Source organism: Amphiprion ocellaris, chromosome 9 (genome assembly GCF_022539595.1).
Source record: "Amphiprion ocellaris isolate individual 3 ecotype Okinawa chromosome 9, ASM2253959v1, whole genome shotgun sequence".
NCBI classification, from domain to species: domain Eukaryota; kingdom Metazoa; phylum Chordata; class Actinopteri; family Pomacentridae; genus Amphiprion; species Amphiprion ocellaris.
In genome coordinates, this window is record NC_072774.1 from 31,826,610 (window position 1) to 31,943,609 (window position 117,000).

Below are 117,000 nucleotides of genomic sequence, written 5' to 3' on the forward strand. Positions count from 1 at the left end.
CTGGTTAGCATCTCAACCTTGATTTATTCAGTGTATTTTTCAATAAATATACTTAGAAGCCACAAAATCCCAAATTACAAAATTCTAAACCTGTTTGGTTTGTAACCCCCTAAAAGTGAAGCAACATTAACCAACAAGCACTTGTCAAAGGATATTGTATTTTTCACAACTGTAAGCAGTCCTGGCAAAGCTTACATCTTATCTTTTCATATCCTTTCACTCCTTCAGGCTATTCACAAAGATTAGCATGGAAAAATCTGACTTTTGTATTAAGTGTCAGCAGCATAGTGGAGCATTTAGCTGCAAAAGAGCAAGATGTTTCCCTCAAGAGTTGGCAAAGACAACAAATAGAGCTTTAAAAAAGTGTGAATACTGGCCGTACATTAATCAAACGAGCTTCTCCAAACTAATAATCACATTGGTCTGTAACTGCCAGAGGCACAAATTAGCCTCAGAGGTAATTACATGTCAGTGGTCACAACCTGTTTCTTCTGTTCTTAAGCGGGCAGGTTTGGGGTTGTTGCAGGTTTAAAACATATGTTGATTAGTATTTAATATAAAATACAACAATAAGAAACACATCACATGTGAAACAATACAAGCAAATCCCCACTAAATAGACAAGGAAGTCCAAACGTAAAAGAAAAAAAAGGAAAGGAAAAAGCAACCAGGCAAAATCTATACATGGCAAGACTAGTGAACATACATAAAGAGTAAAAAAATGAGTATGCTTCTAAATGGCTTTGTTGGATGAAAAAACTCAGCAGATTGCATTTTAAAGAGGTTATGACGAGTACTTTCTTTTCCCCACAGTGTAATGGAGGGTTGCCAAAAAACCAACGTGAAAAAATTGAGGTGAACATTGTTGGCAGACCTCATGTGACAGTAGCAATTATTTCAAAGAAAGAAGAAAAAAATAATTCAATAAAGGGGACAAACTGGCAACAGTGGTGGAAGTAGTTTAATAAAATATTTTTCATTAGGAAAATACAATTAGGTGACTGGAGAAAACTACTTATCAAATCAGTATTAGAGGTATGGGTGATATAGTGTATATCTAACAGAAATGGTGATTTTTCGTCATTATTTTCAGATCCCTCAGTAGGAGAAGGCGGCTGGTGGATATTTGACAAATTCTACTGTCAGATGATGTTTTGCTTCTTAACGCCATTTTACACATAATTTTACTTTTGTTCATGTTTATTTTTTGTTCACTTATTGTGCATCTAGCCGTGAATACTAACAATGGGTCAGATGATTGTGTGTAGTGTGAAAGTCCTGAATTGCAATGACAAAATGACAAAGTTTCCCCAAATAGTGCCCTTGGCTTTATGAGGCATTTTCTAGATTACTTTGACTCCCTGTTTTTGTTTTATGGACCGTAACTTTCCTGTTTTAGTTAATCTTCAGATCCAAATGCAGCGGAGAAAATCTTTTTTCCATACAAAAGCATTGATGAACCGACGCTGGCACCGTATCGCAGACACATAAAGTTAGCAATTAACTTGTGAGGACAGTTGAGCATTTAGCAGCTAAGGGTATAATTTGGGAGTTGTCATGGTAAACAAAACAGGAGCAAAGCTTTCACAGTGCAGTGCTAGGCTATTTGCAGCTAATGTAGCCTCAAGCTACAGCCCCAGTGTTAGCAGAGATTAGCACTGAATTACAGAGGTCTGTAGCCTGCAGAAGGCCTGGAACCTATCACAGCTGACACAGGGTGAAAGGCAGGGTGGGCTACATCCTAGACAGGTCACAAGTCCATCACAGGGCCAACACAATCAACCATTCATGCTCACGCTCACACACCTGCAACCAAACTAGAATCACCAGTTAACCCAGAAAGACCACAGGCTGATTCAAACCCAGAACCCTCTGGCTTTGAGGCTACACAATGCTGAACGCTCTTCAGTACTGTGCTGCCCTGCAACAGAGGTCTGATAAATTCAGTTCTTTCTATCTGCAAACCAGTAGATATTGTCACTTAGAAACTTGCGTCAGACTGTGATGTGTAAAATTAGTGGAGCTCCCCTGTAAACCTGTATGGAAAGCCCTTTGAGCATTTATTCCATATCCTTGATTTCAGACATTAGTTTTCTTCACTAGTTCGGTCTTTGTCAGCACTAGTTGGACATGCTTCAGTTATGCACTTTGCCGTACTAGTTGCACAAAAACTCTGACTAGTCACTCATTTTCAGCAACATGTTAACGAGTCAAACATGGATTCTCCTCACTAGTTGACTAGTGACCTATGATTTCCTTCACTAGTTAACTAGTAAGAACCAAAACACCCACTGGTTAACCAGTGAAGGCCAAAATACTGACTAGTTAACTAGTGAAAGCCTCTTGAAGTCTAAATTTTTAACTAGTGAAGCTCAAAAGTTGTACTAGTAAACTAGTGTCAACTAGTAAACAATTTTATCAAACATGTTCAGTCAAAGTTTGTACAAGTTCATTTCTGAGTCTGACTAGTGAGACAAAATGCCTTCCACTAGTTACATACGTGGACAAAATTGTTGGTATCCCTTGGTTAATGAAAGAAAAACCCATAATGGTCACAGAAGTAATTTGAATCTAACAAAAGTAATAATAAATAAAAATTCTATGAAAATTAAGCAATGAAAAGCAGACATTGCTTCTGAACCATGGTTCAACAGAATTATTTAAAAAATAAACTCATGAAACAGGCCTGGACAAAAATGATGGTACCCCTTGAAAAGACTGAAAATAATGTGACCATAGGGACATGTTCAATCAAGGTGTGTCCTCTAATTAGCATCACAGGTGTCTACAAACTTGTAATCAGTCAGTTGGCCTATTTATAGGCTTACAGTAGTCACTGTGCTGTTTGGTGACATGGTGTGAACCACACTAAACATGGACCAGAGGAAGCCAAGGAGAGAGTTGTCTCAGGAGATTAGAAAGAAAATTATAGACCAGCATGTTAAAGGTAAAGGCTATAAGACCATCTCCAAGCAGCTTGATGTTCCTGTGACTACAGTTGCACATATTATTCAGAAATTTAAGATCCATGGGACTGTAGCCAACCTCCCTGGACGTGGTGGCAGGAGGAATATTGATGACAAATGGAAGAGACGGATAATACGAATGGTAACAAAAGAGCCCAGAACAACCTCTAAAGACATTAAAGGTGAACTCCAAGGTCAAGGTACATCAGTGTCAGATCACACCATCCGTCGTTGTTTGAGCCAAAGTGGACTTCATGGGAGACGACCAAGGAGGACACCATTGTTGAAAACAAATCATAAAAAAGCCAGACTGGAATTTGCCAAACTGCATGTTGACAAGCCACAAAGCTTCTGGGAGAATGTCCTATGGACAGACGAGACAAAACTGGAACTTTTTGGCACATCAGCTCTATGTTCACAGACGCAAAAATGAAGCATATGAAGAAAAGAACACTGTCCCTACTGTGAAACATGGAGGAGGTTCTGTTATGTTCTGGGGCTGCTTTGCTGCATCTGGCACAGGGTGTCTTGAATCTGTGCAGGGTACAATGAAATCTCATGACTATCAAGGTATTCTAGGGAGAAATGTGCTGCCCAGTGTCAGAAAGCTTGGTCTCAGTCGCAGATCATGGGTCTTGCAACAGGATAATGAGCCAAAACACACAACTAAAAACAGCCAAGAATGGCTAAGAGGAAAACATTGGACTATTGTGAAGTGGCCTTCTATGAGCCCTGATCTAAATCCTATTGAACATCTGTGGAAGGAGCTGAAACATGCTGTATGGAGAAGGAACCTTCAAACCTGAGACAACTGGAGCAGTCTGCTCATGAGGAGTGGGCCAAAATACCTGCTGAGAGGTGCAGAAGTCTCATTGACAGTTACAGAAATGGTTTGATTGCAGTGATTGCCTCAAATGGTTGTGCAACAAAATATTAAGTTAAGGGTACCATCATTTTTGTCCAGGCCTGTTTCATGAGTTTATTTTTAAAAATAATTCTGCTAAACCACGGTTCAAAAGCAATGTCTGATTTTCATTGGTTAATTTTCATAGAATTTTTATTTATTACTTTTATCAGATTCTAATTATTTCTGTGACCATTGTGGGTTTTTCTTTCATTAACTGAGGGGTACCAACAATTTTGTCCACATGTGTAACTAGTGAAATGAACATCAGTGTCACTAGTTAACTAGTGACTCACTCTGGAACCAACTAGTTTACTAGTAAGAAAACACGTGTTTCACTAGTTAACTAGTGGGGTCACAATGAGCCCAACTAGTGCAACTAGGGGATCTCTTTACATTTACTAGTTAACTAGTAAACATTTTATGCCCCACTAGTTAACTAGTAAAGCAAAAAAGATCCCAACTAGTGTAACTAGTGGACATTTCATGCCTTGCTAGTTAACTAGTGACCATTTTTTAACCTGACAAGTTAATGACTAAGGACAGAAAAACCTTAACTGGTGTAACCAGTGGACATTTGGCTCTTACTAGTTAACATGTAAACTGTAACATGTGATATTAATGTCTCTAGTGCAACTCAAAGATGAACATGTTCACTAGTGGACTGTATGCAAATTAAGCAGGCGGGACAAGAATTTTGATTGGTCAATATTCCAACTGCTCGACGTGTAGCTTTAACCCATAAGAACCCGGACGCAATATTGAACAATATTAGTACAGATAGACAGATACTAATGTAAGCCCCATTTTGCAGCCTTATTATAATTTAGGAATTGACCATCTTTGTTGCTGAAATGCAGATATTTGATATATAATTGTAAAGTGAAAAGGTTAAATTGTTAATAATTATCCCGCGAGGCTTCTGTAGGCTTGTGAACGTAGCCATGACGAATAATGTTGCCCGAAGTGTTGTATTCTGTCACAGTAAACGAGCGGGCAGCAGAGCAATATGGTAGTTTTGCCGTTATTGTTGTTGTTATCATTGTCTTCGTCCTTGTGATGATGTTGGTCAATAAAACATATAAAACCGATCTCTCTTGTCGGACGCATTATTCCTGTGAAGAAAATTATAGTGATTATACAACAGACGATGTAGACCACAGAAAAAAAATCATACTTATCTTAGACACACACACACACACACACATTATATATAATATATATTATATATTGAACAATATTAGCTTAGATAGATAGATAGATAGCGTATGACCAGTGGGTGGCAGTAGACATCGTGTACACAACACAAAGTTAATGGCTGGGACTGCTGGTGACATGAGCAGGACTTCACCTGAACTTGCCACAGAAAGTCATTTTAATGAAGTCATTAATCGTGTCTGGAATGCCGTTGATGTTGCTTGATGGGAACTTGCAGCGCAGATGGATGAAAACAATTTATTGAGAGCCACAAGAAACACATTTCGGAGACGAAGAAGAGCGTGCCCGATGACAGGTAACTTTTAGCGGGCCTTGTTGAATGAGCGTTTATGTCAGACAGTTTACTCAGCTAATATCATAATTGTCGTCTTCACTGTCGCATATTCACATTAACATATCCAGTCATTGTGACGGTATCCAGATATTAATTTTGAGATCCGAATACTCGAAGTACCAAGCGAGAGATGGAGCAGTATTTGGCGGACTCTAGGAAAGTCCAGTCTGGCCCACTTGGGCCCCTTTTCGACTAAGCTAGTTCCAGTGCTAGTTCAGAGCCAGTGCCTGCTTTAGCACCAGTTCTTTGTGTTTCTACCAACTAAGCACCGGCTCCAAGCTCCAAAATTGGAGGAAACAAAACTGTGACCGCTATCCTAAACTGGCATTAGCAGCCAAATACTGCTTGTGCGTTCTAGCTACTTCCACCCCATTGGAGCACATTTTCTCTGCAATGTGAACAAATCCAGGAGTTCTTTCTTGCCCGAAAATGTAGATAAACTCATCTGCCTGGCACATAACATGAAGAGAGTGTAGGTAGGCTACACAAATGTCTATTGTTGTAGATATATGCTACTGTTTCGCACGACCTCTCTTATTTATATATCTAGATTAATATTGTTAATATAATAAAATTCATTAGGTCAATTGTTCATATTCTAAATTTGTATTTAATTTGTATTTGAGTTTGTTTAAATTCCCTTTACTGTGTTAATAAATGAATAATTTAAATAAATGAACAATGTTCTGTCACTGCATTCTTAGTAATGCCCTATTAATTACTAATATAGACTGAGACTGTCAATCAGTATTATTATGATAACATTTAAATATGAGTGTTTTAGGATAGGCCATTGATTTAGGCCTTGATGATAGAGGTACAGACCTCTCTTGGCATTTTCAAGGTCAAGGCTGGCCAGGTCTTTCTTAGTTATGACCAAACAGCTTTAGACCACCAAAATATTTCAGAGATGGCAACCTTATTGCTTGGTCAATTGCACATGGGGGTCCGTGCATCAAGGCCTTGGATCCTTGCCTCTTCCAGTTAATGTGTGGCCAGGAGCTACCACTGGAGCAGTCCGACCGGCATGTGCTGCCTGACCCAGATGTGCAAAGCAAAGTCAAGAGGGTACTTAATGATTATCTCCAAACTGCATTTTATTTCTATGAAAAAAAAAACAAAAAAAAAGGTCAATCTGGGACTGTAGTTGCATTGTTCTCATTCATGTTTCTCTCGAAGATTCAACAGTGCAAGACAACTGAGGACCTGACAACACTCCAGCAAGACTTGGGGGACTGGATTTCTGAGTGTGGTATCCCAGGAATATTTAGTGCCACAGCTGAAGACATACCAAAAATCTATGCATATGTGGTAAAGCACTACATCTTTCTCAGGTAAAAATATACACAAAGGAAATAAGATTTACACTTTTAACTAGTACAGAATGGTGTCACTATAAAACATGACTTTATGGTACGCTACTACTTACAAAGTGTATGTAAATATGGGACAGTTCAAACTGAACCTGCCTTTAGTAAGTTACATTTTGAAATGTTAAAAATTAACAGTTTTGAATCACTAAGAAATATGTATGTATTTATTCTGTTTTGGGGGACAGAAGTTGATGGTTTTACAGTATCAAAAATAATACTAACGATACAAATTATCAGGACAAAAATGATGTTAATGTTACAAACTACAAAGACAGACAGAAGCACCCAGCTAAGATTCAGTTGGGCATTTGTTTCTTGTTGGTCAAACTAGAGACAGATGTAATTAAATCTTGCAAAGGTGTGACTATAGGCTTTCTCTTCTGTTTCTATCCTTGTCATGACTGCTGAAAATGGCAAGCCATTGCAAACACATAATTATGACATTAGAGTGATTACATGGTCATATGAATTTTGGTCCACTTATTTCGTTCTTTACCAAAATAAACTAAATGAATATCAGTGATTCAAAATTTTTACACACTAAAATACTGCCTGCTGTCTCTGTTGGATTATAGAACAGCCAGGATGATACACCAGTTCACAGAGGGAATGAACGTATTCGGGAAGCTGTGGAACCTGGTCAAGAAAAACTGGATTGCTTTCTTGCCTTTGTTCACTAACATGCAGGAACCTCTGTCAAAGGAAGCCTTCAAAGCCATCCTCACTTACAATTACAGTAGCAGAGGAACCAACCATCGCAAGGCAGAGGAGGACACCATCTACAGTTGGGAAATGGTTCTGAACATGATTGAAGGTATCTTAATTAAGCCACTGGAGCCTGAATTATGAAATCTTATGCCCTACACAGACAACCCCCTATCCCCAATCTCCAATTTTAATTTTACATTTAAATTTACAGTATTTTGAAAGACTGCAAAGTGTTATTGTGGGATGTTTTACCATTTAAGGACAATGCAAATACCAGTTTAGCCAAGGCCATTAGAACAAGGGGCACTTACAAATTTCAATGTCATCAAATGTAACTTTTGTCTTGTTTTTTGTCTTAAAGTACCCTACATTTGTTACATGCATTCCAGTGTGAAAAATATACACTAAAGATCTTACATTTGACTTTAGAAACAAACACAAATGTTACTTTGATTTACTGTTTGTTTTCCGGCAGACAAAATGACTGATATGAGATTCGAAGACCTTCTGGTTTTCATTACTGGAGCAGATGAAGTTCCTGCCCTGGGCTTTCGGAGCAAACTCTGCATCGACTTCTATGAACAGGCTGAGGGCATGCGTTGTTTGCCCTATGCATCAACCTGCATGAAGTGCTTGTACCTGCCAAGAGGTGTTACACAGGAGGAGGAACTGCATCAGATGCTTTACCAGGCAATAGGAGAGTCATTGGGATTTGGAAAGGTGTAGTCATTGTCAGGCGGTTTTACAGTAGCAGTACCATGACAACACTAGCCCATTGTAATGTCTGAAAATGTTGATGTTTGCACACTTAGTACATTATGTTCTGTCAAGAATGTTTCTAATCTCTCTAGCACACACCAGATACTTTCCCTTCAAGTCTGTTGTTCCATACATTGAACATCCTGCTGTTTGTCAGGGCTCAGGTTATTGACTGGTTGTGACACAATCACTGCCTGTTCAAGGTCTTCACTGTTTGCTTGTAACTGGTTGAGCTGTATGCCATGTCTTGCCAAGCCAGCTTCCAGATTTTCTTGACTGTAAGGGTCATCTCCAAAGACATTGTTGAGAGCTGCTGACTCCTGCTCACTGTCGGCTAACATGCCTTTCATCCAAATTTGTGTTGGAGTACGGTTGTTTGCCGTTTTGATTCTATGGTTGTTCCAACCACATCTGAATGAATCCAATCTTTTTTGAATTTCTGGATTGTAAACTATTTGTAGTGCCATTTTGTGAATGCTGTCTTCGGTGTTCAATATTTGTTCATCTTCAAATGAATAAAAAAGCATGTAAAAGTAGTGCACAACTTGCTGGAAAACATCTCTCCACAGGCATTCGATATGTTGGTTGTGCACAGACTGGCCAGTAATGTGCCTTGCATGTCCAAGAGCAACCAGAGTGTTTTTCCCCACCGTGGTCCGATCTGACTCTGGAGGGTAACCCATACAGAGTGGCTTGGACAAAATATTTTGTTTTTATTTAGTTTGTGATGCATTTGAGGTATGTTATTAGCCTGGAGTTCCCATCAATAGCAGCATGTGTCACAAACCCACCTGCAAAACATTAAAATATAATAAGAATAATGACCTCATTACAAGAAAATCATTACATATTAATATATTAAATTTGCATCAAAAGTTTAATCACATAAATATTCTGGATAAAATGATTAAAAGGGTGATAGGATGGAGGAGGATGATAAATCGCAGAGCCAGCATGGCCTTGGGAGGGCAATGTTATGGAAAAGACTTGACTACTGTTTTTTGTTTCTTACCTGATGTCAGGGCCTACAGGCAGAGATTATGTTGCTGTGCACTGTGAAGCACATGAAGGCAAGTCTGGAGTTTGTGCAACTTAGCTATACATATAAAACTGACTTTGACACAAAATGAAATTGAATCTGCACTGTCCATACAATATGAATTTCTAATGCTCCCACCAGTACAGAAAAATACAAGAGCTGACCCCATATTACCAAATGAGACGCATATGGCCGTCGATGTGCCACAAACTATTAGGAAATGGCACATAGTATGCTCTTCTAGCCACAGTCTGACTCCATCTCAGGGCTGCAGCAGCTGGGTCAATGCGGTTGAGGATTTCTCGAACTCTTCTTCTTTGCACTACAATCCCATCAGCATGCAGGTATGCCTTCATCATCTGAAACAGGTTCATAATTCAACACATGAAGAAAGTCCACTTTCACACTGTATAAAATGATATACACAAAGGGACTATGTTGCAGTATGCTTACTTCTGAGCCTGATCTTGGAAATTGGTTGTGCAGCCTAACAACCCTGCCATGGCTCTCACTGTAAAGCCTTGAGTGAGGAGCAGTTCAAACTGATCCCTTGTAATGTCAAGAGCTGGTCTCCCTCGGTCTACCTAAAGTATGGAAATAGAAGAATTAAGGAATCTCAACACATGAATGACTGAATTGAATTTATATATACTAATATTTTTGAGCATAATATGATAGGAGTTTAAGAAAACTTTACTGGTATACAGTTGAAACAAACAATTTTTGACATGACCATTTACTGAACATATTTCACAGCAGGTCGTCAGTGAAACCCATGTATAGTTAGAAAAACAAGACAAAAAATAGCAAATAAAAATTATGTCCAACTTACCTGGATGCAAACAATGTGCCACATGGACACGAGCATGTGCATCACCGGGAGCAGGGAGCGCTGTGATGACAGACCTGAGATCTGTCAGAGTCTGAATCAAATTTTGAATAGCTTCAGTGCCTAGTAGTACTAGTAGTACTAGTGCCACTAGTAGCACTTGTACTACTAGTGTCACTAGTAGTACTAGTACTACTAGTAGCACTAGTACTACTAGTGCTACTAGTAGTACTAGTACTACTAGTAACCCACACTAGTGCTACTAGTAGTACTAGTACTACTAATAACACTAGTGCTACTAGTACCACTAGTGCTACTAGTAGTAGTACTAGTGGCAGTTGTACTGCTCCTTGCATTACATGAATTATGTTCAGTAAATGGTCATGTCAAAACCACTAGTGGTACTAGTAGCACTAGTTCTACTAGTGATACTAGTAGAACTAGTGCTACTTTTAAAATAAAATTTCTTTACAAGTTCACTCATTAAAGTCTTCTTTGACTCCACTAGTAAACTATTGGGCATTTTTGAGCTTACTTGTTAACTAGTGGAGTGAAAATACAGTCGAACTAGTGAACTAGTGAAGAAATTTCATTTAAACATCAGTAGTAGCACTAGTTCCACTAGTAGTACTAGTAGACCTAAATTAATTAAATTATGATAAGACACAATAGTTTATTTTTCAGCACCAGACACTGGATGGAGAACATTTTATTTTTTATAGGTGTCACTATTAATTAATTACTTTATTTATTTTCAGTAGGCTCTGTCTTTAATAAAATACTAAAATATTACCATACACTTCTACAGAGCCCTGGAAGGACATGGAGAGAGAAAACACACGATATACCTTTTATGATCTCATAAAAACTTTATCTTTCTCTTTTTAAAAATTCTTTATGGAAATGTGATTTACAAACTGTCGAATATTTTAAAAATATTTATAATACGATATATATAAAAGCAATAAAGAAGTTTTGCGAGTCATAGGTCAATGAACTTCCGGGTTATTTTGTCACTATGGCAACAAAAAATAATGGACCTCACTTGTCCATTACTCACTTTTATTATTAAATTGGCTTATAATTTTATTTTTAAATTGGCCATAATTAATACCCTTGTGCTAAACAGCATGGTGGCCCTCTTTTTCAATTAAAAAAAAAATCCCAAAGACCGAACAGTCTACCAACTTACAGTAATATGAACATTCTGCAGGAAAGAGTTTTTTTCACTGAAGCACAGGTGTTTTTAAACATGTTAAGTGCATATCTACTCCCTTCTTTGTCGAATCTTTTTCCTCATGCAAAATGAAATGCGATTAATGTAGATTAAAAAAGAAAAAAATAAACCCTAATCGTGATTAATCGAAATTAATCCACAGCAACCTTGTGATTAATCTTATTTGAACTTTTAATCGTTTGATAGCACTACTTCAAATATCAAGATATTGCATTTTGTGGTGTCTGCTACAAACTCATCACTGTCGGCGGGAGAGCATGCAGCAGATTAAGGCTGCATCGCTCACTTTATGTCCGTCTTTTTCCTTTCGGAGCTCCGTAGACTGCATGACTGTATGATTGCGACTAATCTGCATTAATATTGTGCATTATTCATATGTTTTTATGGACTTTTATTTTGAATTACATTCTGTTTTTTAGGGCTGGACCCGATATCTGAATATTCGGTTGTTGTGGTGGTATTCAAATATTAATTTTCAGATCCAAATACTCAAATTTCAGGACTGTTATACAGGACCATGTGTGTTTTATCTTAATATACCTTATAAACAGGGAAGGATGGGTTTACAGTTTTATTATTAACATTAATAAAATAAATTAGTCTGCATTCTACATACATACCTGCTGTTTGTCCTCCAACATCCAGAGGTTTGTAGTCTGGCAGATACACAAACATCACTACACTTTAATGTGATCACCAGGACTTCTGTATGCACTGAACATCAACAGTAATTAATGATAGAATATTTCATGTCAACTACTGTACTCAGAACCTGAATACAGGTGAGCTCCTACAGGTGAGCTCTTCTTCTGCCTGTCAGCTAACAAAACAGAAACCTTTTCAAACAAAAGCGGTGTCTGATCAAACAGGTTTGATATTAGAGGAAAATTTCATTCTGGCTTCAACAATTCAATAATTTTTTTGAACACAGTTAAATAATATTTAATTGCAAAATGCTTAGATACATTTCAGCTTTTCTATCCTTCAGTTTCCATGAACAGCATCATGCTCTTCCAGATGCTGAAGATGGAGCTGCTGATGTTCTGTCTGTGGAGTCTCCCAGCAGTCAGTGAGGATCTGGGTTTCTTCAGATGTCCCTTCAATAAAATATTGCTTAAATGTTATTTTTATTGCACAGTAACAGTCATAAGAATAGAACAAAGTCGTACTATAGGTAATGAAGACAAAACAATAATTCAGAAGTACACAGTCAGCGATCAAGTAAAACATGAACAATATAAAATTCCGAACATTAACTTCTTTCAAACAATTTCTCTAAACAATTAAAAAAAAAAAAAAAAAAAAAAAAAGCCACTGTGAGGCCAAAGTGTGACCGTTAGATAAACGTAAAACTACTTATATCCCTGTTTAACCGTTATAGAACCATCAGAGCCAGTGGTAGATTTCAAAAAGCCTTGCCGACATCAGGCTGCTCTCGGCGGCTACAGTGAGCGCTGAACGTCTGGTCATAGCCGTCTAACCTGGATGCTCACATCTCCAAAACAGTAGGAGTAAGTTTTTAATAAGACTTTATCTGGATAAACTGACCGCATATTTGACATTTATAAAATTACTTCCTCGCCTGAAAAAATCTGAAAACTACATTTTGTGTCACAATAACAGTAGTATTCCCAAAAATACTTGTGTTACCTCTGAAAGCTTTCTCCTCGGCGTTTGCGTGAAATGCATTGTGGGTCTTTTGGCTGCCCCAACTCCACACTAATCTGGTCCGTTGCATCCTCGATAATGTGGGCGGAGCGAGAACACATCCGCGTATTTCATCCGTTCTCGGCTACATGCGTACTTTGCTAATGCTAAGCACTTGAGTAGAGTTTTTGTGCAACTAGTACGGCAAAGTACATAACTAGTGTGGCTGAATGTCCAACTAGTGCTGACAAAGACTGAACTAGTGAAGAAAACTAATGTCGGATATCAAGGATATGAAATAAATGCTCAAAAGACTTTCCATAAACCTGTACTAGGCCTACATCCAATTACCCAAAAAGAGACTGATGCAACTAGTGTTTGTGAACCAAATGACATTTTACAGGAAAGAAGTATTTGTAAGAGATTAAAACGTTTTGTCATACAGACAAATCCTGAAGTACAGTATGTCCACATATCTCACTACAAGATCAAAACAAAACTACATTATGAAACAAAATCTTCTTATCAAACAGTCTTCGACCCTGGAGAGTCTCAAGTATGGTATGCCTTTTCGGCTGGATGCTTTTGGTATTTAACACAGCAGAAGTATCAGCAAAGACACAGGCCCAAAGCAATCATAAGTCCAGAGCCAGACAGCCATATATATTTACTCCCAAGTTGCCACACATGGCAAATAAAATCAAGATTAATTAAATAATTAATTTGAAAAAATTATTGCCTTTTTTGGAGGGGATAAAATTTAGAAAATTGTAAGAATACTTATGAAAGTTTCTCTGATGCTCTCTTGAGAGGTTTAATACTTTTTGCACTATATTTTATATGATTTTGACTTACTATAGTATGTTCACCATAAAGAAATGTATTAACTGCACCCTTTTCTTAACTCTTACAAATAGCCATTTGTTGTTGTCATGGCAACAACTATTCTTCACTGGGGTCCATAACGCACATTATTATAAACGCTTTGTTAGTGTTTGTGTGTGTGTGGATGGGTGGAGTGTGTGTTATGTGTGTGTGTGTGTGTGTGTGTGTGCGTGTGTGTGTGTGTGTGTGTGTGTGTGTGTGTGTGTGTGTGTGTGTGTGTGTGTGTGTGTGTTGGGAGCCAGACTGAGGTCAAACTGCTACATGTGGAGCATTAGCATCATGTCTCACTGTTTGTTTGGACTGGGAATTCTCACAGTCCAGTAAGCATCTCCCCAGATACCAGGCTGCTGTCTGCAGTTTAAGGCATGAATCATCTGTTTCAGTGCTGTGTGCCGGTGTGTGTTAGCCAGCGCATGTGCCTCAGTGTCTGAACGTGTGTGTCTGTGTTGGTGTGGGTGGGTGAGTATTTTTCTTGCACACTCTCTGTTGGTGGATTGTCGACCCTTGTCTGAATCACAGCTCAATACTTGCAGTGTTGGGGGTTGCGACATAGAAAACCACACAGCTATTAAATATGGACACTGACTCACTGGTACAGCAAATTAAAGTCTGAAACACACACACAGACAGAGAGCTGAGGGTGCTCAGGCTGCTGTCTAGAGCTTTTATTTCACTCCACCAGACGAAACATTTTTCAAGTGACTACATTTCCAGGTTTTACCCTAAAATAAAACAAAAACAACTGTCAGCGGTCCTGTTCTGTTCATCTCTCTCTGGCAAGGTTAATCGCGCATGCACGCTTTACTCAACGCCTTGCTGCACATTTGAATGGTAACATGCATTCACACCTGCCTATAGTGCAGCCAGGAGACTGCATTTTAATGTTTTTGACATGTTTTTAAGAAGCAGTGCTGCTCATAGCTTCTTGGTAAAGGTAAAGCACATATAGACAATCAAGCATTACCTCTGGGATGTATGTATAGATTCAGTTGGGACATACACTACCAGTCAAAAATTTGAACACACCTTCTCATTTTTTATTTTTTTTACTTCCTATATTGTAGATACATACTGAACATATCAAATCTGTGAAGCAAGGTATATGGAATTATGTTGCACACAAAAAAGTGTGAAATAACTATAAATATGTTTTATATTTTAGTTCCCCCAAGATGCTACCTTTGCTTTGGATACTGCTTTGCACACAGTTTGCCTTCTCTCAGAGAGCTTCATAAGGTAGTCACCTGAAATGGTTTTCACTCCACAGGTGTGCCTTGCCTTCTTTATAGGGTTGGGACCATCAGTTGTGTTGTGCAGAAGTCAGGTTGGTCCACAGTTGACATCCCTATTTGACAACTGTTAGAATCCATATTATGGCAAGAACCAATGAGCTAAGCAAAGAGAAAATGACAGTTCATCCGAGTCACCAGCCTCAGAAATGGCAAGTTAACAGCAGCTCAGATTAGAGTCCAGATAAATGCCACACAGAGTTCTAGTAGCAGACACATCTATACATCAACAGTTCAGAGGAGACTGAACCAATCAGGACTTTTTGGTCAAACAGCTGCTAAGAAACCACTACTAAGGAAAAGCAACAAGCAGCAGAGATTTGCTTTGGCCAAGAAATATAAGGAAAGAACACTAGACGGGAGGAAATCTGTGCTTTGGTCTGATGAGTCCAAATTTGAGATCTTTGGTTCCACCTCCTGTGTCTTTGTGAGACCAGAAAAGGTGAATGGATGGTCTCTACATGCATGGTTCCCACCATGAAGCATGGAGGAGGAGGTGTGATGGTGTGGGGGTGCTTTGCTGGTGACACTGTTGGGGATTTATTCCAAACTGAAGGAACAGTGAACCAGCATGGCTACCAGCATCCTGCAGCGACATGACATCCCATCTGGTTTGCGTTTAGTTGGATCATCATTTATTTTCAACAGGACCCCAAACACACCTCCAGGCTGTGGAAGGACTATCTGACCAAGAAGGAGATGATGGAGTGCTGTGTCAGATGACATGGCCTCTACAGTCACCTGACCTAAACCCAATCCAGATGGTCTGGGATGAGATGGGCCGCAGAATGAAGGTAAAAGGGCCAACAAGAGCTCAGCATCTCTGGGAACTCCTCCTGCCTGTTATCCCGACAGCACTGCCCACTGTTCTCAAATCACACTTCTGCTTTGACATATTTACTGTTGCCATGACAACTACATACTACATTTGAAGTGATCATTTTAACCCGAACCACAAGCTTTCCATAAACCTTTGGAAAGCACAAATTATGTTGTGCGCCACACTATCTAAATACATTCATGCTATAAGCTGTGAAAATGGCACTACTGCAGAAACTGGTCAGGTTCTGATGGATCACAGAATCGGTGAAACACCTGTTGTCACTTAATTCCAATAACTCCAGAGTGTGTGACCAGACACTTTACCAATCAATATTTCTCATACGGCACACATCACCCCTAGGGCTGGACCCGAATATCAGAATATCCGAATATTTGGTCCTGACGGTGGTATCCGGATATTAATTTTGAGATCTGAATATTCGCTCTTTAAAAAGCCAGCAAGTAGGAGTGTCTGCACATATACAGTGATGGTCACTAACAAAGTGTACAGAGTGCAATGATATGCAGAATACTGTGCACCTGCATTCTGAAGCAGCTCATCACCATAATCAAGGAAAGGTAAAAGAAAAAAAAAGAAAAAAAGGTTGCAGCTCGCAGAACACGAGTAACAATTGGGCCTTTTACATAAAATTTTTAACAAAAACTCCAAACTCCTAATTGTTTTTCTTAATACTGGGCACCTATAAGGCAGTGTGGTTTGGCTATCTGTCTCTTTGTGTAACCCTGTGATGGACTAATGATCTATCCTGGGTGGTCCCTCACCTTTCACCCATTGGAAGCTGGGGGAGGCTCCAGTCCCCTGTGACAGGATAAAGCAGGTAGAGCTAATGGATAATGGATGGATTTTTTTTTTTTTCAAAACATAATGCAGGACAATGACTACTTGTAGTTTTTTCAGCATGGTTATTTTTTTTATGACTGAATCCATTCAACCACCTCAACTAGCTAATATATGTAGTTACAGTGGTCCCTCACAATATCGTGGATTTTTGGATTGGGTTTGGTTCCGTGGATATTTCGTTATATCGCGGAATTTTTCAGTACAGATATTTTTTCTGTAGTTCTTACTGTGGCAAGTTGCATTAAAAGGTAACACCAGACAACTTGTGCCTACTCTTGAGGAACGTTATAATTGCCTAGGACTTTTATTTTGACACAGACTACAGTATAAATGTGGCAGGAAGTCATCAAACACACTTCACATGGTCCTGACAACATAATACTTAATCAAACTAACTAGGCTGACTAAACCACAAAAACACAATAACACATAAATACTAATAACACTGGAACACTAACATAAACCACAATAATGACATTTAAAGCCCCAACACCCTGAACTCCCATGGTGCATTGCAGCACAACAGTTCAGTCATAGCGACCAGCGTACAGCGCTGGGCTCTGATTGGCTCAGTGACTGGAGTCAGTCTCCTCCGTCTCCCCTGAGTATAGTGCATATGGTATAGTGGCATTCAGTATCTGGCCTGTCCGTCTCACACAGACGTCTGATCGCTGCATAGTGTTGCTCTGCGGTGATGTGGGGAGGATTTATAAAGCGTTAACATTTATATCAACAAGAAAAACACTCAGAGAGCACAATACTCTGCCAAGACTGTTCATTCTCTGACCTGGCGCTGAACACAGACGGGTGTTATGCATGTGTGCATGAATCGTCTGACCTAAATATGTAGCAGGACATATGTGATGGGACTCAAACACCCCCACAATTTAATCAATCAATCAATTGTTCCTTGTATCAATTCCGGTAAGTTGGCAACAGCAGATTTGTAGTAGGATCACATGATCGTCAGCAGGGAGCTGAGGCAGCGTTCACTTGTTGTCATGGTTACAGTAACGCTGTGCTGGGCACTATATCTCGCAATGGGAAATCTTTAATCCGTGGATCCAGACTATAAGCCGCATCACTGCCAAAATCAAATCACTTGGTCCTTGTGCCATTTCTGACCTTCCCTGAAAATTTCATCCAAATCCGTTGGTCTGTTTTGAGTAATATTGCACAGGACAGACAGATTCACAGAGAAACGTACTGATCGTCACATAACTCAGCCGCGTTCCTTGGCGGAGTTATAATAAAATAAATAGTCTAGTATCGGATTTGTGTATGATTGTGTTCAATTGCATTTGCTTTATTTTGTTTATTATTTTTGTATTTATTTATGTTGTGCCGGTAAGAGCTGAGCTGAGCTGTGGATAAAACCTGCAGAAAACTGTCCTGTTCTGCTGGGGATGTTTAGCATGGAAGACAGCAAAAGACATGAGCATAAAAACACTAAATAATTGTAACCGGCCTGACCTACAGCCCTGGACATGGGTGGGTCGACCAATATTTAAGGGTTACAATATGGTCCCTATACCGCGGATTTTCGTCTATTGCGGGAGGGTCTGGAACGTAACCCCCGCGATATACGAGGGACCACTATATTCATTAATTAATTTAAAAACACTAACTAGACTACTAGATTATTGTTTAATTAGAGTGTATGGAACCATAATTTCAATAGGACAAGGCTGTGTACAGTACATTAAAGTGTCAGCAGATACTGGTAGGAAAATCTATTGGAAATCTAAGGAGAGAGGATGCTGCACACTGTTCATATTGGAAAACTCATTGAGGCAAATGTAGGATTTGGAGAAATATCAACAAAACTGCAGTGATTGGAGTAGACAGAGCAGCATTTTCTTGGTGTTTATTTTTCCTTCCCTGTGCATTTCCGTGGGAGTGTCAATCCAACAGTGTGCTACAATTTTAGCATGAAGATTGTTTGGCTTGTCTGCTTCATTTTCCGTGCACCCTCCCCAAGCTGTGGGCAATTCTCTCTTATTCAGACAGCGATGCCAGGAAGGCAGAGTGAAGATTAATGTCAGATTCTTTCCAGCATGTTGTAGCCATATAGGGCAGCCTTTCTTTTTCAGCTGATTAACTCTCTGTTCAGCCATCTGAACATGATGAACAGGTATGTGTTGTATCTGCAGCCTTTAATGAGTGACACACATTGTCAAATCATTGTTACACATCCCAGATCCACTGGTGACCTTGGTGATTAAATCTCTGGCAACCAGCTGCAGGCTCCTGGAAAATAACCTAATGGCCTTCTGTGCTCTTGCTGGCATTGCCTATGCCTTGATTCTCTACTATAGTACTCTGCCTGCTAGTACATGTGGCTTCCAGCGCACTTAAATATAATATATTATCTTATAGCAGTGTATCACAGTCATGTGTAAGTCAACACACTGCAACATTTATAGTCTCTGTGGATGTGTTGGACATTCTGTTTAAGGCCAAATGACTAGCACATAGACCTGAGGGTAAACTGTTGGTCATTATTTATTACTCATATGGAACCTGGTTTGCATCATAGAAAACAGGTGCAATTAGTGTTAGACTCAGAATCTAATGTACACTACCCGTCTAAAGTTTTAGAACGCCCCAATTTTCCAATTTTTCATTAAAGTTCAAGTAGTTCAAGTCCAATGAACAGCTTGAAATGGTGTAAAGGTAAGTGGTGAACTTCCAGAGGTTAAAAAAGTTAAGTTACCCAAAGCTGAAAAATAATGTACAGAATTATCAAAAAGGCCTTTTTCAAAGATCAAGAAATGGGTTAACAACTTAAAGCTGTTTTGTAGAAATGAAGGTTGATCAAGCCTTGAAAGTTGGTGGGACCAAATCCTACAGGTGTCCCAACTTCTCTTGATTACTTACAACCTTCTCTGTCTGCATAGAGGTAATGTTTTAACACACCGTGGAACCAAACCCTCCAGAGCATTATTTGAACAGTATTGTACTGCAGAAAGTAGTGTGTTGCTATAAAAATGGTGAGGAAAACACAATTAACAATAAAAGAGACAGACCATCATAACTGTCAGTCAACATCCTGATACCACCCTGAACTGCATTATCTTCTCACTACCATGAAGATATGGACACAGGACAGACCACACAAACAACCATGGAGAGACACAAGAACAGAGGCAATCTGATGGATCCAGATCAAGGCAAACTAACTGTTAGTGATAATATGGTCTCAGTGCAAGTAAATCCTGTGTTTCAACTTCTTCAGCACTGTAGTTGTTTTTTTTTTTTTTTTTTTTTACGGCAACCCCCCCCCCCCCAAATTCCATCAGAAACATTTCCACAACAGTGACACCACAATACACAACATTAGGCTCAATAGATCGGAGACTTTTGAAATGCAGTAAATCTCATGTTCCCTATCACCAGGCCAAAGTCAGATCTGAAGAACTCTAGTTGACATTTTTACTTTCATCTAATCAAAACTGTAAATTCCAACGTGAATAACTGTGATGGGCCTGGCTGTACTTCCTCTTCTTTCTCTGTTTTCCTTATTTTTGTGTCTCTTGTGGTTCTTGGCCTGTCTTGCAGACTTTCTGTGTGTGACTTTGACTTGTAGGTATGTTGCTCCAATCTCTCTTTCTCCTGGTTGCGCACCAATCAGTACACAGCTCATTATTTGCAGTATATTACCACCAGACTGTTCTGCCTGCTACAGTGTTGGTTATGGTTCAGCCTCTGTGATCTGTTTTCTCAGTTAGCTCCTTGTGTTTCTGATTTTAACTAATTTAAATGTCTTCTGTTGTGATCCACTTCCTGCCTGCTCTGCTCAGCTCAGCTCAGCTCAGCTCAGCTCAGCTCAGCTCCACTGCTCGCCTCAGACTCCTATCTCCAGCCTGACTTTCTCACTGCCCGCCAACCACACCACGCTCACCTTGCCACACCAGCCACCTGTCCTCTGCCTGCCAGCAATCAGCTCATGTTGCCATTCCCCCAAACTCCCAGTCTGCAATCCTCCTTGGCCAGCTCTTCCGTCTGCTACCCCAGTTTGCTGCCTGCCAGCTGATCCCCCACCAATCCATTTCATCTTCTTTGTAGCAACTTTCAGCATTTACAATAAACCATTCTTAACCAGTGCCAACTTGTGTGTAGTTTGAGTTCTGCTTTTGAATCCAGACAATCCCATTGAATATAAAAATAACAGCCTTAATACAATGGTTCAGCCTCTTCATTTCATGTTGCGTGCTTGGTAACCTATTGAAAATGGCAGCAGGTGGTGTTTTAATACCAAATAAAATCTTGTCCTACACACCAACCAACAATTCTTTTGTTATCATTTACTCATCCAGGAGGACAGAAAGCTGAAGCTGAGAATCACCATAGCTATCAAATGCAAGGTTAACATACAACAATGGTAATGGTGCTATAAGTCATGTAATTAACTAAAAGTGTTGGATATTGTATTCTCCAGTGCAATGAGGCAATGCTTGTTATGCTTGCACTGATTAATTTAGGGCTGAGACTTTAAAATGTTACTTTTGATTAATTAATTACAGAAAAAATATTACGTGAAAAAAATATTCACCTCAATAATCCATTTAATCACACCTTTCTCAGCTCCCTAATTTCTGGCACACCAATAACACTGATGAACACTCCAGCCCAGTAGGTGGCGGTAATGAATTTAAGGTCTGTTTTCCAGCCGTGAAGAAGATGCACAGGACGCCTGAGTGATGTCAGCACAAGAAAGTTTGGTGATGGAAGACAAGACGCATTGAACTTGTTGGGCAGAATATTTTCTTTTAAAAATCTTACCGATGTCAGCTTGGATAAAAGCCTGGTTGTGTGCAAATTGTACAACAAAGAGTTTTCTGATCACTTCAACCCACGATATCACCTCAATGCAAAACATGTTGCTGTTAGCACTAGAGCTAAAGCTTCATGTTCGCAGGGCCGTTTTCTCTCCCATGGAAACGAGTCACATCTGAATATCATGCGCTTGGTGGGCGAGTCACTTGCGGGCCACTAGTGGTCACATGACAGCCCTTCAGACCTTCAGTCTAGTAGAAGCATTGGACCAACATGGCAGCTTGGTTGCAAACTTTCTCTTTTTTTTACGAAAGCAGTTCAGCGAAAAGTGTTTCTGAAAGCACTTGAGGCAAGAGATAAGCAGTTTAATCAGTCTTCATTTAAATTCAACAATAGCTAAGTGTCTTAGGAAGGAGTGAGGTCACCATGTGAGCCTTGGAATTGATTCTTCCAGTGTCTGGAACTCAAGAATTTGACCACCAATTTTCCCAAATTCATCCACTCATTTGGTGTTTTGATGATGGTGGAAAGAACTGTCTAACACGTCAGTCCTAAAATTTTCCTTAGAAGTTTAACTGAGTTGAGATCTGGTGATGCAAAGGTCAAAGCATACAGTAGACAGGTGCATAAATAGGATTCTATGGGGCTCAGGTCAGGTGAGTTGGTTGGCCAATCATGCATACATGATATCATAGTCAGCAAACCCTTTGTTAGTAGTTTTAGTATTGGGCAGGTGCTAAATCGTGCTGGAAAAGAAAATCTGCATCTTCATAAAGCTTGTCAGCAGATGAGAGCAGGAAGTGCTGTAAAATCTCCTGGTAGATGTCTGTGCTGACTTTAGAGTCGATCATACGTCACACTAGACTTCAAACACTTTGGATTATGTCCCTCTGGACTCTTCCTCCAGACTCTACGACCTTGATTTGCAAATGAAATGCAAAATTTAGTTTCATCTGGAAAGAGGACCTTGGACCACTGAGCAGGGGTCCAGTTCTTAATCTCCTCAGCCCAGGTAAGACCTCATGATGTTGTCTCTGGTTCAAGAGTGGCTTGATTTTTGGAGTGCAACAGTTGTAGCCCCTTTCCTGAAAATGTCAGTGCTTTGTAGTTTGTGATGCACTGACATCTACCTCGGTCCAGTCCGTATGACGCTCACTGAAGTTCTTGAATCAACTTTTCTGTTAACATCCTCTCATTGCTGCTGTCATCCCTGTTGCTGTTTCCTACCACACATTTTCCTTCCAGTCAACTTTCCGTTATTAAGCGTTGATACAGCACTCTGCTAACAGATAGCCTTTTCAGTAATGACCCTTTGTGGTCGGCCTAATGTGGAGGGCTTCAATGACTGTCTTCCGGATAGCATTCAAGACAGTACTCTTCCCTATGATTGTGGTTGTGTGTACTGAACAAGAATGAGATACGTTGTATTAATTTGCAGTGACCCTTTCCTCTAACAGTACAAGTGGACTCTAACCATGTCAACAAAATACTGCCCACAGTTTAACACAGGTACTAGGTTCATTCAATGTAGAATATCAAGGATTCAGTTTTTCTCCTTCAATTTGTCACCCATCCGCATATTTATATTTATATTTAAGAGTGTGGGAACAATTTTACCACCTGTTGCACTCCAACAACTGAGGAGCAAGCACTGAATGAACAGTGGATCCTCCACTGATGCGTAACATTCAGTGTTTTTCCTGACTAAATCTCAGAAATAATTTCATTACTATGCATTCTAATACATCCAAACAAGAGTCAATCCTTGCTTTCATTGTTAAACTTGAATAAAGTTACTGGAGCAGCCGGTTCACCTGCTCAGGAGTCTGCAGGGAGTCATAGAGCAGCAGACTGTTGGCTTTGCAGTCAGAAGTTACAGTGGATGTCATCAGCAAAGGCCCTTCTACTTCCATCAGGAGATTCCGACAAAAATCTTATCCTAACATCAAAGAACACTTTGACCCATGGCAACAGTAAGCTTTGGACTTCAGAACTTCTTTTTTCAATTTGTTTTATTCTTTGATTTGCATATGCACAGTTTATGACCATTAGTACATTTTTTTGGGCGGTAGTTTCCAATTGGCCTTTTGGGAAACAACAACTGCACTAGTCCAAATTGTCCCAGGATTCTTATTCTGGTCATTCACAAGTTATTTTAGCACTTCAAACTGCTAAATATTGAAACAACAGCCTTATTAGTGAAATCAGTTGAATACCACTCAGGTAAGAGTTGTTTTTGATCTGGAAGAGCAGCAAATGATGGGAAGATGAACAAGGTTTCCCATTACGGAGAGCAGAGTAAGCAGTAAGTTTTGACAGGATAAGTTTGATTTGTTCACACTGGGAAGCGTTGTCTCTTTGTGCGTTATAAAGCTGCACCTGCTCCAGCTTCAGATTTTGAAGCTGTTAATCAGTCCTGCGAATCAAACCAGCGTGGCTTGAAAATGATTGAAGCTGACTCTGGACTGATTTTAAATGAGTGTTGATGAAGGTTAAATGCAAAGCTACTAAAGCTGCTTTTAGTTTGTATGGTCCAACCTGCATGAATACTAATAAAACAGAACTTTTCTTCTTCACACTTGATCAGCTTTATTGCTTTTAATGTTGTTGAACTTTTGCTTCCAACCATACTTAAACTGTATTTCAGCGTGCAGAGTACTACCATCATGGGTGCTTTAGCCAGTCAGGTATTTCACGAACCTGAAAAAAAAATAGAAAACACACTTAACAGTACTTAAGGCATGTGCAAAATAATATTTCACAGTTTGCAAATGCTTTTTGTGATCAGTCTTTGTCTTTCTAATTTAGGGATTTTGAGCGACTCTTTCTGGCAGGTCACCTCAATTTCTGACACATTTTTAGGATGTCTTGTGGGCAGTGGCATCTTTAAGATCTCCCCGCAGATTTTTACTCATCTTCCAGTCAGGGGCCTGGAAGTTCCACTGCAAAAGCTTCCCCTTGTACTTCTTGGATGTGGATTTTGAGGTCTACTTTGGTTCATTGTCCTCTTTTCACTTAACTGGCTGAAAGACATCTGCATCCAAAATTTGCTGATATTTAGTGGAACCCACTCTTCTCTGCAGTATTTCCCGTATGTTTAATAATTGGTTGACTTAACTGTGATGTCCAAAAAGATCCATTCCAACTTCATTTGGACACAGCACCTGTTTGTCTTATTTACATGTTGCTTTGCAGTGTTTCAGCATTGACTTTTTGGATGAGATGACTGTTAAAGTTTCTCTCTGATGATCTGCCATGTTAACCCTGTTTGTGCTGCTCAGTGGAAGACTGGACCACCACTCCTTTCTTCCATGTGTCTGAAGGTTTTGTGGCCTTTTAGGTTTTCGTCATGACTTCCAAAGTTCCCCTCAACTGCTATTTCTAAATGAAGCTGAAGGCACTTTGACAACTCTTCATAGCTCTCCTCTGCTTTGCAGGTTGTCACTTTGTTTCATTTTGAAATCCGCAGTCAAGTTGCCTCCAGGTAGTTGGTGAGTGCTAGCATACGGTTTGAATCTATCAGATTTGCAACTGTCATCAACTGACAGCTCCTAATGACAATTCCTGACGTGCCTCACAAGTCCTAATGAGTCATTAGCACTTAGCTAATGAGTGTTTCATAATTTATGATTCTATGTTTGAGAGTTGCTAATTCTTTTAGTTAGGCCAGTGTTGTATATTTTGTGCTGTTGAGAGTCTGCTAGGGTTTGTCTGGCTTCTATACAAGGTCGAGTCAGTGAGTCTTACATTCATGTATTAGTCAATCAATAAACTGACTCCCTACATCCAGATTGTTCATTTCCCCGGACAAGTTAGTGGACCACAACTTTTGCACATGCCACAAATATTGTTTCCTTTTTTTTCAGTTTTAAACTTTATAAAATCAAAGGATTGCTGCAGGGCTTGTTTTTCCTTATTTTCACTTCAAGAATCCAACAAGATATGCAAGTTACCTAAACAATTGCTTATAAATGAGCTGAAAGTCACTAGAGCTCTGTAAAAGCGGAGGGGAGCTGATAACTCTCTATAAGTCCATCTGTCCACCAGAAGCCCATTTCACAGTGTCATGCTGTTTCCACATTGTCATCTGATACACTGTTATCATTAAATTAATTATATTAATATATATATATATATATATATATATATATATATATATATATATATATATATATATATATATACACACACACACAAATAGCTGCATTAAAGATTCTGCCTTGAAAGAATATCAGAATGAACCCTTAACAAAATCCACCATGTACGATTTACCTCTAATTTAAGATTGTACATGATCTTTGTTAGTAAGGGTGAGTTTTTTACCTTGCTGAAATGTTTCGACTACATCTACAGTCTTCCTCAGAGCGTCATCTGACGTGTGATGATGTGTTGTTTTTATCAGTTGACCGGTCTGACAGATCTGTCAGAATCTGTCAGACCGGTCACACCCCCCGCTGTTCGATGGTCTTGGAGGATGGAGTCTCAGGTGTGGGAGAGGGAGCAGGCCCCCCCCCGTCCCGGCCCATGGAACCGTTGGCCAGCTTCATGATCTCAATGTTTTTTTATTCACCTCTTGTGCTTGTTGGTCTCCGATGTTATGATTTTGTCCCTATCCCACGTCATCACACGTCAGCTGACTCTCTGAGGTAGACTGCAGACGTAGTCAAACATGTCAGCAAGGTAAAAAACAAGCCCTCACTAACTTTGTCGGCAAAAAAGAAATGCTCATCTAATATAAGAAAATAACAAAATGAACATAATCTATTTAGTATGTTCCGTTAACCTGCATATGTGTCTCCACATCTGCCTGTCTGTCACCAGCCAACATTCCTGCTTTCAGCTGGGACTCCCCTGGTTGCTATGGCAACCCCATTCAGGAGGGTGAGGGGGGGATCTCAGCGCTTCTCACCTGAGCAGTTCCAGACTGACATACGACGATAGAGACAGACAGACATGCTGTGGGCAGGCGTGTATCATCATCATTATCACAGCCATGGAGATATCACCATGGAGACCTGCGTACATGTGGGCGTGTCGTCGTGGGTGTTGGAGAGCACTGCCTCGCCTGGCAGACGTTGGAGTGGGTAACTACACACCTCACCTATACAATATCATCACCATCATGTATTATGGATCCTCCCTACCCCCTTTGTTCACCGCTCCTCTGCTGTCGATTGGAGTCGCAGGGTATTTTTAGGCGTGTATTTCTGTTTTCTCTCTGCTTGCACATAACCCGACAGACACAGCCAGCTTCACATTGATTTTGCCGTTCAAGATTTCTCCTGCTCTCTCTCTGTCATCTATCCCTCTGTCTCTTTCCAGCATTCCCTCTCCACATTTCTTCTCTTTAGATTTCCCTTCCATCTGTTTTCCATTCATTCTCTCCACTTCTGGCACTTTGCAGTCTTTCCAGCACTCTTTCATTTCTTTCATTCATCTCTTGCCTTTCTCGCTCCTTCCTCTGCTTTCATATTCCCTGTGCCATGTCACAGCAGCCGAGGCCTGCCACGAGCAGAACATGTGACTCCCTGGATGTGTGTGTGAGAAAGAGAGAGAGCAAGAGAAAGAGGTAGAGAATGTGTGTGTACAATAGGACCAGCAGTCCTGTGGGGTGGGAGGCACAAACAACATCCGTAGGGCAACAAACGGTATTTTTACGCTGGTGCTAAAACACATTCAGAGAGGAAAGGATGGATGTGGAGGGATGGGGTGATGGAGGGAAAAGGTATGAAAAGGAAGACATGGCACCCTTGGACGAGCTTAAAAACATCTCTTTTCCAGATGCTTTTTATTCTTGTCTTAATTTTTATGTTGCCCGTGCTCACATTTTGTAGGCATCTGTGGCACTCTTCAAGCTGTGAAATCCCACCAAGGACGGCCTCTGGATAATTTAGTCTCTTTTCATGCTGCAACAGTCAGCACAGGACTAGACCACAGCTGTATAGACATCCTTGCATGGTGGAGTTAAAAGGAAAATCCATTTTGCAACACTTTTAGCTGAAGGAGGAAATAACTTCTGGGGGATGTACCATGCATTTTTGGTTATTTTTGTTTAGAAATGAAATATAGATGTTAAAATCTATAAAGGTTAACTACGATAATATCTATAAAAATTTCTCTACCACCATTTTTGTGGCTATACACTGTACATATTGTATTCACAAAGGTACCAACCAAAGATAGGATGGACATTCAGACTAGAATGCAGTACAGGAGAAAGAAATATTGCATATTTGTTCATTTCATGTGTTTAAACAACTACATAAAACAATTTAAAAAATGTAAAACCCCAAAAAGTTCCTGTGTCCCAGTTACACATGACTTTTACTTTAAGGACAGCTGACTAAATCCCGTAAGAATGATTATTGTTGAAATTCTGATGTGTTGTTTTACAGGTTGCAGATGGTCAGTGTATTATTGCTTCAATTCTACAAAGTGTAGTTAAAGCAGCGGACAGTGAAATTGTACTAAAACTGCTTGGTTTTTAAGGGTGACATCAGTTGTAAGTACTGTCCCAAAATGCAACACAATCATGTTGCTTAGATCAGTGTATAGATTTGTATTCGCTCACTATGTGGTTCATGTATGTATGTAAGAACAGATCTTCTGTCAATTGATAAGACAATACTACTTTTTGATATTAGCCTTTATATCAAGGTCAAAATGCATCCTGAAAATATATTTTAACATGTATCTCACCATAAAATGCTGGCAGTAGAGCTATCTTTTCATGTGTAAAGCATATTGTGTGGAATCTTTTAGGGAAATACATGTACTTGTTTCATTCACTGACATCCAGTAGCCTCACTGCGGAGGCAGCAAACACAGACACTGTACTTCAGGCCTGTTAAAGTCTAAGATCACCACTGCCATCTTGTGCACAGGTAACCTGCGCATCATCGTTTAGCCACAACTTTTGAATCGCTGCAATGAAAAGAAAATCCATTGTGCTGTGCCTGTTTGTCATACAAAGTAGGATGTAATGTCAGCTCTATGTTGGAAACAATGTAGGAATTTGGTGTAATTTCAAAATTGGATTACTCTTTGTTGCACATAGAAACAACTAGTATCATTAGACAGGGTAAATGCTGCTGTTTTGATGTGCAGTGTGTAGGCCTACTACGTTAGGAAATGAAAGGGATTTTGTGACTTCAACTGAAAAGCAGGAGTGTGAAACAGTGAGTAATTTTGTATAGATATTACTTTGCAGAGGTGTAATCTGTCTTCATAATATGTAACAAGCATAATTAAAAGCTCTTTTTTGTGATGTGACATCAATATAGATATTAACATATCTATACTGAGTAATTCAAGCAAAAATAATAGGTGTGGAGAACACAGAGCTGCAGAGTTGTGTGCAGGTTGCAGTGATGATTAAATTATTTTCTCTCACTGATACTAGAACTGTTGGAAAGGTCAAGTCATTTACTTTCATTTGATATGCACTACATTTCACAGTAATAAATTCTTGGAGAGCAAGTAAATTGAGAAGAAAGGATGTGGAGGCAAAGTGTGTCATCAGACTCTAAGAGCTAAGTACAACAGTAAATGACAGCATCACCGTTTAAAGGCACTTCAGTGATACAGCAGAAGGCAAACCATAGAATGTGTGAAGCAGCAAGTGACGACATTATCCACTGGTTTGTGCTGACGACAAATATTTGAGTGCATGACTAACATGTACAGGGCTGCACAGTGGCTTGGTGGTTAGCATTTTCATCTTGCAGCTAGACGATCGCCAGTTCGTGCCCTGACCTTCCCGGGATCTTTCTGCATGGAGTTTGCATGTTCTCCTATACATGTGTGGGTTTTCTCTGGGTGCTCCATCTTCCTCCCCCTGTCCAGAAACTTACTATGGTTAATTGGTGATTCTAAATTGTCTGTAGGTGTGAATGTGAGTGTGATCGTTTGTCTCTACATGTAGCCCTGTGATAGACTGGTGACCTGTCCAGGTGTCCCCTGTTTTTCACTCTAAGTCAGCTGGGATAGACTCCAGCCCCCCATGACCCTAATGAGGATTACGCAGTGTGTAGATAATGGATGGAAGGACTAACATGTACAGCATAATCAGCATTGATAGCTAAAAGGCTAGATGCACAGCAAAATGCATAGAAAATGCGCTAAAAATAGAAACCATGAAGACAATAAATATTTACTCACCAAAAAATTTGATGTCAGAATCCCTTGAGAGTCTGTTTGTAGGCTTAACTGAAAAACAAGCTGTGATAGTGAAATGACAACTCATGAATACATGCACAAAGAGCAAAAGTGTGTCGAAAATGTATCTTCTGTATGTCTCAGCAGAGTCAAGATAACAGGCATGTGATTCAAGTTTGTTGGTGAATGACTCATTGCCTGTCTCGTCTTGTCAATCAAGCCAGTCACATTTGAAACATACTTCTCTTTGAGGACCGATATCTAGTTAATGATGTAATTATGTTCAAAATGTCCACCAGAATATTGATAAGAGAAATCTGCTTTAACAAGAGACCTCAAAATGACGTGTGCAAAAAATATACTGACTTAGTTTGAAATGAGAGAAATTGATATTTTTTGAACGGGAGTCTATTTGAGCCAGAGATTGTTTGGAGCCATCACCTAGTGACCTTCAGTGGTACTGCACGTTAAGGTAGCACTGGCTTCAACTTTACTAAGTAAATACATCCTGACTCAGTGCACTCAATAGTAAGAGAACACACCACTGTTCATTAAAAAAACAACAGAGGGTGAACACTTGATGTATGGTATGAATAACAGTAAAAGACAGGGTCCCCATTCACATGGCATAATATTCAACACTGATTCAGACTGTCTTCAGTTCAACAGCATATTTAGTCTATTGGTAGTTGAATCTGTTACCTTCAGTTCTGTACAAAATTAGCCAGCAAAAGCTTTGCACACAAGGTTAGCTCAGCAGCCTATTAATTACAAGTGAAGCTTCTGCTGTATTTGAATACATTTAGAACAATGACATATTACCCTGTGAATCACAGCTGATCTGACAACTTGCTGCCAGCGAGGAGTTCTCCTGCAAAAAGCTAGTCAGGGACAATGGTGAAACAGTACAGTCAGTTCACATTGTTAATAAAAGATTTGTTCATACAGTAGCTGTACAAAAATTACACCCATATGCAACATAAAAGTGATTTGTAAGTATATGTAACAGATAGAAACAGATAGAATTTGCTGATGGGGATGCGCAGGCTTATGGCACAAAAACACAACATATAAATAAAAACAAAGAAAAATGTCTTTGGTAATGGCTTGCAGGTTTTACTCAAAGTTATATGAAAAATATAAATTGTCATCCCTGTACCTAAAACTCTAATCTGTGTTATAATGAAATGTTTGTAAAAACTGGTCCAAAACAATTCTTTCATACATTGCTATTCTTGAATCCTTTCTAATGTGTGTATAAGCTAAAAATGGGCTCAGATGATGCAGTGACCTGTCTTTTGTCCAACCTGCTAAAATACCTCAACATCCCTGGAAACTATGCCACACTTCTCTTTGTTGATTTTAGCTCCACCTTAAACACAATCCAGTGCCTTCATGTAATCGAGAAACTAGAGTAACTACAGGTTCTGTCATCACAAGTATACTGGATCCAGAACTTTCTCTCCAACAGCTCATAAGCAGCAACGGTTGACAATGTCCTTTCAATATTGTTCTGAGTATCAGCACCTCACTGGGGTCCATCCACTCTTACCCTCTACTTCAGACATCCACATGAAATGGCCATCCATGCACAGCTCAATCATAACAATGACTCTCTCTCTGCCTATTAATATTCCATGTCACAGTTTATTACATAGTGAGAAGGTAGAAGTGTTGGAGTCTTTCAGATTCCTTGGCATTACACTGGAAAATAGCTTCAGCTTCAATCAGCACACCATGCACATTTACAACAAGGGTTATCAGCAAAAACTTACAGTCACAAATCCCATTGTGTCACATCTTCACTGATTCACAACCTGCACTTTACCCAGTTTCGTTTTGGCTGTAGGTATTGGTTACCCAAGTGTAGAAGGGCTCATTTTAGCAGCTCTATTCCTATAAACATTCATCTATTCATTATCTACACACCACTTAATCCTCATTAGGGTCATGGGGGGCTGAGGGTGAAGGCAGGAGACACCTGGACAGGTCACCAGTCTATCACAGGGCGACATATACTGTACAGACAATCACACTCACATTCACACCTACAGACAATTTAGAGTTACCAGTTAACCTCAGCATGTTTTTGGACTGTGGGAGGAAGCTGGAACAGGGACAGAAAGATCCAAGGCTCAGGGCACGACGCAAAAGAAAAGGGATTTTCGAGCTGCAAGGCGACAGTACTAACCACTGAGCCACTGTGCAGGCCTCTTCTTTCTTTTTTAGAATTGCAAATACAGCTTTTGATTTTCAAGAACAATTTTGCCAGCATTATGTTTGTTCTCCACATGCTTCACATGGCTACCTACACCTCTGCTTGCAACAAACCCCCTCTACAGCTCCAAGAAATCCAGCCTGCCTCTTCCAGCCTCTTTGTCTCCATATCTAGGTGTATTTTGTACAACTCTGTGTAAGTCTTCATGTCATGCTTGTTTGTTGTTTGAGATGTATGTACCCACTGTGTAAAAGAGTTCCCTCTTTAAGGATAAATAAACTATCTGCCTACTTGGGTACTCTAAGTTGGTTCATTTTACCAAATTTTACTGTCAGCATACTAACATGGTGATGTCTTACAAGTAACCTTTAATTACCACCATGTTTACCATTTTTTTTACGGATGTTAACATTTATCCTCTCAGTATAAACATGCCAGAGAGAGTTTTCCTCCAATAGCAGAATGATAAAGAGAATCAGCCAGGCCATTCTCCAGCACTGACACACTGCTGTGGGGATCAGTCTGGCTATGGAAGGCCACTATCATTCCAACATACACCACTTGCCAGCTTGTCACTAATGTCATTGTGTTCCAGTCTGTAACCTTGTGCTGTTCGACATTCTGCCTGTTCTCCTTTGTTTTCCTTCCTGCTCTGTATTACAACCCTGTAAGGAAACCTTTGCAACTTCAAATACATCTGTTTGCAACTTTTACCTGCTGATCCTTGTGTTGTTCTTTCAGTTCCACAATTCTCACGTCACAATGAAAAAGAGCAGGTGCTCATGCTCTGTAAAGAGCCTTGTTGTAGTGGCTGCTTGTTGGTGAGATTGACTACTCTCAGAACCGTATCGAAAACCTCTTCTAGCTGTAATGCTTTGTTGGCTTAAGCTTCTCTGTGGATAACACATTATCTCACCTTCACATTTGGGGCCACTCTATGAACATGAGCCATAAAACCAGTCATGCTCTTGGTGTAAACTCCAACACGTCTAATTCTTTCTAATTTGAGCTCTTTCAATTTTGTGTCTACCACTCTGAAAATATCCACTCCCCTCGTCATTGTGTGCAGCTGGTCACAGAACAGGAGCTTCTCCCTGGTGTCCTTCCCACTGATGTATCTGGCAAAGACCATTGACTGGGGAATCCCAGCAACATCAATTTGCTGCAGTGAAAAGTGGTCCAATATTTTATCTGTAACTGAGATTCAAATGTTCGCTGCCATGTCTTTGTTTCTGGCTCAAGCCTGTTTGTTGTTTCCTCACCCAAGACAGAGAAACACTTCTTTTAAACATGGTTTTATCAGCTGCTGACCGATGGAATGGGGCTTCTTTGTCTTGGCAACGTGGAGGCTGACTCGTTATAATGTTTTCACTAAAAAAAAAAAACACCTCCACATCAGTCACACACACATGAAATTCCTGCCATTCATCCAGCATGATAACATGCAAACACATTTAAAGTCTGTGTAAAGGAAATTCATAGATTTGTTTCAAGACACATCATAGGTTTCAGGATTTAACTGCTGAACACGTCAAAAGACTGTGCACTATATAGCACTTATGGAGTTGACTTGGTTAGTAGTGAGACCAGAAATCATTTTGAGCACGATGACTCTCCCCCTAACACCATAACACTGTATAAACTAGAAAAGCATTTGGAGAGTGCAGTACTCCACCAAGGCTGCTCATTCCCCCATATGGCATTGTCAGAAATGCAGCATCTTTTTTTTTAGAAATGTAACATTTGCTTATTAGTTACTGATGATCAGAAATCACAGCAACAGAGAATGTGTCCATTTAATATAGATGTACCCACAAACAAAATGTTCTTGCACTGAACACAGGTGTGTGTTATGTATGTATACGTTATGTACGGATACCGAATCATGTGAACCAAATATGTAGCGGGTGGCAGGAATTGATAGGACTCAGAAACACCCCACAATTTAATCTGTTGTTCCTTGTATCATTTCTGATGGATAATTTCCGATAAGTCCTCAGCGATGGATTTGTAGTAGGATCACAATCATGTGATCGTCAGCAGACAGCTGACATAGTGTTCACTTGTTGTCATGGTTACAGTGATGCTGTGCCGTTATCTCACAATGATACAGAAATCTTTAACAAATCCATGGATCCAGACTATAAGCCACATCACTGACAAAGTCTAATCACTTGGTCCTTGTATCATTTCTGACCTTCCCTGAAAATTTCATCCAAATCCGTTACTCTGTTTTTCTGGGAAGTTGCTAAAAGACAGACAGACAGACAAACCAACATCGACCATCACATAACTCACTTGCATTCCTTGGCGGAGTGACTAGAGTATGAGTTACCACACCTATTACAGTCTACAGTTTGCTAGGTAGCTATGCTAGTGCATCTTCTCTGGATGCCACAATTTGCAGAGAAGCTCATATCGATGGAGCTCATGTCCATATTTAAATTTCCTTAAAATAATAAGATGAAGATGTGTCTGCTTAGTTTTTTTTATTGTAGGTAACTTAGTGATGACCGTAAAGTGAAAAAGTATTCTGCATTTACATTGTATCAGTGTTTGCTTAGAAGGAGCGCAAGTCTGTTTCTACAGTTAGTAAAGGATGGGGATGTTCATTGTTGACTTTTTTGTACACTTTTATCCAGACAGTTTTATTGAGATAGACAGTAGGTGGACCTAATTTGCCAGTGAGGTTGCATTATAGCACTGCAAAGAAAGGAGTCACGGGATGGCGTAATTAAAGAGTGCCATTCAAACTGCGAACAAGAAAAAATAAATCATGAAAGTATATATGATGGAAAGCTTGGTGATAGAGAGCATGCTGGACATCGTAATTGTTTTGCCATGTGATAACTGAATTCAGCATTTATTTGCTGAATCTAGTTCCATTGCATTAAATCATATTCACTTATTATGGGCGCTCCAAGTTTTTCATCACTCCAAAGGGTAAGAAAAAGAATCTGTAATATTTCGAGATTTTATTTTTTTTCAAAACTTCTGCATTCCAATTCGGGTAAGCATAAAGCTCTGTGCGTTAAAAATGGCTAGCTGGAAATGAAGCTATCGAAGCCAGTCCTCTGGAATTAAAATATACAAACTCTTTCTTGTATATTTGTTAATACATCATGCACATAATTTAGAATGTGGGAATCACAGAAGACACAACATTACACCAAGAAGACAGCACAATCATGTTTTGAGGTTTAATTTTTTTATTTTATTCTAAGAGTTTTACGCAACTGTTGACCAATAGAAACAATCAAACAACCATTTAGGATCATGCCCCTAAGTTTGAGAAAATCAGCACTAATGGATGGAAACAGACAACAATAGATTCTAAAATTTCACTTTTACTAGCTTTGGATGAAAACATAAAGACATTTCCTTTCCCCTAAAAAATTTAAAATGCCAGTCTAGAAAATGTATAAGAGGTAGAAGCAGACAAAGCTGACTGGTGGAACTTGCCAAAAAATATTACATAAGTTTGTATTAACAAGACTGCATTAAATTTCCCCATAGTGATGATAAAACTGTCCAAGAGTGGATTTGACTAAAACCCCTAACAGATGAGGTTTTGCTAAATCCAGGACCAAGTCTGATATTTATTTCAATGCTGAATGTCAGCTTTGCACACTGCTGTTTGCTGTCTGTGTTTGTTTTCCACATATCATGTCGCACAACACGTTCTGTGAAGCAGCTGACTGATTTTAAAACTGTATGACCACTGACCGCCAGTTGAGTTATTCTGTTCATAAGGCCACCTACGCCACAGTACATCCTTGCTGCCCTCCAAGAAGAGGCTTCCAGCAGAGTGGAGTCCTTTCTGCTCTTTAGAGAAAGATCGAGCTCCATCAGTCATCTTGGCAGAAAGAACATCTCCACATTTCTCTACACAGCAGTGCCTGGACTCCATCACAGGACTCCATCAGTATTTTATTAACTTGAAAATCCTTTCCTGCAAACTCTTAGTAACTCCAGTCACCTGATAAAATCTTGACATCCATCTTTCGCTCAGCCTCTAATTGAACCTCAGCTGTGTTAGTAGTAGTCAGTGTTGTCTACGACAGCATTTCTTCTTTCCTAAAACCAATAAGAAATGTCAGTGTGGCTAAATCACACTGAGAAAAGAATCCAGAATTTACAAATTCATTACCAAATTAATTTGATGTCCTCTGTTTTTTGGTTCATTACCATGTCACAGTGATTGGTTGCTAAACACAAGGAGACTAAATTAATCTTGTACACATACTTACATTTAATCATTGTAACTTTGGTTCAACAGAAGTTAGTTGAGCATCATATTTCCCCGTAGTTATGTTGATGTTAAAATAATACTTTGATGTGTGAGAATTAGGCAACATAACACTCATACTGTTCTCTCTGAATCCCAACTATGGAGTCAAAGAAGAAAAAAAACAATTACGCTTGACAATACAAAGTAATTAGTGGTGGGACATGATTTAAAAAATGAATCTAAGTAATTACGGGCTTTGTAATTAATGAATCGCAATTAATCGCATTTTTGTCAAATAGCAATATTTGACACAGTAAGTAATCATTTTCAATTCAGATAAATTTTGGTTGACAGTTGAATCAATGAATAGACATATACGTGTTTACAATTTAAAATTTATGAAATTAATACAATTTTCAAATGGGACATATAGAAAAAAAAGTGATTTTGATGATTTAAAGCCTGGATTGAGTTTGGTTTTCCCACTGTATGGCACATAAAATCAGCATAAGTAGTTCAAGGAGCTTCAGAAAGTTGAAAATCCACAGATTCATTCTGTTTTCATCGTTTCTGGGTGATAAATGGTGTCACTTTGATGGTTCTTTTTTAAAGGAATATAAATTTTTATTTATAAACAATTTTTTTCATAATCTAAAAGTTTATAATTAAGTTATTAAAAGACAGACATTTGTGTGGTTTAACTTATTACTCCGTTGAGGCTCCGCCTCTTTGGCAGTGTAATAAGTTAAACCACAAAAATGTTTGTTTCATTTCTATTTATCTGCATTTTTCTTCTGTCTGCTACATTCACAGATTAGTGCAAACTCAAAATGCAATTGTAGCGATTATATTCAACATTTTAAGAATTTTTGTAAACTAAAGCACTTTCAGTGTTTTCTAAAGTGGTCTATTATGGGATGGCTACACCATTAGCCGTTAGCATGACTCGTAGCTAACGTTAGCTCTGGTGCTAACAGCAACATGTTTTTCATTGAGGTGATGCCAGCTTGAAGTGACGCAGTGATCAGAAAACTCTTTGTTGTACAATTTGCACACAACCAGGCTTTTATCCAAGCTGCCACTGGGAAGATTTTTAAAAGAAAACTTTCCTCCAAACAAGTACAATGTGTTCTCACTGTTCACCAAAACTCCTGGTGCGCCGACGTCACTCCTGTGTATCTTCTTCTGCATACGCTGCAGACATACTTTAGGTTCATTAGCGCCACCTACTGGGCTGGAGTGTTCTTCAATGTTACCGGTGTGCCACAAATTAGGGAACTGAGAAAGGTGCGATTAAATGCGTTAATTTATTTAACGTGTTATTTCCATTGCAATTAATTAATCGAAATTAACGCGTTAAAGTCCCAGCCCTAAAAGTAATTGAAGCATATTGATGATTTTAGCTTAGCATTAAAATTGTTCAAAATGTGACATATCACCATGACTGTATAACCCTTGGTTTTAGGGTTCTAAACAGGCTTTTTGCTCTGAAAACCAATGAACTTTTATTTCTGCCCCCTTCAGAAAGAACAAGCTGTTTGTGATTGTTTAAGCTAGATGACTATTTGTTATTTACATTGCAACTGGTTCGAGTTCTTAGTGGTTTGTAAAGCTGGGAGGCTAGTTAGTCTTGTGTATATCTTAACAGCTTTTGGTTTACACCTCCAAGTTTATAACAACCGCAAAACACAATAACATTTTTCACCATATGGGACCTTTAATATTGGAAGCACAGGGGAGACAATGAGCCTGACTCTGTCCAATCTTTAAATACATATATGACAACCAGTGACAGTCTTCTCCAGAACATCCCAAAGATTCTCAATGGAGCTGAGGTCTGGACTCTGTGGAGGACAATCCATGTGTGAAAATGCTCCCTGATCCACTCATTCTCAATGTGAGCCCCATGAATCCTGGCATCGTCATCTTGGAACATGTCCATGACATCAGGGAAGAAAAACTCCACTGATGGAAAGACCTGGTCATTCAGTATATTCAGGTAGTCAGCTGACCTCATTCTTTGGGAACATAACGTTGCTGAACCTGACCAACTCCAGATCATAACCCAAACCCCCACAGGCTGGTAGGCACTAGCTAGCATGATGAATGAATCACTTCATCTGCCTCTCTTCTTACCCTGATGCCCCCATCACTCTGGAACAGGGTAAATCTGGACTCATCAGACCACATGACCGACCACATTTGTTCCTGGAAAATGATGGTTTTCCACTGTCCTTCAGGTTTAAATAATGTGTTGGATGGTTCTTAATTTGATTTTAGTTTCAGAAATCTCCTTAGTTGTTTTCTTGGCTTGATGTAGGACAATAGTTTGACCCTTGTTGTTGCCAGCTGAAATGCATCCATTACTGCCGTAATTATCCAATGGAAGGCTCTTACCTATTTGCTCAGTTAAATCCAGGTGACGACTTTTCATTTTGGCCAGGCAGTGTAGATATGCATATTTCCCAAAATGTCAAACTGCTTATTTATCCTTTTAGCCTTAGGCAATGTTTTTGAAACCTGAGCAAACCTCTAATTCAGTGATTAAGTAATCACTTTCTAAATCACTTTCCCAGATGAACAACTGTGGGCTCCATGGATAAGAAACACAGAAGTTTAAAATACAAGAAATCTCTGTCTTCATCACCAGGCCAGGGTGTGACTTAGAATAACTCTAAAACTGTAAATTAGACAGTAAATACCAGCCTGACAACAGTGACTCAGTGACAATGATGCCATTGAACCTGATCCAAAGATTTTTAGCTACAATTCCAGATTTAATGCAACAGAAATGAGGCACAACAATGCTTTCATCATAGTACTACTTGGTGGCCTTTTTATTAAATGTGCCATGGTCTGAAAACTGTTGAGAAATTCAGGTGGGGTGCTGTTACAGAAAGCTCTGGGATGTAAAGGGTTAAAAGTAAAACAAGGTCATTGTGTTTGATGAAAATAAATTTAGCTTTTCACATTTTGTTGAATTTAAGAATATAGAGAGCTGTCAAGGTTTGATTTTAGAACCTGTTTGAAAAAATAAACTTTAGTTTAATTTGAGTTACAGTTCAGATACAAAATCCTATCATTAACTAAATGCATTAACTTTAACCTGACTGGATTTATAGGAGGAATGGACTACAGATGGACTCGGATATGTTATGAGCCAAGATGAGACCACAATTTATTCTGACTTAGACTACGTCCAAATCAATATGTTTTCATTTTAAAGTACAGTTCTAATAGGTCTCTGTCAGACAAGCATTTTAGCTTTGTTTCAGAAATTATCTTCATCGATACCTTCACACCTGAAAACAGACATCCCTCACCATTCACTCGAATTTGTAAATACTAGTTGTTTCCTGTGCATCAAAGCAGAGATAACATGATACAATGCAGAATTTAACTGCACCACATAAACAGCAAGGTAAGCAATACCTGTAAATTGTTTTCCATGTTACATTAATCAGTTTGGAAACTGTACACAGACACCCACTACATGTCCTTCTATGATTTTATCATGCTCTATGAATCTTTTGCCAGCATTTCCATTTCTGCCCGTCCAGACTAAACTAAAACAGGGTCAGCAGAGTTTCCAAAAGTCTCTGTTGAGGGGTCCTAAAATGTTGGAGTGGTGTAGTCGCTAGGGCAGTCATAGAAGAAGTAATGTGTTTTAAAACAAAAACATATCCATGTGGAAAAAGCTTTAAGCATAGCCTAGCCTAATTAAAGTATTTAGTAGCTAATCTGCTGGACAGTACATTGACACATTATACACATAATACTGAAAAGATCAGAATGCAAACTAAGAGATAAAATAGCACCTCAGTCTAAATTTTGTATTTGGTTTTTGAAAGTTTATTTTGACAATTTCAACAGAAAAAAAAGGGAAATAAAGAAAACAGCAACAAAAGACAATGAATAAGTTATCTAATCCCACCCCTTCTCCTCACACAAACAATTTTAAATCTATTCTTCCTGCTTCTTCAAAATACTAATATTTATAAACAGTAATAATAATGATAATTATAATGATAACCATGAACATGATTTATAAGAAAAATACACCAATATGTCCATCTACATTTATACAAAAGGACCTAACAACAGCAAAACAACAGAAAAGACCCAACTAATAATACACATAAATAAATATAAATGAATCATAAAAGAAATCAATATTTAATAACTGTAACCTGTGCACACCCAGTGACATCCCCACTTCATCCCTGTATGCTGTGAAAACATCATCTTTATGTTTTGTTGTTTGGATGTTGCTTTACCTCCTCACTAAAATGTTCCAGAGTTTTACCCCACAGAATGAAATGCAGAATCTTTTTCTGTTTGTACAGATTTAGTGAATTTCCAAGTTGTATTTTCCTCTTAATTGATATCCCCCTTCGCCATCCCTAAACTATTTCTGTGTATGTTGTGGCAAAACATTATTTTTAGCTTTGTACATGATTTGTGCGGTTTGGAATTTGACTATATCTGTGAATTTTGAATATTTTGATTGTATGAAGAGTGAATGAGTATGATCCATTGTTATGAATAACCCATACTGCCCTTTTTTGAAGAATAGTTAATGAAAAGATTGAACTTCTGTAATTATTACTCTGGGTCTTTACACAGTAAGTGAAATGTGGTAAGACAATGGAACAGTCTAGGATGCGTAGTGATTTATGATCAAGAACATGTTTTACTTTGTCTAAAACTGAAGTACTTCTTGAAATATTCATATAATGATAGTTTCCACCATATGTCATCAGACACTTCACATAGTGAGTTGAAGACTCCAATATATTTTAACGAGAAACCCATCAAATCCAAATAAAAAAAACAAACAAACGTTTTTTCATATGAAAGGCAGCAGAAGCAGATTCCACAGATCAGAAATGTATAGCTCTTCAGCCAGAGATCCCTGCAGACAGGACAAAACACAAACTACAGGAGAGAGAACACACAAAGTTAGTGACGTGCCGTCTTTTGCATAATTACCTAAATACTAAATGACAGTATTCTTGTCAGGCCAGCCTTCTGAAACTAGATGTAACAGGGTGCAGTGTATTGCAGAGTTACTGATAATGCTTGCATACACTGCGAGAAGCAATACTGTGTGACAATTTGCCACTGACAGCACACACCATGAACACAACGTGAGCCCATCTGCATGAAATGGATGAAACCTGATACCAAGTGACACTGCCATCCTACTGTTTCACTACGTGGGTCGATGCAGAGACGAGGCGAGAAACTCCTGAATGTGAATTTCAGTGCTTTTAAACAGAACTGAAAGTAGCATGCCACAAAGTCAAAGCTTCAGACAAGAGATGGGTTTGTATTGTGTGTGTGTGTGTGTGTGTGTGTGTGTGTGTGCGTGTGTGTGTGTGTGTGTGTGGCCAGTGAACTAATTCATTAATCTGGTTGACAGTTCTCTGTGAACTCGGCAGTAGTGTCGGTGGTGAGGAATTGCAATGAGAGAAACTAGGCGTTGTTCGACGGAGTAGTGATGCTCCCCTGACATCTCCGGCACTATTAAAGGCTTTTAAAATGGCAATATTGTGTTTTGGAGGAAGAAAGGAAAGACAAACGTGAAGAGAGACCAACAGAAGAGCCAAGACAAACACAAAACACCAGAGAAGACTGGACCAATGTCAAGGAATTCACAAAAACATGTCAAAGTATTTATTATATGTCTGCTTTGTGATATTTAGAATTGCACTGAATCTGATTTTGGTTGAAGTGTTTCACAGAAGACATTTTGACAAGTCACAGTGAACAAACCACAGGTGTGACAGTAAGAATGGCTATGTAACATTTTCATGTTCCAGTTTCACAGCACTACCAGGTATTGTAACTTACTGACACACCTGCAGAGTCATTGTGAATGCTGGTGCTTCTTCTACAAATACATGTTAAAATGGCTGCTGAGAGCACTTTCTCTGGCTTTCTACTTTATTGACATTCTCTAACTGCCTCATTATATTGTAGCTTTCATTGTTCCTGAGGCCGCCGTCATGGGCTGGACAGTGTACCCACATGTACTGTGAAATCTCAGATTATGTAAAAAAAAAAAGGTCATATTTTCATGCAAACCTGGAAATAGTCACACAGAACTTAGAAACATTTAGAAACAAGTCTGGACATATAACACGAACGAAGAAAAATTCAGACCCTGCACTAGTTCTACATCAGCAATCCAACTGAAGCAGATGAGTCATGTTAGCTCCTTTGTAGAAAGGAGCTAACATGACTCCTCAGATTTCCTTCAGTCCTTCCACTGAAGCAGCGGTGAGATAACACTCATCAGAGGTTTGTTCAAGTTGATCAACTTGTAGTCATTGTTCACCTGTAAATGCCTCAAGTTCCCTGGTGAACATTGTTTGCTAAGTAGCTTGACACCAGAACTTTGTGAGTGTTAGAAGTCAGTTGTTATTTTAATTAAAGAAGGAGTTTGTCAGGGGGCTGCACAGTGGCGTAGTGGTTAGCACTTTCGCCTTGCAGTGAGAAGATCCCTGGTTCGCGTCCCGGCTTTCCCGGGATCTTTCTGCATGGAGTTTGCATGTTCTCCCTGTGCATGCGTGGGTTTTCTCCAGGTACTCCGGCTTCCTCCCACAGTCCAAAAATATGCTGAGGTTAATTGATCATTCTAAATTGCCCGTAGGTGTGAATGTGAGAGTGATTGTTTGTCTCTGTATGTAGCCCTGTGACAGACTGGTGACCTGTCTAGGGTGTCCCCTGCCTTCACCTGAGTCAGCTGGGATAGACTCCAGCCCCCCCCATGACCCTAGTGAGGATTAAGCGGTGTATAGATGATGATGATGGATGGAGTTTGTCAGCATGAAATCATGGCTAGATTGAAGGTTTCTAAGGGGGTGCACTCTAAAAGACTTCACAACTCATACTGCAATTCATACTGCAGAAGGATAATGAGACCAAACACACCTGGAAGCTTTGAAGAATCACCCAAAGACCAAAAACTTCCTCCACAATTACCACAGATTCAATTTTTCATTCAAATTTTCAAACTATTATTATTAACCCCCTCAATTGGGTCTGGCCTTGACGTGGCGAGGGGCTTGTGCGTTCCGGCAGTGACCATGGAGAGCGATACCGTCTGGAGCTTGCTCCTGGTAGGGTCACCCTTGGCGGTTCCAGACAAACAAAGACCACAGCATGTCGGTATGCTGCTAGGTGGCAGCCCCACAAACCGACTATCCTGTGGAGGGCTAACAACCCACCCAGGAGAAACCCCTTTGTTACGAAACTGATCAGAAAGAGAAGCCGGACTGCCCGACATGGTAACGGACCCCAGCCTGCCCGTGACCAACGAGTACGGATCAACCTTCGTCACAGGACCCGTGTTGCCACTTGGAACGTCCAGACACTCCATCGCCCCGGATATGCCACCCTGCTGTCCCGAGAGCTCTGCCACTACAACATCACTCTGGCAGGGCTCTGTGAAATCCATTGGCAAGGCAATGGTGAAATAGCAGCACATCTGGAGTGGCCCCGAGAGACGGACAGGCCTATACGGCGTGGCACTTGCCATCCCAGTGGACTTCCACAAGTCCCTCATCAGCTGGACACCCATGAGCGACAGTACGCATATATATATATATATATATATATATATATATAAATAAATAAATAAATAAAAGTTTCTCTCCTTCTGTTGCATTTAAGATAGAGAAATGGCTGAGGACATGTCCAATATTATCTGTGGTCTATATATGTGTAATTTCTATCAGCGTCAAATCAACCAAAATTTAAATCCTCTATGAAAGAGTGTTATGACCTCAGTGTTGCAAGCAGCTCTGTGAGGCTGTGTAAGCTAAATGTTATGCTAACTTACAGTCGAGCTTCAAATCCACTAGTGGCTGGTGAGAATATCATTATTAGTTTTGCAAGTTTTTGGTCCTTAACCAGAATACTGGACAAAACTAAACCTGATGATGTATGGAGTGAAAACAGAGACAGTAAACACGGTGTCCCTGAAGTCTGGGCACATAGAAAATCTCATTAACTATAATTTTTCTGGATTCCACTTGGCTTTTCCACGGTGGTGAAGGTGGTTAAAAAGTTTAAAGAAGCTGGCAGTGTCATGTACAAACCCTGTTCTGGACGACCAAATGTATCAGCTGAAGCTAAAGAACTGGTCATGGCTAAAATTCATGCTAGTCCCAAAAAATCACTTCCCTAACCCTAACCCTATCTTTCTATATGTCCATCCATGACAGCACCAGAGGAAAGTAACCAAGTTATGGGGGGCCGATAGGTGTATTAGTGTGCAGCTACATTACCTACCAGCAGATCACTCCATGACTCTGTAACTATCATTTGCAGCAGGCCTGCAGACAACAGCTGGTCCTCCCTGTTTCACTGCCATTAAGCAAGCTGTCAGTCACAAAGCTAGATTACTGTTCGTCTGTCATTTTTAGATCAAAGACAGGAACAAATACAAAAAAAAATCATGCCATCTGACTGAGCACATGACGACAGGAAATACTTATGTGAGCTTCTGTCTTCCTTTTAAATAGTCACTGGATTGAGCACCTTATTATCGCGATCAAACTGCAACAATTCACCTCGTGAGTAAGCTGCACGAGATGTGCAAGACGACGTGCTGATGCTGTCAGAGAGGTAGGAGCACAATAAAGGGAAGTTATTGTTCAAGGCTTTCTATAATCTGTAATCATCAACAATAAAGGTTCAAAACTCTGTTTAGTCAGTGGCTGTTAAGTTCCCATTTTATGACTTTAAGATCTCCTAACACTCATGAAAGCATAAGAAAATACACACAGACAGATAGAAGAACACCCACACCAGCTATTACATCCTCTTATTCCAATTTTTTCCAGCCTTCCCATCCCTGGAGGCATTACGCCAGTAGGTGGGTATTATTTCTCTTTTTCATCCCTTCAGATTCTGTCATATACACACAGGAGCACCTAAGGGTGCTGATGATTCACAGAAACCCAAGCCAGAGTGGGATGGAATAGGTGAGAGGATAGATAAAAATCCTTGTTTAACAAGTATTTTAGTAGCTCTGTATTCCTGGGCGTCTGATGCTTTGAGGCTCCACATCTCATTCGGGGCTGCAAATGGGTAACGGCACCTTGGGGTAACCTGCTGCCTCCCTACTTTGCTGTGTCACTGTGGCTGACAAAATGATGACTGAGGGCTTATGCGCATACGGCGGTAACACTGATCTCATTCTGCTGAGGTCACGATCAGCTACGCCCTCGATGATAAGAAGAACCACGTTTGCCCCGGCGGGTGGTTGTCTTCTTCCATGGCAGCTGGATGCACAGGGCGACTTCAGTGCTCCTCTCTATTTTATGACTGTAGATTCCAATTAGAATGAACATGCCCAGCTCTCTGTGTGAACGGCGGGGGCAGGTTTGTGTGTGACTTTGAGACAGACGGAGAATGATCCACACACAGCTGGCAGCAGAGGACTGACACACACACAGACACACACTGTCGAAGTGTTCCCTCATCACACAGCTGGTCACTTTCTCATAACCTCTGCTGACCTGTGATGAAAGCTCCTGCATGACTGCCATCTTGAATGGCACAATAAGCAAAAAAAAGAACACTAATTCACTTCTGATTCTGACTTTACGAACACAACATCAACTGTAGATTTCAAGGATCATTCAAAACATAATGCTTCTGACTCTGGGGGTGTGATAAGGGATCAGTTTGCCTTATTTTGCACATTAGATACAGTGTGTGCTAGCTAAGAAGACTCGCTAGTGTGCTAAGGCAAAATAGATGCATATCTTATATTAGCAGTAGAATATAAATGAACTCATCTTAAGCATCACTAAATTAACACTCACATTCAGATCAACAAAGCTACCACAAAGATCAGTCGTGTTTTATACAGTTCAGGCTGTCACCTCTAGGGCTGAGAAACGCAAAGTACCAAAAAATGGAGGTCAAAAGTTTTAGCTGAAATTTAGTAACAGGACACAAAGACTCCCCTTCCTGTCATAGGTATATAAATGCCTGCCTGCCTTAGACACCAATTTATTCTTATTTGCTGCGCCTCTCCTGCTTCTACTGCCTCCTATCTGCCTCTCTACATACTTTTGGGTCTGCCAGCCTGGGAGCTGTTCCTTATCCTTACCTTACCTCTCATCAGCATAGTCCTATATTCTCACTTTGAGGCTGGTTCTGAAAAATGAGTTAGTCCCTGCAGACCCCACTTTAAAATACCCAACTTTACAGCAGAAAAAACATGGTTAAAAGAACTGCTTCAGCTAATTTCCCTCACCCTTTAAATGCAGCTAAAAGTTATGCATAATTAAGAACGTGGCTGATTTCAGGTGGGGGCCTTCATAGGACAGTGCATGGTTGGGGTCACTTAGAAATGTCCTTATTTTTCAAAGAAAAGCAGTTTTTTTCAATAAAGATAACATTAGATGAATGATGAATCCAGTCTAGACATTGTTAATGTGGTAAATGACTATTCTAGCTGGAAACAGCTGATTTTTAATGGAATATCTCCATAGGGGTACAGAGGAACATTTCCAGCAACCATCACTCCTGTGTTCTAATGCTACATTGTGTTAGCTAATGGTGTTGAAAGGCTCATTGATGATTAGAAAACCCTTGTGCAGTTATGTTAGCACATGGATAAAAGTGTGAGTTTTCATGGAAAACATGAATTTGTCTGGGTGACCCCAAACTTTTGAACGGTACCATGTTCATATATTACTTGCACGGAATAAGGGAGAGTTTGAACATCTGCTGTTCAGCGACTTCTACTTTATGTGAAGACCATGTTGTGCAGAAAGCTCCACTCCAGAAAAAGCAAGTTATTTGACTGTTTTGTCAAGGAGAATACATTATTTGTAGATATAGAAAAGTTGAAAAGTAAATAAAATGGAATATTGACAAAAACATGGTATATGTGCCACGTTGAAGGTTCCACACTTGAAGGACCGGGGCCTTCATCACTGTGTTTTACCACAATCTCTTCATCTGGGCCAAACATTTTACTAGCAGGGTGCCTTTTAAGTATGGAACATTTACTATTCAACCCTTCTCCGCCTCAAATTGTCATCAGATTACTATCGGGTGCTCTTTCTTTGACTCCAGTAGGAGTATACTCACTGCATGGTCTAACTACCCACTTAAAATGATAGCAGCATGGTGGGGTCTAATCACTGAAGACATGCATATGTTTAGCCTTTTTCTCATTTCAGTGTCTCCTGGTTGAAAAGCATCTACCAATGTACTGTGCATGTCTTTAAAAAAGTTCTTAAAAGTTATATTTACCTTTACAAAGAACTAGCAGATCATTTAAATGTCTCAATGATTATTTCTAGATGTTATGGTACAGCTTGTGATGTTGCAGTTACGTCCCGGTTACACTTTTGCGTCTGATAACTAGATTTTTAGACGCAAGGGCACTTGATTATGCAAATTTCACTCTAACTTTTGACACATTTTTTCTGCTTACAAATGAAAATTTTAATTCATTAGCAACTAAATGCACCCCTGCCCAATTATACCAGAACTTACAACATCCTTACCATTCCAACAACAGCTACAAAGTAATGTATGCCGGAGGAAGTGCACATGCATCATTAAAGCAATAAAAAAGGATAAGCAAGAATAAATATAAGAAATTGCAAATGGAATTCATTACATAAGGCTCTAGTTTTCACAGCGTTAAGGTTTGTGCAGCGTTTTGTGCATCCTGACAGGATTGTTTGGGAAGATATGACTGGGTATATGGAATTTTTCAAATAAAGATATACAATTAGATTCAGATTCAGAAAACTTTATTTGTCCCCAGGGGGCAATTAAGAAATTACTGGCATACACATTCTTAGCAGGCATTTCATTAAAAACAAACAAACAAACAAACAAAACATTTGAATTTTAGTTGCAGGTTTAAATGTCCATTTAAAAAAATATTAAAATGAGTTATTGTTTTATATAACAATGGTTTCATATAGCAATAACTCAGTATTGGTAAATACTTCAACTGTATCTTCCAGTAACCCGTATAATATTTTTAAGCCATATATGAAACACACGACAACAAAATCGACATTTTTCCTATTTGTTTGACTATACAGCTAATTCCAAACAAATCTGAAAGCACATTTACTAATGTGCCACAGCGGATAATTTTCTTCTGCTTTTAATAATAATTTGTCCACAAATTTACCTTGGATAATATAAGGAAACTTTAGGTACAAGTTCCGTGTTTGTGACTTGCTTGAGACAGTCTGCAGACTTTATGATTTATCGACGTGTTCAAGTTTGGCTCTTTTCACAGTCTCAGCAGCAGAACTGTTCTGTACAGGTATGAGTCACCGTTCTACAGGAATAAAATCACTGAAGCTCACATGCTGTGCTACCATGGGCATTGCTCAGACTTCACACCTCAACACTGCACTTAAAGACCTTGGTTTTAGGTTATCCTTTCTATGCGCAACTGATGAAGTGACATTTGGTTGTGATATAACCCAGAAGCAATGGATGAAAAGCTATCAGAGTTCCTTGAATGGTACAACCGCCTTAAAGTCATTCCACAGTGTTGGCAGGAAGACTAAAGTGTGGCAGAATGTCAGCACTCAGACAAAGCTACTGGGCTTGTGAGTGGGCAGCTAGTAAACTATAGGTGTGTTCGTGCACCTGTTTTTCAACATTTTCAATAAAATCTCTGACAGAGAATGCTAAAAAATGTTTTAAAATCTTTAAATATTGCAAAACTTTGCTCGGCTGGATAAACCAGTGTATCACTAAAAGCAAAATGCAACAAAATCAATGGAAATTTCCACTGAGGCTTCCATGTGTCTGATGAGACAAAAAATAACCGACGGAAACTTCAAATGTTTGTAGAGCAGTGAGAAAATCTTAAGCTTCCTCACATGTATACATGAAACTAAAGTATTATATTTCCATCACGTTTTCTATGTTGTTTTTCCCCACTTTAGAACAGACTGGTGTTCCTTTAATGACATCACGTCGTTGCAGCCCCTTTATTGAAACTGATGAATTTGTGCCACTTGTTTATCTTGACAAACCAACTTATACAATTTGCATAAATGCAGTAAATGGAAACTGATGTTTTTTACATTTTCTTTTGCAGATTTTTTTTAAATGTTCACATTTATATAGATGTTATGCCCCTGAACAAGGGGAGAAATAACCACAGCAGTGTGAAGTTTCCTCAACAGACACTTTATGTAATGAGGAAAACTCTGCGATTCCCCGGAAAGTGGGAAGAGACAAAAACAGCTGATCTCAGACTAACCAATTGAGGTGCATGTGGAGAGCACAGGTCTCATGATCATGGCCTACATTAAACAATAAAGCATACAATGTGAATTCAACAACACTCAAATATTTTTACCCTTTTTAAACACAATCCTTTACCAATTTAAGCTAAAATTGGTAAACTTTTTTTTTTTTTGCCACAGTCTGAAACTTTTAATTCCATCTGTTTTTAACCCTGATGTCGTGAATTATGTATTTATCACATTTTAACTTTTAACCGATCACAATAGTATGTCCATTTAACCTGTCATGTACACAGTGTTCCGAAAAACATAACCGTTTATTACAGATTCTCCTAATGCATTTTCAAACACATCACATAGAAAACTTTCCAAAACCAAACTCTTGCTAGTTTGGCTGTGTTACATGCAACCTTTCACCTTTTTTTAAAGCAACATTTTAGCATTAACCATTATCCTGTCATTGCCACTTGTGACCAGTAGCTGCTGTAGCCAATATTTCTTAATACCTTTACACAAAATGTAGTTCAGTAAAGTGAGGCTGAAACTCCGGACACTCCCTCTGAAACCAGTTTATATACTTCTGTGATGCACTCAACATGTTTCCATCTGAAAATAAAACACAGCTCTATTCCCTGGCAACAGCACTCAGAAGTGTTCTCTCTGTATACCCGCTCCTTTATTGATTACCTGGAACGTGAACGATCATTGATTGGGTTGAAGATAGCAATGGTGATGTTGAATAATTCAGGCAATAAGCAGAGCAAAGTGCTTTGTAGTGAGAGGCTGATGCATCAACATTAAGAATCTAGACTCCGAGAGCAAAGCGAGACAAAGTCACAGTCTAAATGGTAATGTGGTTTGTGCGAATATGTGTGTTTACATGTGTGCGTGTTTGGTGTGCTTGGTAAGTCACAGCAGGTCTGGCCTGCCTGAGGGCGGTACTCACAGCTCGGTGTGAAAGATATGGGGGTGGCACTGCTGCACAGCCTGAGAGGATACTCTGTCTGAGGTCTGAGATGGAGGGAGGATGGGAAAGAGAGAGAGAGAAGGAGAGAGAACGATATTGCCACATATATATATATACACAGGCAGCTGTGGAGCGCCTGATAGAGTGAGGGGGAATGGAGAAAGAGTGAGGAGAGGAGGGGAGGGGAGGGGAGGGGAGGGAGATAAGCGCCTTAGAGGGTGGGAAAGATAACGATAGATAGGAAAAGCAGCATGGAGGCCAAAAGTGAGCGAACGAGACAGACACAGGAAGAGAAAGAGAGAGATATAGAGGAGGCGAGAGGCTGAATTTAATAAATTAGATCAGGCGCCTCGCTGGTTTCCTAGCAACCCAGACAAGACGAGCCGGGCCTGGCCTGGTCTGTGCTCCAGAGTAAAGGTCTTTCTCCTCTGCCTTTCTTCATCCTCATCCTCCTCTCACTCATATCAGGACACGATCATGGTCTCAGTCATTGTTAGAGATGAGTACATTTAGAGGCAGATTCATGTACTGAGGTAAACGATGCCATCGAGTACGACTCACAGACAGTATGTTTTTGCTGCATTGCCTATAATCCCAAAATCTACAATATGACCACTTACACAGTAAGGAAAAAATGTAGCTTTTGGGTACTATTTATAATAACTCAAGTATTGATATGCATATTGTCGCATAGCGATGTCAAACTGCAAATCTGTTACATTAGACAGCACAAGCAACAGCTCGAATATGTTCACTTCCCACACATCAAAACTTGCAGGGCGACAAATGTTGAATGAAACTACAATAAAACTTAAGAAAAGGACTAAAAAGTAGGGCTGGACCCAAATATCCGAATATCCGGTCCCGACGGTGGTATCCGATATTAATTGTAATGTCGCGTGATCGGTATTCGTCTCGTGAATTCGCCCAACGTATCTCCCAATCGGACGTTGCTATAGGAACCGATCCTAATATTCAGTTTGTTCCTCCATCCCTCTGTCACCCCCTTCCTCGTCAGACGTGACGCAACAGACCGAATATTCCGATATTTGTCATTAATAGGGCCCGAATATCCGGAGCCCAGAAACTGCTATTCAGGCCAGCCCTACACAAGAGTAGATCAAATTTTGGCTACACAGAAGAAAATTGCTACTTTTTAAGTGAGTGGTTACACAGCCACTATATACAGTGTTAGTTAAAGTTGGGACACACCCACTGACTAAAGGGTCTTTCTTTAGTTTTGCTATTTTCAATTATATAGAACAGCACTGTAGACAACAAAACTATGATAAAAACATGAGGGAAAATGTAGTGAAAAAAGCAAAATATGTTTCATATTTTAGATTCTTCAGAGTAGCCACTGATGACAGCTCTGCACACTATTGTCAGTATGTTAACCTGCCTCTTTAGGTCGTCTGCTGGACTGACTTCCAGTTAACAGGCTAACTGGTGGAATTTAATGTCTGCAAAGTAAGATTTATATGTGCAGAGCTAGTGCTGCTGTATAGCTGTATGATATGCGACATTATGGCAAATCCAACCACAAAAACCAGTGAACACCATTCATTAGGTATACCATCCCTTTAAAATCAACAGTTAACAGCATCTTAGATCAGAGACTACACCAGATGCTTCCCAGTATTCAAGCAGCTCAACATCCACTCTTGATGGGAGACTCTGTGAATCAGGCCTTCATCGTAGAATGGCTGCCAAGAAACCATTACTAAAGGAGACCAGGAAGAACAGAACTGTTTGGATCGAGAAACACAAAGAATGGACACTGGACCAGTGGAAATCTGGGCTTTGGCCCAGTGATTTCAATGGGGAGATTTTTGCCTGCAGAGGAGGCAAACGGATGCTATGTGCATGTTCAGTTTCCACTATGAAGCATGTAAGAGGAGCTGTGATGCTGGAGGGGGCATTAGGTGGTGACAATGTAGCGCATTTATTCAGAGGACAACACTTAACCAACATGACTACCATAACATTCTGCTGGGACACAGAAATCTGTTCTGGAAATTTCAGATGTCGAATAAAGACTTGCAAGCAGAAGACAGTCCTTTCTGACTTTTACTGGATGCCCCTCAGCAAATAGACCCAGTCAGTCACGGTACAGTGGCTCAATGACTGCCTCAGCTCTCTCAATAAACATCTTTATACATTTTGATGGAAATAATTGCATTACTAAATTATTTATTTGGCTCCTCGTCTGTCCGGATCCTCAGAAGAAAACTAGCTTTATGTAATTTCCACCCTTCCCAAGTACATTTACTTGGATCACACACTGGTCATCTTGTGGCTAAGGGGTCAGTTTTATAATGTTTGTTGCCCAATAAACAATATCCTCTATTGCAGACATGAGCTCTTATGAAAATATAATTGTTAATTAGCTTATGCACATACAATTCAAGACTGATGTGCAGTGTTCTTGTCTTTGTACTGTCAGAACAGGCGTGTAATCAGGAACACTCACATGTCCAGCGTTACATGAGCAGTGGATGTCTTACTCAGGTAAATGATAAACTGAGCAGGAAATGTGAGTAGATGATGAAATGCAACATTTCCCTCACATATACCATCCCATCTTAGCAGAACCATCATTTTTGTTTCAGCAGGACAATGAGCCAAAACTCACCTCCAGGCTCTGTAAGGGCTGTTTGACTGAGAAGCAGAGTGATGGAGTGTTGCTCCAGATGACTCCTCAGTCACCCACCGGAACCCAACTTACATGGTTTGGCATTAATTGCAGTGCATGGTGTCAGCTATTAAGCAGTAATTTCATAGTTTTGTTGTTATTAACATGGTTCTACAATATAGAAAATAGTAAAAACAAAGAAAAAACATTGAACCAGCAGGTGTGTCTTAACTTTAGACTGCTACTGTATACAGATACAACTACTTTAAAACGTCTGTTCAGTTTCAACTCTTAACTGTTTCCATTGGCCTTCTATCTGCATGTTATGTCCATATAATTTTTCTTGCTCCTGTAATAATAAAGATAACCTGTTATTTCATTTGTGACTAAAAACTGAACATGTTCCTCTGTTGAACTGTACACTCTGGTTGTGTATCGCTGTCGTATTGCCCAGTGCTAAGTGATACCAGATGGATAAAAGCATTATGCTCTACAGGAATTTCATTAATGTGACTTTCATTAGAGAGGTTTGGTGACTCAGGATGATTTAAACGCTCTTTCAGAGGCTCCTCTGTCCAACGATGGTCAGAGTTCTCTCCTGCTGGGGAGATAAAGTGAATACAGAGGTGAACCAAATGCATTTAATGTACAATGGCAACTCAGCATGACAGAGTCCTCAGTTAAGGTTGAGAGATTGGCCCTTCAATGCTCAAATCTGCTTGAAGTAATCCAGTATGATACTGTCATGCTTGTGAGAAAATCTGCCTGTAAAACATATATTATTTATGTACATATACATATGTACAGAGAGATCGAGCTCAGATACAAATGCAAAGCTGCAACTTTGGGTACTTTGATTTGAAAGTAGGTTTAAATAGTTTTAATGCAATGATTAAAACAGCAGAACATATGAAAACACAAGTCTGTAAAGGACTCATACTGTCACACAGTCATACTGGCTTTACATAGTGTGATATTAACTGAAAGAGAAGAAAATCAGGCTGCATGTACACTCATATCAGTTCCATCTTCTCCTGTGGGGGCTCATGTCAGCACTGGACCTGAACAGCAAAGCAGGACAAACCGTGTCTCTGATCTGCATGCAGCTGTTGTATAGTTATCTGCTGGAGAAGCTTTAAGGCATGACACAGCAAAACGGACAATCTCTAAAAGACTTCTAAAAGCTGTGCTCTCTTCAGTGGTACCGAGTATATTCTCTGCCCACTGCTCTGACTCCGTACCGGCTCCATTATTACCTCAGAGAATCAGCGACCTTCATTCTGGACCTGATTTTCTGATGATGATGCACATCCTCACATCTGATTTGGCCATGACTGGATAAGTGTTTGAAAACTCCAGCTCCAGTAATGAATCCTGTGATTCATCAGTGGGATATTCTCAGTCAGCAGAGTGATTCACATGTTTGTTCTGGCCCCACCCTGCCATGTTGTGTTTAATGGTCTCGTGTCAGAGGGATGGCATTACTGTAGCTTTATAGTGCGTACCCTGAGGTGTGCTCCCAGTTAATTGCTTGATATCCAACTAATGCCACTGATACACCACCCAGGAAAGCTCTGGTTTCGATATCTCAGTGGGTGGGGATACATTTCCACATGTAATCAGTCAACTGAAGGCTCCAAATAAATTCTCAATATGAGGCAGAAACCTTGTAGGATGTAATATTCTTATACAGATGCATATCCTTGATGAAGCTAATAAAACAAATGGCATTCCTTCTGTCTCCGAGGCTAATCAACAACTGCTGTAGCACCAAGAGGAAACTTTATTACACCCACTTCAATCATTCTCCAAACAGCTGAGTGGCACAAAACTGCCCCCACCGGCTCCATATGACTCGGAAATACTTTCACATGAGCTTGCATATTTCCCCCTGTATCGATCAAAGAGTAGGGAGAATAAAAACAGATAGGATGTCTTTTACAATCGATGTTTGTGTTAACGTTGAGTCCGGATCTAAGCGTTGGAAACAGAGAGGGGTTGGATGGGTGTACATCTGCCTGACATCCTCCGTCCATCTAACACTCTCCTTTCCAGAGGAGGTTCACTGTCCTCACTATCCTCAGACAGTCTTTTGGTAATTGCCAATGTGGAAACATATCTCATGTCACATGTTTGGTGTCTGTCTGCTTTCTCTGCAAATGAAATCGAAACGTGGAAATGACTAGAGATGCTGGTGCATTAAAAAAAAGTGGGGAAGACTCGACGTTGCCACAAGCTGCACCTCTACATATGAGTGCTCTCTAGTGGCAGTGAGGGGAAACAGCAGAGGCTCTTTGCAGAACACGAACACACTGGAATGATTTCTCTCACTGGCAGAGGGCTGACAGCTCCAAAATGATAAGGGGAGCTGGAGGAAAAAATATTGATTCATCTGTCACCTTTGCTCCATTAAAATGAAAAGCAAAAGAGGGGGAGAAGCAGAATGAAAGTGTTGCATCGCAGATTAAACATATGATGCAAACCCAAGGTAGAGGAGAATTATTCATGGGTGGCAGAAGACAGGAGAGAAAGTAAACCATGATCATACTATGGCAAACATTTTATTTGGGTTTACATCTTCTGTACAGTTAAAATAGGGACAGATTGTTGGAGGCAAAACAGTTGAGACAAAAAAAAAGATTCTTTTACATGTTTACAATGGTGTAAAGTGAGAAAAAAGAAAAAAAAATGTTCTCCAAGAAACATCCACATTACTTTGCTCTTAAGGTCTCTTTAAACTTTCAGTCTCTGCCCTTCATATTATAGACAAGGATAACATTAGAGCATTTAAATTAGGATCCATTCCAAAAACTTCCTCGGCCTAAATATAGTCTTTCTAAACAGGCACTATGAGGCACAGAAGAATAAGAGTCTTGTGATTCTGTAAATGCAAATGATTTAAATTTACATTGAATCTGCAGTTGCTGGCATTAAGGGACACTACAGGGATTTAGTATTGCACCTTAATGAAATAAGGGGACCTGTGAAAGACAGGTGTAAAAAGGAATGCAGGGAAATTCAGAGCAGCTTGTAATATGTAGTCAGTCTCCAAAAATGCTGGATTCTACACATGCCATAATGCAACTTGCCTGCATCTTTTGGTAGACCTGCCCTGCCTATAAAACTCCACACACTCAGTTTGCCTTCTGCTATTACTGGAAGCTGCGGGTGTGTTTTTGGTTTACTTCAAACAAAACTAACCATCACACTGACATTTCTAGCGCCACAGATTATGGACATCAGAACATGAAATATTTCTTAAATTTTGCGTCATTTATTCAATTTGTCTAATATTTGTGTTTATAAAGGACTTTACCAAATAAACATTATTATCAAAATGCTTATTGGTTTTAACAGTAATCTGATATGTGCTATGTTCTTGAATTAATTTGCTAAAGTCAGAATTTTTAATTAGTCGCAACATTGACTATAGAATTATATAGAATATATAGCATTAATAGACAAAGAATTACATTTATTTTTTTCTCACAAAATGATTTTTTTTTGCAGATTACAGTCTTGCCTACACTCCTCGTCTCAAGCAGCAGGTACAAATATCCACCAATCAGAGCCTAGGACTGTGGAGTCTACATCGCCTGAGAGGTTAAACATGTCAATCACCATTGCTCATAATTTCCACAACATATTATGGTGGCTGGTGTGGAGTAAGAGGATTCTGATCAGAGACGTTTGAGTGAGCAAAGTGGATGACACAGTACAGACAGCTGTTTGTAACATCATGTCAGAACTGGCTTGATTTCCTCCTGATTAAAAGGCATTTGGGGTTCCAGTAGAATTCAGCAAAAAGAAACAACTTATAGTTTTTACTCAAATGTATCAAAATTATAAATATAAGACCTAATCTGCATTGAGTGTTTAGGGGAAAAAAAATCTGCTCAGAAAAACCAACCTTTAAATATATGCAAATACATTGCCATTGTTGCAATAGTACTGTTTGGACCACTACAGCTCAGTAGAAAATCTATGGCCTCTCTATGCTGTCACACAAGCATACTGTATTTGGTCTGTGAGCCAGAGAAAAATAAAGGCAAAGATTGTACACCAGCCTCAGAGGGTACAACAACATTTCCAGTGGTATTCATGATTAACACAACTGAAACAAACATCTGAGTTCAAAACAAAGCCCCATACACATGCACAGAGGCGCTACAGAGCACGTTGTTACTGGTATCAGAATAATATACAGTCTCCTCCTGGTGCCGATGCAGTGTACTGTATTATGAAGAGGTTACTTCCTATGGAATCATGTGGACTAACCACAAACCACAGCTCAGAACAGGAAACATTGAATTCATGCCTCTGTAACTGAGCTTTTAGAACACCGACAGTGTTTCAGTCTGATATGTAACTAAATTATTTATTTTTATTACTTTATAAAATGAGTCTCCTACATATGAAATATAACTGTATTTATTTTACCACAATGTACAAAACTATTATACACATTTACTTTGGAATATTTTTTTATATTATGAAAAAATAAACTGTTTTAGAATCTTTTTTTTTTTTTTTTGCATGTTTGGATCAGATGACCACACCAGCTATAAAATAAAAGTAATGTACATTGACCTAACACTAAGGCTTTGTGGTTGTGTTCAGCAGAATATCTGGTTTTCAAAATGCCTCCTTTACTGCATTTGAGTGAGGCAGTTCTGGGGATAGTGTGTAACTAATTCTTCACTTAACTGACCAAGAAGCTATCATACTAATTATCTTGGTGCTTCACAGTGGAATGCAAAAGAGGCACGTGGCACATTCCCATGGGCATTATTCAAAGATTCTGATAAATAGCATTAAACAGTGGACTTGCTCAATTATGTTAACGCAGAGCCTGTATTCGTCACACTTCAGCGTCTTGATGTGTAAGTTAAACTCAGATCACTGCTCATTTGAGGATGTTTTTATGTACAAACACTCCTGAGTTTCCACAGCAGCTGATTCGGTGATGTCTGTTATTTGTGCTCCCCTTTGTCTTCAGAGTTCAATAACCAAGTTCATCTCTGCTATCAGTCAACTTTATCACACGCTTGTAAAACTCTATTGTTGAAGTCTTCAGCCTGGTCAGCGTACACGTAGTGTCCAGCTCCACGGATTGTCTGCAGAGAGGATGGAGAACCGGAAAGAAAGCAGTTGATTGAAACAGTAGGAAATATACAAGAGACATCATAAAAGAAAGTCACATTTTTACTAGAGAGAGTTGTGTCTATCAATGTATGGCACTCATTAAACAAAGAAAGAAAGAATTGGAGCATATTTTCTTCAAGAAACTGTGTAGTTGGCAAGATTTCCTCCATCCATATGGCATGATGGTGCCACCACCATGCTTCACTGTAGGGATAGCTTTATCCAGGTGATGAGGAGTTCCCGGTGTTCAACAGACATAGTGCTTAAAGTTCTGCCCACATACTAGTTTTCTCTCATTTAGACCAGAGGATCTGGTCTGAGCCTAAGCAGGTCATATATCTTTTACTCCGTGGCTGCTGTCTAGCTGCTCTACCATAAACACCTGACTGATGGAGTCCTGCTAAGACAGTCATCCTTCCAATCAGGTATTCTGCATCTCTAAGGTCTGTTTAAATGACTATTTGCTGACCATACCTCGCCACACACACACACAGAGGTCTTCAGAGAATTCATGGGTTGCGTTTTGTGCTGACATGCAGTGTAGATTGCAGGATTGCATAGACTTTATAAATGTGCCTTTCTAAATTATGTCCAATAAATTCAGCTTGCTAAAGGTAGACTTCAGTCCACATTCTGTGTCTCAGGGACAATCAAAGTTAACAGGATGCAACAGAACACAATTTAAGCCACAGCACATTGTCTCAATAATTTCGTTAATGATAGTTCAGTTTGTGATTTTTACAAAATTGGGGGAAAAAAAATCTGAAAGCAGGTTTTCTTTTTGTCAACATTGGACAAAGATTTATGTGTGTTGCATTTCCTTAAGACACAATAAATTGCACAAAAAGTGAAGGGGTCTAAGTACTTTCCTAAGCCAAGTTACATGCATTACTATATGATTATCTATACACTTACATAATTACCTAATGCCCTAGTGAGAGTGTATGATGGGACAACATATACAAAAGGTATATGAAAAAAAGAATACAAATTTAGCTTTCAAGTTTGTGTCACAAGTGACTGGACATAACTTGGTAGTGTGACAGATGGATTTTAGAACTAAATCTTTACTGGTTATAGATGAAGGTCAATGGGGTCACAGAAAATATAGTGATAAGTAAGTATAAGTAATTGCAGGAGGGAGAATTTTAGATTTCTTTAAAAAAAAAACAGTAGCTGCAATTGTTTATATTAGCTCTTTTTGCTTTGTATCGTCTTAAAATGGAGGGAGCTTCATTTTTGATCTAATCAAATCCATTACAACAAAACAAATTTTATTTGATGTCCATTAAATCAAGTTGAAATCTCAGCAAAAAGCTACAAGTAGACTTTTGAGTGAAAAGTACTTTACCACATTTCTTACCATGCAGTAAGTTAAATAAATATATTAAATAAGAAATACAACAACAAGATAACATTTTGGCCAATATTAGGCTGAGATATTTTATTTTTTTAAATGTATAAAGAGTCAGGATAGAAGAAGGAAAGCAAAGAAAGTTACTTTGATAAACTTACTATGATCTCCACATGAGAGTGTGGTCTCATGTCTTTGATGGCGCTGCCTGAGTTGCTGTCTATGCTGGAGCGAGAGCCGTAGATGATGGTGATGGGGATGTCAGGATGCAGCCGGTCCATCCTATGCAGCATTGGCCTCTTTGCCCAGCCACAGGGACCGGTCATGTTCTTAAAAGCTGTTTCTCCACTGGGACAGTGCAACAAACATGAACATTTAATGGGCACATAGTAAAGGACAGAGGCATTTAACTGCTGCAAAGGCATTGAATAAATCACTTTCTTCACAGTTATTAAGAGGAGTAGCATTAATGAGAACTGACGGGGTAGCTTGAACAGAGAAGAAGACAGACCTGGGGGTTTGCACGTTGAGGTGGTAGATGTACTGTGACACGGTGTTGTCACTGAACATGGAGGAAAACTTCTTCTTGAAGTCGGGTCTCAAGGTCTGGACCAGAGTGGGACCTGTGGGGGCCACAGAGGAGCAAGTAGCCATGAAGAGACGAGGCAGCTTCATGACATTTTGCATGATTAGTAACTAAGAGGAATGTTGGAGGACCAGCAGTAACCAGGGCTGGATTTAATTTATACTCAGAGTTGAGGCCAAAACGTTTCAAATCAACATGAAATGATTAGTTTTATCGTACCACAGGCTTTAATCATCAGTCCAGCTGGTTTTATTAAGAGAACATTTATAATAATACAGTATCATAGCTAAAGCACTATTAATATTTAATGTCCCATCTCTCTTTTGTCTTAACAAACCCTTATTCAACTATTTCGCGATGCTCATTATTAGCAGCTTCGTTCAATTTAATATTGCATGCATTAATTTTCTTTTTTTATGCTCCAGACGTTCAATGACTCTTTTACATACATACATTCAGGGATCAATAAGGTTTGATCTAAACTAATTGGTTGCATGTTTGCTGTCAGAACTGTGGTGCTGTGTTGTCTTTTACCACCTTACTTCTCCAGTCTTACCCAGTGGTCCTACCAGCCGTAGGCCAGCCAAGGGGTTGAAGGGCCTGAATATGGCGCCAAGGGCTTTGATCCACACAGGGATAGGGCGGTCAGGTTCTACTGTGTCTGGACGCTCAGGGAAACCCCAGGGCTCCACCAGGATGATGTGCTTTACTCTGTAGACCAGATGCCAACAAAAAAATATCAGTTCACCTGTTCTTTGTTGTTTAACACACTATTGAGCCTTGCCATGATACTACTCTGGTAATCCCTAGATGCTAAATATGAAGCTTTATTAGTTTAGTTCTGTCATGTTTCTTTTCCTTTCCATTTTTTCCTTTATTTACAACCAGTTTGCCGTCAGTCATTTAAAATAAGGTAATACTGTGGTGGAAAAATGTTTTCGGACACACTTAAAATTGTACACAATCTCAAACATTATCATGAAATATTTGTGGAAAAATCTTTTTTGTGTGTTTCTAAAGGTGTGGCTGCATTAGACAGACACAAACAAACAAATATAAATTCTATTTTTTGTTTATTGTTTACAAGAAAAATTAACAAAACTAAATTCGACCAAAATGACCCAATACTCAAAATCTCTTATTTTTATGGAACCAATCAATTTTAAGTTTTTTGAATGTTTTTTTTAGGATTTGTTTCATATTATGGCTGTGATTGCATTGAAAGAAATTGCACTTGAAGACCTAAGAGTGATTCTTAATGAAATATACATGCAAATGTATGGGGTGTCTGAGAAACTTTTCCCCACCACTGTATAACATTTAGTTAGTCCTTTATGATTAGTAACAAAACCAATTACACAAGTGTTAAATCGCATTAATTTTAAAAAGTCCAGATGAATCTATGCCTATTGATGTCTATGAACACACCTAAGTTACAATTTGCAAACATGTTTTGTATTATAAAATTGTGTACATAATGTACAGAACTGCCTACAGCAGGTAAAGCAGATAAAATTCAAGCTGGACTGACATTTACATTAGAGATGTTGTTATAACTTTCTATTTCACCTCCAAGTAAGTGGATTTGATATTACAGCTGGACTGGGGAGCTGATTACACCCTGTCTAATGTCATGTGTTGCTGCTTTGATGGACTGTACAGGTACAGACTGTGCCACATTACTGTTCTACACTCCATGTGGTCAGTAAAAGGTTTTGTTATCCACCTGGAATGACAGTAGAAGCTAAGAAAATAAAACACAAGCAGTGCAAACAGAATTTTCTTGTAACTCAGGGACACCATTAGTATTGTAAGTAGCACAGGTAGATTAAATGACCATATGTAATGTAAAATGGGTTGATCACAGTAATACAAATGAGAGAATTCTCATCAGATTGTGATGCTCCTCTCAGCTCTACAGAGCATTTTGTAAAATGTAGTCTGACTCACTGGATGTAGACTGGGGGTATACGCCTGCCGTTTCCACGACCCATTACATCTGGCTTTCTTCTCTCATTCCACTATCTGTGTTACTGTTTTCAGAATCCCTTTTTCAGCGGGAAGTAACAACAACACCTCTGAATAGTGCCCTACACACTGACAACCGGGAGTTTTGAAGAAGATTTCTATTGTATTGTGTAGTACAGCAAGCCTGCTTGGTTCTTATAATGGAATCAGGCATTTCAATGACAGCGCTTGCCTCGAGTCAATTCATGAAATAGTTCCACCAAAACAACACTCCCTGACACTTTTTGGCAGTGGCACGGTCATGGCATCTTGAGCCTAGCACCAAGATAATTTCAACTGGGTGGAGGAGATACAAAAAAGCCTCAATGTTACTTTCCCTATAGCAGAATGGCACTGAGCTGCTGCCAGACCATTCTGATATAGCACAGTGGAGATACTGTAGGTCCGGTTACATGAGACCAGGCAAAATGTGATGCCAGGCTTGTGGTATTTATGATCAGAAAAGAAAAAAAAAGTGAAGTACAATAGTATGGTGAATACCTTACAAAATTATACAGAAAAACCCAACAAACCCAAAGTTTCCTTTAGATTTACTCTGAGCAGGTACTTTACAGCAGTGGGAAGAAAAAAAATCCCTGTTAACAGGAAGAAAACTCTGAAGAAGAACTAGGCTCAGGGAAAGTTGCAATCTGTCTCGACTGATTACGGTTAGGTTAAAGTGCATATGCTTTCAGTTTGATTTCCACATACTGTAAAGTCGTTTAGATAATCTGCTTAACCTGTCTTTATAACCTGTCTAAACGTCTGACCGCTGTTTGACTGTTCTGGTGATGATAACATGGTCCTTGATCTAAACAACTCAGGTCAATACAGTACTATTGTTGTTGCTCAAGCTATGAAAATGAAAGTAGGTTTTTACTTTAATACATGAGATATGAATGAATAGCTGTACATTCCTCTCCGCCTGTCCAAGCAGCAACTGTCCTCACATCCACTGCGAACACTACAGTCAGGACACGCTGCAGCAGATGCCATGCACATCTCTGCCTACTGCTCTACACGGTCTATCATTACACACAGTAAGAACAGTTTTTACTGTAGGACCTCAACAGTGTAAGTATGCACTAAGATTTCTCCTTAGGCCATAACATTAACAAAAAGCACAGTTCAGCTTAAACAAGGACATGTGTCCCTGATCAAGTGCATCTCAAGTTATAACTTAAAGGCCATTTGGAACACTGAGATAACAATAAGAAGACAGGAAGAGGGAATTTTATTCAGCATTACTGATGATGGAGGGTGATAAGGGAATGAGGACATTTTATCAGACGTCCCTTAGGGAGAGCTGGGCGCCTGCTGGAAGCTCAGAGCTGGAGACGCAGTGAGAGGAGATGATTCAGGAGAGATAGGAGAGGGAGGACACTGCTGTTATCACGAGCTGCCAGCACCTACAGGCACACCACCACAGCTGTATCCTGTACCCATACTGGCATGTTATGCTACAGTCATGTTAACAGCAAAAGGGCAGAATCATTATTGAAAACACTGTTCAGTGCAGAGTCAATTTTCTCCTCTGAGCAGAACCTGAGGCAGGTTCTACTTCATTTGTTCTTAACTCTGCTTACTATTCAACCACTGATTAAAGGATTATTCAGATTTACTACAACTTTGGTATTTACTGTGCAGTCTCTACTCCAGCTCAGCTTGCTCCCACTCAGTTTCAATCTGTATCTGTTCAGGCTCATACATTATATGTAGTAAAGACTTTGAAGGAATTTAAGAAAACCAAACGGATGTCTTTAGGTTTGGTTAATAAAACAGATGCGGAAAAGTCACCCATGATAGCAGACAATGCTTCGAACATAGACGTTGCTGCAAAGAAGCAAGAAATTCTAAAATGAGGATGCTTCACACACATCTTCAGCCTGGCAGTGCAGAAGATCTATAGAGTCTCCACAGCTTCAAGGTGAGCACCCAAGATTAGTGCTACCAATTCAGTATCTGACTGAAGGTGAAATATGGACACAATCTCACCTTCCTGAGTTATTGCATTGATTATTGGCCAGAGAAGTGTTTTTGCAGGAAATTATGATGTCCCAGTGAAGCTAACCTTTGGCCTTTCAGATCTAAAATGTCATCACTTCATCATCACCTGAGTTTGGGCTGAAAACATGTCGTATTTGGTCAATATCACTTTTAACCACCAGGTTCTAATATGCTTATTGAGGCAAAGTAAATGTTTACGCAAAATTTGAAAAGAGATATTACAATCACAAGCCACATCTGTCGCCATGGCAGCGGCAGAGGAAATAACAACGCTACCCAAAATTTCCTGCTACACAAAGACTAAGCAAAACCTGTTTTGTTGTGACACAGTTAAGACACAACCACTGAATGTATTAAGCACCTTGAAAGAGTAGCTTTTTTTGTACACAGAACACAGATGAAGAATAAGAGCGTGTAGACCAACATTCTGAAAGAAGCTTCAGAGCAGAAAAGGCAGGAATCCCTTCTTCGGGTCAGAAATTTATGAATAAAAATTTCAGCATAAACAAGTTCCAAAGATTTAAGAGTTGAAACCTTACCCCTAGGGTGAAGTGACAGACTTTGTATCAAGGTAACCATATGTACAGCTATTTATGTGATCACGACTGTATCTGTGGGAAGAACTGTGATTCAGATTGTGGATTGTTATTCTACTCCAAAATGACCATCATACGATGTTCTGGCCAGCTTGTCCACCATGATGCTTTGCTATGTTCTCCAGTTATGCAGCTGTGTCTGTGTGCTGTTTGCTGCTCAGCAAGTAGTGCATAGTCCAACCCGTTGGATGTATTAACCTGGGTATGAACCTGTCTTTTTCAAAAATGTGAGGCGTAATGATAATAATGTCTTGGATGACTACAGCACATAAGGCTGAACTGTGTCATAATCAATACTAATGTATGTCACTTTTAACAATTTAATGAGAAAATTCTCAAGCTGGGTTATTGTAGATCACAGTTCTCAAGTCTATGAATGAATTACTAATCTAACTGCTGAAAAAGCTCAGTGAGAAAAAGAATTTCATAGTGTACTTCACTGCTTCAGTAAATATTACAAGCTGAAAGGTTGTTGACTGATTATCTGACCAACGGAGAGAGTTAATACAGGTAAAATCTTACCAAGAGCAAAAACATCAAACATCCTGCATGGAGCTTGTTTTTCCAGTTCAAAATATTTTTCTGAAGTTTTCTGCTGCGTAAAGAAGTAAACTCAATTTTGTTTAGTTTTTAAATGTTGTCCAGGAAAAAGCTGGAAGAAAGAAATTCATAACAAAAGTAACTGCAAACTGCAGCCCCAGGAAAATCAAGATAAAGTCAGTAATTCTTAGACAGAATTCAGTGATAATCATCATAGTATTATTTCATCTGTCACTCATTACTTCATTTAATAATTTCTTTGCTGACCACCAATGAACATCTGAAAATGGTGAGCTCCTGTGCATTGCACCTTATACAACCATATTTCAAGGCTAAAACAACCTGACTCAAGCTAATGCCACAATTCTGATCTTAAAATATTAAAAAACCCGCCATAATTGAGTATCAGTCAGAAAATGCAAATCCTTTAAAGTTTCAGATGGAAAAACATGCACATTTCCTGACTTTTAGCACACCAAATGCAGCCCATATCAACAAGATCAGCAGCAAAGGATGACTGATCCCTTTTAAATTACTACAGAAAGATAAGAGAAATCCCATAAGCTGCACCCACCTGCCTGGATATCTAATAGAATATGACACAGCCACGTATCCTCCCAAGTTGTGGCCAAGCAGTATCATGGACTCCAGACCCATTTTAGTCCTCCACTGTTCAATAGACTCCACAAACTGATCCTCTGCTCCCTGGGCCTCTGTGTAGAATAGAGGTCTGGTGCTCTGGCCAAAGCCCAGCAGGTCCAGAGCGAAGACGGGCCGACGCTGGGAGAGAGCATCCAGGTTCTGAGCCCAAAGACCAACACCACCTCCAAATCCATGCAGCAGAACCATGGGGGTTTTATCTTTAACACCCTCACTGCAAAAGGTAAGCGTCCAAAGCAGATTGCCACTGGAGATGGGGATGAACTGTTTGGTAAAAGCACTGTTGACACCTGAAAAGAGAAGGAAGCACAAGAGAAGAGAGGAAAGTCAAGCTAAAATTCATACAAGTTTAAGATTATTTCTTCAATCTTGTAGCAACACTCCCCAAGATTTAAATATTCCAGCCATCATGATTCACTGAGAGCTTGACACACTGCTGTAACAACCTTGTCCGTTTGTGCTTTGGATACAGCCGATCCATTTTCCACAAAGCTGTGATTTGACGCAGAGAAAGCTCTTTTTTGCTTTGAATAACAACGTGACTTTGACCTTCTTCTTTAATTCTGATAAAAGAGGTTCACACTATCATAATTGCTAATTAATCAGTAATGCTCTACTGGAAACTTAAAGCAAAGCTAAACAGGTGAACAATGGCAGCAAGTGAAAAAGAGTCAACATGACCAATGGCACAAATTTGCTTACATTTGATTGCTAGTTTTGAAATTGCACAGAATCAGAATTATTTCTTATTTTATACATTAGAACCTGTGTTTTGAAATGTTTCTACATCCTCAAAGTTTCTGATTTCTTCCAGGTTTGACATGACATATTTTTCACCAGCATGGAGTAAAACATGCAAGTTATTTCTTGTGGGTTTATCATGCAAAATAAACTGCTGTGGTGACAGCCCAGGAGATGTCCAACATGAATGAGTGACCACAGCTGGGGTGTAAACGGTCACGGTGGCACAAAATGGTAATGTAAACTGCTAAATAAAGCACTAAAACACACGATGAAGGTCTGATGTGAAAACTAAAAGTCAATAAAGAAGTAAATCCTTACATCGCAGCATGCTGTCCTCTGCAATCTGCAGCTGGTTCGTAGACGTGGGACACCATGATGGTAACCAGTTGGGGATCCAGCACCACCTGCACACATGCAGAGCAGAAATCCTTTTATAAGGATGGATTGTTTCCTTTAATTTCTTCCTTTTAAGGCATATTTTTACTGTATGCATTGCATATAAAAGACACAAACAGGTGCTCTGGTGGCCTGATGGTTAACCCTTGTGCTGTCTCACTGCTCTACCTCTCTCACCTCATTTCCTCTACCTCTCTGCCAAAAACGTATCAAAATGAATAAAAGGATGAATGAATTGCTAGCATTTCTGATTCAGGCACCTGCATTTTAATTTATTAATGGCATGAAACGTAAGCTTAATTTCATCATGTTTTGTCATCATGCCCAAACCAGACAAAATGTCATTTCAAACAGATGATGATTATCCATCCATCCATCATCTTTACACCACTTAATCCTCATTAGGGTCATGGGGGGCTGGAGTTTATCCCAGCTGACTGAGGGTGAAGGCAGGTTACACCTGGACAGGTAACAGTCTATCACAGGACTACATATAGAGACAAACAATCACACTCACATTCACACCTACAGACAATTTAGAATCATCAATTAACCTCAGCATGTTTTTGGACTGTGGGAGGAAGCTGGAGAACCTGGAGAAAACCCACACATGCACAGGGAGAACATGGAAACTCCATGCAGAAAGATCCCGGGAAAGCCGGGACATGAACCAGGGATCTTCTTGCTGCAAAGTGAAAAGTGCTAACCACCAAGTCACAGCAGCCCCAGATGAGAAGTAGATGAATGAAATGTTGTTTTTGTATGGATGCTATGGAGGATGTGATACTTTCAGTCTGGTTTCGTCTTCATAATATCAGGAAAAAAAGCTTGTAATCTATTCTCATTTCTCATCACTGTACATACTGTAAATATTATTACTACTATTTTGTTATTATTTTATTACTATTACTATGTTTATTGCTACATAAGCTGCTGTAACAATGTGAATTTCCCCTGGCATGGGGAGAAATAAAGGACTATCTTATCTTATCCACTGTCACAAACACTAATGCTTGGTGCAACACAAGTACTGCGTTAAACACTGTGGTTCTATTGGCTAACAATTCATATTGGACTTTGGTGTCTTCCTATGTTATGCACAAAATGATAAAGAGAAGATGTGCTAATAATTTCTGCCAGATCAAGAATTATTCATTTAAGAATTATGAACGGAATCATTCAAATTTAGGGCACAAGTTTAAAAAGTACAACACAAATCAGCAGATGATTGCATCAGAATTTCGTGTCTAAATGGCAGCATTTATTGTGAGAGCATCATATCTCATGACCTCTGCATCAGCTGCTTGTTGTGGGTGACTCTGTAGAAAGCATACAGTCAGGGCTTGATTTGGGGACACAGATCTCCCAGAACACAGAGAGGGTGTTGTTCTGGTGAGACAGTGGAGAGAAAAAAATCATGGAACCATCAAAAAATCCACACTGCCTGGAAAACACTGGACAACGCCTAGACGCTAGCTTTAAAAAATCAAACAAATTGCCTTGTTTACATTTAATTACAGGATAAACAATAATTACTTAAAATCAGCAGATAAAGGTGTATGGACACAGTGGTTTGCCACAGAAGCTCTCACTTTGTCTCTCCCATTGACTGTCCCTTCACTACCCTGTGTTTTCCCTTCTGTCTGTGGATTGGCACAGTGTCAGAAAATGGAATAAGGGCTAAAAACTAACAGTTTTGAGCTAAAACCTAAAAGAAATCGAACTGTCTCTCTACATCTATGTGAGGTGTTCTGTCTCCACACACGTCCAGTGTCACTGCCTGACCTGAGTAACTGACATCAACAACAAATGATTTATGAGTCACAAACACAAACTATATTGCTGGAAATGAGGTAAAACATAAAATGCTTTACACATCACTGTGTTACAACTAATGTTATAAAACATTTCTTGGTAATCTGAGGAGAATGTCACAACAGTCACTGCTGAGGAAAGAAATGAAGCAGCAGAGGTAGAAATAGGGAGGCAACCTGGTCCTATCAGGCCTTAACATAGAACTTCATTTTCTCCTATCCACAAACGTTTCAATCATTGCCATGTGAAACAAACTAATCTCACATGACATTCCCTACCAACTCCATGCACAGCCCTCCCACTCACTGCAGCATAAAGTAGTACATGTCTGTGCGCAAGCCAAACGATGGCTTAATGTGATGCATATGGTGTGTCGTACTAAATGACAGCCACAATCATTTGGAGACTTTTACAAGATACAGTGCTGTGAAAAAGTCCCGATGTTTCTATTTTCTTGAATGTCTTAAATGCTACAGATCTTCAAACTAATATTTATATTTATTTAATATTAGACAGATAACCCACAAAACTGAAATACTGTTTTTACATGATGATTTATTCAAGATTTATTGAAAACCTGTATCACGCTTGTGAAAACGTAATTGCCCCCTTAAACCTAATACCTGATTGGGCCTCTCTTTGCAGCAACAACTGCAGGTAAATGTTTGTTATAGCTTGTGATCAGTCTTTTACATCACCATGGAGAAATTTTGACCCATTCTTCTCTGCAGAATAGTTATAATGTGGCCACATGAGATGGTTGTCGAGCATTAACTGCCCTTATAAGGCCTTGCCACAGCATCTCAATTAGATTCAAGTCCTGACTTTGACTCAGCCACTCCACAACCTTAACTTTATTCTTTTTGAGCCACTCAGAGGTGGACTTGCTTGTGTGCTTTGCATCATTGTCATGCTGCAAGAACCCATTTGTGCTTGAACTTTAGGTCATGAACGGATGGTTGGACATTTTCCAGGAGGATTTTCTGATAGAGAGCAAAATTCATGGCTTCATCAGCTTCATCCTTTACACAACCACCACCACCACATTTCACTGTTGGTAAGATGTTCAATTCAATTCAATTCAATTTTAGCTATAGCACAAATTTACAACGTATGTCATCTCACAGCACTTAGCATAGTAAAATACAGACCTTATGAATTATAAGCAAAGAACAAAAACTCAACAGATATTTTTTTTGCAAATTCTAGACAAGCCTTTATGTTCTTTTTGGTTAGGAGTCGCTTGGACTTTGCAACTCTCCCATGATACCATTTTCTCCCAGTGTCTTCCTTATTGTGGAATTTTGTAGACGGACGTTAACTGAGCCAAATGACACCTACAGTTCTGATGATGTTCATCTGGGGTCTTTGGTGACCTCCTGGATTAGATATCAATGCACTCTTGGAGAAATTTTGGTAGGTTGGCCACTCCTGGTCCATGTTTTCTCCAGTTGTGGATAACGTGGTTCTCTGGAGTCCCACGGCCTTAGAAATCGCTTTGTAGCCTTTTAAAACTGATTAATGCCAGTGATTTTATTTCGCATATGTTCTTGAATCTTTTTAGAACGTGGCATCGTGTGCGCTGCTTAAGCTACTTCACAAGACCAGACCGGTTCTATTTAGTGATCTTTAAATTCAACAGCCCTGGCAGTAATCCTACGTTGGTGTGGATGGTGAAAATGAACCCAACAGCTAAATGAATTTGGTCCTCTGGTAAATTGGTAGCTAAGGGGGAAATTACTTTTTCACGTATAGCAAGGTGGGTCTGGACAGTATTTTTCCTTTGACAAATGAAATAATCATTTAAAAACTGCATTTTGTGTTTTCTTGGGTTATAGTTGTCTAATAACAAAATTAGTTTGATGGTCTGAAACATTTAAGCATGAAAGATAAAAAAAATAAATAAATAGAAGATATCTGTAGGGGGGAGAATACATTTCACAGCATTGTTGATGTTTATTATGTACATACAACACTGCAACCAGTAATGCTTGAACACAAATATCCATTATGTTACATGTAGTGTTAAACCTAACCAATTAGTCTGTGACCAGAAAGTCAATTTGCAGCTATTTTCATAAATAATTGCCTGAGTCAGTATCTCAAGTAAAACATTTCCTACTTTAATGTAATTTTTTTTTTTAAAAAAGCATGATTGTTAAATGAACACTTTTCCAAAAACCTGAAGGTAAATTTTACTGCAGGACTGTTGCATCAAACTATATGTACACCTAACAAACTGGCAAAAGTAGGCATTTATGTCCTATCTAGATGCTGGAAAGTGCATTGCATTGTGATGGTACCTCAGTAACACCAATTGCTTGATAAATCACTGAGTTATTATCTTGTAGGTTCCTATTCTCTACCAGTAGTAAAGCTCAACCAAACTTAGGTGGATATTAATGAAGTTTCTCCCTCAGAAAAATACACCAATCAGTCTGCACGAATTGGAAGTTATCTAAAAGAGTACGCAATATGTGACTTAAATGTCCCATATTGTTCACCTTTTCAGCATTAATTAAAGTCTCACATGACCTCAAAATGTATATTGAATACAGTTAATCTGCTGCTATAAATGCCCACATCAACCAGAACTCTCTTTTAAGGTCTGTGATTGACAGTGCAGAACAAAAACACTTGATAGCTGACAGACATGAATGTGTGGAAGATCAGAACCTTCTATGGCTTCAAAAATTCATCTCTCTAAGTTTGTATATCAACATTATAGTTATAAAATCTGTATTTTAACACTGCAAATGAAATGGCTATAAAGTGATGGCTGGCTAACATACAGTCTTAATGTGTAAAATTCCAAGCACTATTTCATACTTGTTTCGTTGTCTGTCATCAGAGACAGAAACATATGTAGGTGAGAACAGATTTATTGGGAATGTGGTTGTATTAAAAAATATATATCAGAGCACAAAGAGCAGGAATTTAGTTAACTGATGTAAAGGAGCGACACAGCTGTGGTTAGGTTTAACACAAGCACAACAGCCTACATCTGTTTATTGGTATAAATCAGTTTTAAAGTTTCCATCATCTCTGAATGTCCCTAACATTATAATTTCCACATAGTTCTGACCTGTGGGTATACAGTCAAAGCTAAGGATTGTCCTGTTGTTGTGGTGACATGACCACCAACAATAAAAGTAATCCACCAGTTCTTCAGTTCCTCAGATGCTGCTAGTGCATGAAGACTCTTGTGTTTACTCTAGCAGCCAACACCAGAACATGTGGTGTGCTTTGACCAGCTGAGACCTTTCAGAGGTAGCAAAATCAACTCTAGAAAGAAAACAAACCTGGAGGACTGTGAGGCATCTGAACATTCTGGGCAGGTCACTTTGGAAGCAGTGAAGGAGCAGGTTTGTGCAAAGTTTGAGCTGGATGACTCGGTTCCTTACCTGGAATATAGTAGCTCAATAAAATTCTTACTGGCTTGTAAAGCTGAGAGGCTAAATGGCTTGATATCTTTTACTCACATGTCCAAGTTTATAAAAACAAAATAAAAAATGGATTTTCACCATATGAGGCCGACATCGGGGGTTAGTGGGGTTACTGTGTGGATGTTAAGGACCAGCATTACCTTATTGTAGTGTCCACGTATCCCCACAGGCTGCTGGCCAGGCTGTGAACACCAACAACAGACAGCATTCTCTGAACAACCCTGAGGTCAGAACACATTGAAACCAGAAGTGGTTGAAAGCAAAGGACACTGATGAGAGAGCAGTTACCAGAAAACACTGGTGAATCCCCAGAGGTTAACAGTAGAACATGACATTAACACTGTCATCTCCTCTAAATGATTAGAAATGGTTGATTAAAACGAACTTGTGTACACAGAGTCCATTTATTCAAAGTCTACAGAAACATGAAGAACATAATATATTCAACACTATGATTGTGTTTAGTGTCATGATCATACTTCTGAGCATTTTGTATGTGGCAGTGACATTAGCATACATTTGATCACTCAGCCAACTCAGGTATTTTCTTAATTTGTTATTTATGTTGTTAGAACAGCATGTAGGTCGTTCACTTATGTTACGTTTATGTTGTAAATCTTCAAAACCCATGTTAAGACATTTGTGCACGTTTCCAAAGTTGTGAGTCTGTTTCTGAATGAAAAGGGCTTAAATTACTTATATTTTAGCGCCACTGAAGAAACATAATTTCATAAATGGCCACAAGACTCTTTAAGGCTCCTGAAAATATCCTCAAACGTCTGTTAATTGAAAAAAACAATGACGAGCTCTGCCAACGAATGTAGTAATTGTTTACCTCAACTTGTTCACTGACTCTTGACAGTTTGTTTTAACTTCGACAGCTTATGACAACAAAATGTGGGTACTTTTTGGAGTTTAAAAGAAAACAGCACCACCGTCACATTAATTAACTGCTGAATTATATATCTGCATTGTTGTGATGACAACGTACTTTAACACACGTAGACATGAGGAGGGTTGGTGGAAATACTCACCCTCTGTTTGCTGTCCCCCCTTGCTCAGCCATACTCCAACAACCCCTGAGACGCCTCTGTCGGTCACATGGTCACTGACAGAATCTGACGCGAGTTGATGTAATTAAGGGCATTTGATCTATAATTAGTCACAACTCTACCGAGCGGTGCCTTTGCTGCGACACGCTCTTTGTACCCGCCCTCCGCAGTGATGCTCTCCACTCTACAACTCAAAACAAACGCACCCAGTTAGCGAGGCTAAGGAAATGCGGAAGTGGCTTCTCTGTCAAATATCTGCTGTAAACATTGCTGCTCAGGAGAGTAGAGGGCGTTGGTGAGTGGTTAAATCACATTTGTTCTTCCGCTCTACATCATTTGAGCACTTCAAATGTAGCACAAGAGTATTTTCTGGGCGCTTTTGTACACCGTAAACGGTTCCTTTTGGCATAAAGCCGTAGTCTTCCTGCAAGTCATTAAAAGTATTAGCTAAAGTCTTTCTCAGGGTTTGGTTCAGCTAGCTAAACTTCTACCATACATGTCATTATTTAAGAGCTTTTCCGTGCCCCCTCGGTGTACATTTATGAGCTAACTTTAAAAATATACAAAAGTTTAATTCATTTGTTTTACCAATGTATAATCCTATATTATTATATACTTTACCATGAGGAAAAATAGTACAAAAAGTAATTACTGTCCACACAAAAGTATTGTTTTTTTCAATAAATTTGATGAAATGTAATTGCTGTAATCAGTGTGGATGAAGCAGGAAAAATAAATAAGTATTTTTATATACTGCAATTTTAAAATGAATAAAAAAATGTAACAGGGTCCCAGTATCACACTGGGTCACTGTCAGAGCTTCCTCCTTCCCCCATGAGTCAAAAATATTTGGTTCATCTGTCTTCTTTCTGCTGTGAAAAAGGTCTGCTGTCTATGTTGACTCAATAATAAGGTTTACCAGGATGTTTAAATGGAAGAGTGGTATAATTAAACCTATTAGTTAAATCCAGGCTTTTCCTGGTATGACGGGTTGCAATGAGTGTGCTGTGAAAAAGTGTACATGTTCCAACTTTATTGTCCCTGACAGTGGCAGCAAGTCAGTACAATGAACAAAATGTACAAAAACAAAAGCATTACAGTCACAGGGATGGTTTACTTTGGGTGCCAACAGAAATACAACAAATAAATTGTTTCGTAACTGTTGTGATGTTACAGTTACATTTCCTTTGTTAGTTATTAGTATTATGTTATCAAATGAAACTCAGCTTTCTGTAATCACTTTGTAATACTGAAAAAAAAACGCCACAACGTTTCATTTGAGTATGAAATTGAGCCGCTGAGTGCACACAGATGGGGGATTTTACACTGCAGACTGCAATTGATGTATGAGCAAGACAGTCAAAGTTTAAGGCACAATGTAATAACAAAAATAGAATGTTTCAAAGGTATGCATAATGCATGCAAACAGTTCTTTGGAAGGGCAGCAGTAGTATGTACTGTGTGTACAAAGTGTTGCTGAAGGCTAAAAACTCCACAGGGAACCCTTAAACAGTCTGTGCATGTCCAATCTGTACACACCCAAGACACCTGTGTGGGTAAAATGTGTTTTTTTACAGCCTGAAGGACTATAGCAGTGCACTAGACTGTAAAATAGAGGATATGTGAGTGCCTCAGAGAAGGAATTCTATAGATTTTTAGCCCCACATTGATCTATGCTCAAACACCATTAAGACATATACTCCACCTGTGTATAATAATTATAAAAAAATATAAAGAAAGGCATTTATCCAGCACATTCTCACTCAGACTACCCTAAAAATTAAATAACATATAGTTAAATTAAATCAACCAATTACATCAACTGTAGGTCAGTTCGATCTAGCAATAAAATTTACGACAAAAAAAATCCATGTGTAACTATCTTTTAGGCACTTAATATAAACGGTTATAGAAACATGCAATGAATAAAAACAAATCAAAAATATATTAAATATTGCAGGTAGCTTGTATTCTGACTGTTGCATCAGAATTCCGTTTCAAATCCACAGGTACCTCTAAATGATATATTGCCCTCTGACCTTTTTTCAAAAATCCGTTCATTCGCAATGGAGTTTAAAACATGGCAACACGCAACCTAAAGAAAAAAAAATGTAAAAAAAAAAAAGCCAGAATGAGATTTAACGATCAGTTTTCTTTACACGGAGCACAGATTTGATTTAGTCAGCTGTCATTGGCGGTGCAGCAGCTGATCAGGACTGAAATGTTAGTGGGTGTGACAGCTGGAGTTTGCTTTGCTGCTGCATGACGTGGAATAAGTGAAGTCCACCGGGAGCAGCGGACTTTAAACTACATGTTAATCTGACTGTTCGCAGATCAGCAGGGTTTCCTCCCCGAGGCCGGAGCACAGCCGTTTCCTACACCGATCTGAGTGAGTACCGTGCTGTCCCCGTACACCGTGAAGGCTAAACTGGTCAACCCTGTGGGTTCATGTTAGCAGTCTGCTGGAACACTGCTGCCTTTCACTACACAAGCCCCTCCCTCTGAGTGTATGCTCAGCTGTTTCTGTCTGTAGACTAGATCTGCTCACTGCTTCACTCCTGACAGTTTAGGAATAACATTTATTCACTCCACAGTAGATCATAATTCCAACGATTTCTCTGGTACTGATAAGATCACATCATTCATGGGAATCCACTATGTTTACTTAGGTGGGGAAGCTTTAGACACACCTTGTGCAAGCCAGTCACAGACTGACAGACTTCACTTTACCACGTGAACTGCCTGCTTTACCAATGATGGACTAACATCTCTTTTGTCACATTTAGTTGTAGCACACAATAGCGCCCCCAAGTCCTTAAATATGTCTTAAAAAGTCACCTACTAGCTTTTAGAATGTGAAATGCTGGATTCTGTTAATGTTAGTTGTCTAATTATGCATATTTCACGTCTCTCTCTCTCTTTCTCCATATCTATATCTATACACACACACACACACACACACACACACATATATATATAATATTCTTTATAGTTTTGATGTCTTCTTTTGATGTACAAAATAATGGTGTGTCCAAACTTTCAAATGGTAATGTGTGTGTATGTGTGTCTATATGTGTGTGTGTGTGTGTGTGTGTGTGTGTGTGTGTGTGTATGTATGTATGTATGTATATATGTATATATATATATATATATATATATATATATATATATATATATGTATATATATATATCACCATCACCATAATTAATCGCATTAAACCTTTTAGCGCAATTAACGCATCTGCAGCGCAGAATGACTCAAAATCCCTGACTCTGGCAATGCATTTCGGGTATTTAAAATTTGACGAGTTGCTTCTATTTCACCAGCGCAGCTTTCCAGTGTTTACGGCATTAGTTTATCAGCTCAGGAAACACACAGACCAATTAGGTACAAGTTCAGCCATCCCATGTGATGCTACTCAGCCAATGAATTGGTTTCTGCATTCCAGCCGCTAAACTATGCAGCTGAGTTCAGAAAACAGGTGAGGGACAGAGAGAGGAGGATGGACAGAAAGATAAACAAGAAAAGCAGTCAGAGAGTGCAGTGCTTCGCCAAGACTGTTCATTCCTTAATTTGTGTTCTCAGAAATCACGACAACATAGGCTCTGGCCATTTAATATAGATCGATCCACAGACTAACTAATACTAAATTACCTTGCGTGAGCACAGGTATGTGTTGTGCATGCGTATGTTATGTAGTACAGATACTGAATTGCGTGACCAAAATATGTAACGGGTCGAGTGAATTGTTGCACGTGTTACCGACCCGATTCTGCCGCCAAACCGTGGTTGGGCAGCCTCAGGTAGCGCTAGCCCGTTTAGCTTAGCGTGGCTCGTTAATGGTAACAGCCAATATAAGCCCGGACAAAGTTTGCAGGAGGAGAACGAGGCACTTTATTGAACCGGCAGCAACTGTCCACACTTTCAGTTCATCCAGGGTACACTGGCTTCTCACACTTGCCCTCTATGACTGGCTACATCATCAAGTTGCATCTCACTATGCCTCCACTTCCACACTCGTCTCTGCAACACACACACCGTTGCAGCGCTCCTCCTTACGTCACCCTCACTCACACACACACCATAACCTGCCCAGGTTAAAGGAGAGCAGGCTTGACCTGCAACACAGGTAACGGACACAGCGTTCACTTGTTGTCATGGTTACGGCGACGTCGTCCCAGCCGCTATATCTCACAATGGAAAATCCTTAACAAATCCATGGATCCAGACTATAAGCTGCATCACGGGCAAAATCTAATGAGGTGGTTCTTTTGTCATTTCTGACCTTCCCTGAAAATTTCATCCAAATCCGTTTGCCTGTTTTAGAGTAATGTTGCAGAAGGACAGACAGATTCACAGACAAACGTACGCCAGTCGTCACATAACTCCTCCGTTCCTTGGCGGAGTAATAAATAAATCGACACCGAGAGGAAAGTCGCCCTGCACATGTTGACTATGTTTGGCTCAACATACAGCTGTAAGCCAGCTTCTCAACTATGAACATAATCCAAACTAAATATGGTTCCAGACTCACCAATGAGCTCCAAATGTGTTTGAGAAAAACCCTGACACCGTTCAGACCATGATTCAGAATACTGGCTGCTCAGTTCTCCTATTAAGCAGCAGGGGTATAAGGGGAGTGATATAAGACAGAAAAAAATGTAAAAGTGTTCAACTGTTTACATTTTTTGAGATTTAGGTATTGGTAAAGATGTATATAAGTTAGTTCAGGTTGTTCAGTCATTATTTTTCACTTTATTTTCAGATGTACAGTTACATCAAAAGTTATTTATTAATAAATGTCAAAATGTTTTTGAACCATTCTGAGTTTATTTGACTTGACGATCAGTTATTGATTACATGCAGACACTAATAAAACTACTAGGTTACATCAACATATATCACATTCATCCAAGTTAGATATTAAGATTTTCTGGACCTTTGCTTTAATACATTTTCTCTGACTGGATTTCTTTGAATTTTAGTTGAATACCCCTGTGCTAAACAGCATGTTGGCCCTCTTTTTCAATTAAAAAAAAATCCCAAAGACCGAACAGTCTACCAACTTACAGTAATATGAACATTCTGCAGGAAAGAGTTTTTTTCACCAAAGCACAGGCGTTTTTAAACATGTTAAGTGCATATATACTCCCTTCTTTGTTGAATCTTTTTCCTCATGCAAAATGTATGCGATTAATATAGATAAAAAATGAATTACACTTAATCGTGATTAATCGAAATAATCCACAGCAAACTGCGATTAATCTGATTAAACATTTTAATCGGTTGCCAACACACACACATATATATATATATATATATATGTGTGTGTATGTATATGTGTATATATGCATACATACACACACACTCACGTATAATATATAAATTAACGATGCATGTAACATAACTAAAGAAATAATGTAGCTAGAATCCTGAAATTTTGCAGGCTCATTGATATCTACATATGGTTTTCAATGGTACAACCCTGCTGTGATAGAATAATAGAAACCAGTTATATGATGATGTGATTTGTTTTTTTTCTATTCCTATATTCCACCAACCAAAAAACTTTAATTGTCCATCGTAAGAGGCTGGAGTTTTTTTCCTGTGATTGGCACCAATTGAAGCTTTAAAAATGTGTATGGTGCCAATAAGAGGCATACTTTATAAAAAAAAAATACATTTACACAATTACATTTTGAGCATTTATGGACAATATGAACATACAGTTCTATTGGTGCCACTCACAGCAAAAAAAATCAAAAATTAAAAAATCAGTTACTTAGGGTGAAAAATTAAAGTTTTGTAGTTGGTGGAATATCTGAGTAGACAGAGACATTGGCATTTTTTGACCAAATGTACACCATCATATAACTGGTTTGTATTGTTCTATCAAAGCATATCAAAGTTTATGGCATTGACGACCAAATGTACACATCAATGGGCCTACAAAATTTCAGGACTTTAGCTACATTGTTTTTCAACATTATTTCTACATAATGTTTTTGCTCCACAGATTGTAATGAAGAAAACGACGCAAAAATCAACTTGACTCCACCTTCTTTCAGATTTTATAAGTCAATAACTAATGTTACCTGTTACCCCAGATTTTACACATGGTCAAATCAACCCATATTGAACACAAAGCACAAAACAAATCTGTCAAACTGAAGATGGTCAGGTGTGGGGCATGTGGAGAACTGAGGCGGAATGACTCCTGCATGACATTTTGTACCTTTTCTGTTCCCTTCTGTCCCTCTTGTGCAGGTGTCCTGGGAGGGGGAGGATGCAGCAGGAGCCGCCAACAGACAGCAGTGGCTTCAGGTTCACTCCTCTGGTGGTGGTGGAACTAGCCTCAAATGTTAAGGAGGAGACCATTACATGGCTGCTCAGCAGGATAAGAGACCAACAGCAGAATGGAGGTGTGGAAGTTCATCTGCTCCCTTCTGTTAGTTGTTTCTGTTGCTCTTTTATTACACTCACTGTTGTTAACCCTTTCCTTTGTCCCAGGTGCTGAGCTGTTCGCGGAGCAGTTGGGCCCTTCAGTCGAGGCTCAGGAGAAGGAAAACCCCAATGTATTTCTGGTTGGGGCCTCATGGCAGAGGTTGCTTTCTGGTGCTGAGGATGTGGGCCTCTTCAAGGAGTATAACGATGGGTCCATGAGGGGCTTCACACGTGCCAACAAACACAACTTCAAAGACTTTAAAGGTAAAGTTCGACATGATCTCAGTGATGCTAATCTACGCACTGCCCTACAACACTTCATGCCCCTGTCCTATTTCCAACAAGAAAAGTACTCAGAGAGAGCAGTACTCCGCCAAGGCTCTCAGTCGTTGTATCATTTCTGATGGATGAAATCTTTAAAAAATTCGTGGTCCACAGCGGTGGATTTATAGTAGGATCACAATCATGTGATCGTCAGCAGGCAGCTGACGTAGTGTTCACTTGTCGTCATGGTTACAGTGACGCTGTGCCTCTATCTCGTAATGATACAGAAATCTTTATCGAATCCATGGATCCAGACTATAAGCTGCATCACTGCCAAAATCGAACCGCTTGGTCTTTGTGTCATTTCTGACCTTCCGTGAAAATTTCATCCAAATCTGTTTTTGAGTAACAAACAAACAAACCAGTGCTGATTGTCACATAACTAAACAATAAAAGCAAAATCACACAAATTCTGCACATTTAAGTTCCATTGTACTTTCATGTTGGTGATATCCAAATTAGGTTGGCTGTTCAATTGAAATGTGTTTTCCTCTCTCTTTTCACATGGAGAGAAATGAACAAAACATTCAGCTGGATATTGAACTAGATAGCAAATATATGATATATAATTGTACATCATTTCAGCCTGTCCTTTCAAATTAAATTTTAACAATTAGTCCTTTGTTTCATTGCTGCTGATCACAATGGTGAGTAAGTTGACGACTGTTTAGTAGCAGGATCATTGTTCATTACTACCGCTGTTCAAGCATGTGTCAGATTTCTAATCATCACTACTGCAAACTTTCAAGCTCCAAAATCAAAAGAGGTGAAGGATAATTGTAGTGTCAGAACAAGCTGTTGTCACGGATACACTCTGACTGCAGTATTGGTCACAGTTTGAGATGACTGGCCTCCCTATCAGCCTCTGAATTGTAGCAGTATTGCTGTTGAACAAGCCTTTGATGTGAATGTCACTGTGGCTGTTTGTTTGCTGTTTGTCTCTGATCCGCCCTTTCTCTCCAGGGGATGGAGACGGCTTCCTCAGTATGGCTGAGTGTCAGTACATTATCAAGCATGAGCTGGAAACACTGCGAGCCAAAGATGAGACTCATGTACCAGGACACAGCCAGGCCAAGCTCTACCCTGGGAAATCTATCAGTGAGTCTCTGTCCTCATCTCACTCAGTTGTAGATTCAAATGAGCTTTGTAGTGATCCCCTTACAGATGTTTCTTCATTTGTTAGCTAGTTAACTCAATGGAATAGACAAGAGAGAGCAACTGCATCAGCTTATTTTCACTAGAAAAGCTATTTTAAACCATTAATAAATTTACAATCTTTAGGCTGTGGACTGTTTGTTGGACTAAACAAGAAATTTAACAGTGTCAGCTTGGACTGTTGAGTCTAAAAGAGTTCATTCATTGACCTAGCTGAAAATAATAGTTAAGTGCTGCTGACATTCTGTAGCATAAGTATCAAAGGACAAATGTTGTTAAATGATGATGTTTGTCAAGAGAACCAATAATAATGGCAGTAATAATAATAATAATAATAATAATAATACATTTTATTTAAAGCGCCTTTCAAGGAACTCAAGGACACTTTACAGAGGCATAAAAATTGACAACAGTAATTAAAAACTATACAATAAAAAATATCAATAACAAGAAAAAACAAAGAACAACAAACAGGTGTGGCACAGTGAGGTTAGGGTGTGAGGAAGTATGCAGTCCTGAACAGGTGAGTTTTGATTTTGGATTTGAAAATTGGGAGGGTATCACAGTTCCTGGTATCTGGGGGAAGGGAGTTCCAGAGCTGGGGAGCAGAGCGGCTGAAGGCTCTGCTCCACTGAGACGGGCGAAGTTATACAAATGACCACCGACTAATAAGCAACAGCCGCTGATTGATGAATTTTACGTTGATGATGTAAAAGCAATAATGCTTTGCTCCTCTCTCTAAAATGGTTACTTTTTCAGTTCTAGCTATTGACAGGACTCTACTATTTCAGCAGCTGCTGTAGCACATTTACATTTTCTCCAGTGTGACTCAGAGATTCTATAGTAGTAGTAAAGTTGTGAAGTTCCAAGAAAAGAAGGCAGCACAACTCAGCCTCCACCTCTCCTTGGGAGCAGACTGAATGCAGCCTGTCTCCCCTCTACTGCCTTTGTACCTCCCTCTCTCTCTCTTTTCGACTATCTCGCTCTCTGTGTGGCTGCAGTATGGAAACAATAAATATGCAAATGCAGTGAAATATTCCCAAAGCGAGATAAGGAAGCAATGAACTTGCAGTAGAGATAGGATGCCTCTATTCAGCGCTTGTGTTTGACAAATCGTGTTAAAGCAGAATGTAATCATTTTCGACAAATGATGCACTCAAGAAATGGCAGATGAAATGATAGAGCTTTCATGTACTTATATTTAGTCACTGTGCATTGGACAATAGGAATTACTGCTATAGACAGTGCATTGTGTAGAATGGGCAAGCTCCCAGCTATTGTTTGCCTGTCCTTGTTTTAGAAAATTAAGCTGCGTGTTTACTTAGTTGGGAAAGTGAGTTCTGACAAACAAAAGTGAGGGGTAAAAACACTGCAAGGACATTTTATCATCTCCCCAAAAGTCAGTAAAGCATCTTTCACATATTTTACAACTCTGATGAAATAGTATTTTACACAGTGCCTAAACATATTTTTCTTCATCACAATATACATCATTAAACAGATGAAACTGTTGTGTTGCTAACAAGGACTAACAAGCGTGTTTTCTTATTTATGTCTTAGTTCGCAGACTGCTGTCCAAAGGGCTCTTGGTCCAAATTTTTCCTCTGCATGAAAAGGAAGAACTAAAGAGGCTCTCCTTTTCTTGGTATAAAAAGGTGAAGTTGTCCCTTCAGCCTCTTGGTAAGTGGAAGATGTACCACTGTCTCTCATTGTCTCTCTTGAAAACATTGTGAGAATGGAGAATAATTCACATTGTGTGGGATGAATAGTTGCTTTGTCTACAGTGGGACTGTGTTCAGAAGTTGTGCTGCATCTTACACTGTTCTCTAGAACAACATATAAAGGCCTTGAAATCCTCTTATTGTTGTTCTTTACTTTGGATGATTCATTTGTTCCCTTTTAATTTCCTCTAATGTTTAGAATAATTTCCCATTTTGTCAATTTTGACTGAAACTCATGTCAGTGTTCCCATCAGTGCTGCTACATACTACTTTCTTTTTCATTCTCTATCCTCAGATGACATCCGGCACTACTATGGGGAGGGACAGGCCCTCTACTTTGGCTTTCTAGAGTACTTCACCTTTGCCCTGGTGCCTATGGCCCTCATTGGGGTGCCTTACTATCTGTTTGACTGGGAGGACTATGACAAATATGTAGTCTTTGCTGTATTCAACTTGATCTGGTGCACTGTGATCCTAGAGGTATGGAGACTGATTTTACTCCCATATAAATCATTTTATCATTATCATGATGTTAGCTTTTTGGACAACATGGTTTTTAGTCACAAGCATATGTGGTTGTGGGACAAGGGTCTTTCTAGGATATTTAGATGTCCCAGACAAGACAATGCATGGTACGCATTGCACATCATTGACATCTGAACATAAATTAAAAATAGAGTAAATCAGTAAAATATGGTGCTGTTTTCAGTAAAGATGCTAATACTTTAACCCCCAGTGCTGTATTTTGTTGATGCAGGAATATCTTTATTTCCCATAATCTTTTTTTTTTGCATATCAAAGGACTACAGGGCAGTTCATTCATTATGCTTTCAGTCAATTAAGTGTTGCTTCTGGCTGTGTATATGTATCTACATGGAAAATGATTACTTTCTACTCTTTTTGATACCTCTTTAACACTGAGATAAATTGCAAGTTGTGTTTTTAAAATAAATCCAGGTTTTCCTGTAGTGCAAGTAAATTCCTGTAAGAGAACGTCTTTGGCTGAAGCTTCATTAGTTTACAATAAAATAGAAAAGAAATTGACTCATGCAGAGCAGCTGCAATGAAACAAAGGAATTATTATTATGAACAATGTGAACAAAGAAGTAATCAGACTGAGATGTTCTGAGTCCGTGTCTTCAGGCAGGAAACAGCTGGACATTTTTTTCTGAACCAATTAAAGAAGCCTTAAATTCCACCCTCCGTCACGGCAACCTTAGCCTGATTCAGGTTTAGGTCATCTTGCACTGCCTCAAGGGGAATCTATTGAGTTTGTTTTTGCCTTTCTGCTTATTCATCACCTCACCCTCCAGGACTGACACAACAGGTTCAGCTGGAGGAGTTGGAGGAGGCGGTAGAGTTGCACCACAACTAGACTAGTGAATGCATTTCTGGTACAGGCTGGCTGAGTGTGAAACCCTCCTGAATGGAAGGAGATTTGAGATTGCCAACCAAAAGATGCAGTAGAGAAGGAACAACAGCAGAGTCTGGTTCTCTGCTGGACCTCTGCAGACATGATATCACACCAGAGTGTAGTTCTGGGCCAGATAGTAGTTCAGCCTGGCTGATAGCCAAACCCTCCCAATACCAATGATGACAGGAGGTTTGTAAGTTGGGACTGCAGAAGAAGGTGGAGCTGGCCCTACAACAAAGTCTGGTTCTGGGCAAGGCATTTGCTGTTTTGCTGAACCATCCATATTGTTTTTGGTAGGTTGTCCAGCACTGGTGGAGAATAAAAAAGCACTGTTGACGTCTGGGCTGCAAAAAAAGCCTGCTGGTTGAGTCTAGTTAATACTGACAGTCAGTCTGTGCTGGATGGTAGTGATGACAGGAGGTACATAAGTGGAGGTCTGAGGAGTTAGGAAACCGATCAATAGAAGAGAACATTAATGCAGGAGGTGGTGGAAATGTGTGGTCTGGTTATGGACTAGGTGAAAGCTGCTGGACATGTTCATTAATACCAGTGTTAGCAGGTAATCTCTGTTTGGTTCAGGGTGCCACTTCAGGTCCAGCTTTTCATCCACATCTTCAGCAGAGGTGTTGATGACCTTTGCATCATACACCACATTTGCTGGCAGGGATAGTTGTCTTTAGTTTGTGGATTTGCAGGGTAGTTTGTATCTCAAACAGCAGACCAATCTCCCGTGCTGTAACGTCACAGATGGTGTTCAGTAGGTCTGCTGCAAAGCAGTTCGGCATCTTCCTCAGAGTGTCTGGAGGGTACACTGGCCTCACCTTTTCCTGTATAGACAGGACCGTGTTGTCTCTGATGGAGCAGCAGCAGGTGACCTGATGGATCTTGATGGACAGAGCAGTAGAGACTCCATTAAGAACAGCTTTTTTGACAGCAACAGCTATTCTACTGAGGTGCTGGGAGTGAATGATAAAGAAGGTGAATGCAAAAGGTATGCAGAAGCCTTGCAAGACTTTGGGAACCAGCTTTATCACCATCTCTTGTGGTCTGCAGCCAAGAAATCTGCTAAAACTGGAAAATTATTTTAAATATTGAAAACGAGGAGGCATAGCCTCTGGTGAAACAAGCAACCTTCTGGCTTAGCCTCATGTCTCTCCTTTGCATGCTGGTGTTCAGCTCAGTCATATATTCAGCAGCTTTGAAAGTTCAGCCATCAATGCAATCTTTGATTTATAGGAATTGATGCGGCAGCAGATCTGCAGAGTGCGTTCAGAGATGTGTCAAATATCACCCTGCTGGCTCTGTAGAGGTCTCTGTGTCCTTCAGTGAACTCCCTTTGATTTTTGTTTTTTTAGATCACGATGTAGACAAAGGCGGTTGTGTTTTTCATGAAGATTTGAACTAACTGATAAAATGTTACTATGTTTGTAAAGCAAGCATTGATCACACCTGGTCAGGCCACGGGAGCACGAGAGAGGATAAACAAAGAGAAGAAATAAAATATACACAAAAATATAATCTTATTGGTTATACTCCTCACCCAGCAGCTGATTCTTTAATCCAACCATGCTGACCATCATCTGGTTCACATTAATTGCCAAAACAGGCTGGTCAATTTGGTAAAAGGACTGGTTAATGTCGTACTTGCCTCATCAAACATAAAATGTGCAACTATGCCAAATATATTCTGTACTCTAGAAGAATTAAGAGACCCAATGATTCCCATAACTTCTAATTTAGTGTACCCATTCTATAAATTGAACATACAATATATTGATGCATTACAGTCCAAAAACATTGTACAGTGATAGCTGCAGAATCATCAGAACAGTGGTTAACAGCATCTACTACTTCAGTTTTAGTAGGTTTTTTTGTGTGTGTCCTAATGCTATAGATAAGTTGTTGGACAGAAATAGTCTTCATTGAGCAATTGAAAATAATATAAATAAGCCTCTTTTGTTTCATTTTTAAAATATTAGTTTAAAACTGTGTTCATCCTCCTGTGATGGCCCTACATGTGATTACACATCACCTTCTCATTTATAGTACATCTGCTTGGATGTGTGATTATGACAGATGATCATATGAGCATGATTCCCAAGCGCTAGCTAAGATGTTATTTAAAGCCTGTATTCACACCTTTGACTTAACTTAACTTAAAGACTGTTCAGCACTTCATAATCATCCCATTTCTAAAGCCCAGGCGTTCTTCTTGTGTGTTTAGTATATAGATTTACACTGCACTCAGACCCTGCTCCATTTTTCATATTTTATTTTGCTGCTTTATGCTAACATCATTTAAATTAATCTCCCCTGAATTTAAATGATGAACTGTTTTGGCCTCAACTCTAATGGGAGTACCACTCCAGGGCTTTAAAAGGGGCAGCTAGAATATAAAATATTGTCTGAATACTGCAGATTGTATTAGCATATTACAGTACTGAGTGAAAGAGGAGCAAACTGCTGAATGCTGATTAACTGATCTGCTAAACCTTTCCTCCACCAGTTATGGAAGCGATTCAGTGCCTCACTAGCCTACCGCTGGGGCACATTGAGCAGGAAAAAGGCCTTTGAAGAACCTCGACCTGGATTTCATGGTGTCCTCGGCTTCAACCCTGTGACGGGACGTGAGGAGCCAGTTTATCCCACCGCCAAGAGGCACCTACGAATCTACCTTGTGTCCCTGCCTTTTGTCCTGCTCTGCCTCTACCTGTCCCTCTACGTCATGATGATCTACTTCCAGATGGAGGGATGGGCGCTGTCGGTCCATGATGAGGACCCCACGTTCTGGACAGGAATACTCTTGTTCATTCCCAGTATTATCTACGCTGTGGTCATAGAAATCATGAATCTCATCTATAGATACGCTGCTGAGTTCCTCACCGAGTGGGGTGAGTAGTTTTATCACATTCTAAATCTGTTTTAGGAAGTTCCAGTATAGACACAACTTCAGCCATATATTGCCATGAGTTAATAATTCATGGCATGTATAACACAAAAATGATAAATGTGTTTCCTGCCTCTCAAATATGACAGTTAGTTGCTTTTATTTTCACAATAGAGTAATTATCTTGAGGTTTAGTACTATTAGTCGGACAAAACAAACAATCTGAAGATGTCACTTAAGGCCCTAGGGACTTCCAATAGACTTTTTTTCACTTTTCAGTCGTATTTTATAGACTAAATAGTAAATCTATTAATAGAAAATTTTAAAAAATGACAATGAAAAAAAAAGTTGCAGTTGCAACCATAGGTCAAATCAGTAACTGAGCTGCACATTTATTTAGCAGAAACCTTTGCACAAAAATGACTTACAGGAGCTGATCAGACCTATTTTTGAAAAATGCCCTGGCTCTGAGGAACAGCCAGTCACTGCTACGCTTGTCAGTTTTAAGTAATGTTATTTTTTAAAAACTCTTTAGAGACTGACATTTATGTTAAAATCCATATAGTAGCTCAGATTATTTTTTGGCTGACTAAACGTCTACTTAATACTGTGGATTGCACTTGAATAACATTCGTTGACCTTGCAAGCTAAAATGCAACGATCAATCATATGTGATACTCTGCTTGTATGTATTGTTAGAGATTTTGGTGAGATTTAAATTTTTACTGCTGACATGCTCCAAATATTTTTCCTCACTGTGTGTTCAGAAAATCACCGACTGGAGTCTTCGTACCAGAATCACTTGGTCCTCAAAGTATTAGTCGTAAGTATACGTAACTTATTTTTGTGTTGCATAACATTCTGCATTTCATCATTTGTTGATCAGGCAGCAGTTTTTCTGTCCACCACCTGACTTATCATAACTGTTCTGTCTTTTTTCTCTGTAGTTCAACTTCTTCAACTGTTTTGCATCGCTGTTCTACATCGCCTTCGTTATGCAGGACATGGTGCTGTTGAGACAGGTAGGTCTACCTTCCCACAATTCACCTTATTCTTTTTTACTTCATTCCATCGTCCACTTTTCCATAATTTTATTTGCTTAGATGGTTTACTTGTGCTCTGTGGTTTATTTCTTTATTTTACTTTCTTCTTTCCCTATTCTATTCATCTCTTCTCCTGCCCTTGATTCCTGTATTTCTTTTGTCTTCATACCTAACCACTGTTCCTACCTTTGTGTTTTTCTCTTATTTTGTCCTCCCTCTTTTCTCCCCTCACTACTCCTGACTTCTGTTGCATCTTTCTCTTCATTCTTTTCTTCTTTGCACAGAGTCTGGCCACCTTGTTGATCACCAGTCAGATCTTGAATCAGTTCATGGAAGCTTTCCTGCCTTACTGGCTCCAGAGGAGGCGCAACAAAAAGATGATCCGCAAAGTCCAGAAGAAAAGAACTTTGGAGGATAAAGAGCTTCCTCTGGTGGAGCAAGTTCGACTGGAGGCCGACATGAGCACCTACTTGGTCAGTAAACATCATCTTTATTAAAGTGAAAATCTCACCAAAAAAAAATCCATACAATCATCCTTTAAATTGTGTGTGTGTGGGTGTATGCCTCTCTGTGCTTTTTAACTTCTTTCAGGGTACATTTGATGACTACCTGGAGCTGTTCCTTCTGTTCGGATATGTCAGTCTGTTCTCCTGCGTCTACCCTCTGGCTGCTGTCCTGGTGGTGTTGAACAACATCACTGAGGTTTATTCTGATGCCTTCAAAATGTGTCAAGTGTTCAAACGACCCTTCTCTGACCCAGCTGCAAACATAGGAGTGTGGCAGGTGAGACACGCAGACACAGCTAGCCTGTGTGAACCACTGTGTCAGATTGCTTTGGTGACTTTCATGGATTTGTCAGATTACTCTTGACACACAAGGCAGTTGATGTTATTTTTTTAGGAAAAGCTAAACACAAAGGATGTCTGATGTTCTTTATTTTTAAAGCACTGACCAAAGCAAAGGTTCAGATATTACTAAACCGCTTTAGACCAGTAAATGTTGCACATATCCTCCATATCCTTGTTGAAATATTAAGCTTCCTCCTGAAATGTTATCTGAGTGTACTGCCCATGAGAACATTATAGCTCCCTTGGGGCAAAATATTGTTAGCCTTATTTTTAACATGCAGTCCTAATCTGAACAAGCTGCTTGATTAAGTACAGCATGCTGTATCACTTACTCTACAGTCTGCCCAGCTGGAAAAAATGGTTTCCATTTTTGGAAACAAATCATTGACTGTTGTTGTCTCTCTGTCTCTGTGTCCAGCTTGCCTTTGAGGCCATGAGTGTGATAGCTGTTGTGACCAACTGTGCACTGATCGGCATGTCCCCACAAGTCAAAGCTTACTTTCCTGAATCAGAGACACAACTAATACTGTGGACTGTGGCTATTGAGGTAATTCATGTACACACAAATACACAGAGATATTTCCATGTGCATACACAAGTATCTACACTACCGTTCAAAAGTTTGGAGTCACTTAAAAATGTTCTTTTATTTGAAAGAAAAGCAGTTTTTTCAATGACGATAACATTAAATGAATGATAAATCCAGTGTAGACGTTGTTAATGTGGTAAATGACTATTCTAGCTGGAAACAGCTGATTTTTAATGGAATATCTCCATAGGGGTACAGAGGAACATTTCCAGCAACCATCACTCCTGTGTTCTAATGCTACATTGTGTTAGCTAATGGCGTTGAAAGGCTCATTGATGATTAGAAAAGGGCTGGACCTGAATATCCCAATATTCAGTCATTACTGTGGTATCTGAATATTTATTTTAAGATTCGAATATTCAGATCCCCGCGATCAGACGTGACGATCCGATCCGAATATTCAGATATTTGTCATTAATCAGGGTCAAATATCCGGAGCCCAGAAATTGCTATTCGTGCCAGCCCTAGATTAGAAAACCCTTGTACAGTTATGTTAGCACATAAATAAAAGTGTGAGTTTACATGGAAAATATGAAATTGTCTGGATGACCTAAACTTTTGAACAGTACTGCATGTACATAGAACAGTAGCATAGTGTTTATGCTGTCTTTTGCAGTACAACAGTAATTTTGTAATTGTTTTGGGATCACAAAGCAAGGTTACCAACCAACCTATGAGGAGTTGGGAAATGTCAGTTTTCTTAGGAGGATTGTTATAGAAAGTGATCTTTTTTTTTTCAATATTAGCCATCAAATTGATTCTATTTGTGATATATCTGTGTTCTAGATAAACTACTGTCAAATCCTTCTTACTTTTCACTGACACACTCTCTTCAGATTGTTGTAACATTATGCACACACCTAACACAACAACAACAACCATCATTTCTTCTTTTATGAGACTAATTTAGTGTAGCTCAGTATGTAAAATGCTGGAGCACAGAACAAGACAAGCTGTGTTGCCTTTCTGCTCCATTTGGAATTGTGTAGATCTCTGGCACATCTTGACATTACTTATTATGTCGTTTGCCTCATTTTAGGCTGTGTGTACTGTGCTGTGACATTGTTTGTTAAAATTATTGACCGTAGTGGCTTCAGGTTTTTCGGTTGAAAGTGGATCCTATTTATTTGTTTTTATGGCAGAAAACTTGACTTGTTATAGCAGAAAATGTGTTCTTAACAATGGCTCAGTTCTATCAGGTGTCCCAGTAATGCCCAATACCAGGACACTGAAGCAGCAAATGTGATTGAAATACATTATTTTATAATGTTTTGAAATTACACTTGTGTTTTTCCTGTTATGACTCGTGAGTCTGCTTCAGAAATAGTACATTTTCATTCTGTCCAGGTTGGTTGAATATAATAATGTTGCTAAAACATTGGTGTTCAGTGTTTAGTTAACAGCATTAAAAATACAATTAAAGCTTCTCAATGCCCCATGCAGTTCTATTTACTCTGTGTGATTAGGGTTTTTAATTGAAACATGAATGTCCAGCCTTGCTCTGTGGCTGTATACTCCTCAGTTACAGGCTGGTTGTAGAAAGGCCAATGAAGATTTTTGCTCACTAGATGGAGCCACAGTCCAAATTAGAGTCCCAAAGATCTGTGAGTGAGACATGGAGGATGGGTTCTGGGGAAAGAGATATTGTGTACATGAGTGTGTACCCAGAAAGGTTTTTGCACTGTTCATATCCATCCTATCATTGTTTCAGCTTTTGTGTGTGTGTCTTCCTCTTTGTGTGTTAAGAATCAAGAATTCACACTCCATGTTCTTCCTCTCTTGAGTCTGTTTCTATTAACATTAATGTCAACCCGCTCCCTTTTTCTGTTCAAACAGCAACATATTGTCTAACACGCACGCACACGCACACGCACACGCACATGCACACGCACACACACACACACACACACACACACACACACACACACACACACACACACACACACACACACACACACACACTCACACACACACACACACGCCTCATACCTCCTGAGAAAAAGCCCAAAAATAGCAGCAAACAGAGAAATAGCGAACCTGTTGTGGGTGGATGGGTGAGTGGGGGGGGAGGTTTCTTTAGGACAATCACAGAGAAAACATTTGTATATTTGTGCTGCTTTACCAAGCTCCTGGGGGATGATTGTTCTAACCATCTAGTTGTTGTCTCAGACTGTAAAACACTCTCTAAAGTCTACTGTATCTCAATATACAGCTTTTCTCTGCTGATGCCAAGGCAGAAACTGGGTCATATTGATCGTCTGCATGTTTGATTGAATGTGTGGTCTGCACCCACAGAGCTAAATGATGAACTCCATAGTCCATGGAAAACTTGTTCACTGTGTGTGATCTGTCTTCTTCAGCAGCTGTCAGGATAGACATATAGAGATAGAAATCTTCTTTTGTTGGGAGTTCTGTTTTGGTGAGTGATAGATTCAGTTGTTTTAGCCTCAGGTTGCTGTCAGGCCCCTGCCAGTTCCTGCTATTGAGTCTCAGATATCTTTTGTCCATGGAACCTCGTATTTGGAAAGAAAGTAAGTAAGTAAGTTAGTAAGTAAAGTTTATTTCTTAAGCGCTTCTCACAGATAAAAACCACAAAGTGCTTTACAATTAAATACTAGAAAATAAAACAAACAATAAAATACATATACAAGACAAGAGGAAGAAATTGTCAACCAAATGCTTTCCTGAACAGCAGTGTCTTCAAGCCCTTCTTAAAAGAGTCCACAGATTCAGCAAAACGGAGAGACATTGGTAAAGCATTCCACAAAGTTGGGGCCACAAACTGAAATGATCGCTCTCCTCGAGTTTTATAGTTAGTCTTAGGAACCTCAAGCAGATTCTGTCCAGCAGAACGAAGAGCACGACTAGGGGAGTATGGAGTCAACATCTCCAATATATAATGAGGAGCCTGACCATGCAAGGCTCTGAAGGTGAGAACTAAAATCTTAAAATCAATCCTGAATTTCACAGGGAGCCAGTGTAACTCTGATAACACGGGAGTGATGTGTGATCTCTTTGAGGTTCTTGTCAAAAGTCTAGCTGCTGAGTTTTGGACTAATTGCAATTTTCTAAAGACAGTCTGATTCAGACAAGCAAAAACAGAATTACAATAGTCCAGCCGCGAAGATATAAATGCATGAATGACTGTTTCTAAGTCTTTCCTGCACAGCATTTTCCGAATTTTAGAAATGTTTCTTGGTAATTGTGGTAAAATGGTAAAAGCAATTTCTGACAACCTGTTTGCAGTGTGTTTCAAAGGACATGGCCTGGTCAAACACAACCCCCAGGTTTCTGAGGCTGGGTTTGACAGTGGGGCCAAGTGAGCCAAGATGCTGCTTAATCAGTGCAATTTTATCATCAGGAGCAAAGATAAGTGTCTCTGGAAAGACTTTTGTTGTAGTGACTTTTGTCACTCATGCTGCCAAAACAGCTCTGACCTGTAAAGGCATTAATAGAAGACCTGCAGGGGTGTCTTGGTGTTTCTGGCACCAGAATGTTGCGTCCTGTAGGTTACATGTTGGGGCCTCCATGGACCAGGCTTGTTCTAGTGTATCCTGTGGATGCTTGATTGAATTGGGATTTTGGGGAATTTGGAGGAAGGGTGAATTCCTTGGGCTCTGTCTCGTGTTCCTTGAGCTGTTCCTGGCACATTTTCCTGCTGGGAGAAGCTGCTGCCATGAGGGAGGGCCATTACCATGGGGGGTGCTTGGTTGGCAGCAGTGTTTAGGTGGGTGGTGCGTGCTAAAGTAAAATCCACATGAATACCAGGACCCAAAGTTTCACTGCTAAACATTCCATTGTAACGAGACGATCAGTGTTATTCACTTATCAGTTGTTTTAATGTTGTCACTGATGGTGCATGCTGTTAACAAGCAACAACCAAATGAACACAGTCATTGTCATGTTGCTACAGACACCATGGACACATTATAACAAAGCCTTTGTGGTAAACAGGCTGAACTGGGGGAGCCACAGGTCTTGTACTCCGTTGATATCAACCTGCAGCTTTTTGCAATCACAGACCAGCTGGCGACATGCAAAGGCCCACAGTATGTGATAGCTCAATGCTTTGTAGGATTACACTTCCAGAATATTGGTTTACAATCATGTTAGCAGCACTGTTCTCACATTGCTAATGCTAACATACTGACATGCTACATGCTAGCAGTTGTTACTTAGCATTAAACATCAGATGCAGCTGAGGCTGATGAGAATAGTATTCATTTTGTGGGTATTTTGTCATGCACCAAACTATTTGACAAATTAAAGATTTTACTTGACGATACATGCTGAAAAGCTATAAGATCATGAAAGTCATTGGAATTTTTTCTGAGGGGCACACAAACATCTGCACCTACTTTATTTGAAAACTTTTCTATACCTATTAAGACACTTAACATTATAAATGCACCTAATTGTTGAGATATTTCAGTCTGAACCAAAGTCAGCTGACTGGTCAACATTACAATCCACAGATGCATGAGAAAAAGGCTGTATGAAGAGGTTATTAAATATTCTTGTTAGTTGGACTTAAAATTACATTTCCAGGGCCTTACATTATTGGACTGTACTTGCACAAAGTGCCTCTCTGACATCTGTTATTATATTGTTCAAAAACACTGAACGTATCTTATACCATAATGTCTAAAGCCAGGTGACATAGTAGTTTTGGCAGCAGTTTGTCAAGAAAGCTGACAGAAGTGTAAACTTAAGCTTTTCAGTAGATTTGCTGAGGACATTCATTGCCTTTTTAGAAAGAACTCCAATATTTGTGACGACCTGCTGGGCTTTACCTGAAGGAAGAATAATAAAATACAAAATAAACCTTTCCTACCATTTGCTACCATAATTTTTTGAGCACATTAATTCTCTTCAGAAGATCAACTTCTGCTATTTTGAACCCTTGCTGATATTTCCTCTCCCTTCGCTTTCATAACACAGTGTCAATATGCAAGTATCCATGAGTTTCAGCAGTCATCTATGTTACCAAGAGGGAAGCATTTCTTAATCACTTTCATCATGACCTTTGTTTTTCATCCTCAGCACAAATGTTACTTGTTTAATCTCTGCTGGTGAAGCTGTAACACTGCATCTATACAGGCAGTGTAGTGTGAGCAGCACGTTAGCCGAGCAGCAGCCACATCATTGCTTCATATGTGTCTACAGGAGGTGTTCAGGCACAGTAGATTGTAGATCCCCTGGGTTTTGGCAGCTCTCAGAAACCAGTACACCGTGACTGTAGTTATGATGTCTGACAGAAGAAACGGACTTAAAGCATATTGTACGTTTTGGGCAGGTTGTAACTGCAGATTTCACTAGAAAAGCAGGAGCTGTTTTATGGCCTGTGTAGAGACCTGGACTGATTAAAAAGTGAAACTGAAAGATAGTGTTGAAATGCCTCTTGTGTAGACACTATGCAGATAAAACCATCAAGTTTGTTCTGTCAAAAAGTTTTGTATTGTTTGGGTTTTATGTGCATACTCTATGAGCTGCAGACAGCGTTCCAGGCTTTTAGTCTTGCCGATTAAAACGTCCAAGGAGATGCTAAGAGAGTCACACAGGGAGCATGCCACCTCTCATCCATCCCTGCCACCTTCAAACTGTCCTCCAGGTTGAATGGAAGTGAACATGACTTTTTATAGCAGTGGACTGCACGTTGGCCCTGGGGGTGGTGTTCTGTGTTCGACTTATATTCTGCCGTCTCACCTGAATAAGGAGAGGAGACGAGATGCTGCTCTAGTGAACACACAAAAATAACCGGGGCAGCTCACAGCATGTGTGAGGCTATGACTCTCTGTGGTTTTGTATAACAGTGATCCATCCTGCCATGTGACGACACACTACATCAGTTAGAACCGTCATGTATACGTTTGCATGTGCTTTTGTCTATAGTGTACACCACAGGCCTGGGATAAAAGGCTGAGATCAAAGTGGAGATAAGAGGAATGAAAAGAAGTCAATAAATAAAATGAGGGGGAAAACAGAAGACGGAGAAAGAGTGAGGAAGGAACGGCTTGAGAGAAGAACTGACAGGTCTGAGGAGATAGAGCAGAGGAGGGAAAAGAAGGGAAAACCAGTGTGTGTAGGTGTGTGTGTGTGTGTGTGTGTGTGTGTGTGTGTGTGTGTGTGTGTGTGATGAACCTGAGTCACTAGCTGATTGTACATCTAAGCACGTTCCTGCCTGTTACCATCCAGCACATTTCCTAGAATAGAGCAAGCAGGCTATTAAAGAGATGGGACAAGAAAAATAATGAGAGCCAGGCTGTATAATGTTAAGTGTACGGGAGGGGAGGGGAGGGGGGGTCACATGAATACACATACATGTCTCTTATTGACACAACATCCCATATATTGCCGTCGTGGAGACACTTCTTATCTAAAGCCATTACTGCACCATGGAGTCCATGTATTTTTAAATCCGGCCACCTCTAGGGGGAAATGAACATCTATCCCACAGTCTGTTTGTGCAGACAAAAAATAACATGTTTTTTTTGTAATGGTTTCACATTTCTCTCGTTAATTCAGTCATCGTTTCTGCAGTTATTAAATCTTGATTATTTAATAAGAGATTCACACAGTCGAGGGTTCAAAATGGAAACACTCAGCTCGTCTTATCTTGGTTATGGGGTTGGGTTGGGAGCAGGCAGGAGGGCAGTGCCTCGTTGCTTTCCAGCAGCGGTGCTATGATACCTGGGTAATTACTGTACAGGGCTTACACACATCAGTGAGCAGTAACCAGGCAACCAGCCAGCCTGCCACAGAAACAGACAGAGACTTTCTTTCAGAGTCACAGGTCTGTCTGTTATAATCAGCTCATTTCATCGCAGCCGAGCCAACAGAGCAGAGATTTTGATCTGTGTCCACCTCAAAAATGAAGGGAGACATGATCATGGCCTAATGGAGCAGTAAAGGATTTGTCATTCCTTTTTTTTTTTTTTTTTTTTTTTTTGTCTGCATTTGTTCTCATTGTTTAACTCCACAAAAGGGGAGTCAACATTTTATGAGATTGATGCATATTTTAGTCTTGCAGCCAAATATTTTAATATTTAGTGCATGTGTGTGACCATCACCGGCCCTCCCTGAAAGCTAAGCAGATATTCTTTATTAGAATTCCCTATTATGAGCCAGGGAGGGCAGTGCTACACCTCAGTGATGTGTGGGGGAAACAAAGACTGGACAGGACGAACAGGACGAACAGGATGAACAGGGATAGAAAATAACAGGCGTTGCTATTGCAATTAAAGATTGTAAGGTGGTGTGTTATGCCCAACTACTAATTGCCCATCAATAAAAAAAAAAATAAATAAATAAATAAATAAAAATTTGAAAAAAGAAAAGAAAACCAAACCAACACAAAAGAAAAAGAGATTCAATAATAAATGAACAAATGGTACTGAGCACCATAATTGTGGGTGTCTTGTCATTCCTATTTCAGTTTAGCTGTTCAACAACCAGGTTTTTCTCATATGCTACATACCTTTAGCTTAAAAAAAAGGATCGATAGCCTGTGTTCTGTATTCCATGTTGTGTAGTTGATTTGTTGACGTCGTTGACTAACCTGAGGCAACGGTGCAAAGTTTCCCATCAATCCCCAAAAAAATTTGTCAGTTAACTCAAGAATTCAGAAACTAAGATGTTTAAGAACAATCAGAGTTTTGCCCTGCATTATATTTGTAAGGATTTTTTTCATTATTAGTACAGTTTTTCAACAGTCTTAAAGCTGTCAGATACCTGTACATTTGATCTGTTCTAAAATACATAACAAAGTTGATGCTAGTATGTTTGCAGACTGTTGCCTATTTGCACACTGAGCAGACCCAAGGTAAAGTTTTTATTTATCTGTAGTTATTAGATCTAATTAAATCTGGTCAGAGCTTCATCTTCTAATTGAAATATGTGACACTTCTGCTGCTACATGCTTTGCTGTTGCCATAAGTGTGATTCATTTGAGTGATGAGACTGAACCAAATGGTAAAATTATGGACCTTTAAACCAAAACCATGAGCTTAAAGGCACTAAATCAGTAACCCTGAGTGGAACTGCTGCATCATTACGACAAGTAACATCTCTCATATTACACTCAGCCATCGGATCCCTCATTATTATGAAAGGACTGATTTGTGCAGCTTGAAATCAACAAATACATACCAGTGAAATGAGAAGTGTAACACTATACCATAGCTTCAGTAAGTTTATTGTAATTACAGGAAGGTTCTTATCATCTTCTGCTTTGGCTTAGTGTGAAAATTTCAATCATTGTTTTGCTTGAATCTAGATCCTTGTCCTGCAGTATCATTTCCACAAACAGCTGGTCATTACTGCAGCTCTGCGTGGTGATAAGGGTGTCCATGTTTGACACTGTTCATGTGTGTCTGTCGAACTGTGTTTTCTCCAAGGTTATTTTCATCAGCCTACCACACAGTAATCTCATTACACTGTTTTTAGATAATCAGATTAGTTTGCGCCCACCGGCAACTGCATGAGGCCTGGACTCACCAATAAACTAGTCCACCCGAGCATCTCACTGTGTGCTCCACTGGCTTGGAACCTGGTGTACCAGGCAGCTTAATCTTCTAAACATACATTATGTAATGGGATGCTCACAGTGTACAGGTATTATTATTTTTAGTTATTTTATTTTTAAAGTAATCTAATATCATTGGCTTAGAGTTAGCAGCACACAAAGGCACCTTTTGTTTTTTAATTCGGGGTCCAGAGACTGCATGTTGTATTAATCAGTGTTTTTATAATGAAAATGGAGTTAAAATGTGAGAAATGAAAGGTGTCATTCAGTAACAGACAGCACTGCAGTGTTTTGAGCATCTTTCTTCACATTGTTGTTATTAAGTGGATCAACTTGACAGTTTGTTTTTCACTATCACAGTTCTCATCATGTATTTCCTTCAGTAGTTTCTGGAGACCACACCAGAGCTAAGAGGAGACTTAGGCTCTGTTCACACTTGGAATTGGCTTGCGTCTAAACACAAGTAGACAACTCTAGGTACATGTTGTGAATGCACCCACAAACCACTGAGGACACACTGACATCAGATCTCTCAGACCACATTTGGAGGTGGTCTGCACTGCACACAGCAACATTTTTCCAGCAGTGTGTATGTAACTGTGTCACACTCATATAGGCCACATTGAAAGACAGTCTACTTGTATTGAATTTTCTGCAGAAGTATAACTACATAGTCATTGTCCTTCTGATTTATTTACAAGAGTCACAAACATCTTGGGCATTTGTGGGTTCACCTTAAACATGTCAAGAAATAGACCCAGTGTGTATTGTCTTAATTTCTTATCCCTGCTTTTAATTTCCAACAGAATTGACAGGGAATGTGCATTGCTAAAAACAATATTGCAATTGTCCTGTGAGGGACATATGTTGTGAATACCCAATACATACACTACTGTTCCAAAGTTGAGAATCACTTAGAAATGTCCTTGTTTTTGAAAGAAAGGCATTTTTTTCCGATGAAGATAACATTAAATGAATGATAAATCTAGTGTAGACATTGTTAATGTGGTAAATGATTATTCTAGCTGGAAACAGCTGATTTTTAATGGAATATCTCCATAGAGGTACAGAGGAACATGTCCAGCAACCATCACTCCTGTGTTCTAATGCTACATTGTGTTAGCTAATGGTGTTAAAAGGATCATTGATGAATAGAAAACCCTTGTGCAGTTATGTTAGTACATGAATAAAAGTGGGAGTTTTCATGGAAAACATGAAATTGTCTGGGTGACTGCAAACTTTTGAACGGTAGTGTAAATTGAATTGAATTGAATAAAAAGAATAATTGTTTAAAAAAAAAAAATTATACAATTGGTCTTTGCAAATGGAAATGGTGTCCGTGTTTATTTGCATACAGACTGAGGACGTAAGATCTGATCACAAGTGGTCAGTCCAGACACATGTGGACATGCATTCTAATGCCAGGTATGAAGTGAGCTTTAGATCTGGACCTACACTCATCAGGTGGCCAGAAGCATGGCTGCAAATGAATGCTAATGTTATTCTGTCTGTTAGATGTGTAAAGAGGTTACTGTATGCTAACATGTTCATCATGTAAACTATATTATGTAATATGTCAAAGTTAATTGATACTGACAAATACCGCAGCTAAATTCATTTATAAATGAGCCACCTAATAACACATTCAGGTCAGTACATTTAATGCACTCACTGTGAATACCAAATCGATGATTTATTTCAGTTTTAGTCTGTGAATATTAAAAATGAATCTTTTAAACGCTGCTGTGAGAAGAATTGTGTTTTATCCAAATTTGTTTTGTGTCTTAAAAGTCAGATCTATGCTTTGTTTTGTCCTCATGGTATCCCTCTTTAAAAGCCAGGTTACTAAGTATCCTAATGAGTTTAATGAGTAGCAGAGTAAGCAGAAAAAGACTGTGCTAACAACTCCACAGCATGCAAAAGTGCTTGAGTTATAATGACATATTCTGCTCATGTCAGATTACACATGAAATGACACTTTTTTTTGGTTCCTCATCAGTTGGATTGATGGTGGATTGAAATGCTAATTTTCCAATTAACAGCGAAGGGGTGCCATGGTAACAGCATTAAGTGTTGAATACTGAGCAGAGGAAATAGCAGTTATACTGTGGTTCTCTGATTTGTGCTAGTCTTTTCACTGGTGTAGCTGCTCTTAAAGACCATTGTGTCTCAAGATAATATGTCCTGATTACTCATTACCAAAATGACCAAGATAACATTTAGCGTAAAGGCTGGGCAATATGGCCAGATCATACATTTCAGGAGGTTCTTTGTCCTTATTGACGCATCAGGATTTTTTTTCTGTTGTCATAAACTCAAGACAAAAATGCAATTCCAGAATAGCTAATTAAAATTCTACACCTTTCCATGATAAGTAGGGTTATATGTGCAAGACCAACAAAAGGAAAACACCACTAGCAATCCTGTAGCTGTGCAAAAATAACAGATGGCATACAATGAAACACCAAAATACCTCCAAAATATATTTGCTGTTTGGTAGGTTAAACTAAGAATTTACTGTTTTCAGTATTCTAGTAAAAGCAGACTGTGTAAGTGAATACCATGTAATTTCCTGTCGTTTCTGATCCCAATACATCTAAATCCACTGTGGCAAAACATCCCTCCATTTTCCTTGTGTGCTTATGTCTCAGATGATGGAGCAGTTTTGTCTTGTGGTCTCAGCATAGTGGTCTCTTCAACACAGGATGGATAGGAGGGGTGTACTGTAAAGCACATTTTACATAGCCAGACTTTCTTTGGGGTAACCCAGGTTTTTGTGACCAGTCTCTGTGCACACTGCCATAAAAGGTGCCATTTGACCCTTTCACAACATGTGGACCGATCATGTGCCACCAAGTTCATTCAAGAGGAAAAGGTCGCTATAATGTAGAGCTATGAGGAATATAAAAGTTTATTACAGTATAAAACACTGCCGCCAGGAGAAAACTATTAATTGCGTAAGATGATACATTACTTCTGCTGCTCAGTGCGCTCTTAATGCAGTTGCTTATTTCTTACATGGCAGCTGCACATTGGAGTTTTTACATTTCTAACTCTACACATTAAATGATCCTCAGGAATGCATTTTGGTCTGACACTGTCATAATGAAGGATGCATGTAAATCACCATTGGCCAAATCAAAGTGAAGTTAATGTGACTGATTAAATATTATCTGTTAATTTGCAGCAAATCAGGACCAAGCATTAAAACATTGGTATGCATTTTTTTTGCATCACCAACTGAATGGTTGCAGTGTGTGCTACTGTAACGGCTCAGCTTGCAGTTCAGCAGGTGTGCAAATGTAATGTATCCCCTCACTAGAGAATCTATATCGCTGATAGAGAATATGCATGGTGAGGAAAGGGCAGTTGCAGCTGATCTCTAACTCTGAACATAACATCCTCTGGAGCAGCATAGGCGTGCAGAGCCACCTTCATGACAGTGTAAACTCTGGCTTTAGGCTCAACATGCTTTGCTGGACCATTAATCTCACTTTGTAACACCTTTCAGATGTCTCCAAGGAATTTACAAGAACTTGCTATATTGTCATGGCTCCAGACAACTATTTGTCACTGCTAGTGTTTGTGGTTGAGAGACACCAGAGAGAACTCAAAGCTCCATTTTGCAATTCAGGCATTTTTGAAATTGTGCAAGAACGGAAAATTTTAATTACTTCAATATATCGCCATTAAAGATGATATAAGAGATCATTTTGGCTCTAATTAGAGGAGGCTCTGTCTTTAGTCTGAGCTCAGCCTGGGAGTGCACCTGAATAGAAATGACAATCAAGGAGGTGAAGGAGAAGATCAGTTCATTCAGTTTCTACTGCGGGGTTAATGTACCCAGTGTAGCAATGACAATACAAATAGCTTTCACAGAACATTTAAAGTTTGATTACATCCATAATGTCAGACAAAACTACATTTATTGTGGGGCCCAAAAACTCCCCGAGTCAGTTTCTCCTTTCAGTCTATCCTCTGTCTGTAGCCTAACCTTGTCCTGCTGAACACTCAAAATATAAATTAGCCTTGAATAGCATTAGCAATCAACTAAGAGCTAGAGTGTTTATTGTGCACTTTCAATCAATCTGACAAGTCACTAAGATCAGGGGTTTCTTAGCTTGTTCTGCTTGCTGATTAGTGAAGCTGCAATGCTGCCTAGAATGACAAAACATCTTAGTCTAGACTTCCATAAGCAGGAAATGCTGCCTTTGCTTGAGAATCATCCTAATTAGCAGGACTCAGAGTTGCCATTTCTTTTAACCGCTGTAAAATCCTCATCTATTTTTACCTGTGCATAAATACAGGGTGTCCCTCAAGTCTGGACACATAGGCAATGTCATTAACTAATCATTAATCATTTTTTTGCCTCTAAAGATTAAATATGGCTTTGTTGAAAGAAGAAGAAGAAAGAGTTGAACTGGTACTTCTCAGTGGACGTGAAGGATGGACAAAGATTGGGTTACAGTTAGGGAAGGGATTTTTTTCAATTAAATTTTATTTATATAGTGCCAATTACAGGTCAAATTGTCTCAAGACGCTTTACAGAACCCATATGCCTGAAACCCCAAAGCAGCCCTAAGGCGACAATGGCAAGAAAACCTCCCTTTTACAGGGAAGAAACCTTGAGCAGAACCCATCTGCCTGCTGGCTGATGATTTTTGGGGCTAGCATGAATTTTAGCCATGACCAGTTCTTTAGATTCAGCTGATACATTTGGTTGTCCAGAACAGGGTTTGTCCATGACACTGCCAGTGTCTTTAAACTTTTTAACCACCTTCACCACCATAGAAAAGCCAAGTGGAATCCTCCTTGGATGACGTCCATTAAATTCATTTGCTATCTTTCCATATGTCCATCCTTCACTGAGAAGTACCAGTTCAACTCTTTCTTCTTTCAAGTTAGTTAATGAGATTTCCTATGTGTCCAGACTTTAGGGACACCCTGTAGTAAGTATAATAAACATCTTGGCTAAAAACACCACTGGATGGTTGGGTTATTTCAGTTGCGTAAAATTAAAAGTGAAATTATGATGTCTGACTGGGCAGATTGATCATTTTCTTCTACTTGGTTAACATACTGGTGAAATCTCATATCAACATTGCTCTGGATGACTGGTGCAATGTGTGGGAAGACATTAGAATGAACATGTTACCACCAAAAGCTCATTATCATCCAGTCCTACCCAAATCGCTCAGTGCGATAAGCCCGAAACCCATTTGTGCACAGCAGTGTGCCCTCTTATCTGCTCTCACTCTCACACCATTTGTTCCATCTACTGTAGCATACATGAGTCCATTACTGTGATGAGGAAAAGGGTACTGAATCAAAGGAGATGATGGCGGTTGGCAGTCCTCCAGATGGACTGGCACAGGTGTGTGTGTGTGTGTGTGTGTGTGTGTGTGTATGAGGGGGGCACACCTTTTTAACTGCTTATTACTTAGCATGGGCTCACACGTGTGTCTGTGTGGTGGCCAACTGGGAACAGTGCTTGCTCAGCATACATGTGAGTAAATGTGTTGCTGTCATCTTCATGGAAAAACATGCACTCTGCTGATTCAGATGTGTACAGTTCAATGTATCTGATAACTAGAGCTCTGAATCTGAGAAGTGAAAGCATTTAGGAGCTCAGTATTCTGGGTAATAGACCATATTTAGATTACTTGTCTCTATGTACCCTCATATGCTACTGTACTCACACACACACACACACAATATATCGACATATACAAGCCAGACGTGTGCTTGTATTTAAATGAATATCTTATAATGCGACTATGAAAAGAAGCGATCATTGTGATGTTTAGGACCTCATTATTTGTCCTCATTCAGCTTCAAGGACATGTACAAAGGCTGTCTGTCTCACCAAACATTCCACTCAGTCACTCCCGTTCTCCTCTTGTCCACTCTCATTTTACAGCAGTGTCCCTGAAGGACACCATTCTGTAAAAGTCTCATCAAGTTATGTCGATGTATCTCGCAAAGCATGTTTTCCTTCCTACATTTAGAAAAAAGCATTCAAATAAAACCTTAAATGATCAACTCCAAACTATTTTAATCCCTGTAATGCATTTATCATTGTGTCATTTCAGCATGGACTGCTGGCCTTCAAGTTCATCCTGACCTTCCTCATCCCAGATATTCCCAAGCATATCCAGATCAAACTGTCACGTCTGGAGTTTGAATCGCTGGAGGCCCTCAAGAAAAAGGTAAGATCTGACTGCTTGGTTTTTGTATAGATGGAGGTAATGTTAAACATTTTTGAAATTCCACATAGTTCTGTGGGTGTTATTATCACAACAATATGGCTACAAACTGTGGAGGCAAAAAATCATTGCAGTGTTGCTTTAGTCAAATCAATTATTTATCATCCAGCTGCTGTTTTTCGCTTTCAGGTTTGTAATTGGCAGCAGCTTCGTTTCCCCCTCTTTGTATTAGCGAAAGCATTCCTGATCAGTGGCCACTGTGTGCTGTAGACTGTCAGCAACAAATGCAAAACTGTTAAATGCCTGGGAGCAAATAAAATGATCTAAATTAGCAGATGGTGAATATAAAGAGAATGACCCTCAGATATTATTAGTCATGATTAAAGTTAAATAGGTTTCCCATCACTACATGAAAAACTGTCCCAGTGTGCTTCTTGAAAACCCTCAGTCCAGACAGACAGACAGTAGAGACAGCGCTTTAATGTCCTCATGTCACTCGGCTCTGACAGTGTCACCCTCTGATGGCCTGCACTCGATCACGTCTAATGCCATTAAACAGGCAGCACCATGTGAGAGCTGCACCGCTGATCACGCTGATGCACATCTACAAAAGCACACAAGTATTTACTGTGTGCATGCATGTGTGTGTGTGTGTGTGCGTGTGTGTGTGTGCGTGCGTGCGTGCGCGCGCGTGCGTGTGTGTGTGTGTGTGTGTGTGCGTGCGTCCAGTGACCCAAATGCAAGCTTTTGTCTGTATGGTGGAAAAATTCAATTTCCTCAGAGTTCCATTATTTCACCAGATAAACTGTATGTAACTTTAAAACATCCGGAGATCCATTGGTGAACACTGTATCTCTCACCCATGCAGTGATCTGACCAACATTTAATTAAAAACTGATCCATCAGTCCAGCCCCAAGGCCATCATCAGCATATTAATAAAGCTTAGCCCAAAAAAAAAAAAATGCAACCTTTGAAGAGGGAGCCTTCAGATGGATATTGTCCAGTTTAAAATATTAACCTCATGCAGGGTTCTCTGCAGAAACCAAACTGACCTTAATGCAGTTTCACATGCAAGTCCTAAACGAGCTACACAGCTACAACTAAACTATCCATTATCTATACACCGCTTCATCCTCATTAGAGTTGTGGGGGGCTGGAGTCTATCCCAGCTGACTGAGGGTGAAGGCAGGGGACACCTGGACAGGTAACAGTCTATCACAGGGCTAGACATAGAGACAAACAATCACACTCACATTCACACCTACAGACAATTTAGAATCACCAGTTAACCTCAGCATGTTTTTGGACTGTGGGAGGAAACTGGAGAACCTGGAGAAAACCCACACATGTACAGGAGAACATGCAAACTCCATGCAGAAAGATCCCAGGAAGGCCGGGACATGAACCGGGGATCTTATAGCTGCAAGGCGACAGTGCTAACCACCAAGCCACTGTGCAGCCCCAACTAAACTAATTAGATAAAAATCATTTGCTCCTCTCCCCTGAAAGTTGAGCTTTTATCTTTATGAAAGTGAACAGTTTATTTTTGTATGGTTTTGTGTATTTCAGGTGAGATAGCTTTAAGTTTTTAGCAACTTTTACAAACAGTGATTAAACCCTGGAATGATCAAAGCATCCATAGAATTGCTTTCACCTTTTGCAGTTACATATCAGGCAAGAAAACCAAAAAACACCCAACACTTTCCCACTCATCCATTAAAAATGTTAAATCATGCTAACCCAAATATAATAGAATTAGCTTACCTGGTAGACTTACATTGCATCCACAGTGATATGAATACTGCTTTGCATGATCAGCTATGGCAAAGCAACACATGGCTTTCAACCTCACTGTCACTACACTTAATCTATTGTAGCTCTGTTCAGTAAACTGTCGGTGCCAGCTATCTGCAGCCACTTGTCTTTCATGAAATATGTGGCTTCATCCCTTTTAAATCATTCCAACCCTATTCTGTGACTTTCTGTCCTAGTAATGTGACTTCACCAGTTTGTCAGCGTGATGATATACTCAGTCATCAGGAAGTCCACATATTTTGCAGCTGTGGTGAGGCAGTAACTCCCTCTTCAAAGTCTGGCCTATCTGATTCCAGACAAGACAAACTGAAGTGGAAGTCTCATACATACGACCATAACAACATACTGGTCTATAGCGTCTCATTTAGCATTCACAATGGGCTCTTGATGCCTGTCCCAGACCACTTTGTTGAAGACAAATGGTGTGCCTTATGTTAATAGTATTGATATGGCTCCACAGTAAAGCATTAGCTCGCTCGGCACCGCGGCCATTTGTTTGATGTAGACTGACAGGGCTGAGTGCTTCTCTGATGAGCTCTTTGGCTTTTCGTTCATCATTTCTTTCTCATGGTTTCTGTTAGTTTTCCTCGGTATGTTTGCAGTTTATGAGTTTACCATTTTCCATACAGTGTCCCCATCCGCAGCATGGTCCCTCTCTTACAAATACTGTAGACAATTAGATCTGCTTTTCTGGATCTTCACCACTGATGTCAAAGATGCTTTTCCAAGATAAAACCGCACCAAACTTATCTGATAATCCACTGATGTTTATTTCCAGCTCTGGGTTGTAGTCATAATTAAATACATACTCATCCTTAATATCCTTAATATCCTTAATTGGTGCGTTTCATGTGCAAACCCAAACACATCAGCCAGGGAGGTTTGGTTTAATGAGCGCTGTTCTGTGGTCTCTTGATTCTGCAGAGACAGCTCCATGGAGGGTAAGTAGCTCAGGTTGTGTGTGAGTTTGGAGACTTTTATGACATTACTAAATGGTTTTGGGTTTTGACAGTTGAGTGATTGGATGAAATGACTACTCATCTAATGTTCTAACTCAGGGGATTTTGTTGTGAATTTGTGATTTAACATCCGTGATTCTGTATTTAACAGTTTAGTAAATCACCATTTCCACTGTCACCACAGCCATGATGATAAACAGTTATTGATAATTTAACTGTCAGCATGGCACCAAACCTCAATGCCATCACATCTGATTGACTATATAGCTGCTTAAAGATGAACTGAGTGTCCTGGGGCTTAGATGTTTTTCTTTTCCTGACTGTCATTCAGCTGTTTGCAGTGGACGTCAGTGTGTTTGACCTTGGACTCAGAAACACATGCAGACAGACAGTATTCAGACAGAGTTACAGCTACATTACAGTTGTTGCGTACTGCTTAAGGCAATCCATTACTTTAACATATTGAGTTAAGTTGTAGACGTACAGTACAGATTGTTGGAGGACAATCAGGTTGACGGTTGGTTAAACGATACCACATGAGAAATAACATCCAACAGTTGCAGTGTTATTTGGTATTTTTGGGTATGGGTTGCTCTAATATTATGTGGTTTTTCATAGTAGTTTGACCATTGAAAGTGTTGACACATAAAAAGCAGGACATATTATAAAGAAGTTCTTATCAAAAGCTGTAGTCGCTTTAAATGAAGCATTCTAAACAAATCTGATATACACTACTGTTCAAAAGTTTGGGGTCACTCATAAATGTCCTTATATTGGAAAGAAAAGCAGTTTTTTTTCAATGAAAATAACATTAAATGAATGATAAATCCAGTGTAGACATTGTTAATGTGGTAAATGACTATTCTAGCAGGAAACAGCTGATTTTTAATGGAATATCTCCATAGGGGTACAGAGGAACATTTCCAGCAACCATCACTCCTGTGTTCTAATGCTACATTGTGTTAGCTAATGGTGTTGAAAGGCTCATTGATGATTAGAAAACCCTTGTACAGTTATGTTAGCACATGGATAAAAGTGGGAGTTTTCATGAAATACATGAAATTGTCTGGGTGACCCCAAACTTTTGAATAGTAGTGCATATGTTGATGTCTTTCCTCTTATGTTAAGACTTTTTACAGATTTAACAGTTTTTCTCCTCAGCTATTCAGAGCTAGAACTGTGCCATATTGTGTTGTCCAATATATACCAGTATAATTGAGCAGAAACAATGTATCTGTGAGCCATTTTTAAAGATTCTATGAAGCAGATTGCTGGTTTTATTGTTTTCATTACATTTTGAGAAGATGAATAACATGGAAGCAGACTAATGTGCACATCAGTTGAAATTAGTCATGCATAGCAGTTTGTCAGAAAGAGCTCTCTGTGGCTGTAGCCAGGGAGGCTGTTTAGCATGCATGAGGTGCAAATCAATTTGAAGCTAGAGAAACGAGACTCTTGTATAATTTAATGATGCTGTGAGTTATGATTACCTCTTAATTGTATTTATGAATTAGAATGGAGTGTTTGATTAGAATAAAATGCAACAAATGCCCTTTCCGACCATGCTGTTCCATAGAATAACTATGTGGCGGGATAAAATGTGCTCATTGGCTCTGTGTTCAGACACAGAGAGGTGCTGTAGGATAAAGTTGTTAGGAAGTCTCACAATCCCACAGGAGACACTTGATCAGACAGATTAGTGACTTTCTTGGCTGCACTTCTCCAGCTACAAGTCACCTTGATCTGCAGCACCATCTGAGCAGATCAGTCACAGCAGGATGAACGTGCAGCACGAGACCCTGTCATACCCGAACCATGGCGTCATTAAATCAGCAATAGTTACATGTCACATAGATGTCACCTCAGTGAATACATGCTAAAAGTTTTACAGTGCAGAGGTTTCATCTTATTTACAGAGTTTTATTTGGAGTGTCTTCTTATATATATGTACAAAAGTTTGGGGTCACCCAGACAACCTCATGTTTTCCATGAAAACTCCCACTTTTATTCATGTGCTAACATAACTGCACAAAGGTTTTCTAATCATCAATTAGCCTTTCAACACCATTAGCTAACACAATGTAGCATTAGAACACAGGAGTGATGGTTGCTGGAAATGTTCCTCTGTACCCCTATGGAGATATTCCATTAAAAATCAGCTGTTTCCAGCTACAATAGTCATTTACCACATTATCAATGTCTACACTGGATTTATCATTCATTTAATGGTATCTTCATTTAAAAAAAAAAACAGACAACCAAACTAGACAAGTAAACCTTGGCTTTAGCTAGTTTGGTGAAGGCAAGTTTGGATAAGGGGAAGGTACAGTTAGATCATAGAAGGTCTGTCTTGGATTCAGTTCCTAGTTGACACAATGCAATGAGTCTTAAAGCTCTTATTGAATATTTTATCTCTCATTAGTATTTTTATTATTAAAGACCAATTCTGTCACACACTGAACTCTGCCAAAGATAGTGAAAAGACACGTGTCTGAAACATCACGTTTGGATCATCAGTGAAACTGTAGACAAAAAATCCATTGACTGCAGAACCTTTAAGACATGGAGTCCTACCTCAACCTTCTATTCATGAAATCAGCTTTTAGTACTCGTTCCACTCATACTTGAGAATCTGGACTCTCATTATTTGTTACCAGGCAGAAGGATTGGGTGTACAGCCAGAACATTCTAGCTGTTATGCCGTAGTGATTTAGAGCTCACTTTCATGTGGCAGCTACACATTGTTAACATCACCACTAAATATCTACCCTGAAACAGGCCTGGATTCTAGCCCAACAACAGCTGATGACAGATCTGAACTCATTCTTTGACTTGTAGTTATGTATATATATTTGTACTTTAAAAGGATGGAAGAAAACTTTATGAGATTCCATCAGGGTCTGAAAGGATTCTAACTTAATAACCTGATTTGATTATGGATTTAGATGAGATAAAATGATATCAAACTCCAGCTTTAGTTAAAGGTTAGATAAAGGTCAGTGTGGTTGAGGACTCTAAGAAAGTCAGAGAAGTACAGGATTCTCTCTCCGCCAGTTCAGTAAAGAGGTGAAAGCTAAGCTTCAAATCTTCCATCAGTGGGAGTCAGCAGTCGGGGATGAAGACTCAGCAGAACACATCCTCAATAGACACCCTTCATTCTACACAATTCATAACTACAGCCCAGACCTCGACAAGGCATTACAGTTCTGCTGTGCAATATGTTCCCATGCACATCTAAGCACACTGATAATTTATTTTTCCAGAAAGGAGCAGAGCATCTCTCAGTTCTAATGCAGCTGCATGGCTACAGAACACACTGCAGCAAATAATTACACTCACATGTGTCCATTCATTCAAGATTTTTGACAACCACAGTACAGAAAATGAGCAGCAATTGGTCAGGAGTTGTATCACACACACGGGCCTGTCAGTTTAGCTTTAGCTGCAACAGTCCCGATTTAGAGCACTATTATAGCAGCCAGTCACCCCCACATCTGGTAGTATGAGCTGTGATAAGAATGCAGAAGGGCCTTTATGTATGTTAAAGGGTATGAAGCATAGAAGTGTGCAGCTTTGTGGATGTGTTTATTTGTGTTTACATGTGCAGAGTAAAATAGACTCTGGTGTGGAAGATGACTGTGTTCTCTTCAGTGCTTGTAATTGTGAGTAAGCAACTTCAATTCATGTTGTGAGGACAGAAATCCTGTGTTTGGGCTTGACTTCCTTTTGACGTCAAAGTCTCCATGATATAAATGTGAAGACTCATCTTAGCTAGGGATCAGCGGATAAGGAGGCCGCATCCGATCTGAAGTAGTGCATTAATTTTACAATAATTAACCAATACAGATAATTGGAAAAATGCCAAATATCAGCTGCAATAATCGACCAGGCTGATAATCAGTCTATGTCTAATTCATGGTTAGATTAAGGTTGAGTTCAGGCTTATTTAAGGCAGGAAATAAATGAAGATCAATCCAATTTCTGCTGAAATGATGAAAATATCACTCTGTATGTGTGTGTGTCCATCCATCTATTATCTATACACCTATACTTAATTCTCATTAGGGTCATGGGGGGTTGGAGTCTATCCAGCTGATTTAGGGTGAAGGCAGGGGACACCTGGACAGGTCACCAGTCTATCACAGGACTACATATAGAGACAATCACACTCACATTCACACCTACAGACAATTTAGAATCACCGATTAACCTCAGCATGTTTTTGGACTGTGGGAGGAAGCTGGAGAACCTGGAGAAAATCCACACATGTACAGGGAGAACATGGAAACTCCATGTAGAAAGATCCCAGGAACGTTGGGACGCTAACCAATAAACCACTGTGATGCCGTGTGTGTGTGTGTGTGTGTGTGTGTGTGTGTGTGTGTGTGTGTGTGTGTGTGTGTGTGTGTGTGTGTGTGTGTGTGTGTGTGTGTGTGTGTGTGTGTGTGTGTGTGTGTGTGTGTGTGTGTGTGTGTGTGTGTTTTTACTCTTCCAGATTTTTGAGAACCAGTTTGGGTTTCAGACCATCTGAAGACATTCTGGCTGCTCCATGATTTTTCAGCCGTCTTCAAAGGGCTGTTTGAAGTTCAGGACTTGGTTTTGGGGAGACTGTTAGAGCTAGGATTTGGTTGGGTTGGAGTTACTTGTGATGGCTGAAGCTGCAGTAAGGGGAGGGCATTATGTCAGTGAATGTCCTCACACAGATAGCCAGACAAACTTTGTAGAGTCCTGCTTCCTGTCCTCTCTGATCAGTCCTGACATGTCAAACCATTAGAGGGACATGCAGAACAGACGGTGGCTCTGGCGACAAAGCTCTGAGGACAGCAGGGTGAGCAGGAGACAGTGTGTTATGTAAGACATCACTCACAGTGAGCTGCGGGATTATTGAATCAAAAAACTACACAAAGAGAAAGTTACAGGTTTTTCTCAATGGTTTGTGTCACTTTTTATAAGAGCACAAATAGGATTCTGTTTTTTTTAGCATGGTCTCTTATCCAGACATGAGAATCATTGTTGATTTATTTAATATAGAAAATGTAAGAAAAAGCAGTGGAAATAAAGCAATTTGTTATGACATGAAAACACAAAAAAGCAGCGAATCCAGAAGCTGATTGCGAAGCTGCCACTAGCAAGTTGCAACAAACTTGCAAACTCAGCAGACGAACATCAGTGTGAATCCAGCTGTAGACATCGTGTTTGTTAACTACCAGGACAGTAAAACACATTCATTCTTTGGGTTTTTTTCCCCCTGGGGAATAATCCAGTCTTTCAGCTTGTTATTGAAAGGATTTACTGTAGTTGCTCCGTTATTTTCCTGAGGGAGTCGGTATGTTGAGGCCCTCCGCTGCCCCTGAAGAATCAGCGCTGAAGTTAAATGGCTGCCTCAGCACAAATTCCCCACGGATCAGTCTTTGGGACAAACTTTAATAACATCCCACACTTCTCAACCTCACATGTAATTTGCCTGCTCTGCTTCTTGCCAGAAGCACAGAAGAATTAATTGATTAAAACGTAACTCTGCCAAGATCAGCATCGAGGGAGGAGAGACGTCTTCAAAGTCCTACACTGTAATGTATTAAAGAGAGACCAGGAACTGTTGGACGAGCATCGAGGCCGAGTGGAGCCAAATACTGTCTGCACTGTACTGTCAAGAGTTTAGGTAGTAGCATGCAAAATGACTGATCCATAAGGTAACAATAGAAAAAGCCATACATCATGAGGAGTAAGGAGATTGTAAAACTAAAGTGCAGTGTGAATTTTGAAGGAGTTGCAGTCATGTGTGTTTTATTTGATGTGTCCATACATACGTACATATACAGCATGTCCCTAACATAGGAAATCTCATTAACTATCATTTTTTTGCCTCCAGTGGTGTCTGTAGTCAGGATGTTTATTATACTTACTCCAGAGTGTCCCTAAAATCTGGACACAGGACATCTCATTAACGATATTTATTTTTTTGCCTCCACAGATTAAATATGGTTTTGTTGAAAGAAGAAAGAGTTGAACTGGTACTTCTCAGTGAAGGATGGACATATGGAAAGATAGCAGATGAATTTAATGCACATCATCAAGGAGGATTCCACTTGGCTTTTCCATGGTGGTGATAGTGGTTAAAAAGTTTAAAGAAACTGGCAGTGTCATGGACAAACCCTGTTCTGGATGACCAAACATATCAGCTGAATCTAAAGAATTGATCATGGATAAAATTCATGCTAGCTCCAAAAAATCACTTCCCTAACTTTCCATATGTCCATCCTTAATGTCCACTGAGAAGTACCAGTGCAACTCTTTATTCTTTCGACAAAACCATTTAATCCTTGGAGGCAAAAAAAATGATAATTAATGAGGTTTCCTATGCGTCCAGACTTTAGGGACGCCCTGTATATGTTACATACACACTTACATTGTGTCAGTGTGCTGTAGAGATGAGATGCTAAGATTTAGATTTAGATCTGAGGTCAGAGTTCCCAGAACTTCTTCCATGATCCTGCCTTCCTGTACTGCACATCTCTAGTTACATCTTTTGTGCGAGCTCATCTTTCTGCTCCTGTCTAACCTTGTGGAAAACTGCTAGCAGACAGACTTGTGTTGTTGAGACAGCTGTGAGAAGATCAGATCTATGTATCAGGATCAGTTTTTGCTTACGGTGTACCTCCAGCCAGCACTGATGGGAACGCGCTCTGCTGTCCTGCTTCAGTCAAACCCATGATCCTCTCTGAGATGTATGCCGTCAGCAGAGCAGCACAAAGAATACTTTCTCTGTGTTTCCCTGTATGGTCCAGAGACCTGACAGACTCCATCTGCAGGACACTGTCCAGACCCTGCAGCCTGCTCACATGTAATGCTATTTTAAAAACCCTGCTCCCCCTCACCGCTCAGCACTTAATGTCATTTTGGGAAACAGAAAGCTGCCTCTGGGACACCTGTGCTGTGTCCTCACAAGCCTAGAGAAACTAATTACAACAACAATATGGTTTTACAAAAGCACAGGCTACACACACACACACACACACACACACACACACACATATGCACTGCACTTTTCTGTCATGACCCGAGTGACTATAAAGACGCTGCTGTTTGTTGTGTGTGTTTCAGAAAATGCTGGAAGCCGCGGAGCTCAGTAAGACTTTCCAGTGAGGAGGACAGGAGGCCCTGCAGACTCTGATGAAGACTCCTGTTTACGTATTGACAAACACTCCTCACATGTATGTATTATGTTACTTTTGGAGTTTGAGTGGCCCGTTTTTTATGTGCAGGGGTTCACTGTTATTCTGCAATATCTTTACGGCATCACTGAAAGGGGTGAGTTTACATGGTTTTACTGTTGGAGGGGTGGAACAGAGGAAGGGTGCATAGCTGTGTACCAGATGTATTATGTTGGTCTCTACATTACCTGTACTGTAATGAGGTATTGTGTTGGGGTTGTGTACTCGTGGGATAAATGGTGGGAAATATGGGCCAGGTGTTCAAATCACAGAGAGATGCTGTAAACATGATATACTGTAGGGGGGAAAAAAAGTATTTCATATCCAAGACTGTTGATGGAAGTCATTTACCATTCTGCTTGTTCTGCTCTTTAGCCACTGAAGTCACTTTGGGTTGGGTTCAATCAGTGCTGAGGTTTGGGAGGATGGTTGGTTCTGTTTACTAACCCTACAGGATGGTGGCTGATGGTGTATTCACAGTCTACACCTTCACCACAGCCTCCATCTAAAGCACTCCTGATTTGACTGACAGTAAAACAACTGATGCTGACTGTGTTTCAGTATTAAAGCTGCTTGTAATGAGATGAGTTTTTATCCTCAGCACTTCAAGCCTGGAATTAAAGAAAGGCCTTGAAGATTTAAATGTTAAAAGCAACCAAAACACTAATTGTGAAATATAGTCGTGACTGTAAGAGGACACACAATTCATAGTTTGGTGTATTTTCACAGAAAACGAACCAAAGAAAGTATCATTTTTGTCATTTATTTTGAAAATCTAAACCTTGACAAGTGGCTTATGGGCCATAATTCTTACGGTGTAGTCAATTAAATGCTGCTTCCTGTCGATAAGAAAAGACAGTATAAAATGAATTCGACTAAAAGTCGATTAAAATGTGTATGTGACTAATACACAGGAAATTCATCTAAATTGTAATTTATCTGCAGCTTTGAAGGCTAACCCTGCTAGCATGCATTTGGGGTGCAGCTCTACTCTAGAATTTCTGTTCAGTAAATGTAAATACATCAACATAAATAGACCTCTGGCTGTTGGATCACAGGAAAATGTCTGAAACGGAACTAAACATCATGTACTGAAACTGTGGAAAACTCATCTATTCTATTATAATAACCATATCTAGCATTTATATTTAAGGGCAACAAGGACAGCAGTCCAACCTGATTGAAATAAGTCTGACCTCTGTGATTCTGATCTCATTTAATACGCTGATAGAGTGAAGTTTAGACATGGCAAAGCTCGATAACACCTTCTAGAAATTCAAACTACATAAAATCTCATGGATGGTTTTCAAAGTAAAATGTTTCAGGTCATAAAATTAAAGATATTTAACTTTCAGTCAGTGTTCACTATGATTAAAACTACCAGTAAATTACTTTGGCCTTCCTTTCCTTCCACACACAAGAGATCAGAATACATGTTTGTTTTATTGGGCTGTCTTATCTTAGCATGTAGCTGCTGTATTCTCTTATAACTAATGTTGGTTAGTTGCTTCCAGTGTAGAGGACTATGACTTGAAGTTTAAAACCATGCACTCTTGTATCACCCCTGGTGCCTTGAAATGCAATGCAATCTTGTTTGTATATGCTCCACACACTGTCCTCCAGTATTTACCTTAAAAATCGTATTGAAGCTGTAACAGCACATTGAAACCCAGCGTCCTTGGCTTAAATAAACTCCTAGACAAGGAAATGAAATGTGTGTCCAGCTGTACCTGTTTGTACTTATTGGATTTTAGCGCTGGAGGCCTGAAACGTGCTCACTGATCTTCCTGCCTCTGGTTCCTGCTAGAGGGTCCACTGTGTTTGTGTGAGGAAATTAAAAGGCAGGTTCATAGAATGATCAGCTCTGAATAAAGCCGCAGCGTGCCATCTGGTCTGGATGCTTCTGGGTTACTTGAGTAGTGAGGCGGAGAGTGGAGGTTGCCAAACATAGAGAGTAAAGCTCTTCAGTGTCATGCAGCATGTTAATCACCATCGACTGCTTGTCAACACCTTCAGTGACCTGGATCAAACGCTGCCTCCAGTCTCTGACCCACATGGCTCCGGATCTTCATCACAAGACCTATTCTGTGATTAAAATTGACTCATATTATTATTAGATCAAACTACTGTATGACTGACTAGAATCAGCTCAGTTCTGTGAAGCATTTTAGCATCTTTCAGCTAGTTTTGGTTTCATAACATGCAACTTTACCCAGCAGGAAACGGCAAAGTTAGCAACTAGCTTGTGAACATAAAGCATTTCTCAGCTAAAGATATTTTTCTCTTTAGTTGTAGATTAAATCTGACCTAAAGCAGACTAAATATCAGATTTCATCAGGTAGACACAAACACATCCACAAGTGTCTGGGATTAACAGTCATTTCTA

The 117,000-nt window shown here is 39.5% G+C and overlaps 3 protein-coding genes across 6 annotated transcripts; 2 read left to right on the plus strand and 1 right to left on the minus strand.

Moving 5' to 3' along the window:
- The first annotated feature begins 6,100 nt into the window (after positions 1-6,100).
- LOC118470846 (G2/M phase-specific E3 ubiquitin-protein ligase-like) lies at positions 6,101-8,756 on the plus strand. The gene is made up of 3 exons (XM_035951808.2): positions 6,101-6,756; positions 7,371-7,609; positions 7,979-8,756. Exons 1-3 carry the CDS (start codon positions 6,410-6,412, stop codon positions 8,227-8,229), a joined length of 837 nt encoding a protein of 278 aa, XP_035807701.2. The 5' UTR covers positions 6,101-6,409; the 3' UTR covers positions 8,230-8,756.
- A 46,910-nt stretch (positions 8,757-55,666) lies between these two features.
- Positions 55,667-73,527, minus strand: abhd5a (abhydrolase domain containing 5a). Of its 3 annotated transcripts, none has more exons than XM_023278052.3 (8): positions 73,455-73,527; positions 72,561-72,641; positions 67,082-67,167; positions 65,934-66,309; positions 60,766-60,920; positions 60,135-60,246; positions 59,785-59,971; positions 55,667-58,241 (listed from the first exon to the last, which is right to left on the minus strand). In XM_023278052.3, exons 1-8 carry the CDS (start codon positions 73,484-73,486, stop codon positions 58,152-58,154), a joined length of 1,119 nt encoding a protein of 372 aa, XP_023133820.1. In that variant the 5' UTR covers positions 73,487-73,527; the 3' UTR covers positions 55,667-58,151. The 3 variants fall into 3 exon arrangements, with proteins under 3 accessions (XP_023133820.1, XP_054869971.1, XP_054869972.1); XM_055013996.1 differs by having other exon boundaries at positions 72,561-72,602; positions 73,455-73,501; XM_055013997.1 differs by lacking the exon at positions 73,455-73,527 and adding an exon at positions 72,277-72,378 and having other exon boundaries at positions 72,561-72,630.
- Positions 73,528-73,671: 144 nt separating this feature from the next.
- On the plus strand, positions 73,672-116,327 carry ano10a (anoctamin 10a). Of its 2 annotated transcripts, XM_023278055.3 has the most exons (16): positions 73,672-73,767; positions 75,806-75,861; positions 79,741-79,895; positions 79,984-80,181; positions 81,205-81,339; positions 82,957-83,076; positions 83,413-83,597; positions 87,038-87,422; positions 88,186-88,241; positions 88,366-88,440; positions 88,746-88,934; positions 89,053-89,244; positions 89,728-89,856; positions 104,515-104,631; positions 107,369-107,385; positions 114,505-116,327. In XM_023278055.3, the coding sequence occupies exons 3-16, from the start codon at positions 79,760-79,762 to the stop codon at positions 114,572-114,574; spliced, it is 2,004 nt and encodes a 667-aa protein (XP_023133823.2). In that variant the 5' UTR covers positions 73,672-73,767; positions 75,806-75,861; positions 79,741-79,759; the 3' UTR covers positions 114,575-116,327. The 2 variants fall into 2 exon arrangements, with proteins under 2 accessions (XP_023133823.2, XP_054869520.1); XM_055013545.1 differs by lacking the exons at positions 73,672-73,767; positions 107,369-107,385 and having other exon boundaries at positions 75,705-75,861.
- Positions 116,328-117,000: the final 673 nt, after the last annotated feature.

What these genes read in the sequence shown, in the direction of transcription:
- LOC118470846 (XM_035951808.2), top strand. Translation starts at nt 6,410, where the DNA reads ATGTGTGGCCAGGAGCTACCACTGGAGCAGTCCGACCGGCATGTGCTG. An exon ending in AAGCACTACATCTTTCTCAG is followed by an intron (nt 6,757 to 7,370) that starts GTAAAAATATAC and finishes GTTGGATTATAG; the next exon opens with AACAGCCAGGATGATACACC. An exon ending in GGTTCTGAACATGATTGAAG is followed by an intron (nt 7,610 to 7,978) that starts GTATCTTAATTA and finishes GTTTTCCGGCAG; the next exon opens with ACAAAATGACTGATATGAGA.
- abhd5a (XM_023278052.3), bottom strand. Translation starts at nt 73,486, where the DNA reads ATGGCTGAGCAAGGGGGGACAGCAAACAGAGG. An exon ending in GGGGGGACAGCAAACAGAGG is followed by an intron (nt 72,642 to 73,454) that starts GTGAGTATTTCC and finishes TTCTGACCTCAG; the next exon opens with GGTTGTTCAGAGAATGCTGT. An exon ending in ACGGCTGGTAGGACCACTGG is followed by an intron (nt 60,247 to 60,765) that starts GTAAGACTGGAG and finishes TGGCCCCCACAG; the next exon opens with GTCCCACTCTGGTCCAGACC.
- ano10a (XM_023278055.3), top strand. Translation starts at nt 79,760, where the DNA reads ATGCAGCAGGAGCCGCCAACAGACAGCAGTGGCTTCAGGTTCACTCCT. An exon ending in TGAGTTCCTCACCGAGTGGG is followed by an intron (nt 87,423 to 88,185) that starts GTGAGTAGTTTT and finishes CTGTGTGTTCAG; the next exon opens with AAAATCACCGACTGGAGTCT. An exon ending in CAAACATAGGAGTGTGGCAG is followed by an intron (nt 89,245 to 89,727) that starts GTGAGACACGCA and finishes CTCTGTGTCCAG; the next exon opens with CTTGCCTTTGAGGCCATGAG.